Source organism: Ranitomeya imitator, chromosome 1 (genome assembly GCF_032444005.1).
Source record: "Ranitomeya imitator isolate aRanImi1 chromosome 1, aRanImi1.pri, whole genome shotgun sequence".
NCBI lineage: Eukaryota > Metazoa > Chordata > Amphibia > Anura > Dendrobatidae > Ranitomeya > Ranitomeya imitator.
This window is the reverse complement of record NC_091282.1, coordinates 1,039,046,777-1,039,190,955: the sequence shown is the minus strand read 5'-3', so window position 1 is coordinate 1,039,190,955 and position 144,179 is coordinate 1,039,046,777. Positions and strand designations below refer to the sequence as shown.

The 144,179-nt window shown below is 45.1% G+C and overlaps 1 non-coding gene across 1 annotated transcript; it reads right to left on the bottom strand.

Moving 5' to 3' along the window:
- Positions 1-106,113: 106,113 nt before the first annotated feature.
- On the bottom strand, positions 106,114-106,220 carry LOC138660466 (U6 spliceosomal RNA). The gene has a single exon (XR_011317862.1). It is a non-coding gene; the product is annotated as a U6 spliceosomal RNA (small nuclear RNA).
- Positions 106,221-144,179: the final 37,959 nt, after the last annotated feature.

Genomic DNA, 144,179 nt, shown 5'->3' with positions numbered 1-144,179 from the left:
TCAGCAAGTATCTTAAGGGCAGAGACAGACTGCCATATTTCTCGTGCGAGAATCGCATCTTAAACATTGTACTGGCTGTCGGCTCTCCTGACCTGAGCTTGACAGCTGCACAGTAATCCATCATGCTGTCATGCTCAGGTCAGGAGAGTTGGCGGCCAGTCCGTGCGGTGCAACGCAATTCTCACACGAGAAATACGGTAGTGTGTCTCTGCCCTTAGATGCACAGTGGTCACAGTTTTTGGCCGGCGTCACACTGGCGTATCGCATCGGATGCGAGATAATCGTATGCGATATGCTCGCAGCAGAGCAGGAGCCGAGTGTCATGCGTCTGTGCTCCGATTCTCTCGCACAGGGAGGATCGGAGCACAGCTGCGGCGGAGGCAGAGAAATGAATTTCTCCATCTCCTCCACAATGGAGTCCGCTTATAACGCACAGCACTCGGATGATATCCGAGTGGTGTGCGCTGTCTCACTCGCACCCATAGGCATGCTGCGATTGTCTCGAACCGAGGAAAACGGCCGACAAAAAGTCGGCTGTTGGGAGCTGCCCCATAGCTTACCATTGGTCTGAGTGCAATGCGATTTTTTATCGCATTGCACTCAGCCATTTAAAACGCCAATGTGATGCCAGCCTTTATGAAATCCTATCCATTTTGCTCCAACAGTTAAACACAGGAGGATTTCTGTGCAAAAAAAAAAAAAAGCAGGAAAAAAAAATGCAGTATTTATGCTACTTGTGAACACAGCCTATATGTCCATGCAATATGGACGTGATGTCATGAGAACTTTGCTGTCGGTGTGTCTAAAGATGCTGATGAGCTGTGCGGTTTTGGTGCATTTTATCTCTATAGGCGTTTATGTGGAGCCTGAAAAATATGCATGTTAAAATAAAAGATGCCATTGCATTTTTACAAGCTGAAACAAAGCTTTTCTGTACATTAAAAATGTGTCTTCACATCTGCACCAAAAATGCATAAAATACATAAAGGAGAAAAAGTTTAATAGAAACGCAGCACACACAATACCGGCCTACAAAATGTTACTTTTTTTGTGTTACATGCGTGAAATAGGCTGTTTCTTATGGTAAAAATGCCCCTTGATTCCAAATTTGGGTTCAGAATTTTTCTATTTTTCAGTTTTCTGTTAAATGGTGGCAGCGTCTGTGCTGTAGCATGATACAATGGATAATATGCATATTTTAATTTAGTCACATAGAATTGTGAAGAGAGAAAAAAAACATTGATAAAGACTGCATTTACAGCTCTCCATGACTTATGATATCACTGGTAACCAGGTAAACAAGCCTAGGGCAAACCTATGTCACTGTGATGTCATTGCTGACCTTGCTGTGCTTTCACTGATAGAAATATGAATTTATCAAAGCATGCTGTGCATTATAGCGAGATAAATAAATTAAGTTAACTGATGGTACAAATCAGAGTTTCTCAAACCATTTGTGTCTCCTAGTCCTAAATAAATAAAAAAATTAAATAGTTGTCAAATGGTACTGTTATACTGTATGTGCTTTCAGTTAATCTATGCAAATTGTCTCTTCAGGGAAGAAGAGGACTAGAACTCCAGCGCCACCTATAGGAAGTAGCATTCCTAGAAGTCAATGTCAACCCTTTAACGAGTCTTGTCACATGACTTAGGATAAAAGCCAAAACCAGTTAATCTAACAATTATGCTGCCCCCTAATGTCTACCCAATGAAGAACACTCACTTCTAACACTCTTATGAAGAATGAACATCCTTCTACTTACTATCACTACCCACCAAAGTGGCTAACTTTCCTGACCCATGACTCACATCCAGTTTGCTGGAGAAAAATGTGTTATTGAAAATTGCCTCAATGGATTCATAAATGTAATTTATCTCAGCATATAATTCACACTGGATGAAAACTACAGTAGGTAAATACACAGTAGTCATCCTGCTAACTCTGCACTTTAACTTTAAACACATAAGATTCTGCTGTCAATATCAGAAGATTTGTAGTTTATTAGGCCAATAATTCTTCAAATTTAAGTACACACTCCCTTTTCCCTTGTGAAACTAATATATAACAAGTAAAACGTTTGAAATATAGAAAACTAAAATAAAAACTGTGTCCCAAAATTGTATCAATGAAAACCCCAACTTATTTTTTAACAAATAAGCCCTCAAATGGGTCTGTTAATAGAGGGGGAAAAAGGGATTTTGGCTGAATTCAGACATCATGGTCCAAATACGTGCACACGTCGGAATCCCTCGCTCAGCGCCGGAGCCCACATCTTTTCTGGCACATCAGATCTTTTGAATAGCTGACATGTGCCTCGAACAGCTGCAGGTGGAATCGCGATCCACCCGCAGTTATCTAGTTAAATGCCGCTGTCAGTCGCTGACAGCGGCATTTAACTCACACTTACCGGAAGCGCGTCAGAAATTCCGCTCATTGGTGACCCAGTCACCGATGGGTTGGCATGACAACCAGAGGTCTCCAGATCTCTTTGGTTGTCATAGCCAGATTGAAAAGAGGCAGCACCGCTTACCTGCCCATGTTTCTGAACAAATGCACTACAGGATGCAGCCAACGCATGTAGCAAAGATCTTGGCAACACAGGTGCAAAATACTAAATAGACAGCCACTCATAGGCTAGTAATTAATGGAGGGGGTGACTGCTTAGTATATGTTTGCACAATAGAGGCCTGTATAGGGCGCTGTTCATATGTAGGTAATGCAGTGTCTGGTTCACAGCCTACTAGTCATGCCCATACTATTCGATCAGGCGGGCTGGCCAGCACTCTCTACATGCATCCCATGTGAACACCCTGTATACAAGACCCAACGTGCTGGGCTGACTGCACCCTGAAAAATAAAGTGCACAAAATACATATAAATATGTGAGGTATTGGTCAACATTTTGGCCAAGGTATGCAAGCTTTCAACCCAACGTCAAGGGTCCCTACGCTCAGGGACGCTGCTTCCATTAGGCGATTTGAGCCCTTTGGCTCAGGCGGCAGAAGAGAGGGGGCGGCAGATTCCGAACTGGATTTGCGCTGCTAGGTTTTTTTTTTTGTTTGTTTTTTTTTTTTAAACTCCGGGGTCAAGTGCCCGCCCCCCCTCCTCCCTCCTTCCTTCCCACCCCCCCTCCCTGAAGACGTAATACTCACCTTCCTCCAGCGGTGGCTGCAACTGCGTCTCAGCGCCGGCAGCGCGTCCTGTCTTCAGCGGTCACATGGTACCGCTCATTTAAGGTCATGAATATGCGCATATTCATTACCTTAATTAGCGCTATCATGTGACCGCTGAAGACAGGAAGGAAGACGCTGCAGGAGAGATGCCAGGAAGTTCTGTTCTGTGCCGCGCAGTGAGAGGTGAATATGACAGGGAAAAAGGATGGGGAGCCATGCACACAGGGTGGGAGGATAGGGGAGGCATGCACACAGGGGAGAAGGATGGGGGAGCCAAGCACGCAGGGGAGAAGGATGGGGGAGCAATGAACGCAGGGGAGAAGGATGGGGAGCCGTGAACTCAGGGGAGAAGGATGGGGAGCCGTGAACGCAGGGGAGAAGGATGGGGGAGCCGTAACGCAGGGGAGAAGGATGGGGGAGCCGTGAACTCAGGGGAGAAGGATGGGGGAGCCGTGAACACAGGTGAGAAGGATGGGGGAGCCGTAATGCAGGGGAGAAGGATGGGGGAGCCGTGAACGCAGGCGAGAAGGATGGGGGAGCCGTGAACGCAGGGGAGAAGGATGGGGGAGCCGTGAACTCAGGGGAGAAGGATGGGGGAGCCGTGAACGCAGGGGAGAAGGATGGGGGAGCCGTGAACTCAGGGAAGAAGGATGGGGGAGCCGTGAACTTAGGGGAGAATGATAAGGGAGCCGTGAACTCAGGGGAGAAGGATGGGGGAACCGTGAACTCAGGGGAGAAGGAAGGGGGAGCCGTGAACGCAGGGGAGAAGGATGGGGGAGCCGTAAACGCAGGGGAGAAGGATGGGGGAGCCGTGAACGCAGGGGAGAAGGATGGGGGAGCCATAACGCAGGGGAGAAGGATGGGGGAGCCGTGAACTCAGGGAAGAAGGATGGGGGAGCCGTGAACTTAGGGGAGAATGATAGGGGAGCCGTGAACTCAGGGGAGAAGGATGGGGGAGCCGTGAACTCAGGGGAGAAGGAAGGGGGAGCCGTGAACGCAGGGGAGAAGGATAGGGGAGCCGTAAACGCAGGGGAGAAGGATGGGGGAGCCGTGAACGCAGGGGAGAAGGATGGGGGAGCCATAACGCAGGGGAGAAGGATGGGGGAGCCGTGAACGCAGGGGAGAAGGATGGGGGAGCCGTGAACGCAGGGGAGAAGGATGGGGGAGCTGTGAACGCAGGGGAGAAGGATGGGGGAGCCGTGAACTCAGGGGAGAAGGATGGGGGAGCCGTGAACTCAGGGGAGAAGGATTGGGGAGCCGTGAACGCAGGGGAGAAGGATGGGGGAGCCTTGAATGCAGGGGAGAAGGATGGGGGAGCCGTGAACTCAGGGGAGAAGGATGGGGGAGCCAAGCACGCAGGGGAGAAGGATGGGGGAGCAATTAACGCAGGGGAGAACGATGGGGAGCCGTGAACTCAGGGGAGAAGGATGGGGGAGCCGTGAACGCAGGGGAGAAGGATGGGGGAGCCGTAATGCAGGGGAGAAGGATGGGGGAGCCGTGAACTCAGGGGAGAAGGATGGGGGAGCCGTGAACACAGGGGAGAAGGATGGGGGAGCCGTGAACTCAGGGGTGAAGGATGGGGGAGCCGTGAACTCAGGGGAGAAGGATTGGGGAGCCGTGAACGCAGGGGAGAAGGATGGGGGAGCCTTGAACGCAGGGGAGAAGGATGGGGGAGCCGTGAACTCAGGGGAGAAGGATGGGGGAGCCAAGCACGCAGGGGAGAAGGATGGGGGAGCAATTAACGCAGGGGAGAGCGATGGGGAGCCGTGAACTCAGGGGAGAAGGATGGGGGAGCCGTGAACGCAGGGGAGAAGGATGGGGGAGCCGTAATGCAGGGGAGAAGGATGGGGGAGCCGTGAACTCAGGGGAGAAGGATGGGGGAGCCGTGAACACAGGGGAGAAGGATGGGGGAGCCGTAACGCAGGGGAGAAGGATGGGGGAGCCGTGAACGCAGGCGAGAAGGATGGGGGAGCCGTGAACGCAGGGGAGAAGGATGGGGGAGCCGTGAACTCAGGGGAGAAGGATGGGGGAGCCGTGAACTCAGGGGAGAAGGATGGGGGAGCCGTGAACTCAGGGAAGAAGGATGGGGGAGCCGTGAACTCAGGGAAGAAGAATGGGGGAGCCGTGAACGCAGGGGAGAAGGATGGGGGAGCCGTGAACGCAGGGGAGAAGGATGGGGAAGCCGTGAATGCAGGGGAGAAGGATGGGGGAGCCATGCACGCAGGGGAGAAGGATGGGGGAGCCATGCACGCAGGGGAGACGGATGGGGGAGCCATGCACACAGGGTGGGAGGATGGAGTATAAATATGGAGTATAAATACTAGGCCTATAGGGGGGACACAGTGTGAGAGGACAGTGTGAAGAGGGGGCCGGTATAGAAAGGAGAGGTCAGTGTGAAGAGCATGTACCATAAGAGGGACAGTGTGGGGGTCATATTTTGTGCAGACAATATAGTGAGGGGCAATTTTTTATTCCGGAGCATTAGAATGACACTTGTATCTTTAAGGGCGTCTTGTGGAGACTTTCTGCAAAAGAGCGGAAAAGATGGAAGTCTGCAGAGATGGCTGTGGCTGAGAAAACTCATCATGGGGTCTGGACAAGATGAAGAAAAGAAGGAGAACGGCTCCAGAGACGACGCCATCTATAAGGTACCTGGATGTAAATGTTATTTGTGATACTAACTAATTCTCATGTTTTTATTTATGTTAGGAGCATTAAAGGGGATGTCCAGGTTTTTGATGAGTCTGCAGTCATTCTTTGTGACTGCAGACTTCTGACTTCTCACAGTGCGAACTGCACGCTGTCAGGATTCTCTCGTGCTGGTGATTTACATACACGCGGTCACGTGTTAACTAGACATGTGTAGCCTCCGTCTTTGAAAATGAACTAAGCGAGGTCGGGCACGTCTAGTCGGAATGTGGTCAGAAGTATACAAATCACATGCTTGTGACATGACTGTCCACCAGCAAGGGAGAATCCTAGTAGTGTGCAGTGCATGCGTTGTGAGAATTCAGAAGCTGCAATGTCAGGATTCAGCTCTGCAGGTTCCAGTAGTCGTCACATGGACACTTCACTCATATGCGACTTTCATACTTATGGTCCTGTGACAGCGAGCTTCTCTTCTGCTTCTCTCAGTTTTTCACTGAACATTGAGAGCATTAGGGAGAGGAGCTCGTGGGTACATGACTAAGTGTGCAAATCGCATATGTCCTTGGTGGAGGGGGGGCACCAAAATGAATTCTTGTCCCTGGTGCCAGAAACCCTAGATACACCTCTGCTGGTATGCTACTGCGAGCGGCGATTACCGGGTCCGGTGGAGGGATGTGTGTGCACAGGCAGTGAGGCAGGGACTGTGGGGGGCGCCATTTTTCCGTTCGCCTCAGGCAGCAGAGAGGCTAGGTTCACCCCTGCCTACGCTTGCATGTCCTATCACTAAACTTAGCAGCAAAGCCACAAAAGACGACTGAAAATCCTCCAAAAATTCAAATACGGCTGAAAAGGGGCAACAGTGCTTACCTGCCGAGCTCTCTGGACAAATGCACTACAGCAGGGGTGTCAAGCTGCAATCCTCAAGGGCTGCAAACAGGTCATGTTTTCAGGATTTCCTTGTACTGCACAGGTGATAATTTAATCACCTACACACATAATGATTACAGCACCTTGTGCAAAGCTAAGGAAATCTTGAAAACACGCATGGTTTGCGGCCCTCGAGGAATGCAGTTTGACACCCCTGCACTACAGGATGCAGCCAGTCCATGTAGCAAAGATGTTGGCAACACAGGTGCAAAATACCAAATAGACAGCCACTCACAGCCTAACAATTAATGGAGGGCGTGACTGCTTAGTATATGTTTGCACAATGGAGGGCTGTAAAGGGCGCAGTTCACATGCAGGTAATGTATAGTGTCTGGTTCACAGCCTATTAATCATGCCCATACTATTCGATTAGGTGGGCTGGCTAACACTCTCTAAATGCATCCCATAAGAACAGACACCCCAGTTTACAATACCAAAAATTCTAGGCCTGACTGCACCCTGAAAAATAAAGTGAACAAAATACATATAAATATGGGAGGTATTGGTCAATATTTTGGCCAAGATATGCAAGCTCGCAACTAGAGATGAGCGAATTTGATTGGTGGATGTTCGCCAGTTATAAATTCGGCATGAATATAGCACATTCGGATCCGTGATCAGAAACCCGAGCAAAATTGCATAAAATCGGTAAAAATCGGCATCATTCGGTAAAAGTGCGGGAAAATATTTGCTTTGCCACAAAAATATTTCCGCACTTTAGCAACGATAATGGTGGTGTATTATGAGTGCTTGGCCCGTGTATGATGAGGCGAGGGGGGTTGCAGAGCTCAGAGGCGCGGCGTTCTTGTTGTAAGCACAGCACAGCAGTAATTTTTTTTCCTAACTTTATGTGTGTACATTGCGGCTAGCCAATCAGGGAGCAGGAAACACCCACAATGTCCTGACACAACGGCTTGTGTCATTGGCTGCTGAAATCACATGCCCCTCTGCATATCAATAGCGGACATGTTGTTTTAGCGCCATTTCGATACTGATAAAGCGCAGAGAGGCTGCTTCTGACCCTGCTACTGTTTGCATCCTAATTTCAGCTATTTAGTTAGGCGGTTGTATAGAAGTCAGATAGTTTAGGTAGATAGTGTCTAGTGTGGCTGTAAAATTTACCTTCTGGAATTTTTTTTCTTTTTGGAGCATTATGAGGTTGTCACACAAAGCCCCCAGGGCACATGTCCTCCAAGTGTGTTGTGCACTGATTCTATTGTGGTCCGTGCACGAGTATAGCATTCTATATGATATTATTTCAGTAGGTAAATGTGAACAGGCCTGCTGTATCCCACATTTTAGCTAGTTAGATAGGTGGTTGTATATCAGTTAGATACTGTAGGTACAGTAGATAGTGTCCAGTGTGGCTGGTAAATTTACCTTCCAGCACTTGTTTTTCTTTTTTGGTTATACTGAGATGCAGAAATCCAGCAGGCCATGTGTTGTGCACTGCTTCTATTGTGATCCACGAGTATAGCATTCTAATTCACATGTAGCTAGTGAAAAAAATAAACAGCCAGCTGCATCCCACCTTGTAATTTAGTGCTGTGGTGAAATAAAACTGTCTGCAGACCTAAGGCACATAAAAAAAATTATAATTTTTCCAGGTGCTAAATGTGAAACAGCCTGCTGTATTCCACATAGTCATTTTGTGCTGGTGATAGTATCTGTCTGCAGAACTAAGGTACATTAAAAAAAAATATAATTTGTCTGTTGCAAAAAGTTAGACAACCTGCTGTAGAACACTTTGCCATTTGTTTGGGCTGAAATAAATCTGTACAGGCATGCTACATAGGGCACAAACAAATTCTCCTTTTATTAATGTCATAGTAAGGGACCTGACTTGAAAAATATTTTTGCAGCATCTAGTGTGTTATGGAGGGCTGATACATAGGCCACAAAAAATTATTCTGTTATTAACGTCATACAGTAAGGGACCTGAGTTTAAAGAGTTTGCAGCATCTAGTGTGTTATAGAGGCCTGCTACATAGGCCACAAAAAAGTCTTCTGTTATTGACGTCATATAGTAAGGGACCTGACTTGAAAATTATTTTTGCAGTATCTAGTGTGTTATAGAGGGCTGATACATAGGCCACAAAAAATATTCTGTTATTAATGTCATACAGTAAGGGACCTGAGTTTAACCCCTTCCCGACCTGTGACACAGCGTATGCGTCATGAAAGTCGGTGCCAATCCGACCTGTGACGCATATGCTGTGTCACAGAAAGATCGCGTCCCTGCAGATCGGGTGAAAGGGTTAACTCCCATTTCACCCGATCTGCAGGGACAGGGGGAGTGGTAGTTTAGCCCAGGGGGGGTGGCTTCACCCCCTCGTGGCTACGATCGCTCTGATTGGCTGTTGAAAGTGAAACTGCCAATCAGAGCGATTTGTAATATTTCACCCATTATAACGGGTGAAATATTACAATCCAGCCATGGCCGATGCTGCAATATCATCGGCCATGGCTGGAAATACTAGTGTGCCCCCACCCCACCGATCGCCCCCCCAGCCCCCCGATCTGGCCGGTACACTGCTCCAGCTCCCCTCCATCCAGTGCTCCGCTCCCCCCCGTGCTCTTGTCCGCTCCCCCGTGCTCCAATCACCCCCCCGTGCTCCAATCACCCCCCCTGCATTCAGATCCACCCCCCCGTGCTCCGTTCCACCCCCCAATGCTCCGTTCCAGCCCCCCCGTGCTCCGTTCCACGCCCCCCGTGCTCCGTTCCACGCCTGCCGCGCTCCGATTCCCCCCCCGTGCTCCGATCCCCCCCCCCGTGGTCCCCCCCACCCCATCATACTTACCGATCCAGCCGGGGTCCCGTCCGTCTTCTCCCTGGGCGCCGCCATCTTCCAAAATGGCGGGCGCATGCGCAGTGCGCCCGCCGAATCTGCCGGCCGGCAGATTCGTTCCAAAGTGCATTTTGATCACTGAGATAGATTATATCTCAGTGATCAAAATAAAAAAAATAATACATGACCCCCCCCTTTGTCACCCCCATAGGTAGGGACAATAAAAAAATAAAGAAAATTTTTTTTTTCCACTAATGTTAGAATAGGGTTAGGGTTAGGGGTAGGGTTAGGGCTAGGGTTAGGGCTAGGGTTAGGGCTAGGGTTAGGGTTAGGGGTAGGGCTAGGGTTAGGGCTAGGGTTAGGGCTAGGGTTAGGGGTAGGGCTAGGGTTAGGGGTAGGGTTAGGGCTAGGGTTAGGGTTTCGGTATGTGCACACGTATTCTGGTCCTCTGCGGATTTTTCCGCTGCGGATTTGATAAATCCGTAGTGCTAAACCGCTGCGGATTTATGGCGGATTTACCGCGTTTTTTTCTGCGCATTTCACTGCGGTTTTACAATTGCGATTTTCTATTTGAGCAGTTGTAAAACCGCTGCGGAATCCGCACAAAGAAGTGACATGCTGCGGAATGTAAACCGCTGCGTTTCCGTGCAGTTTTTCCGCAGCATGTGTACAGCGATTTTTGTTTCCCGTAGGTTTACATTGAACTGTAAACTCATGGGAAACTGCTGCGGATCTGCAGCGTTTTCCGCAGCGTGTGCACATACCTTTAGAATTAGGCTATGTGCACACGGTGCGGATTTGGCTGCGGATTCGCAGCAGTATTCCATCAGGTTTACAGTACCATGTAAACATATGAAAAACTAAATCCGCTGTGCCCATGGTGCAGAAAATACCGCGCGGAAACGCTGCGTTGTATTTTCCGCAGCATGTCAATTCTTTGTGCGGATTCCGCGGCTTTTTACACCTGTTCCTCAATAAAAAAACACTGGAAATCCGCGGAAAATCCGCAGGTAAAACGCAGTGCCTTTTACCCGCGGATTTTTCAAAAATGGTGCGGAAATATCTCACACGAATCCGCAACGTGGGCACATAGCCTTAGGGTTAGGGTTGGAATTAGGGTTGTGGTTAGGGTTGTGATTAGGGTTATGGCTACAGTTGGGATTAGGGTTAGGGGTGTGGGGGGGTTAGTGTTGGAGGTAGAATTGAGGGGTTACCACTGTTTAGGCACATCAGGGGTCTCCAAACGCAACATGGCGCCACCATTGATTCCAGCCAATCTCGTATTCAAAAAGTCAAATGGTGCTCCCTCACTTCCGAGCCCTGAAGTGTGCCCAAACAGTGGTTTACCCCCACATATGGGGTATCAGTATACTCAGGATAAACTGCGCAACAATTACTGGGGTCCAATTTCTCCTGTTACCCTTGTGAATCTAAAAAAATGCTTGCTAAAACATCATTTTTGAGGAAAGAAAAATGATTTTTTATTTTCACGGCTCTGCGTTGTAAACGTCTGTGAAGCACTTGGGGGTTCAAAGTGCTCACCACATATCTAGATAAGTTCCTTGGGGGGTCTAGTTTCTAAAATGGGGTCACTTGTGGGGGGTTTCTACTGTTTAGGCACACCAGGGGCTCTGCAAACGCAATGTGACGCCCGCAGACCATTCCATCAAAGTCTGCATTTCAAAAGTCACTACTTCCCTTCTGAGCCCCGACGTGTGCCCAATCAGTGGTTTACCCCCCCACATGGGGTATCAGCGTACTCAGGAGAAACTGGACAACAACTATTGGGGTCCAATTTCTCCTGTTACCCTTGGGAAAATAAAAAATTCTGGGCTAAATAATTATTTTTGAGGAAAGAAAACGTATTTATTATTTTCACGGCTCTGCATTATAAACTTCTATGAAGCACTTGGGGGTTCAAAGTGCTCACCACACATCTAGATAAGTTCCTTTGGGGGTCTAGTTTCCAAAATGGGGTCACTTGTGGGGGGTTTCTACTGTTAAGCCACATCAGGGGCTCTGCAAACGCAACGTGACGCCCACAGAGCATTCCATCAAAGTCTGCATTTCAAAACGTCACTACTTCACTTCCGAGCCCCGGCATGTGCCCAAACAGTGATTTACCCCCACATATGGGGTATCAGCGTACTCAGGAGAAACTGGACAACAACTTTTGGGGTCAAATTTCTCCTGTTACCCTTGGGAAAATAAAAAATTGCAGGCTAAAAGATCATTTTTGAGAAAATAATTTTTTTTTTTATTTTCATGGCTCTGCGTTATAAACTTCTGTGAAGCACTTGGGGGTTCAAAGTCCTCACCACACATCTAGATTAGTTCCTTTGGGGGTCTAGTTTCCAAAATTTGGTCATTTCTGGGGGATCTCCAATGTTTAGGCACACAGGGGCTCTCCAAACGTGACATGGTGTCCGCTAATGATTGGAGCTAATTTTCCATTTAAAAAGCCAAATGGCATGCCATCCCTTCCGAGTCCTGCCGTGCGCCCAAACAGTGGTTTACCCCCACATATGGGGTATCAGCGTACTCAGGACAAACTGGACAACAATATTTGGGGTCCAATTTCTCCTATTATCCTTGGCAAAATAGGAAATTCCAGGCTAAAAAATCATTTTTGAGGAAAGAAAAATTATTTTTTATTTTCATGGCTCTGCGTTATAAACTTCTGTGAAGCACCTGGGGGTTTAAAGTGCTCAATGTGCATCTAGATAAGTTCCTTGGGGGGTCTAGTTTCCAAAATGGGGTCACTTGTGGGGGGTTTCTACTGTTAAGCCACATCAGGGGCTCTGCAAACGCAACGTGACGCCCACAGAGCATTCCATCAAAGTCTGCATTTCAAAAGGTCACTACTTCACTTCCGAGCCCCGGCATGTGCCCAAACAGTGATTTACCCCCACATATGGGGTATCAGCGTACTCAGGAGAAACTGGACAACAACTTTTGGGGTCAAATTTCTCCTGTTACCCTTGGGAAAATAAAAAATTGCAGGCTAAAAGATCATTTTTGAGAAAATATTTTTTTTTTTTTTTTCATGGCTCTGCGTTATAAACTTCTGTGAAGCACTTGGGGGTTCAAAATCCTCACCACACATCTAGATTAGTTCCTTTGGGGGTCTAGTTTCCAAAATTGGGTCATTTCTGGGGGATCTCCAATGTTTAGGCACACAGGGGCTCTCCAAACGTGACATGGTGTCCGCTAATGATTGGAGCTAATTTTCCATTTAAAAAGCCAAATGGCATGCCATCCCTTCCGAGCCCTGCCGTGCGCCCAAACAGTGGTTTACCCCCACATATGGGGTATCAGCGTACTCAGGACAAACTGGACAACAATATTTGGGGTCCAATTTCTCCTATTATCCTTGGCAAAATAGGAAATTCCAGGCTAAAAAATCATTTTTGAGGAAAGAAAAATTATTTTTTATTTTCATGGCTCTGCGTTATAAACTTCTGTGAAGCACCTGGGGGTTTAAAGTGCTCAATTTGCATCTAGATAAGTTCCTTGGGGGGTCTAGTTTCCAAAATGGGGTCACTTGTGGGGGAGCTCCAATGTTTAGGCACACAGGGGCTCTCCAAACGCGACATGGTGTCCGCTAACAATTGGAGCTAATTTTCCATTCAAAAAGTCAAATGGCGCGCCTTCCCTTCCGAGCCCTGCCGAGTGCCCAAACAGTGGTTTACCCCACATATGAGGTATCGGCGTACTCGGGAGAAATTGCCCAACAAATTTTACGATCCATTTTATCCTACTGCCCATGTGAAAATGAAAAAATTGAGGCGAAAAGAATTTTTTTGTGAAAAAAAAGTACTTTTTTCATTTTTACAGATCAATTTGTGAAGCATCTGAGGGTTTAAAGTGCTCACTAGGCATCTAAATAAGTTCCTTGGGGGGTCTAGTTTCCAAAATGGGGTCACTTGTGGGGGAGCGCCAATGTTTAGGCACACAGGAGCTATCCAAACGCGACATGGTGTCCGCTAACGATGGAAATAATTTTTCATTCAAAAAGTCAAATGGCGCTCCTTCCCTTCCGAGCCTTACCATGTGCCCAAACAGTGGTTTACCCCCACATGTGAGGTATTGGTGTACTCAGGAGAAATTGCCCAACACATTTTAGGATCCATTTTATCCTGTTGCCCATGTGAAAATGAAAAAATTGAGGCTAAAAGAATTTTTTTGTGAAAAAAAAGTACTTTTTCATTTTTACGGATCAATTTGTGAAGCACCTGGGGGTTCAAAGTGCTCACTATGCATCTAGATAAGTTCCTTGGGGTGTCTAGTTTCCAAAATGGGGTCACTTGTGGGGGAGCTCCAATTTTTAGGCACACGGGTGCTCTCCAAACGTGACATGGTGTCCGCTAAAGAGTGGAGCCAATTTTTGATTCAAAAAGTCAAATGGCGCTCCTTCCCTTCCAAGCCCTGCCGTGCGCCCAAACAGTGGTTTACCCCCACATATGAGGTATCAGCGTACTCAGGACAAATTGGACAACAACTTTCGTGGTTCAGTTTCTCCTTTTACCTTTGGGAAAATAAAAAAATTGTTGCTAAAAGATAATTTTTGTGACTAAAAAGTTAAATGTTCATTTTTTCCTTCCTTGTTGCTTCTGCTGCTGTGAAGCACCTGAAGGGTTAATAAACTTCTTGAATGTGGTTTTGAGTACCTTGAGGGGTGCAGTTTTTAGAATGGTGTCACTTTTGGGTATTTTCAGCCATATAGACCCCTCAAACTGACTTCAAATGTGAGGTGGTCCCTAAAAAAAATGGTTTTGTAAATTTCGTTGTAAAAATGACAAATCGCTGGTCAAATTTTAACCCTTATAACTTCCTAACAAAAAAAAATTTTGTTTCCAAAATTGTGCTGATGTAAAGTAAACATGTGGGAAATGTTATTTATTAACTATTTTGTGTCACATATCTCTCTGGTTTAACAGAATAAAAATTCAAAATGTGAAAATTGCGAAATTTTCAAAATTTTCGCCAAATTTCCGTTTTTATCACAAATAAGCGCAGAATTTATTGACCTAAATTTACCACTAACATGAAGCCCAATATGTCACGAAAAAACAATCTCAGAACCGCTAGGATCCGTTGAAGCGTTCCTGAGTTATTACCTCATAAAGGGACACTGGTCAGAATTGCAAAAAACGGCAAGGTCTTTAAGGTCAAAATAGGCTGGGTCATGAAGGGGTTAAAGAGAGTTTGTAGCATCTAGTGTTTTACAGAGGCCTGATACAAGGTAAAAAAAAAAAAAATTCTACTACTAACACGACACAGCATGCCATATTGCAACTTTGAATTTACTGTTGCTGAAAATCCACTGTTTCTAGAGGTGGTGCAGAGTTTAAAATCTTATTTTTGGGTGTTAATACTGTGCTCATACCACACTATCTCAGCAACATGACTGGGAAAAAGCGAGGCCGTGGTGCAAGGGAATTAGGCTTGGTGTTCAAGGTGTACGTGGGGTAGGTGGTAATGTTGGTGAAAGCACTAGTGAAGCAGCATCACGTCCTATGCAAAGACAACTTATGTTAGTGGACAAACTACACCACTACCTTTCTTTGGCAGATGTACACATCATCACACTCAGTACAGTCTACAGATGTGGCACCCAAATTTCCCTTGCTTCCCCTGCGTCCCAACTATCCAAACATTCAACTGACTGTATGGAACCACAGATGGGTGATTCTGAAGAGCTGTTCACACATTCTTTGCCATGTTCATCAGAAGTGTACTCAAAAGCTTTGCAGAGTCATGATGAGGAAATCTGCACCAATGCCCAAAATCTTTTTAGCTTGGATCTGGGGCAGGAAGAAATACGGTCCCAACAGCATCCTGACCCTCATCATCAGACGATAACCACTGGGGGAAGGTGATCCTGATAAGAGTCAGATATCTAAGGATGATCCAACTCACGTAATCTGCCAAATTTGCAAAAATAAAATGAGTCGAGGTAAAAACTGCAATAATTTGAGTGGATCAGTGAACATCAACCACCATCAGTCGCTCAATCAATTGCCACTGCTGCATCTTGCTCCTGCTCTGTTACCATTCCAACTATTGAGACGCAGGTCTTTGAGAGTAGAACCTTACGTTCTTTACCCGATCGAGTCACGCTGACTGAGAGGCCGCCTTCAGCTGTAACGGAAGCGGGCATGCCTGTTTTTTAACCAATCTCAAAGAATGATCACACCAGAAGTTTCTCAATCCACACTAACATCTCCGTCTGCACCTCTCTCATGGCCCAGCAGTTTGTCTGGCTCACTGTACTCCGCCCTCTCACTTCACAGCAGCCAGCCCACGGTTCCGCAGTTGTGGTCATGGAAAAGATTGTTTCTTCCTACACATAAAGCTAAGAACTCCACCATCTAAAATTTGTTGGCCACAGAAATGCCCCCTTTTCGCCTGGTGGATATCAACAGTTTCTGAAAGCTGATGGGCGTCGCAGTCCCCCAATACCAATTACGCAGTCACCATTATTTTTCAAAGAAAGCTGTGCCTGCGTTACACCAGCATGTAGCAGACAACATTACCTGTTCCTTGACAAAATCTCTGTCTGCCAGGGTGCATTTCACCACAGACACTTAGACGAGTAAGCTTGGCCAAGAGCATTACATATCACTGACTGAGCACTGGGAGACTCTGTTGGCTGTGGCGACAGGTGCTGCTCCACAATTGTTGGAATCCCAAGGCTTGCAGACCAAACCTCTAGATTAAACATTTCCTCAACTGCTTCTGCCTCCTCTATCTCCTCTAGCGCCTCCACTTGCGCCCTCAACCTCTGCCTTCACGAGACACGCATACCAACAGTGCATAATGAACCGCTGCCACCTCCGTACTGCACAGCCAGGGTGCTCTGAAATCAGGCAGTCTTAAAATTTATATGCCTTGTTGATCGCAGTCATACAGCTGAAGAGTTGTGGACAGCTCTCCAGGCTGAGTTTTATGAATGGCTGTCTCCGCTGAACCTGCATCCAGGGAAGGCCGTGTCCAATAACAGTGCAAATCTGGTGGCGGCCTTACAGCGAGGCAAGCTCACACACGTGCCTTGCATGGTTCACGCCCTCAACCTGGTGGTGCATCGTTTTCTCAGCCACTATCCTGGCCTGGGAGACAGAGGTCTTTGTCCATGCCAGTTATCAGGTTGATATATGATGTGCCGACACAGTGGAATTCCACTCTGCACATGTTGCAGCGACTGTGGAGCAGCAACGAGCCCTGACGCAGTATGTCATGTCATATAGCCTGGGCCAACGCAGTACAGAGGTGTCGCCGATCACGTTTATGAGTGGGCACAGGTTAAGGACCTCTGCACCCTTCTGCACAGTTTTCAAATGGCTACTAAGATGGTTATCACTGATGACGCCATCATCAGCATTACTATTCCTGTTATTTATATGCTGGAGCAGACTTTGAATAGCCTGGTGGGCCCAGAAGAATAGGAGGAAGCAGTGTAGAGTGTGGGAGGGATAACATTGTCTCAAAGTTCAAGACTGTCCTCACACAGGCGGGTGGCAAGGGAGGGTGAAGGGTGGTGTACTGCGATCGAGGGGGCCTGCTGATGATGATAGCAGGCAAACTGTTATCAAAGGTGCAAGATCCGAGGACCAAATGGAGGAGGAAGAGATAATGGGTGAGCAATAGTGTTGAGCATTCCGATACCGCAAGTATCGGGTATCGGCCGATACTTGCGGTATCGGAATTCCGATACCGAGATCCGATATTTTTGTGATATCGGGTATCGGTATCGGAAGTGTAAAATAAAGAATTAAAATAAAAAATATTGTTATATTCACCTCTCCGGCGGCCCCTGGACATCTGCGCGAGGAACCGGCGTCCGGCACGGCTTCTTTCTTCAAAATGCGCGCCTTTAGGACCTGTGGTATGACGTCCCGGCTTCTGATTGGTCGCGTGCCGCCCATGTGACCGCCACGCGACCAATCAGAAGCCGCGACGTCATTCCTCAGCTAAAGTCCTAGAATGAGCGCCTTTTAGGACCTGAGGAATGACGTCGCGGCTTCTGATTGGTCGCGTGGCGGTCACATGGGCGGCACGCGACCAATCAGAAGCCGGGACGTCATTCCACAGGTCCTAAAGGCGCGCATTTTGAAGAAAGAAGCCGTGCCGGACGCCGGATCCTCCCGCTGATGTCCAGGGGCTGCCGGAGAGGTGAATATAACAATATTTTTTATTTTAATTCTTTATTTTACACTTTAATATGGATCCCAGGGCCTGAAGGAGAGTTTCCTCTCCTTCAGACCCTGGGATCCATGAGGATACATTCCGATACTTGATGTCCCATTGACTTGTATTGGTATCGGATATCGGTATCGGCGATATCCGATATTTTTCGGGTATCGGCCGATACTATCCGATACCGATACTTTCAAGTATCGGACGGTATCGCTCAACACTAGTGAGCAACTGTCGAATGAAGAGGATAATCCTCCCCTCTCTGTTGCTCTTGGTTGGTGACATTGTACGGAGGAAACGAGCTTCATTGTTACACACCCACCAACACAGCATGGTCTCGAACCTCATGGTAGAGCCCGACAGATGAGTGCCTTCTTGCTGCACATGATCCCCATATAGTTATGATTAGGAATAATGCTGACTAGGGTTGAGCGAAACAGATCGTTCATTTTCAAAAGTCGCCGACTTTTGGCAAAGTCGGGTTTCATGAAACCCGACCCGACCCCTGTGTGGGGTCGGCCATGCGGTACGCGACTTTCGCGCCAAAGTCGCGTTTCAATGACGTGAAAAGCGCCATTTCTCAGCCAATTAAGGTGGACGCAGAGTGTGGGCAGCGTGATGACATAGGTCCTGGTCCCCACCATCTTAGAGAAGGGCATTGCAGTGATTGGCTTGCTGTCTGCGGCGTCACAGGGGCTATAAAGAGGCGTCCCCGCCGACCGCCATCTTACTGCTGCTGATCTGAGCCTAGGGAGAGGTTGCTGCCGCTTCGTCAGAAGCAGGGATAGCGTTAGGCAGGGTCCATTAACCACCAAACCGCTTGTGCTGTAGCGATTTCCACTGTCCAACACCATCTTTTGTTTGCAGGGACAGTGGAAGCTACATTTTTTTTTCCTCAGCGCTGTAGCTCATTGGGCTGCTCTAGAAGGCTCCCTGATAGCTGCATTGCTGTGTGTACGCCGCTGTGCAAACCAACTGCTTTTTTCAAAGCACAAATCCTGTTGTTCCTTCCTTTCTGCACAGCTATCTTGTTTGTTTGTCCACACTTTTTATTTAATTTGTGCATCAGTCCACTCCTTATTGCTGCCTGCCATACCTGGCTGAGATTACTGCAGGGAGATAGTAATTGTAGGACAGTCCCTGTTTTTTTTTTTTTTTTTAATTCTCCCTAAAAAAATAAGTTGTGGGAGATTAAGATTGGCATTTCTGCTAGAGTGCCATCCCTGTGTGTGCCATCTCTCTCACATAGTGGGCCATAGAAAGCCTTTTTATTTTTCTGTTTTTTTTGTGGGGTTCATAAATTCTCCCTGAAAAAAAAAACAGTGGGAGATTAATATTGGCCTTTGGGCTTGTGTGCCAGTCCTGAGTGTGCCATCTCTCTCTCAAATAGTGGGCCATAGAAAGCCTATTTATTTTTATTTTTATTTTGTTTCTAAATTCTCCCTGAAAAAATTAAAAAAAATCAGTGGGAGATTAATATTGGCCTTTCTGCTTGTGTGCCAGTCTTGACTCCTGGGTGTGCCATCTCTCTCTCTCAAATAGTGGGCCATAGAAAGCCTATTTTTTTTTAATTTGGTTTCTAAATTCTCCCTGAAAAAAAAAAATAAATTCAGTGGGAGATTAATATTGGCCTTTCTGCTTGTGTGCCAGTCCTGACTCCTGGGTGTGCCATCTCTCTCTCTCAAATAGTGGGCCATAGAAAGCCTATTTTTTTTTTATTTGGTTTCTAAATTCTCCCTGAAAAAATAAAAAAAAATCAGTGGGAGATTAATATTGGCCTTTCTGCTTGTGTGCCAGTCTTGACTCCTGGGCGTGCCATCTCTCTCTCCCTGAAAAAATCAATTTTTTTTTTGGTTTCTAAATTCTCCCTGACACAGACGAAGTTGCGCATGAGCTAGAAGAGGAGGTTATAGATGACCCAGTTGTTGACCCCGATTGGCAGCCATTGGGGGAACAGGGTGCAGGCGGCAGTAGTTCTGAAACGGAGGAGGAGGGGCCGCAGCAGGCATCAACATCGCAACAGGTTCCATCTGCCGAGCCCGTAGATGGGACAAAACGCGTGGCAAAGCCAAAACCTGTTGGAGGACAGCGTGGCCATCCAGTTAAAGCTCAGTCTGCAATGCCTGAAAAGGGATCCGAGGCTCGAAAGAGTGCAGTCTGGCATTTTTTTAAACAACATCCAATTGATCAGCGTAAAGTCATCTGTCAAAAATGTTCAACTACCTTAAGCAGAGGTCAGAATCTGAAAAGTCTCAATACAAGTTGCATGCATAGACATTTAACCACCATGCATTTGCAAGCCTGGACTAACTACCAAACGTCCCTTAAGGTTGTAGCACCCTCGGCCAATGAAGCTAGTCAGCAACGCTACATCCCTGCCGTCACTGTAAGGCCACCATTTTCCGCACCACCTGCAGTATCTGTGCAGGTTTCTTTGCCAGGCCAAAGCAGTCAGGGTCAGGGAATCACCGGTTTCGTAGTAGGAAACACTGCATGTAGGGCACCGGCGGAAACAATACCATCTCCAACCGTCTCTCATTCTGCCATGTCCACCGGCACACCCGCTAGTTCCACAATCTCCAGCTCTCCAGTCCAGCTCACCCTACATGAGACTCTGGTTAGAAAAAGGAAGTACTTATCCTCGCATCCGCGTACACAGGGTTTGAACGCTCACATAGCTAGACTAATCTCATTAGAGATGATGCTCTACCGGTTAGTTGAAAGCGAAGCTTTCAAAGCCCTGATGGACTACGCTGAACCACGCTACGAGCTACCCAGTCGACACTTCTTTTCGAGAAAAGCCATCCCAGCCCTCCACCAGCATGTTAAAGAGCGCATCGTCCATGCACTCAGGCAATCTGTGAGTACAAAGGTGCACCTTACAACAGATGCATGGACCAGTAGGCATGGCCAGGGACGTTACGTGTCCATCACGGCACACTGGGTGAATGTGGTGGATGCACGGTCCACAGGGGACATCAATTTCGGGACAGTTCTGCCTAGCCCACGGTCTAGGAAACAGTTGGCTGTAGGTGTTCACACCCCCTCCTCCTCCTCCTCCTCGTCCTTCTGCAGAAGCGAGAGCTCGTCCACAAGAACGCAGTCGCCAAACCACTCCATCCGCAGCTGCCACTGTTGCACACCAGTTGTCCCATTATGGCCCAGCTACTGGCAAGCGTCAGCAGGCTGTATTGGCTATGAAGTGTTTGGGCGACAACAGACACACCGCGGAAGTTCTGTCCGAGTTCTTGCAGAGAGAAACGCAGTCGTGGCTGGGCACAGTAGATCTTGAGGCAGGCAAGGTAGTGAGTGATAACGGAAGGAATTTCATGGCTGCCATCTCCCTTTCCCAACTGAAACACATTCCTTGCCTGGCTCACACCTTAAACCTGGTGGTGCAGTGCTTCCTGAAAAGTTATCCGGGGTTATCCGACCTGCTCCTCAAAGTGCGCGGACTTTGCTCACATATCCGCCGTTCGCCCGTACACTCTAGCCGTATGCAGACCTATCAGCGGTCTTTGAACCTTCCCCAGCATCGCCTAATCATAGACGTTGCAACAAGGTGGAACTCAACACTGCACATGCTTCAGAGATTGTGCGAACAGAGGCGGGCTGTTATGTTTTTGTGGGAGGATACACATACACGGGCAGGCAGTAGGATGGCAGACATGGAGTTGTCAGGTGTGCAGTGGTCGAAGATACAAGACATGTGTCAAGTCCTTCAGTTTTTTGAGGAATGCACACGGCTGGTTAGTGCAGACAATGCCATAATAAGCATGAGCATCCCCCTAATGCGTCTGCTGATGCAAAGTTTGACGCACATAAAGGAGAAGGCATCTGCAGCCGAGGAAGAGGAAAGCCTTGATGACAGTCAGCCATTCTCTGGTCAGGGCAGTGTACAGGACGAGGTAGCGGGCGAACAGGAGGAGGACGAGGAGGATGATGGGGATGAGTATATTTTTAATGAGGAAGCTTCTCCGGGGCCACTGGAAATTGGTGGCGTGGCAAGGCCGGGTTCTGGGTTTTTGAGGGACACAAGTGACGTAGATTTGCCTGAAACTGCCCCTCAGCCAAGCACAACCGCAGATTTGACAACTGGAACTTTGGCACACATAGCGGATTATGCCTTACGTATCCTCAAAAGGGACACACGCATTACGAAAATGATGAACGATGACGATTACTGGTTGGCCTGCCTCCTTGATCCTCACTATAAAGGCAAATTGCAAAATATTATGCCACATGAGAACTTGGAACTAATATTAGCAACCAAACAATCAACTCTTGTTGACCGTTTGCTTCAGGCATTCCCAGCACACAGCGCCCGTGATCGTTCTCACACGAGCTGCAGGGGGCAGCAGACCAGAAGTGTTAGAGGTGCAGAAATCCAAAGTGGCATTGGACAGAGGGGTTTTCTGACCAGGTTGTGGAGTGATTTTGCTATGACCGCAGACAGGACAGGTACTGCTGCATCAATTCAAAGTGACAGGAGACAACATTTGTCCAGTATGGTTACTAACTATTTTTCATCCCTTATTGATGTTCTACCTCAACCGTCATTCCCATTTGATTACTGGGCATCCAAATTAGACACCTGGCCAGAATTGGCAGAATATGCATTGCAGGAGCTTGCTTGCCCGGCAGCTAGTGTCCTATCAGAAAGAGTATTCAGTGCTGCAGGTTCAATATTAACCAAAAAAAGGACTCGTCTGGCTACCCAAAATGTTGATGATCTAACCTTCATTAAAATGAACCACAACTGGATTTCGAATTCTTTTGCCGCACCTTGCCCGGCCGATACCTAGCTTTCCTATGAAAAGGTATTGCCTGTGGACTACTCTGAATGACTTTACCAATCTCGTAATTTGCAGCAGCTGATTGTCCAGCATACGACATGTTTACACCTCCCTAAATGGCCAAACTCCCCACCCGGGGCCGTGGTATCGCCACTTGGCGCAAGCACCCGTGAGAGTGCTGTTTGTCTGAAGAGGTGGGTGTGCCCGCTTTTGGTCGACGGCACTGCCACTGGGTCCCTCATAGTACAATAAAGTGTCTCTGGCGGTGGTGGTGCGCACCCAACGTCAGACACACTGTTGTAACATGAGGGGCCCTGGGCCTGTACCGCTGGCCACAAGAGAGTTCCCCCAGCCCCAGCTCAAACATTGCTCTACCACTTGCACAATTATTTCTCACAGTTCCACCAATGTTTAGTCTATGCGCTGACATCCGTAAATTCCTGCCACTGACAATACCATTGTGTTGACATGTATAATAGTACTTAACATAGTCAGGGGCAGTGTCCTATATTTACCCAAGTAAATACTTTGTGCCAAATTACTAGGTCTGAAACTACGCAGAGGAGCCCACCCCTGTACCTAATGATTGCACCCTTTTGTGTTTTCGTTTTGTTGTAATGCGAGACATTAACATGTATTTATTGTTTGGGACTACTAACTGGCAGACACTCATTCCAATCGGCCTCCGCTGACAACACCAATGGTGCCTGTGTACCCCTGCAAGAGAATTCAAAGTGCCTACAGCCCAATTTTATTATGTTAGGCCTTCGAAGCCTGTCTGCGGTCCCTCCTTCCACTAGGCCTCCACTGACCTGTCTACTGCTGCCCGTGTACCCCTGGAACCAATTATAAAGTGCCTACAGCCCAATTTTATTATGTTAAGCCTTCGAAACCTGTCTGCGGTCCGTCCTTCCACTAGTCCTCCACTGACCTGTCTACTGCTGCCCATGTACCCCTGGAACCAATTTTAAAGTGCCTACAGCCCAATTTTATTATGTTAGGCCTTCGAAGCCTGTCTGTGGTCCGTCCTTCTACTAGTCCTCCACTGACCTGTCTACTGCTGCCCGTGAACCCCTGGAACCAATTTTAAAGTGCCTACAGCCCAATTTTATTATGTTAGGCCTTCGAAGCCTGTCTGCGGTCCCTCCTTCCACTAGGCCTCCACTGACCTGTCTACTGCTGCCCGTGTACCCCATGAACCAATTTTAAAGTGCCTACAGCCCAATTTTATTATGTTAGGCCTTCAAAGCCTGTCTGTGGTCTGTCCTTCCACTAGTCCTCCACTGACCTGTCTACTGCTGCCTGTGTACCCCTGGAACCAATTTTAAAGTGCCTACAGCCCAATTTTATTATGTTAGGCCTTCGAAGCCTGTCTGTGGTCCGTCCTTCCACTAGTTCTCCACTGACCTGTCTACTGCTGCCCGTGTACCCCTGGAACCAATTTTAAAGTGCCTACAGCCCGATTTTATTATGTTAGGCCTTCGAAGCCTGTTTGCGGTCCCTCCTTCCACTAGGCCTCCACTGACCTGTCTACTGCTGCCCGTGTACCCCTGGAACCAATTTTAAAGTGCCTACAGCCCAATTTTATTATGTTAGGCCTTCGAAGCCTGTCTGTGGTCTGTCCTTCCACTAGTCCTCCACTGACCTGTCTACTGCTGCCCGTGTACCCCTGGAACCAATTATAAAGTGCCTACAGCCCAATTTTATTATGTTAGGCCTTCGAAGCCTGTCTGCGGTCCCTCCTTCCACTAGTCCTCCACGGACCTGTCTACTGCTGCCCGTGTACCCCTGGAACCAATTTTAAAGTGCCTACAGCCCAATTTTATTATGTTAGGCCTTCGAAGCCTGTCTGCGGTCCGTCCTTCCACTAGTCCTCCACTTACCTGTCTACTGCTGCCCGTGTACCCCTGGAACCAATTTTAAAGTGCCTACAGCCCAATTTTATTATGTTAGGCCTTCGAAACCTGTCTGCGGTCCGTCCTTCCACTAGTCCTCCACTGACCTGTCTACTGCTGCCCGTGTACCCCTGGAACCAATTATAAAGTGCCTACAGCCCAATTTTATTATGTTAGGCCTTCGAAGCCTGTCTGCGGTCCTTCCTTCCAATAGTTCTCCACTGACCGGACCAATGCTGGCTGTGTACCCCTGGAACCCAGCTGAAAGTGCTTGGAGCCTCCTTTTTTTCTTTGTTTTATATTTAGAAAGCCCAGATGAACTACGCTGTACCACGGTTCAAGCTACCCAGTCGACATTTCTTTTGCGAGAAAAGCCATCCCAGCCCTCCACCGGCATGAAAAAGTCTGCATTGTCAAAGCACTCAGGCAATCAAACAGTAGAAAGGTGCACCTGACAAGAGACGCAAGGACCAGTAGGCATGTCCACAAAAAGTTACGTGTCCATTACGGCGCACTGGGTTAATGTGTTGGATGCATGGTCCACAGGGGACAGCCTACAAAGTCTGTCTGCAGTCCCTAATTCAAATTGTCCTCCGCTGACCACACCACTGCTGCCCGTGTACCCCTGGAACCAATTTTAACCCTCCGTCACATACAATATTCGGACTAACGAGTTCACATACAATGTGCCTGTCAGGCGCCTGCTGGAAAAATACCTATAATATATAATGTTTGCAATTTCAGTGCTCTAAAAGTGATCAGTGACCTTCATAGGGATGTAATAAAAGAGACTACACATAATCAGTTGCAAAAAAAAACATTTACTTAACATAAAACTAATAACTATGAAATACAAACTTTTCAAAACTCCCGCCAAATAGTCCCCAGTTCGACTCTCTCAAAAAAATGTACAAAGAAAATTTTTGAACACAAACTTAATTTTAAGGTACCTTAAGTACTATTAAAAACATATTCAATCAGAAGTAGATGCTGAGGTTTCCCCAGAAAAGTCACACTTGCAGAGCAAATAGCAAGAATTACACACCATTTTTGCATGTGTCAGGCAAATTGCTTTATGACATTTGAGACATTCATAATTTGAAAGCCTTCTGGTTCCGCTTTCCGTTTGGCAGGTGGTGCATCTCCTTCTTTTGTGAGGTGGTGCAGATGGTGACTTTTCACCATCATCTTCTGGGCGGAACCTTTTGAGCTGAACTTGAAGGCGAGAGGGGATACCGATTGTTTTCACGCTTCTCCTGCGTAGCTCTCCAAGTACTAGTTCTTTTCCAATATAATATGATCCAACTTCTTCATCCTCACCACTGTCACCATCTTGCTCTGTTTCAGAATCCAGGACACATTCTTCCACCTCATCATGAGAATCAATCTCACTTTCCTCTCCTAAATCCTCATTCAGTGTGAGGTCTCTATCATCTAACAGCATGTTTGTTACTTCCTCAACATCAAGTTGTTTGGATAAATTGTACATTTTCCTCTCCATTTCAGCAGATAATCTGAAGCAAGAAAAAACATAAAATACCAACCTTACTGAATGTGACGTATTCACATACAATGAGCCTGAGAGATCTGTGCAGCTATATCCTCTCCCCTGAAGCTCTGAAATCCTAAGTACTATTAAAAACATATTCAATCAGAAGTAGATGCTGAGGTTTCCCCAGAAAAGTCACACTTGCAGAGCAAATAGCAAGAATTACACACCATTTTTGCATGTGTCAGGCAAATTGCTTTATGACATTTGAGACATTCATAATTTGAAAGCCTTCTGGTTCCGCTTTCCGTTTGGCAGGTGGTGCATCTCCTTCTTTTGTGAGGTGGTGCAGATGGTGACTTTTCACCATCATCTTCTGGGCAGAACCTTTTGAGCTGAATTTGAAGGCGAGAGGGGATACCGATTGTTTTCACGCTTCTCCTGCGTAGCTCTCCAAGTACTAGTTCTTTTCCAATATAATATGATCCAACTTCTTCATCCTCACCACTGTCACCATCTTGCTCTGTTTCAGAATCCAGGACACATTCTTCCACCTCATCATGAGAATCAATCTCACTTTCCTCTCCTAAATCCTCATTCAGTGTGAGGTCTCTATCATCTAACAGCATGTTTGTTACTTCCTCAACATCAAGTTGTTTGGATAAATTGTACATTGTACATTTTCCTCTCCATTTCAGCAGATAATCTGAAGCAAGATAAGGAATATGTTAGGGAACTACTGTATATGCCTGAGCAGCACACTTTCTTTTATAAAATCTCCCTTATTTCTATGAAATATCCTCACATTTTGTGCTATACATTCATAAAACAAGCTAAATAAACTAGTGTGATGAATAAAAACATAAAATACCAACCTTACTGAATGTGACGTATTCACATACAATGAGCCTGAGAGATCTGTGCAGCTATATCCTCTCCCCTGAAGCTCTGAAATCCAACTGTGATATCAGGTTTCACAGACCTTCAAGAGACAGGAGACTACCTGGAGGAAGGGGGTTTCCTCACAATCTGGTGAGGAAGGAGAAATGAAAGTAAAAGAGAAGCGCCTGTCAGATCAGTTGTATGTGACGGAGGGTTAAAGTGCCTACAGCCTAATTTAGTTATGTTAGGCCTACTACGCCTGTCTGCGGTACCTCCTTCCAATACTCCTCCACTGACCACACCACTGCTGCCCGTGGCCCCCTGGAACCTATTTTTAATTGCATAGAGCATCCTTTTTTTAATAGTAGGCGTACAAAGTCTGTCTGCGGTCCACTATTGAAATTGTCCTCCACTGACCAGAGCAATGCTGCCTGTGTACCCCTGTAACCTTTTTTAAACTGCATTGAGCCACATTTTTGGTTTAAGGCCTACTACCTGTGTCTGTCTGCGCCACTCAATACAGCTGTCCTCCTTTGAAAAAAGCAGAGCGTCAATAGTCTTGTTTTCAGCCTCTAGGAATTTGAAAACTGCATTGGGGCTACTACTTCGGTAGGGCCTACTAACGGTGTCTACCGCTCCAAGGTGTTCCCCAGGTTTCCTCGCCATTGCTTCGATCTTCTGACTCTCGTTTAGTAGTTGTTGAAAACTACACTGCATTAGGCCTACAAATTGGGTATGGGGTGTAGAGACGGTGTGTTCCACTCCAAGGTGTTCCCCAGGTTTCGTCTACATTGCTTCGGTCTTCCGACTCTCGTTTAGTAGTTGTTGAAAACTACACTGCATTAGGCCTGCAAATTGGGTATGGAGTGTAGAGACGGTGTGTTCCACTTCAAGGTGTTCCCCAGGTTTACTCTCCATTGCTTCGGTCTTCCGACTCTCGTTTAGTAGTTGTTGAAAACTACACTGCATTAGGCCTACAAATTGGGTATGGGGTGTAGAGACGGTGTGTTCCACTCCAAGGTGTTCCCTAGGTTTCCTCTCCATTGCTTCGGTCTTCCGACTCTCGTTTAGTAGTTGTTGAAAACTACACTGCATTCGGCCTACAAGTTGGGTCAGGGGTGTAGAGACGGTGTGTTACACTCCAAGGTGTTCCCCAGGTTGCCTTTCCATTGCTTCAATCTTCTGGCTCTCGGTTAGTAGTTGTTGAAAACAACACTGCATTCGGCCTACAAGTTGGGTCAGGGGTGTAGAGACGGTGTGTTACACTCCAAGGTGTTCCCCAGGTTGCCTCTCCATTGCTTCAATCTTAAAGCTCTTGTTTAGTAGTTGTTGAAAACAACACTGCATTCGGCCTGCAAGTTGGGTCTGGGGTGTAGAGATGGTGTGTTCCACTCCAAGGTGTTCTCCAGGTTGTCTCTCCATTGCTTCAATCTTAAAGCTCTTGTTTAGTAGTTGTTGAAAACTACACTGCATTCGGCCTACAAGTTGGGTCAGGGGTGTAGAGACGGTGTGTTACACTCCAAGGTGTTCCCCAGGTTGCCTCTCCATTGCTTCAATCTTCTGGCTCTCGTTTAGTAGTTGTCGAAAACTACACTGCATTAGGCCTGCAAGTTGGGTCTGGGGTGTAGAGATGGTGTGTTCCACTCCAAGGTGTTCCCCAGGTTGTCTCTCCATTGCTTCAATCTTAAAGCTCTTGTTTAGTAGTTGTTGAAAACTACACTGCATTCGGCCTACAAGTTGGGTCAGGGGTGTAGAGACGGTGTGTTACACTCCAAGGTGTTCCCCAGGTTGCCTCTCCATTGCTTCAATCTTCTGGCTCTCGTTTAGTAGTTGTTGAAAACAACACTGCATTCGGCCTACAAGTTGGGTCAGGGGTGTAGAGACGGTGTGTTACACTCCAAGGTGTTCCCCAGGTTGCCTCTCCATTGCTTCAATCTTCTGGCTCTCGTTTAGTAGTTGTTGAAAACAACACTGCATTCGGCCTACAAGTTGGGTCAGGGGTGTAGAGACGGTGTGTTACACTCCAAGGTGTTCCCCAGGTTGCCTCTCCATTGCTTCAATCTTCTGGCTCTCGTTTAGTAGTTGTTGAAAACAACACTGCATTCGGCCTACAAGTTGGGTCAGGGGTGTAGAGACGGTGTGTTACCCTCCAAGGTGTTCCCCAGGTTTCCTCGCCATTGCTTCGGTCTTCCGACTCTCGTTTAGTAGTTGTTGAAAACTACACTGCATTAGGCCTACAAATTGGGTATGGGGTGTAGAGACGGTGTGTTCCACTCCAAGGTGTTCCCCAGGTTTCCTCTCCATTGCTTCGATCTTCTGACTCTCGTTTAGTAGTTGTTGAAAACTACACTGCATTAGGCCTACAAATTGGGTACGGGGTGTAGAGACGGTGTGTTCCACTCCAAGGTGTTCCCCAGGTTGTCTCTCCATTGCTTCACTCTTAAAGCTCTTGTTTAGTAGTTGTTGAAAACAACACTGCATTCGGCCTACAAGTTGGGTCAGGGGTGTAGAGATGGTGTGTTCCACTCCAAGGTGTTCCCCAGGTTTCCTCTCCATTGCTTCGGTCTTCCGACTCTCGTTTAGTAGTTGTTGAAAACTACACTGCATTAGGCCTACAAATTGGGTATGGGGTGTAGAGACGGTGTGTTCCACTCCAAGGTGTTCCCCAGGTTTCGTCTACATTGGTTCGGTCTTCCGACTCTCGTTTAGTAGTTGTTGAAAACTACACTGCATTAGGCCTGCAAATTGGGTATGGGGTGTAGAGACAGTGTGTTCCACTCCAAGGTGTTCCCCAGGTTTCCTCTCCATTGCTTCACTCTTAAAGCTCTTGTTTAGTAGTTTTTGAAAACAACACTGCATTCGGCCTACAAGTTGGGTCAGGGGTGTAGAGACGGTGTGTTCCACTCCAAAGGTGTTCCCCAGGTTTCCTCTCCATTGCTTCGGTCTTCCGACTCTCGTTTAGTAGTTGTTGAAAACTACACTGCATTAGGCCTGCAAATTGGGTATGGGGTGTAGAGACGGTGTGTTCCACTCCAAGGTGTTCCCCAGGTTTCCTCTCCATTGCTTCGGTCTTCTGACTCTCGTTTAGTAGTTGTTGAAAACAACACTGCATTAGGCCTACTAGTTGGGTTGGGACCTTCTATCTGTGTCTGCCGCTCCTTGCTGTCCTCCTACAGTGAACAAAGCTGTGCCGCCGGTTTACTACTGTTGCCAATTTTGAACTGCATTTAGAATACTTACTGATTTGGGCCTACTCTCTGTGTCAGCCTCTCATTCCAGTTGTCCTCCACTGAACAAAGCAATGCCCCCTGGTTAGTCCTGTTACCAATTTTGAACTGCATTTAGCCCACTTTATTCTTTGGGCCCATATCTGTTTCCCCCTCATCCTGCCCATTGCCCAGCCGGTGATAGATGAGTCTGCTGGTACATTGACCCATAACGTAACATTCCCCGTGCACGCTACACTGCAAGATTGTGACCCTGCTGAAAGTCAGGTCCCCCTTCCCGCATACCATACCACATTACACGGGACAAAGAGGAAGGTGCAGATGAAGGTGCAGGTTCCTTCATCAGGTGGGGGGAGGAATACTCGTTGGCGACGTCACTGGCACAGGGCCTCTCATAGTACGCAAAAGTGTTGCTGCCGGTGGGAGGCGCCCCCGCCGTGCAAACACACCGCTGTACTTTGAGGGGCCCTCTGCCAGTGCCAATGCCAACGAGTGGGCCCCCCCTGCTTGCTCAGGATCACAGCACTTGCAAAGTTGAAATACTTACCTCTCCCTGCTCCACTGCCGTGACGTGGTCCAGATTTACTGGGCCCACTAATTACTTGAACCAGCCCTACCCCCCACAACTTTAGCCAAATGACCCCCAATTTCAAATGCCTTACAATTATTATCAGCTAAATTACGATTGACAAGCTTCAGTAGCAAGAATGGATGTTTTTGCCAATAAAATGGGCTCTGTACATGTTTTCCTGGCCTCTACTCACTGCCGACTATGCTCCCCCATTGACTTGCATTGGGTTTCGTGTTTCGGTCGATCCCCGACTTTTCGCGATAATCGGCCGATTTCACTCGACTCGACTTTTGAGATAGTCGGGTTTCGCGAAACCCGGCTCGACTCTAAAAAGGTCAAGGTCGCTCAACTCTAATGCTGACTACTGGGTTGCCAATTTATTAGATCCACGATATAAGACAACATTTTTCCAGATGATTCCCACCCTAGAAAGGGACCTGTGAACACTGGAATATTGAAACACACTTGTTTACAACCTAAACATAGCTTTTCCCCAAGACAGCAGTGAAACACACACTTCGCATCGCAGCTGTAGACTTCTAACCTCCTGCCCGTCAATTCGTCAATGCCCAAACATTAGCAGCAGCGGTGGAAGTGGAAAAAGCAATTTCTGTGTGTCCTTTGACACTTTTTTAGACCAACTCGTGCACCAGCACAACAGAGTCCAAGTCTTACATGTGGTAAACGAATAGAGAGAATGGTGCAGGAGTATCTAGAACTAAATATAAATACCATCAGGGAGGATTTGGACCCTTTCACGTTTTGGTCTTCCAAAATGGAGGAGTGGCCTGAGCTCACCTAACATGCCTTGGAGGTTGTACAGTGACTGGCAGCCAGCGTTCTCTAAGAACGTGTCTTCAGTAGGGTTGAGCGAAACGGGTCGTTCATTTTCAAAAGTCGCCGACTTTTTGCAAAGTCGGGTTTCATGAAACCCGATCCGACCCCTGTGCGGGGTCGGCCATGCGGTACGCGACTTTCGCGCCAAAGTCGCGTTTCAATGACGCGAAAAGCGCCATTTCTCAGCCAATGAAGGTAAACGCAGAGTGTGGGCAGCGTGATGACATAGGTCCTGGTCCCCACCATCTTAGAGAAGGGCATTGCAGTGATTGGCTTGCTGTCTGCGGCGTCACAGGGGCTATAAAGGGGAGTTCCCGCCGACCGCCATGTTACTGCTGCTGATCTGAGCTTAGGGAGAGGTTGCTGTCGCTTCGTCAGAAGCAGGGATAGCGTTAGGCAGGGTCCATTAACCACCAAACCGCTTGTGCTGTAGCGATTTCCACTGCCCAACACCACCTTCGGTGTGCAGGGACAGTGGAAGCTACATTTTTTTTTTTTTTCCCCCTCAGCGCTGTAGCTCATTGGGCTGCCCTAGAAGGCTCCCTGATAGCTGCATTGCTGTGTGTACGCCGCTGTGCAAACCAACTGCTTTTTTCAAAGCACAAATCCTCTTGTTCCTTCCTTTCTGCACAGCTATCTTTTTGGTTTGTACACACTTTTTATTTAATTTGTGCATCAGTCCACTCCTTATTGCTGCCTGCCATACCTGGCTGAGATTACTGCAGGGAGATAGTAATTGAAGGACACTCCCTGTTTTTTGTTTTTTTTTTTGTGGGAGATTAAGATTGACATTTCTGCTAGAGTGCCATCCCTGTCTGTGTAATCTCTCACTCAGTGGGCCATAGAAAGCCTATTTATTTTTTTGCTTGATTTGGGTTATAAAATCTACCTGAAAAAATCACTACATCAATCAGTGGGAGAAAAATATTGGCCTCAGGGCTTGTGTGCCACTCTTGACTCCTGTGTGCATCATCACTCACTCAGTGGGCCATAGAAAGCCTATTTATTTTTTTGCTTGATTTTGGTTCTAAAATCTACCTGAAAAAATCACTACATCAATCAGTGGGAGAAAAATATTGGCCTCAGGGCTTGTGTGCCACTCCTGACTCCTGTGTGCATCATCACTCACTCAGTGGGCCATAGAAAGCCCATTTTTTTTTTTTTTTGCTTTATTTGGGTTCTAAATTCTACCTGAAAAAATCAATAAATCAATCAGTGGGAGATTAATATTGGCCTTTGGGCTTGTGTGCCAGTCCTAAGCGTGCCATCTCTCTCTCTCAGATAGTGGGCCATAGAAAGCCTATTTATTTATTTTTTTTTTATTGGGTTTATAAATTTTCCCTGGAAAAAAAAAAAAAAGTGGGAGATTAATATTGGCCTCTGGGCTTGTGTGCCAGTCCTGAGCGTGCCATCTCTCCCACAAATAGTGGGCCATAGAAAGCCTATTTATTTATTTTTTTTTGGTTTTATAAATTCTCCCTTAAAAAAAAAAGGAGATTAATATTGGCCTTTGGGCTTGTGTGCCAGTCCTAAGCGTGCCATCTCTCTCTGTCTCTCAGATAGTGGGCCATAGAAAGCCTATTTATTATTTTTTTTATTGGGTTTATAAATTTTCCCTGGAACAAAAAAAAAAAGTGGGAGATAAATATTGGCCTCTGGGCTTGTGTGCCACTCCTGACTCCTGTGTGCGTCATCTCTCACTCAGTGGGCCATAGAAAGCCTTTTTTTGTTTTATTTGTTTTCTAAATTCTCCCTGAAAAAATCATTTTATTTTATTTGGTTTCTAAATTCTTCCTGAAAAAATCATTTTATTCTATTTTTTTTTCCTAAAGTCTCCCTGAAAAAAAAAAAAAAAAAAAAAAATCAGTGGGAGATTAATATTGCCCTTTCTGCTTGTGTGCCAGTCTTGACTCCTGGGTTTGCCATCTCTCTCTCTCTCTCCAATTGTGGGCCATAGAAAGCCTATTATTTTTTTTAGCTTGATTTGGGTTCCAAAATCTACCTGAAAAAATCACTACATCAATCAGTGGGAGATAAATATTGGCCTCTGGGCTTGTGTGCCACTCCTGACTCCTGTGTGCGTCATCTCTCACTCAGTGGGCCATAGAAAGCCTTTTTTTGTTTTATTTGTTTTCTAAATTCTCCCTGAAAAAATCATTTTATTTTATTTGGTTTCTAAATTCTTCCTGAAAAAATCATTTTATTCTATTTTTTTTTTCCTAAAGTCTCCCTGAAAAAAAAAACAAAAAAAACAAATCAGTGGGAGATTAATATTGCCCTTTCTGCTTGTGTGCCAGTCTTGACTCCTGGGTGTGCCATCTCTCTCTCTCTCTCCAATTGTGGGCCATAGAAAGCCTATTATTTTTTTTAGCTTGATTTGGGTTCCAAAATCTACCTGAAAAAATCACTACATCAATCAGTGGGAGATAAATATTGGCCTCTGGGCTTGTGTGCCACTCCTGACTCCTGTGTGCGTCATCTCTCACTCAGTGGGCCATAGAAAGCCTTTTTTTGTTTTATTTGTTTTCTAAATTCTCCCTGAAAAAATCATTTTATTTTATTTGGTTTCTAAATTCTTCCTGAAAAAATCATTTTATTCTATTATTTTTTTTCCTAAAGTCTCCCTTAAAGGGAACCTGTCACCTGAATTTGGCGGGACTGGTTTTGGGTCATATGGGCGGAGTTTTCGGGTGTTTGATTCACTCTTTCCTTACCCGCTGGCTGCATGCTGGCTGCAATATTGGATTGAAGTTCATTCTCTGTCCTCCGTAGTACATGCCTGCACAAGGCAAGATTGCTTTGCACAGGCATGTACTATGGAGGACAGAGAATGAACTTCAATCCAATATTGCAGCCAGCATGCAGCCAGCGGGTAAGGAAAGGGTGAATCAAACACCCGAAAACTCCGCCCATATGACCCAAAACCAGTCCCGCCAAATTCAGGTGACAGAGTCCCTTTAAAAAAAAAAAAAAATCAAATCAGTGGGAGATTAATATTTACATTTGTGCTTCAGTGACAGTCCTGCGTGTGTGGCATCTCTCTCATTTGTTGCCACCAACAACAGAGTGTGTAACATTGTGCCTGATTTTCGTTGTGGTCTCACTCACCTGTAAAGGGGTAGCTAAATCATACTGAAGTTATAGCTCACCGTGTAATTTGTGTGACAGCAACAAATACCGTTAGTTTGTTTACGTTTTTAAAACAATGAGGAAGTATGGTGGAAGAGGTCGTGGCCGGGGGCGTTCATTGTCAGCTGGTAATGAGGGTAGTGGTAGTGGTGGAGCATCAGCTGGTCGTGGGAAAAAAAATATTGCACCTAAGTCTGGAGCTGTGGAGCCAGGTTCGTCGTCTGGCTACACAAGGCCTCGAACGCTCCCTTTTCTGGGAGTAGGAAAACCGCTTTTAAAGCCGGAGCAGCAAGAGCAAGTTTTGGCTTATCTTGCTGACTCAGCCTCTAGCTCTTTTGCCTCCTCTCGTGAAACTGGTAAATGTCAAAGCAGCGCGTCGTTAGTGGATGTTCACGGTCAGGGACAAGTCGCTTCCTTGTCCTCTTCAGCAAAAACAACAACAGAGAAGAATGCAGCAGGCGACACAACAGGTTACTCCATGGAGCTCTTTACACATACCATCCCTGGCTTAGAAAGTGAAGCAGTTAACAGTCCATGCCCATTACAAGTTGAATCTGACATGGAGTGCACTGATGCACAGCCACAGCCAGACTACTATGCTGGTCCTTTGACTCAGACCACAACATTGCCCTCGCAGGGTGCTGATCAAGAATCAGACCCTGATGAGACTATGTTGCCCCATCACGAACGCTATACCACCGACCGACACGGTGACACAGACGAAGTTGCACACGAGCTACAAGAAGAGGTAATAGATGACCCAGTTCTTGACCCCGATTGGCAGCCATTGGGGGAACAGGGTGCAGGCGGCAGCAGTTCTGAAGCGGAGGAGGAGGGGCCGCAGCAGGCATCAACATCGCAACAGGTTCCATCTGCCGGGCCCGTATCTTGCCCAAAACGCGTGGCAAAGCCAAAACCTGTTGGAGGACAGCGTGGCCATCCGGTTAAAGCTCAGTCTGCAATGCCAGAAAAGGTATCCGATGCTAGAAAGAGTGCAGTCTGGCATTTTTTTAAACAACATCCAATTGATCAGCGCAAAGTCATCTGTCAAAAATGTTCAACTACCTTAAGCAGAGGACAGAATCTGAAAAGTCTCAATACAAGTTGCATGCATAGACATTTAACCACCATGCATTTGCAAGCCTGGACTAACTACCAAACGTCCCTTAAGGTTGTAGCACCCTCGGCCAATGAAGCTAGTCAGCAACGCAACATCCCTTCCGGCAGTCTACGGCCACCATTTTCCGCACCACCTGCAGTATCTGTGCAGGTTTCTTTGCCAGGCCAAAGCAGTCAGGGTCAGGGAATCACCAGTTTCGTAGTAGGAAACACTGCATCTAGGGCACCGGTGGCAACAATACCATCTCCCACCGTCTCTCAGTCTGCCATGTCCACCGGCACCCCCGCTAGTTCCACGATCTCCAGCTCTTCAGTCCAGCTCACCCTACATGAGACTATGGTTAGAAAAAGGAAGTACTTAGCCTCGCATCCGCGTACACAGGGTTTGAACGCACACATAGCTAGACTAATCTCGTTAGAGATGATGCCCTACCGGTTAGTTGAAAGCAAAGCTTTCAAAGCCCTGATGGACTACGCTGTACCACGCTACGAGCTACCCAGTCGACACTTTTTTTCCAGAAAAGCCATCCCAGCCCTCCACCAGCATGTTAAAGAGCGCATCGTCCATGCACTCAGGCAATCTGTGAGCACAAAGGTGCACCTGACAACAGATGCATGGACCAGTAGGCATGGCCAGGGACGTTACGTGTCCATCACGGCACACTGGGTGAATGTGGTGGATGCACGGTCCACAGGGGACATCAATTTCGGGACAGTTCTGCCTAGCCCACGGTCTAGGAAACAGTTGGCTGTAGGTGTTCACACCCCCTCCTCCTCCTCTTCGTCCTCCTGCAGAAGCGAGAGCTCGTCCACAGACCGCAGTCGCACAACCACTCCATCCGCAGCTGCCACTGTTGCACACCAGGTCTCCCATTATGGGGCAGCTACTGGCAAACGTCAGCAGGCTGTATTGGCTATGAAGTGTTTGGGCGACAACAGACACACCGCGGAAGTTCTGTCCGAGTTCTTGCAGAAAGAAACGCAGTCGTGGCTGGGCACTGTAGATCTTGAGGCAGGCAAGGTAGTGAGTGATAACGGAAGGAATTTCATGGCTGCCATCTCCCTTTCCCAACTGAAACACATTCCTTGCCTGGCTCACACCTTAAACCTGGTGGTGCAGTGCTTCCTGAAAAGTTATCCGGGGTTATCCGACCTGCTCCTCAAAGTGCGTGGACTTTGCTCACATATCCGCCGTTCGCCCGTACACTCCAGCCGTATGCAGACCTATCAGCGTTCTTTGAACCTTCCCCAGCATCGCCTAATCATAGACGTTGCAACAAGGTGGAACTCAACACTGCACATGCTTCAGAGACTGTGTGAACAGAGGCGGGCTGTTATGTTTTTGTGGGAGGATACACATACACGGGCAGGCAGTAGGATAGCAGACATGGAGTTGTCAGGTGTGCAGTGGTCGAAGATTCAAGACATGTGTCAAGTCCTTCAGTGTTTTGAGGAATGCACACGGCTGGTTAGTGCAGACAACGCCATAATAAGCATGAGCATCCCCCTAATGCGTCTGCTGATGCAAAGTTTGACGCACATAAAGGATCAGGCGTCTGCAGCTGAGGAAGAGGAAAGCCTTGATGACAGTCAGCCATTGTCTGGCCAGGGCAGTGTACAGGACGAGGTAGCGGGCGAAGAGGAGGAGGAGGACGAGGAGGATGATGGGGATGATTATATTTTTAATGAGGAAGCTTTTCCGGGGCCACTGGAAATTGGTGGCGCGGCAAGGCCGGGTTCTGGTTTTTTGAGGGACACAAGTGACGTGGATTTGCCTGAAACTGCCCCTCAACCAAGCACAACCGCAGATTTGAGAACTGGAACTTTGGCCCACATGGCGGATTATGCCTTACGTATCCTCAAAAGGGACACACGCATAACTAAAAAGATGAATGATGACGATTACTGGTTGGCCTGCCTCCTTGATCCTCGCTATAAAGGCAAATTGCAAAATATAATGCCACGTGAGAACTTGGAACTAATATTAGCAACCAAACAATCAACTCTTGTTGACCGTTTGCTTCTAGCATTCCCTGCACACAGCGCCCGTGATCGTTCTCACACGAGCTGCAGGGGCCAGCAGACCAGAGGAGTTAGAGGGGCAGAAATCAGAAGTGGCGTTGGCCAGAGGGGTTTTCTGACCAGGTTGTGGAGTGATTTTGCTGTGACCGCAGACAGGACAGGTACTGCAGCATCAATTCAAAGTGACAGGAGACAACATTTGTCCAGTATGGTTACAAACTATTTTTCATCCCTTATCGATGTTCTCCCTCAACCGTCATTCCCATTTGATTACTGGGCATCAAAATTAGACACCTGGCCAGAATTGGCAGAATATGCATTGCAGGAGCTTGCTTGCCCGGCAGCTAGTGTCCTATCAGAAAGAGTATTCAGTGCTGCAGGTTCAATACTAACAGAAAAAAGGACTCGTCTGGCTACCCAAAATGTAGATGATCTAACCTTCATTAAAATGAACCACAACTGGATTTCGAAATCTTTTGCCCCACCTTGCCCGGCTGACACCTAGCTTTCCTATGAAAAGGTCTTGCCTGTGGACTATTCTGAATGCCTTTTCCAATCTCGTAATTTTCTGCACCTGATTGTCCAGCATACGACATGTTTACACCTCACTAAATGGCCAAACTCCCCACACGGGGCCGTGGTATCGACACTTGGCGACAGCACCCGTGAGAGTGCAGTTTGTCTGAAGAGGTGGGTGAGCCCGCTTTTGGTCGACGGCACTGCCACTGGGTCCCTCCTAGTACAATAAAGTGTCTCTGGCGGTGGTGGTGCGCACCCAACGTCAGACACACCGTTGTAATATGAGGGGCCCTGGGTCTGTACCGCCGGCCACAAGACAGTTTCCCCCCACCCCAGCTCAAACAGTGCTCTACCACTTGCAAAATTATCTCACAGCTCCACCAATGTTTAGTCTATGCGCTGACATCCTTCAATGCCTGCCACTGACAATACCATTGTATTGACATTTTTGTTATGTTAGGCCTTCGATGCCTGTCTGTGGTCACTCCTTCCACTAGGCCTCCACTGACCACACCACTGCTGCCTGTGTACCCCTGTAACCAATTTAAAATTGCCTACAGCCATGTGTTATTATTTTAGGCCTTCGATGCCTGTCTGCGGTGACTCCTTCCACTAGGCCTCCACTGACCACACCACTGCTGCCCGTGTACCCCTGTAGCCAATTTAAAATTGCCTACAGACATGTGTTATTATTTTAGGCCTTCGATGCCTGTCTGCGGTGACTCCTTCCACTAGGCCTCCACTGACCACACCACTGCTGCCCGTGTACCCCTGGAACCAATTTAAAATTGCCTACAGCCATGTGTTATTATTTTAGGCCTTCGATGCCTGTCTGCGGTCACTCCTTCCACTAGGCCTCCACTGACCACACCACTGCTGCCCGTGTACCCCTGGAACCAATTTAAAATTGCCTACAGCCATGTGTTATTATTTTAGGCCTTTGATGCCTGTCTGCGGTCACTCCTTCCACTAGGCCTCCACTGACCACACCACTGCTGCCCGTGTACCCCTGGAACCAATTTAAAATTGCCTACAGCCATGTGTTATTATTTTAGGCCTTCGATGCCTGTCTGCGGTGACTCCTTCCACTAGGCCTCCACTGACCACACCACTGCTGCCCGTGTACCCCTGTAACCAATTTAAAATTGCCTACAGCCATGTGTTATTATTTTAGGCCTTCGATGCCTGTCTGCGGTCACTCCTTCCACTAGGCCTCCACTGACCACACCACTGCTGCCCGTGTACCCCTGGAACCAATTTAAAATTGCCTACAGCCATGTGTTATTATTTTAGGCCTTCGATGCCTGTCTGCGGTCACTCCTTCCACTAGGCCTCCACTGACCACACCACTGCTGCCCGTGTACCCCTGGAACCAATTTAAAATTGCCTACAGCCATGTGTTATTATTTTAGGCCTTCGATGCCTGTCTGCGGTCACTCCTTCCACTAGGCCTCCACTGACCACACCACTGCTGCCCGTGTACCCCTGGAACCAATTTAAAATTGCCTACAGCCATGTGTTATTATTTTAGGCCTTCGATGCCTGTCTGCGGTCACTCCTTCCACTAGGCCTCCACTGACCACACCACTGCTGTCCGTGTACCCCTGGAACCAATTTAAAATTGCCTACAGCCATGTGTTATTATTTTAGGCCTTCGATGCCTGTCTGCGGTCACTCCTTCCACTAGGCCTCCACTGACCACACCACTGCTGCCCGTGTACCCCTGGAACCAATTTAAAATTGCCTACAGCCATGTGTTATTATTTTAGGCCTTCGATGCCTGTCTGCGGTCACTCCTTCCACTAGGCCTCCACTGACCACACCACTGCTGCCCGTGTACCCCTGGAACCAACATCAGAAAATATAAAAATAAGTATTTTGCTTATAAAAAAGAAAATACTGGAGAGATATCAAATGCAGACATTTTAACATTAAAAACAAACACATACAACAAAAATCTGGTACAGTACTAAAAATGGCCACCAGCTACAATAACTTTCTCCTGCAAGTAGTTAACTGAAAGGTTTTTTCAATTTTAAACACAGAGTGTTGTCCTGTCACGTCTTCTTTATATTATTGCCAAGAAGATGCAAAACAATGAAAATAATAAAATCATTATTTACCAAAAAAATAGAGTAAGTCAAAACCACATTGCAAATAAACATTCATTACAAATAAAGAAGCAGGGCGCGTCCGAGGGTGAGTACTTACCTAATAAGAATATAATCACCCTCGGACGCACCCTGCTTCTTTCCGACAGCCTTCCTTCCTAAGAATCAGCCCTTCCGTGGTGTAGAGAGAGGGTTTGTTACACTCCAAGGTGTTCCCCAGGTTGCCTTTCCTGAGCTTCGATCTTCCGGCTCTCGTTTAGTAGTTGTTGGAAACTACGCTGCATTGGGCCTACAAATTGGGTATGGGGTGTAGGGAGATGGTGTGTTCCACTCCAAGGTGTTCCCCAGGTTGCCTTTCCTGAGCTTCGATCTTCCGGCTCTCGTTTAGTAGTTGTTGGAAACTACGCTGCATTGGGCCTACAAATTGGGTATGGGGTGTAGAGAGATGGTGTGTTCCACTCCAAGGTGTTCCCCAGGTTGCCTTTCCTGAGCTTCGATCTTCCGGCTCTCGTTTAGTAGTTGTTGGAAACTACGCTGCATTAGGCCTACAAATTGGGTATGGGGTGTAGAGAGATGGTGTGTTCCACTGTAGAGAGATGGTGTGTTCCACTCCAAGGTGTTCCCCAGGTTTCCTCGCCAATGCTTCGATCATCATGCTCTCGTTTAGTAGTTGTTGGAAACTACGCTGCATTAGGCCTACAAATTGGGTATGGGGTGTAGAGAGATGGTGTGTTCCACTCCAAGGTGTTCCCCAGGTTTCCTCTCCATTACTTCGATCTTCATGCTCTCGTTTAGTAGTTGTTGGAAACTACGCTGCATTAGGCCTACAAATTGGGTATGGGGTGTAGAGAGATGGTGTGTTACACTCCAAGGTGTTCCCCAGGTTTCCTCTCCATTGCTTCGATCTTCCGGCTCTCGTTTAGTAGTTGTTGGAAACTACGCTGCATTAGGCCTACAAATTGGGTATGGGGTGTAGAGAGATGGTGTGTTACACTCCAAGGTGTTCCCCAGGTTTCCTCTCCATTGCTTCGATCTTCCGGCTCTCGTTTAGTAGTTGTTGGAAACTACGCTGCATTAGGCCTACAAATTGGGTATGGGGTGTAGAGAGATGGTGTGTTCCACTCCAAGGTGTTCCCCAGGTTGCCTTTCCTGAGCTTCGATCTTCCGGCTCTCGTTTAGTAGTTGTTGGAAACTACGCTGCATTAGGCCTACAAATTGGGTATGGGGTGTAGAGAGATGGTGTGTTCCACTGTAGAGAGATGGTGTGTTCCACTCCAAGGTGTTCCCCAGGTTTCCTCGCCAATGCTTCGATCATCATGCTCTCGTTTAGTAGTTGTTGGAAACTACGCTGCATTAGACCTACAAATTGGGTATGGGGTGTAGAGAGATGGTGTGTTCCACTCCAAGGTGTTCTCCAGGTTGCCTTTCCTGAACTTCTATCTTCAGGCTCTCATTAAATTGTGGTTAAACGGAACAACTGCATTTGGCGTACTAGTTGGTTTGGGGCCTACTATCGGTGTCTGCCGCTCCTTGCTGTTCTCCTGGTTTCCTGTCCTGAAATTCCGTTTTCAGGCGCTCGTTAAGTAGTTGTTAATGTTAGACTGCATTTGGCCTACTAGTTGGGTTGGGGCCTACTATCGATGTCTGCCACTCCTTGCTGTTCTCCTCCACTGAACAAAGCTGTGCCGCCTGTTTACTACTGTTGCCAATTTTGAACTGCATTTTGACTACTTACTGATTTGGGCCTACTCTCTGTGTCAGACTCTCATTCCAGTTGTCCTCCACTGCAATGCCCCCTGATTAGTCCTGTGTTACCAATTTTGAACTGCATTTAGCCCACTTTATTCTTTGGGCCTATATCTGTGTTTCCTCCTCATCCTGCCCATTGCCCAGCCAGTGATAGATGAGTCTGCTGGTACATTGACCCATAACGCAACATTTCCCGTGCACGCTACACTGCAAGATTGTGACCCTGCTGAAAGTCAGGTCCCCCTTCCCGCATACCATACCACCTTACACGGGGACAAACAGGAAGGTGCAGATGAAAGTGCAGGTTCCTTCATCAGGTGGGGGGAGGAATACTAGTTGGCGACGTCACTGGCATAGGGCCTCTCATGGTACGCAAAAGTGTTGCTGCCGGTGGGAGGCGCCCCCGCCGTGCAAACACACCGCTGTACTTTGAGGGGCCCTGTGCCAGTGCCAATGCCAACGAGTGGGCCCCCCCTGCTTGCTCAGGTTCACAGCACTTGCAAAGTTGAAATACTTACCTCTCCCTGCTCCACTGCCGTGACGTGGTCCAGATTTCCTGGGCCCACTAATTACTTGAACCAGCCCTACCCACCACAACTTTAGCCAAATGACCCCCAATTTCAAATGCCTTCCAATTATTATAAGGTAAATTACGCTTGACAAGCTTCATTAAGAAGAATGGATGGTTTTGACATTAAAATGGGCACTCTAGGTGTTTTCCTGGCCCCCACTCACTGCCGACTATGCTGCCCCATTGACTTGCATTGGGTTTCGTGTTTCGGTCCTTTCGGTGTTTCGTGTTTACGTCATAATCGGCCGATTTCACTCGACCCGACTTTTGAGATAGTCGGGTTTCGCGAAACCCGGCTCGACTCTAAAAAGGTCAAGGTCGCTCAACTCTAGTCTTCAGCACTGCTGATGGTGTCCTGATGGAAAAAATCTGGCCATTGTCAAAGTCCGCCTTGTCTCTGATAAATTTATCATGGGGCCTGAGAGTATATAAAGACATGTCCCAATTTAAAGACAATGATAATTTTGTTAAGGAATGGGAGAAAATTTTGTTAAAATGCTCTCAGGACCTCCTTCAATTGGTCTTACAACAGAACATCACCAATTACGACACTGTCAAAGCTGATCTCATTAAAACTAAAGAAGAAATAAAAACGCGGCTGACAGAAACACAGTGGACTTCTATGGACAAGAAGTTGGATAATAAATTGGTGGTTCTCCAGTCTGACATTAAACAAAGAAAACGTGATAAATTTATCAGAGACAAGGCGGACTTTGACAATGGCCAGATTTTTTCCTGGAACAAGAATAAAACGACACATGGTTTCCGCAGGTTTCCCAGATCCAGGGGCAACAAAAACAGGAACTATAAGAAGCAACCTAAAAAAGATTATTTAACAACTGATTCAGACTTCAGCATGAACGACGACTCGTTACCGTCAACCAGCATGTCTATTAATGAATCTCCTCCAATGGATACAGCCCCTTTAGAAGAAAGATGCGGCGGGGCGGCAGGAGAATCAGAACCAGAAAATCGGCGCAAGAGAAAACAGGTGTCTTGGAAGCATACTTTTCCACAGACACAGCGTCGAGCACAATATTGAACTTATCTACACATGATTTGAATGAGGCCCATGTATCGGTCTTATCAAAGGGTCTCAATTTTTGTTTATCGGAGAACTTTAACATAGTTGAATTCAAAATTGACTTGTTCAAAGCAGTAAGGAAGATGCATTTATTTAAGTTTTTTTCTTCCTCCACAGGTGCAGATAAAACGCAATATCCAGGTGAGGTGCGTTGTTCTGTAGGCCCTTTGGGTTTTATGGTAGATCCCGGCACGGAAATAGAAGCACATAATGATGCACTTTTGTTGCTTAGTCTCACAGATCCTGATATATCTAAGAAAAAGACGATGACGCCCACAGAAGTTCCTTTTTTAGGGGGAGTACAATCCACCTTCATGCCCCCGGTTGCTCCAGGCAACGTTATTGAGATCTTTGAGACAAGTAACAAGAGAAGTAGAAGCGTTGGTATATCAGCAATCACCATCTAATCTCACAGAGTCAGAGAGGAGCTTTAGGCTATATTCACACTTTGCGGATTTTGCTGCGGATCCGCAGCGGATTTGACCGCTGCGGATCCGCAGCAGTTTCCCATGAGTTTACATTTCAATGTAAACCTATGGGAAACAAAAAACGCTGTGCACATGCTGCAGAAAAATCCGCGCGGAAACGCTGCGGATTACATTCCGCAGCATGTCACTTCTTTTCTGCGGATTTTCAGCTGCTCCAATAGAAAACTGCAGTTGAAAATCCGCAGAAGAAAACGCAGTAAAAACCGCGATAAATCCGCAGTAAAAACCGCGATGGGTTTTCACTGCGGATTTTGCAATTCCGCTGCGGAAAAATCCGCAGTGGAATCTGCAAAGTGTGCACATAGCCTTAAGGGAGATCAGGAGTTGGGAAGATATAGTGATTCGCGCAGCGGACAAAGGTGGCAATTTGGTACTATTGACAAAAGATTACTATATGTTGGAAGCTAACAGACAGTTGAATAAAACGGAAACCTATTCAGTATTGAAATCTGATCCCACTGTTAAATTTAAAAATGATTTACGTTCATTGTTAAGACCGTTTATAGAGAAAGGGATTTTATCTGTGAGACAAGCAGAGAAACTATTTCCAGCCTTTCCACAAAAACCATATTGGTACCATGTACCTAAGGTACACAAGTCACTAGTGGCACCACCAGGCCGTCCAATAGTATCAGGGGTGGGGGCGGTGACAGAACCCGTCACGCTATCTAGATTGGTTACTACATCCCCTGCTTCCAGATATACCGTCATACATACGCGACACTAAGCATTTTTTGGAAACGCTGAGAGGATTTATTTGGCAAGACAGTTTTTGTCTCACGTCAATAGACGTAGAGAGCCTCTACACTCGCATTCCCCAACGACAGGGAGTGGAAGCTGTAAGAGAGGTTCTCTCCTTTACCCCTACGGATGAAAAAACCATTACGTTTATTTGTGATGGACTCCATTTTGTTCTTATCCACAATGCTTTCAAGTTTGATTCCTCCTGGTTTCTACAAACGGAAGGTATGGCAATGGGTACGCCCGTCGCATGTACCTTCGCCAATTTATATCTGGCCGTGTTTGAGAAACGTTTTGTGTATGCCGCGGATAACCCTTTTCTGAAACACATAAAGCTCTATCCAAGATTCGTGGATGACATTTTTATTGTTTGGGATGGAGACCAACCTGCTTTTCAGTCGTTTGTGGAATATTTGGAGCAAATAAACGATATGAACATGAAATTTACATCGGTTTTTGGGGGATCGAGCTTAGAATTTTTAGATGTTAAAACTTGGATCAATGAAGGACAAATTCAAACGGACGTATTCCGTAAGCCCTCAGCAACAAATTCCCTTTTACATTTCCATAGTGCACACCCTCAGTACACAAAAAAATCTCTCCCCTTCAGCAACAAATTCCCTTTTACATTTCCATAGTGCACACTGTTATGACCTGGTGGTTAGGAGCACCAGGAATGACCTGATAGTTAAACCTCAAACAGGACAAGCTCTTGGATGTGGGAGCTCTGCTGACCGCAATCCCTAATCCTATCACACACACTAGAAATAGCCGTGGAGCGCTCCTGACGCTCCCTAGGCGCCTCGTCACAGCCTAAGAACTAGCTAGCCCTAGAGATAGAAAATAAAGCCTACCTTGCCTCAGAGAAATTCCCCAAAGGAAAAGGCAGCCCCCCACATATATTGACTGTGAGTAAAGATGAAAGTCACAAACACAGAAATGAAACAGGTTTCAGCAAAGGGAGGCCAGACTTACTAAATAGACAGAGGATAGGAAAGGTAGCTTTGCGATCAGCACAAAAAACTACAAAAGACCACGCAGAGTGTGCAAAAAAGACCTCCGCACCGACTAACGGTGCGGAGATACCACTCTGCATCCCAGAGCTTCCAGCTAGCAAGACAAAATCATGATATCCAGCTGGACAAGAAAACAATGAACGAATTAGGTAATATCAGGAACTTAGCTTCTGCTGGAGTAGACAGGTCACCAGAAAGATCCAAGAGCGAACTGAAGCAATGCAGAAACATTGACAGCTGGCATGGAGTAACAATCTAAGTGGAGTTAAATAGAGCAGCAAACCAAAGGATAAACCCCGTCACCTGTGTAAGGAACCTCAGAAGCAGCAGCTCCACTCACAGCCACCAGAGGGAGCCCACGGACAGAACTCACCGAAGTACCATTCACGACCACAGGAGGGAGCTCGACAACAGAATTCACAACAGCACACCCTCAGTACACAAAAAAATCTCTCCCCATCAGTCAATTTTTAAGGGTAAAGAGGGTGAATAGTAGCCAGGAGGGGTTCCAGCGACAGTCACATGAACTATACAACAGATTCAGGGCAAGGGGTTATCCTCCTCTTGTTCTGGATTAAGCCCTGGCGAGAGCAGAAGGTGGTGACTCTGTGGGACAAAGTATAGGGATAGAGGGAAAACGTCTAGAAAGAAACATCAAAAATTCGTTTTCAACTTTAAATTTCGCCCCATGGATAAATGCATAAGAACAGCCATACGTAAGAATTGGTATATTTTAGAAGGAGACCCTGTGTTAAGAGATCCAGTAAGCGAAGGCCCTTTGTTTGCCTGCCGCTGGGGGAAAAACTTAAAAGATATATTAGTACGTAATAGAATCAAGTCTAGTCATGATAACTGGTTAACCTCAGGGATTCCACAGGGCAATGTTAAGTGCGGACACTGTAGTTTTTGCACATATCATTTAACAGGAAAGGTAATTCACATTGGCCCGGTACAACAGTTAGTGCAAGACTTTATATCCTGTAGAACCACATATTTGGTATATGTTCTATTCTGTCCCTGTGGTTTCTACTACATAGGGAAAACCATCCGTCCCTTATTCGTTAGATTTAGGTAACATTTTAGATCTATATGTACTGGCAAAGGTGTCCCTAGACTTATTAATCATATGCGTACTCATCATGGAGGGGATGCGACATGCTTGCGGTTTGCAGGAATCGAAAAGGTAACGCTACCAGAACAAGGGGGCGATCACAATAAGCTGCTGTTGAGGAGGGAGGGGACGTGGATATTAAGAGTTAATGCCACGGGCCCTCTAGGGTTAAATGAAAGGACCAATATGTCTGTCTTCTTATAGATAATTTTTATAATGTCGTTAAGTAATTGGTGTTTTTCTTTATAGTGCTCTCAGATTCAGTTTTTGTTCTCAGTTATGTATGTTCTACGCTGTTTGATTTTAAAGTTTTACTTACTAGTAGGAGTGTTGAAAAGTGATGACACAGACAGCTGGGTTAGTGCTCCTTGGGCGGAAATGCATAAGTAGTCTACCCACCTGTTGTTATCATCGGACCCGTTTAGCGCAGGAGTGCGAAACGGCCGTCGTCCTTCTCCACTGTTTCTCCCTGCCATGTCCTGCTATTTTATTGTGAAGCCATAAATAAAGATGGACTTTTTGCACGGATGGTGAGTGCTCTTCTTTTTCTTGATGTTTTTTACAGTTTGGTATATTTTTTTCTTCTGAATGAGCACCCGCAGTCCGGTGTGGCTGATGAACGCATTTTCAGCGTGAGGGAGGTGTAATAGGTGTATCAGGCTGATTGTGCGCACCTCTGTTTTCTTTAATATATTCCGCAGCGCTGTACAGTTTGCACATATTATCATACATCATTACACAGACTGTGTGCACCTTCCTAAGGTGTCCCCGGCCAATTTCCAAGAGGCATCAGGTACTTAAGGCATCTCCACTCCTAGGCGGATGCCTGAGCAAACGTACTTTCTCAGTTAGAGCCTTACTGCTGAGTTGCCAGGTCCTGTCTTGCTGTATCTCTTGCTTCTGCCTCCCAGAGTCCTGCATACCCTGGTCCGTACCTGTACCCTGTGTCTCTTGTTTCTGCCTCCCAGAGGGCTGCATACCCTGGTCTGAATTCTAGTTCCTGTACCTTACCCCTATACCTGTGTCCATTTGTATCCCTGTGTGTAGCCTTCCCTATCCCACTGTGTGTTTCCTTGTGTACACTCCTTCTGCTCTTTGCTCCACATCCTGTGGCTCTGCTCTTTGCTCCACATCCTGCAGCTCTGCTCGTTGCTCTGGAGCGCCTCCAAGGGAGGTGGGGTACTCGGCCTGGGTCTGATAGTTCTGAAAGGGGATGTGGTTACGGCAGCAGTGAACTGGTCCATGGCCCTGGGCATTCAATTAAAGGTGAAATAAAGGGGAAATAAAGTTTATGGGAGATTGTTCGTGACAGCACCTGTGGTACTCGACAATAAAGGTATTAGCCGACGCTGCTTCAGAGTCCACTGGGATTGTTGGTGATGCAGCAGAGTTGGTACAGCTCTCCACAGGTAGAGCTAGTCCCCAGGGCAACTGTATGTGTAAGAGATGAGATGATGGTGGTTGTGGTAGGCCGGGCAGGTGTTGTAGGAATAACGCAAGGACACAGTAAGGTGCAGTTTGCAATGTTTTACTCACAGCTCTCCAGTCCACAAACGCAAGCCTGATGCTGTGTTCTTCAGGTTAGTGGTCCTGCAAACTCCCAGGCAAATAGGGGTGCACCTTTCCATGACTCCTGTTGTGTCCCAAGCCAGCAGCCATGAACCAGGTTGGACGACGTTCTCTGAGTCTCCTGGATTCTATACGGCTGCCTTTTTGGTGAAATATGGGTGGATGTGGCTGTGCTTCTTGCAAAAGCCACAGCCTCTGGTTTCTTAGCTGAACTTGAAGTATTCCACTAAGTTGGGGCCGGTCCCCTTGCCTGCAACCTGTTCCCTCCACGTCTGGATACGGGCTCCACGGGTGGCTTCTGCACTACCCATGCCCCTAAGACCCCTTCTGTCCTTCTGGGAGCTTCTTTCTGTCTCTCTTTCTCAATTCTCTGTTCTGTCTGTCAGGAGCTGCAGACCTGCACATCTGCTCAGCTCCACTTCTCTCACAATCTCACTCTAGCCCCCTCTCACATGGAGCTTCTTCTTAGCACATCTTCCTTCTTCCCCATCCTCTCACAATCTGGCTGACTTTCCCTCCTAATTAGCTCCTCCCCTACTCCACCCACACCCCAACACCCTTTCCTATTCATTCTGGGATGAGGCCTTCCTCCCTAAGGGTACACCCAGATGCCTCGACTGAACTGGTGTGTGTTGGATGTGAGTGTTAGAGTCCTGTGTGGTGCTCCCTCCTTACCTGAGAGTGGCACCACAGCTCCACAAACTGCAGCTCTGCCCTTTGCTCTGCAACCTGCGGCTCTGCTCTTTGCTTCGCACCTTGCAGTTCTGCTCTGCTAAGGACCTTGCGCTTCTGCTCTGTTGCGCACCCTACGATTCTGCTTTGCACCGTGGTTCTGCACTGCTCCGCATCTTACAGTTCTGCTCTGCATCCTGCTGTTCTGCTCTGCTCTGCATCCTGTAGTTCTGCTCTGCTCTGCATCCTGTAGTTCTGCTCTGCTCTGCATCCCGCGGTTCTGCTGTGCACCGCACCCTGCAGTTCTGCTTTGTTTTGCATCCCGCTGTTCTGCTCTGCTCCCACTCTGCTATTTGTGGTTCATGTCCCTTTAGTCTGTACTGGCCCCTACCGGTTCCTGTCCCTCCAGTCTGAACTGGTTCCTGCCTGCTCCCTTTTCCCACTCGTACCTGCCTATGTTTCTGTCCTACCCGAACCAGTTCCAGTCCCGCTAGCCGTGCCCGCCTGCCTGCCAATAGTGCCAACCGTGCCTGCCTGCCAAGAGTGCCAGCCGTGCCTGTCTGCCAAGAGTGCCAGCTGTGCCCACCTGCCAAGATTGCCAGACGAGAAGGAGGATGGAGAACTGTTAACTTTGGCTGTGAGTAAGTCATTAGTAATTTTGATCAGGGCAGTTTTGGTGGAGTGGTGGGGGTGGAAGCCAGATTGGAGGATGTCAAGGAGAGAGTTAGATGATAGGTGGGAAGAAAGTTGAGCATGGACATGCTGCTCAAGGAGTTTGGAAGCAAACGGGAGCAGTGATATGGGCATAGCAGTTTGTTCAAGTTTTTTTTTGAGGATGGGTGTGATGGTGGCATGTTTGAAGGCAGAGGGGAAGGTACTAGTGATGAGCGAATATACTCGTTACTCGAGATTTCTCGAGCATGCTCGGGGGTCCTCCGAGTATTTTTTAGTGCTCGGAGATTTAGTTTTTCTTGCCGCAGCTGAATGATTTACATCTATTAGGCAACATAAGTACATGTGGGGGTTGCCTGTTTGCTAGGGAATCCCCACATGTACTTATGCTGGCTAACAGATGTAAATCATTCAGCTGCAGCAAGAAAAACTAAATCTCCGAGCATGAATACTCGGAGGACCCCTGAGAAATATTTGCTCACCACTAGAAGGTACCAGAAGATAGCGCTAGATTGAAGAGATGGGTTAGGGCTGGAATGAGCGTGTTAGTGAGGTTGGAGCAGGTGGGAAGGGATGGGGTCAAGTGCACAGGTGCTGAGGTGTGATTTGGAAAGGAGATGAGTAAGCTCTCCTTCAGTGATGTTGGAGAGGGAGGTTATTAGGGAAGAGCAGAGGTCTGGTATATGGGGTGGTTGGGGATGTGGAACAGTAAAGGTTTGTCTTGTTTGGTCGATCTTATTTTTAAAGTAGGTGGCAAAGTCCTCGGCAGAGATGAGGGGAGTTGGAGGTGGCAGTGACAGGTGGAGGAGAGAGTTGAATGTGCTGAGCAGTTGTTTTGGGTTGTAGGATAATGAAGATACAAGGTCTGTGCAATAGGTCTGTTTAACAGAGCTGAGGGCTAACTTGAAGGCAAGTGTAGCTTGTTTGAAAGCAGTGAAATTGTCTGGCAGGCGTGTTTTCTTCCAACACCGCTCCGCGACCCTGGATGATTGTTGAAGTTTTTTGGTGAGATTGTTGTGCGAGGGTTGTCTACTGATTCGTCGCACTTTGCCATGTGTGAGAGGGGCGACTGAGAATTGGTCGATGAAAGCAGTGGTTGAGCCCGGTGGTCAGTATATGACAGCCATTTGATATTAGAGGGAGAGTAGATACGGACAGAGTGGACCTCGAAAGAAGGGAGGATAAGGAAGGGTGGGGTTGGATAGGGTTGAAGGAGCAGTTTTTTGGAAGAAGGAAACCGACTCCTCCGTCATGTCTGTTGCCAGGGCGAGGAGTGTGGGTAAAATAGAGGTCACCGTAACTCATTGCAGCAGTGGAGGCCGTGTCGGGGGCGTCAGCCAGGTCTCAGTCAGGGCCAGGAAGGAAGGGTTGCAGGAAGTAAAGAGATTGTGGATCACGTGGATCTTGACGCAGACAGAGCAGACATTCCAAAGTGCTCCAGAGAGAGGAAGCAGGGGGGTGGGGGTCAGTGGCACAGATTTTAAGTGTGAGGGATTGCGGTAGTTTCTGTTAGTATTAGAAGTATAGGGGTGAGGATTAGTGGGATGTATGAGGCATGGGGGGAAGGATTGGGGGATATGTTGCCAGCAGTGAGAAGGAGCAGAGAAAGGGAAAGCAGGTGGGTGAAGGAGAGTGACCGGTTTATATTATACTAGCTATTGAACCCATTCTACGCCCGGGTGGCGAGCATTTATATTGGTATATGGTCTCCATCCTGGTATGTGCTGCTCCATCCTGCGTCCCCATCCTGTCATGTGCTGCTCCATCCTGCGTCCCCATCCTGTCATGAGCTGCTCCATCCTGCGTCCCCATCCTGTCATGTGCTGCACCCATCCTGCGCCCCCATTCTGTCATGTGCTGCTCCCATCCTGTGCCCCCATCCTGTCATGTGCTGCTCCATCCTGCGTCCCCATCCTGTCATGTGCTGCACCCATCCTGCGCCCCCATTCTGTCATGTGCTGCTCCCATCCTGCACCTCCATTCTGACATGTGCTGCACCCATCCTGCGCCTCCATTCTGTCACTGGCTGCTCCCATCCTGCGTCCCCATCCTGTCATGTGCTGCTCCCGTCCTGCGTCCCCATTCTGTCATGTGCTGCTTCCATCCTGCACCCCCGTTCTGTCATGTGCTGCTCCCATCCTGCACCCCCGTTCTGTCATGTGCTGCTTCCATCCTGCACCCCCGTTCTATCATGTGCTGCTTCCATCCTGCACCCCCGTTCTGTCATGTGCTTCTGCCATCCTGCGCCCCCGTTCTGTCATGTGCTGCTTCCATCCTGCACCCCCGTTCTGTCATGTGCTTCTGCCATCCTGCGCCCCCGTTCTGTCATGTGCTGCTTCCATCCTGCACCCCCGTTCTGTCATGTGCTGCTTCCATCCTGCACCCCCGTTCTGTCATGTGCTTCTGCCATCCTGCGCCCCCGTTCTGTCATGTGCTGCTTCCATCCTGCGCCCCCGTTCTGTCATGTGCTGCTGCCATCCTGCGCCCCCGTTCTCTCATGTGCTGCTCCCATCCTGCGCCGCTGTTCTGTCATGTGCTGCTTCCATCCTGCACCCCCGTTCTGTCATGTGCTGCTGCCATCCTGCACCCCCGTTCTGTCATGTGCTGCCCTATTCTGTCATGTGCTGCTCCCATCCTGCGCCCCCGTTGTCATGTGCTGCTGCCATCCTGCGCCCCCGTTCTGACATGTGCTGCTCCCATCCTGCGCCCCCGTTCTGTCATGTGCTGCTGCCATCCTGCACCCCCGTTCTGTCATGTGCTGCCCTATTCTGTCATGTGCTGCTCCCATCCTGCGCCCCCGTTCTGTCATGTGTTGCTGCCATCCTGCACCCCCGTTCTGTCATGTGCTGCCCTATTCTGTCATATGCTGCTCCCATCCTGCTCCCCCGTTCTGTCATGTGCTGCTCCCATCCATATGCCCCATACGCTGCTCCATAAAGGTTTATGACCCCCATCAGGTGGCGTAAGTAACAAATAGCTGTGGCATGAAGTGCCACAGCCTCATGGCACAGCAATTTGTTACATACGCTACCTGATTCTTTTCCGGCACCATTGTCTTGCTCCTCCCGGTGCCGGAATCGGCGCCTGCGCAGTCCGCGCTTTCCGGTGCCATTTTCTTGAAGACATACTGCTGTGTGTCTTCAAGAAAATGGCGCCGGTAAGCGCGGACTGCGCAGGTGCCGATTCTGGCACTGGGAGGAGCAAGACAATGGCGCCGGAAAGGAATGGCGTAAGTAACAAATTGCTGTGGCATGAAGTGCCACAGCCTCATGGCACAGCAAGTTTTTACTTACGCTATTCGTTTCGGGCGCCATTGTCTTGCTCCTGGTGCCGGAATCGGCACCTGCGCAGTCCACGCTTTCCGGCGCCATTTTCTTGAAGACACACAGCAGTGTGTCTTCAAGAAAATGGTGCCGGAAAGCGCGGACTGCGTAGGCGCCGATTCCGGCACCAGGAGGAGCAAGACAATGGCGCCTGAAACGAATAGCGTAAGTAAAAACTTACTATGGCGGCGGATTATTTGCATAATCAGGGCGCACATATGTAGACGGCGTCCCCGTGCTCCCGACCCCCTGCTCTCGGTGGCATTTTTTCTATAATGTAACGCTAGTAGCGTCGCGCCTGCGCAGTCTATTAAGGCTTCGGACAGAGTGACGCTCCCAGCGTTATATTATAGATTTTAGTAGGATAGGTCTGAGGTTAAGAAGCAGGTCTGCAGATGAAGCAAGGTAGGGGCTAAGAGAGAGGGGGAGATAGTTATTTGGTTCGAGGGTGCAGGGGTTTGGGGAGAGCAAAAGAGAGTAAGATTAGTGGAGCAAAAATGGTAAGGGCAAATGTGAGCATGGTTAAAGAGCAGGGTAAGAAAAGAAAAGGTAAGTAAAATTAGAAGACAGTGATTAGTCTTACCTTCTGACCGGTTTCTGGGCTATTTCTGGTATATTTATGAGGTACTTAAGGCATCTCCACTCCTAAGGGGATGACTGAGCAATGTGCTTTCTCAGTGCCTTGCTGCTGAGTTGCCAGGTCCTGTCTTCCTGCATCTCTCGTGTCCGTCTCCCAGGGGGCTGCATACCCTGGTCCATACCTGTATGCTTTGTCTCTCGTTTCCACCTTGTTCCTGTACCTTATCCTGTACCTGACCCTGTCTGAACTAAGTCCTATACCTGTGTCCGTTTTGTATCCCTGTCTATAGCCTTCCCTATCCCACTGTGTATTTCCTTGTGTTCAGTCCTTCTGCTCTTTGCTCCGCATCCTGCAGCTCTGCTCTTTGCTCGGCATCCTGCGGCTCGGCTCTTTGCCCTGCATCCTGCGGCTCTGCTCTTTGCTCCATATCCTGTGGCTCTTCTCTTTGCTCCACATCCAGGGGCTCTGCTGTTTGCTCTGCATCCTGCTGTTCTGCTTTGCTGCGCACCTTGCGATTCTGCTCTGCTGCACACCTTACAGTTCTGCTCTGCTGCGCATCCTGCGATTCTGCTTTGCACTGCATCTGGCGGTTCTGCTTTGCTCCGCATCCTACAGTTCTGCTCTGCTCCGCATCCTGCATTTCTGCTCTGCTCCGCATCCCGCAGTTCTGCTCTGCACCGCACCCTGCGGTTCTGCTTTGTTCCGCATCCTGCGGCTTTGCTCTGCTCCCTGCGGATCCTGTCCCTTTAGTCTGTACTAGCTCCTACTGGTTCCTGTCCCTCCAGTCTGAACTGGTTCCTGCCTGCTCCCTTTTCCCACTCGTACCTGCCAATGTTCCTGTCCTACTTGAACCAGTTTCAGTCCCGCTAGCCATGCCCGCCTGCCTGCCAATAGTGCCGGCCTTGCCCGCCTGCCTGCCAAGAGTGCCAATCGTGCCCGCCTGTCTGCCCAGAGTGTCATCCTTGCCTGTCAGAGTACCAGTCGTGCCCGTGTGTACTAGCCTGCACCTATTATTAGTGTTCAGTCCCTCAGTGGGATCAGCTGCCACAGCCAGACACCGCCCTGGAGTGGTACCTGGCAGCTACCTGCCACACAAGCCTGACCTCACCATCAGAGGCTCCAGTGAACACCAAGGGAGCTGTTTAGTCACACCCCTTCCAGGGTAGTCTGGTTTATAGCACAGTGGGGCCACAATCCTTCGCTTGCGCCACCCAGTCTGGGTGCGAGCATTACACTAGTCTTCTATTTCAACTGTGATGAAATTGATGCCACTTCACTTCTGTGGGGTAAGGCCCTCAATTCTTTAAAAGGGAACACTCTGTGTTGAGTGTCCATCTGCTAGATTGGGTATAGTGAAAGACCTTTCAGTCCCTATTATACTATTTCTACAGTGGTGAAATTGATGCCACTTTGGTGGTATCTGCAAATAATTTTTGGAAATATGAACACTCATGGTTGAGTGTTCATCTGCTGGTTTGGGTGTTGTGAAAGACCTGTTGGTCCCTATTCTACTATTTCTAGTGTGGTGAAATTGATGCCACTTCTGTGGGGTAAGGAATTCAATTCTTTAAATGGGAACACTCCTTGTTGAGTGTCCATCTGCTGGTTTGGGTGCAGTGAAAGACCTATCGGTCCCTATTCTACTATTTCTAGTGTGGTGAAATTGATGCCACTTTGGTGGTGTCTGCCAATAATTTTTGGAAATGTGAATACTCCTGGTTACGTCTCCTTCATGTGTGTTGCCTGTAGCAGTAGGCCTCCGAGAACGTCAGGCCTCCACTTCTTTGCACTCAACTACCCGTGTTGCTACCCTTAAATTTTTCTGACAATGGTAGTCTAGAAAATTTTATATTTGTGCCCCCTCAGTGTGGCTCTGCATGAAAGCAGGTAGAGGTGTTGCATGTGGTATTAGGGCTCCCAGCAAAGGGGCTCTACTCCGATCCCTCACCCACCTCATCTTACTGTGACGTTCATTGGAAATCTGTAAATGCTGTCCCAGACCCCGATTCCTTATTCATGGCTGATTGCTGCAGTTCTAATTAATCAGCGAATTAGTGGTCATTCGGCGAAAGTGACCTGAACCAATTATTCAGATATTCGCTCATCTCTACTCGCAACTCAATGTCAAGGTTCCTCACGCTTGCGAGTCCTAACACTAAACTTAGTAGCAAAGCCACAAAAGAGGACTGAAAATCCTCCAAAAATTCAAAAATACAGCTCCATTAATTGGTAGGCTGTGAGTGAATATCTATTTAGTATGTTGCACCTGTGTTGCCGACATCTTTGCTACATGGGCTGGCTCCATTCTGTAGTGCATTTGTTCAGAGACCTGGGCAGGTAAGAGGTGCTGCCCATTTTCAGCTGTGTTATTTAATTTTTGGAGGATTTTCAGTCATCTTTTGTGGCTTTGTTGCTAAGCATAGCCGGATTGCTATGAGCGCCGCCCGGTGATCAGCGCTCATTTCAAGTGAGCATTTCCGCTACACACAGGCGATGTGATCCTCGCCTGTGTGTGGCACAAACGATTGGACAACTGCAGCTTCTAGTTTCCGATAGAGACTATTGAAGCATGCCAAAAGTAAAAAAAAAAAAAGGTTTTAAAAAGATTGAAACAATAAAGAAAAATATAAAAGTTCAAATCACCACTTTTTCGCCCCATTCAAAATATAACAATAAAAAAAGTCAAACATGCACATATTTGGTATTGTCGAGTTCAGAATCACCCAATCTATCAATATAAAAAAAGAATTAACCCAGTCGGTAAACAGTGTAATGAGAAAAAAATCAAAACGGCAAAAGTACTTTTTTTGGTCGCCGCAACATTGCAATAAAATGCAATAACGGGCAATCAAAAGACCATATCTACACCAAAATGGTATCAATAAAAACATCAGCTTGATGCTCAAAAAATAAGCCCTCCCCCAGCCCCAAGTCACGAAAAATGGAGACAGGTCTCCAGGTCTCGGAAAATGGCGCCCTTTTTTTGGGAGTTTGGATTTTTTTTTCACCACATAAATGAAAAATAACCTAGGCATGTTTGGTGTCTATGAACACGTAATGACCTGGAGAGTCATAATAGGTGGTCAGTTTTAGCATTTAGTGAATATGGGAAAAAAAATCTACTGGAATTGCAATTTTTGCAATTTCACAGCACTTGGAATTTTTTTCCTGTATTCCAGTACACGATATGTTAAAAACCAATGGTGTTATTCAAAAGTACAACTTATCCCACAAAAAACAAGGCCTCATAAGGCCATACTGACCAAAAATAAAAAAAAAGTTATGGCTCTGGGAAGAAAAGGAGCAAAAAAACGAAAACACAAAAATGAAAATACCTCTGGTCATTAAGGGGTTAATTTTTTTAGTACAGAAAATTTAAATCTGGTCCTGCACTTAAAACAAAACTGCATTTTTTATATATTATATATTTTCTCATGCTCCTCATGGAAACTTCTAAAAAAAACTATACAAAAAAATGCACACTTCAATAGCACCTTTAAACATACATTGAGTATGATCACATCCACTTTACATAACATAGTAACATACTTAGTAAGGCCGAAAAAAGACATTTGTCCATCCAGTTCAGCCTATATTCCATCATAATAAATCCCCAGATCTACGTCCTTCTACAGAATCTAATTGTATGATACAATATTGTTCTGCTCCAGGAAGACATCCAGGCCTCTCTTGAACCCCTCGACTGAGTTCGCCATCACCACCTCCTCAGGCAAGCAATTCCAGATTCTCACTGCCCTAACAGTAAAGAATCCTCTTCTATGTTGGTGGAAAAACCTTCTCTCCTCCAGACGCAACGAATGCCCCCTTGTGCCCGTCACCTTCCTTGGTATAAACAGATCCTCAGCGAGATATTTGTATGTCCCCTTATATACTTATACATGGTTATTAGATCGCCCCTCAGTCGTCTTTTTTCTAGACTAAATAATCCTAATTTCGCTAATCTATCTGGGTATTGTAGTTCTCCCATCCCCTTTATTAATTTTGTTGCCCTCCTTTGTACTCTCTCTAGTTCCATTATATCCTTCCTGAGCACCGGTGCCCAAAACTGGACACAGTACTCCATGTGCGGTCTAACTAGGGATTTGTACAGAGGCAGTATAATGCTCTCATCATGTGTATCCAGACCTCTTTTAATGCACCCCATGATCCTGTTTGCCTTGGCAGCTGCTGCCTGGCACTGGCTGCTCCAGGTAAGTTTATCATTAACTAGGATCCCCAAGTCCTTCTCCCTGTCAGATTTACCCAGTGGTTTCCCATTCAGTGTGTAATGGTGATATTGATTCCTTCTTCCCATGTGTATAACCTTACATTTATCATTGTTAAACCTCATCTGCCACCTTTCAGCCCAAGTTCCAACTTATCCAGATCCATCTGTAGCAGAATACTATCTTCTCTTGTATTAACTGCTTTACATAGTTTTGTATCATCTGCAAATATCGATATTTTACTGTGTAAACCTTCTACCAGATCATTAATAAATATGTTGAAGAGAACAGGTCCCAATACTGACCCCTGCGGTACACCACTGGTCACAGCGACCCAGTTAGAGACTATACCATTTATAACCACCCTCTGCTTTCTATCACTAAGCCAGTTACTAACCCATTTACACACATTTTCCCCCAGACCAAGCATTCTCATTTTGTGTACCAACCTCTTGTGCGGCACGGTATCAAACGCTTTGGAAAAATCGAGATATACCACGTCCAATGACTCACCGTGGTCCAGCCTATAGCTTACCTCTTCATAAAAACTGATTAGATTGGTTTGACAGGAGCGATTTCTCATAAACCCATGCTGATATGGAGTTAAACAGTTATTCTCATTGAGATAATCCAGAATAACATCCCTCAGAAACCCTTCAAATATTTTACCAACAATAGAGGTTAGACTTACTGGCCTATACTTTGCTTGTTCATTTAAAGACAACAGGTCTTGTGCACAGAAAAGCGCAGCAGAAAAAAATTGCATTATTTACGCTGTGTGAGAACATGGCCAAAGGCAATCTTCCATCACTCATTCAGATGTTTATAGTACATACACAACTATAAATTACTCTAGATGCTTGGGCAGCATTTTATTTTCTTTTAGAAATCTTAATTAGTTACAAACTAAATCTAACACTTCAGTGCTTTCTTCCATTATAATTTGCCATATTACAATTTCATGAATCTCCCTAGACATAAGTTTTGTTTACATGTCTAGTTTCCATTTGTAAAAGATGCACTTTTGAAGAAAAAAAAAGGATCCAATAAAAGAGACAAACAGAGCAAAAGTAGATGCAAAATTTTCCATTTTTGATGGATCAGTCTTTAAAGAAAATGGACCCTTTTAAAAATAGACAGTTTGGTTTTCATGTTCCATCTGTTTTTGACCTGTTTGTAGTGGATCTGTTTTATTAGAGGTGATTCTGAGTGTGTAGAGTGCAAAAAAAAGGATCTGTTAACTGATTACATAATGGATGACCATCCATTATGATCCGTTTCCCACAAACCTGAATGTTACAGCAATAAATCAATTTCTGTTTTTGTTTTTTGTTTTTTTGCTGTATAAAACAGCTATGGCAGACTATGTTTTTGTTCCAGGCTGCAGCTGATCTCTGGCATCCTCTTAACGTTCGATTTGTCCAAAGGCTGGGACAGTGACGCCAGCACTAATTGGGCACCGGCGTCACGTGTCACAACACCACTCAAGAGCATCGTGGAGAGCAATTGCCATGACATGGGAGGTGAGTACAGGTTTTATTATTTTATCGGCGCCAAGCGTGGGGTATGACAAAGAATTGTCCAAGTAGTGGACAACTTCTTTAAGAGGCTTAAATTGTAAAAGCAACTTCCGACTCACACATAAACCTTAGTATAAAGTGGGCAATTTGGAATAGAAGTCACATGACTTAAAAGAGAACTGGCGCAGCGCTGGAAACTGGGGAAGACCTCAATCGGTGAGTATATTACTACACTTACACTAAGCACCCTTTTGCACAGGTTTAACTGCTAAAAAAAAATATTGGGAGTAACGTGATAAAGTAACCGGTTGTGATAAAATGTCTTATTTCTAAAATGTTTAAAAGGGTTTGTCTCAACCATTTCTTAAAAAAAAAGTAATTGGCTAATTAGCTGCTGATCTAGCCTCTCTGACCTAAGACGATCACCTATTATTGCTGAGTGAAACTATTTGCCAACTCATTTTCATGACAGTAGCACAACGACAGTGATGATAAATCTCAAATCACATCAACAATTTATTAAATGGAACCTGACATCTGATACATGCCGCTCAAACCATGAGCAGCATGGATCAGTGTCTGCATGATTTCAGCCATGTCTGTATGCTTTAAACGCTGCGCTCTGTCGGTGACTGACAGGTCCTTTCCTGCATGTGTGTGTGTGTATAGGGAGAGACCTGTACTGGGCGTGTAGAAGTCACTGGGGTCTCTCCTTTCCGACTAGTCTCCTGTGTGGCTCGGTAGCTTATGGCTTTTATAGTATGTTTTTTTCTATGAGACACAGATATGTTCCAGAGCCAAACATTCCCAGCTGAGATCACACAGCCAGTGTTTGATACATGTTGCCGGCAGATCACGCAAGCTGTATCACCTGTCAGGTTCCCTTTAAATGTAGTTTTTCATGTAAGTAGTTTAAAATTCAAGTAAATCAATATATGTACCGGACTTTACTACTTCTATACGAATAATATTCTACCAAACCAAATTGTGTTGTCCAGTACACATCACACTAATAATGAATCACTGAATTTATATGTCTATAATAAATTCAGTGATTCAGTGCTAACAAGTCTCGTATTCCCCACATGCATGTTGTCTGTAAATTTCTAAATCAAATACATAACTTTTGACTAAGAAGCTGTCTCATCATACCTCCCTATTGACACAATGCCCCATAAAAAGTCAAGGTTACAGTATAAAAAGAATTCGAGTAGAAACAAATCATGCACAAAGCTTGTTAAAAATCATTGCTTCCGATGTTTGCATTCCATTGTAGAATAATCCTTCTCCCCTGCTCCTCATTGACTTATATTTTACATACCCTGTCAGCATGGCTATGCAAATGTGAATTGTACGTGATAAAATATTGAACACAGGCCTATCTAAAGTGGTGTTACTATTGCAAGCACTGTGCTCAGATAGGTTTGCAGTTTTGATTGACACAATAGATTATAATATCAGAGATTTTTGGCAAATTCTGATTGATTTGTTTCCTTAAATCTTTTGGATAGGAACACCTTCAGATCAGCAAATTTATTCAAACTACTGTAAACGTATGTTCACACTGAGGTTTTTTTAAGAGATTGTGTGAAAAACGCTATTTTCAAATGAAGGAGAAGCTTATTCAAGGTGAAGTGTTTTGTGATGCAATTTTTGTCAATCGATTACTTGCCAGAATCCTTGTTGAAATTAAATTTGTCTTAACGAACCCTAAAGGCCTCCATACACATTAGACTAATGTCAGCCGATCCTGCTGATATCATGGCTAACAGTCTAATGGGGACTGTCACTCAACAGATGATGTTGGGTCAGATAAGATGTCAGACAGCCTATCCTTCAGTTCTCTCAGATATGAGGCCTCACAAGAGATGTTTAGCAGTGGTTCTCTCATCTCTCGTAGGGAACACAAGAGCTCTTGGCAGAGTAAGAACTCCTGTGTATGGGGGGGAAGTCGGGAGAGATAGCTGCGGGATGAATGATTGGCCAAACTATTATTCGGCAAACAGCTGTATTAAATGTATGGGGGGCTTTAGAAAGTTCTTATGGACTCAACAAAACCAACATTAAAGCACATCTGTGACAAAACTTCATGATAGAAACTTCATACACCAATAAATTGATGTGTTAGACCTGATGAGTAATTACTTTCCATTTCAGGATGCCTGTAGTATCTTTTGTTAGGCCAGTCTCACCCGTCCAGGTATTTCCGGTACCGGAAGAAATGGTCCCGGAGCTATCCGTGTCCGTGTGTGCATGTAGGCCATCCGTGTGCTATCTGTGTGTCCGTGTTTATTATCCGTGTGCTGTCCGTGTATTCAAACAATTTGTTTCAATTTTAACCCTATGACTTTAAAAAAAAGCACACAGACAGCATCCGTGTGCCGTACGTGTTTACACCCACCCATTGACTTTAATGGGTCCGTGTGATCCGTGCGTTCCCACGAACACTGACATGTCTCCGTGCTTTGCACACGGACACACGGTCTGTGAAAACGCGCTGACATCTGCAGAGACACATTCATTTTAATGTGACTACGTGAGTCAGTGTCTCCGGTACGTGAGGAGACTGTCACCTCACGTACCGGAGCCACTGACGTGTGAAACCGGCCTAAAAGTTTAAACTCAACCTTCACCCTGTCACCCTGATTGACAGCTCAGCTGAAATCTCGCCCTGCACAATACAAGCTGCAACTGAGGCTTTGCACCGTTTACATGGGCCGCTGCCTAGATGCAAAGCGGTTGATCAATATCTGATATTGATGGCCTACTGTATCTCGAATATAGGTCATCAATATCAAAGCAACGGGAAACCCTTGAAAAGCTGAACGTCTACACGTCAGTCATGTTTTGATTGATTTGATTTAAATCAGCCGTACGTGTACACAGGGGCCAACGTGCCAAAATTAAACAACAATAAAGGAAAATATTTGTGGCTATTTGAAAGAGAAAAATAAAAAAATAAAATGTGAAAGCAAAAAATTGGTTTCTTTAAAGGGGTTAAAGAAACATTTGCTCTAAGACAAAAGTTGTGTAAAATGCTGCCTGGGAAGCCAGTCTTGTAGTTTGTGTCAATTGTGAACTTATACCATACATTTAAAAAAATCTGTGTTTAAAATGTGACAACCAATGCTTTTTATATAATATTTCCTGCACTGCCATGTTTCTGATGGCTACACTGCGGTATCCCATGCATAGTATATACTTCTCACTTTTATTGTATCCTTGAAATTGATTTTTCATGTGGCAAAAGCTCCCCCTAGTGGCCATATTTCAAGTGATAAAGTCCTTTGAAATGTTTATAAAGATGTAACTAGTTGCGGTAAAACTAATCTTTTTGTTGTACTTTGTTCTAAAAGCGCTTTGACTAATACCTTCATGGAATGTCTCTTTTGTTCTGTGAGTTAGAACTGGAAATTGTACTATGATCATCAAGTAGATGGCACTGGACACTATTAAAATGACAGTAATGTTCGTGTGCTATGAACTGTTTATAGCTGCACAGTTAAAATGACAAAACATAATTCCTCACAGTTATTGGCTATGAGTCACAGGCCCCTTAGAAACAGTTTTTTGCCGACATAAATATGATTCTGTGGCACATTTAATATTAAATGTTGTGTGTGGCTTATAATACTACAACAGATAAATTAATCTACTGAGCCCTAGTCTCCAAAGAATAAGAAACTGGTAAATGCTCAGAAAGTAAAAGAACATTTTTCTCTAGATTGAAACATTGTAAAATAGATGAGAAATGGTAATCCTTCATTTTAAGAACATAAATAGGGAGACCCCACATGGTTTTTTTTCAATTATTTATTTATTTAATAGGTTTAAAAAGGCTAAACACCCCTTAGTGCCACATGTAAGGCACTAACGAGTGCTAGTTTATTATATGTAGGGGATTGTGACATTAAATATCTACAGGACATCTATTTATTCTATATATCTATTCTTTCTATTTATCTATCATTTCTATTCTGTCTATATCTGTTTATAAGATTGCTTTATTAGTTTGAAAACTAGATTTATAGTGGGTACGGAAAGTATTCAGACCCCTTTAATTTTTAACTCTTTGTTTCACTGAAGCCATTTGGTAAATTCAAAAAAGTTCATTTTTTTCTCATTAATGTACACTCTGCACCCCATCTTGACTGTAAAACACAGAAATTTAGAAATTTTTGCACATTTATTAAAAAGAAAAACTGAAATATCACATGGTCATGAGTATTCAGACCCTTTGCTCAGTATTGAGTAGATGCACCCTTTTCAGCTAGTACAGTGATGAGTCTTCTTGGGAATGATGCAACAAGTTTTTCACACCTGGATTTGGGGATCCTCTGCCATTCTTCCTTGCAGATCCTCTCCAGTTCAGTCAGGTTAGATGGTGAACGTTGGAGGACAGCCATTTTCAGGTCTCTCCAGAGATGCTCAATTGGGTTTAGGTCAGGGCTCTGGCTGGGCCAGTCAAGAATGGTCACAGAGTTGTTCTGAAGCCACTCCTTTGTTATTTTAGCTGTGTGCTTAGGGTCATTGTCTTGTTAGAAGGTGAACCTTCGTCCAAGTCTGGGGTCCAGAGCACTCTGGAAGTGGTTTTCATCCAGGATATCTCTTACTTGGCCGCATTCATGTTTTCTTCAATGGCAACCAATCGTCCTGTCCCTGCAGCTGAAAAACACCCCCATAGCATGATGCTGCCACCACCATGTTTCACTGATGGGATTGTATTGGGCGGATGTTTCGCCCCCAGCAGTTCACCCCCAGAAGTTCGCCCCCAGCAGTTTGCCCCTGGGTACATTTCGCCCCCATACATTTCGTCCCCAGCATTTGGCCCCAGGATGTTTAGCCCCCGCACATTTCACCACCACACATTTCACACCCAAAAGTTCGCCCCCAGCAGTTCGCCCCTGGGTACATTTCGCCATCGCACATTTTGTCCCCAGCATTTGGCCCCCAGGATGTTTTGCTCCGGCACATTTTGCCCCCAGCAGTTCGCACCCAGCAGTTCGCCCCTGGGTACATTTCGCCCTCACACATTTTGTCCCCAGCATCGGGCCCCCCGGGATGTTTTGCCCCCGGACATTTCACCCCCACACATTTCGCCCCCAGCAGTTCACCCATTTCGCCCCCGGATGTTTCACCCCCGGCAGTCCCCCGCCCCCGGATGTTTGTAACCTTGTGGTTGATGAATTCCTCTCCGTCATCAATGTTTCGCCTCCAGCAGTTCGCCCCCGGATATTTGTACCCTTGTGGTTCATGAATTCCCATCCGTCATCAATATTTCGCCCCCGGCAGTTCACCCCCGGATATTTGTACCCTTGTGGTTCATGAATTCCTGTCTGTCATCAATGTTTCACCCCCGGCAATTCACTCCTGGATATTTGTACCCTTGTGGTTCATGAATTCCCCTCCGTCATCAATGTTTCACCTCCAGCAGTTCGCCCCCGGATATTTGTACCCTTGTGGTTTATGAATTCCCATCTGTCATCAATGTTTCGCCCCCGGCAGTTCGCCCCAGGATGTTTGTACCCTTGTGGTTCATGAATTCCTGTCTGTCATCTTTAATAATAATAATAATAATCTTTATTTTTATATAGCGCTAACATATTCCGCATCGCTTTACAGTTTTGCACACATTATCATCGCTGTCCCCAATGGGGCTCACAATCTAAATTCCCTATCAGTACGTCTTTGGAATGTGGGAAGAAACCGGAGTGCCCGGAAGAAACCCACGCAAACACGGAGAGAACATACAAACTCTTTGCAGATGTTGTCCTGGGTGGGATTAGAACCCAGGACCCCAGTGCTGCAAGGCTGCTGTGCTAACCACTGCACCACCGTCATCAATGTTTTGCCCCCAGCAGTTCACCCCCGGATGTTTGTACCCTGTTTTGCACCCAGAATTTTGTGTTTGGATGTTTCGCCAGTTTGTCCTTTTGTTTCATGAATTCCCGTCCATCATCAATCCACATGCCACAAAAGTACTGTACAGAGTGCTCCACTCTTGTGTCATGTTTAATCTATCTGTAAACCTCACAACTGATTGCATTATAGTGTCGTAGCATTTTGCCCGCAATTTTAACAAGACATTTTCCAAAACTTTTCTAAGCCTGTGGGCACACATTCAGGATTTTTCGCATTTTTTCATGTTTTTTTTTTTGCTATAAAAAAAACTTAAAAACGCATACATATGCATCCCATCATTTATAATGCATTCTGCAATTTTTGTACATATGTCATATTTTTTCCGTAAAAAAAAACACATTGTGGTAAAAAAATGCAGCATGTTCATTAATTTTGCAGCTTTTTGCGGATTTCCCACTACATTATTGCATTGGGAACCTCCGGAAAAAAACGCAAAAAATCCGCACGAAAAACGAGAGAAAAACGCTTAAAAAACACATACATATGCATCCCATCATTTAGGCTATGCGCACACATTCAGGATTTTTTGCGTATTTTCATGTTTTTTCGCTATAAAAACATGATAAAAACGCTTTAAAAATGCATACATATGCATCCCATCATTTATAATGCATTCTGCAATTTTTGTGCATATGTTGCATTTTTTTCCGCGAGAAAACCGCATTGTGGTAAACAAAACGCAGCATGTTCATTAATTTTGCATTTGTTTTTGCAATTTTACTGCTATATAATGCATTGGGAAAGCACTGGAAAAAAAATGGTAAAAACGCGAAAAAAACGCAAAAAAACGCATGCGGATTTCTTGCAGAAAATGTCCGGTTTTCTTCAGGAAATTTCTGCAAGAAATCCTGGTGTGTGCACATAGCCTTATAATGCATTCTGCAATTTTTGTGCATATGTTGCGCTTTTTTCCGCGAAAAAACACATCGCGGTAAAAAACGCAGCATGTTCATTAATTTTGCAGATTTTTTGTGGATTTCCCACTATATTAGTGCATTGGTAACCTCCGGAAAAAAACGCGAAAAATCCACGGAAAAAAAGCGAGAAAAACACGAAAAAAAGCGCATGCGGATTTCCTGCAGAAAATGTCCAGCTTTATTCAGGAAATTTCTGCAAGGAATCCTGACATGTACACATAGCCTAAAACGTTTTTGTGTTACAAAAACATAACACGAAAAAAATAAACGGATTGAAAAAATGTAGTGTGAATGAGGCCTGATTTAGGTGGGTAATGTAAACCACTCTAAAATCAAAATATTTTGTGAACTTTTACCTGACCCAGCACTGACCTGCTTGTTTGCAAGTTTTGTTGCAGATGTAACAATTTTCATGTCAGGTGTCCTGCAAGTTCCATTAGACTAGCTCTTATTCCATCTTTACATCACAATATAGCAGTGTCTAAAATCTCTGCAAAGAGAGAGGTGTACTAGCACAAAAAATCAGTCAGCTTCCACAGCAATTCACTTTCTACAAATATGAATTCAGTCCTATCCAAACGTGGGAAGAAGTTGGTCTACGGGAATCACATTTACTGTACTTATTTTCCAAACGAACGGCTGACGATGTCCATTCCATCTGGATGTGTGAAAAACGGTCGACTTGCAAGGGACGTGTTTGGACCAATGAAGCATCTGGCGAAGTGGTGCAAGTAACCAATCCGCCCAACACCGCAGCACAAGCAGCAGGACCTGAAGCAATCCGACTTGTCAATGAGGCCGTCACCAGGGCAAGGACAACACAGGAGACACCAAAACAGATTCTCACAGAAGTCATTCAGGAGCCCATTCTAATATTGTAGCCCTTCTCCCAAAGAAGGCATCACTGAAGAGAACAATATGATTATCAAGGCAACTTGGCAATATTCCAAGGTTGCCCCAAACCCTTGATCAACTTGTTATTCCCCAGGAGTTCCAGGAGATCAATATTGATGGCATCCAGCAGCAGTTCCTTCTGCATGACTCTAGTAAGCATTTAATATTTCCATTATGCAGAATTATTGCAAAATTTATGTTACACAAATGTGAAAAATTATATATTACAAAGGGCTGATATAGAATACTATGTGATTTTTTTTTACTTAAAGGGAAACTTTGAGGATCGTATAATGTAGGATGAGGCTTACTGATTCCAACTATGCCTCACTTGTTTAGTTGCAGTCTAATTCTCTGCTCAACTTCAAAGTCGAAGTCCTGACTTTAATCCCTTAAGCCCCAAGGGTGGTTTGCACGTTAATGACCGGGCCAATTTTTACAATTCTGACCACTGTCCCTTTATGAGGTTATAACGCTGGAACGCTTCAACGGATCTTGGCGATTCTGAGATTATTTTCTCGTGACATATTGTACTTCATGATAGTGGTAAAATTTATTTGATATAACTTGCGTTTATTTGTGGTAAAAATGGAAATTTGGCGAAAATTTGGAAATTTTTGGAACTTTTAATTTTTGTGCCCTTAAATCAGAGAAATATGCCACACAATATAGTTAATAAATAACATTTCCCACAAGTCTACTTTACATCAGAACAATTTTGTAAACAAATTTTTTTTGTTAGGGAGTTATAAGGGTTAAAAGTTGACCAGCGATTTCTGATTTTTACAACAAAATTTACAAAACCATTTTTTTTAGGGACCACCTCACATTTGAAGTCACATTTAGGGGTTTATATGGCAGAAACTACCCAAAAGTGACACCATTCTAAAAACTGCACCCCTCAAGCTGATCAAAGCCACATTCAAGAAGTTTATTAACCCTTCAGATGCTTCACAGGAGCAATGTGGAAGGAAAAAATGAAAAATTAACTTTTTAGTCACGAAAACGATTTTTTAGCAACAATTATTTTATTTTCCCAAGGGTAAAAGGAGAAATTGGACCGCGAAAGTTGTTGTCCAATTTGTCCTGAGTACGCTGGTACCCTATATGTGGGAAAAAAACTGGGCACACGTTGGTGCTCGAAAGGGAAGTACTGACGTTTTAGGATGCAGACTTTGATGGAATCGTCTGCGGGCATCATGTTCCGTTTGCAGAGCCCCTGATGTGCCTAAACAGGAAAAAAAACACAAGTGACATCATTTTGGAAAGTAGACCCCCAAAGAACTTACCTAGATGTGCCTCCTTTGGAAATAATCTGTTTCCTGTAAAGTAAATTAGTAGTGCATGAAGGTGTGGTACAATTTAAAGCAATCCTTCATACCCATGCAGGTTTGTTGGGGCAGGTGTCGCATTGATAGATGGTGTTCTTGTGTATTACTCTTTTGTAGCACACTCGGCACCTTTTTTGCGGCTTACCTTTTCTTCCAGTTGGCGGGACCACCCCAGGAAAATGCTGACCTGGTACGATACGAGCAACTTCAGTTCCTGAAGTACTGGGGCCCGCTCCTTCCCTCGTGCCAAACATCAGGGCCTTAAACACTACCTCATGGAAATGAAGGTACAACGTATCAGTATTGCGTGCACATTGTGACAGCAGGAAAGCATTGAGCATTCCCATTTGTTCAATGTGCTTGGACAGCTTTTTGTACCACACTCTGGCCTTTCCCAAAGCACTGTACGGTTGGAGGAGTTAATCGGAGAGATCAATGCCCCCCATGTTTTTGTTGTACCCCAGTACACAGTCCGGTTTGCAGACCTGTGTAGAGGTACCCTGTACAGTGCTGAGGGTGCTGCCATCACCGAGTATGGTGAGTATGGTGGTCAATAGAAGGAGATCACTCTTGTCCTTGTACTTGACCACCAGCAGGTGGTCGCTACATTGGGCTTTGATCTTACCTTTTCTGAGAATCTGCCCAAGTAGCGTCTTCGGGAGGCCTCTCTGATTTTTGCGGACAGTACCACAGGCTGCAGTACCTCGCGCAGAGAGAGATTTGTAGAGTGGGATGCTGGTGTAAAAGTTATCGGTATAGAGGTGATAACCTTTTTCCAGCAGTTGGTGCACCAAATCCCACACAATTTTCCCACTCACTCCCAGGATAGAAGGACACTCAGGCAGTTCAATCCTGCTGTCCTTCCCTTCGTACACTCTAAAGCTGTAGGTGTACCCTGAGGTACTCTCGCACAGCTTGTAGAGTTTGATTCCGTACCTGGCCCTCATGTTTGGCAGGTATTGACGGAATCCAAGCCGTCCCTTAAAATGAATTAAGGACTCATCCACGTAGATGTCCCTTTGAGGCACATACACTTCAGCAAACTTTTTGTTGAAGTGATCGATGACTGGCCGAACTTTGAACAGACGGTCAAAGTTGGGGTCATCTCGTGAGGGACACTGTGCATTATCGTTATAATGCAGGAACTTATGGATGGCCTCAAAACGTGTCCGAGTCATGACCATTCGGAACACTGGAGTGTTATATAAAATATCAACACTCCAATATCGCCGAAGTTCAGGCTTACTTATGTTCAGTAAAAAATGTAGAAAAAAGAAGGAAAAACAGCACCGCTGTAATGCACTTACCCCTCGTGTGTGGAAATTATCCAGATAGCTGAGACTCCGTCCTCTCGTATAGTCGGCTCTATGAGGGTTCTGCATCCAAAGAATACCAATATTGCAAATTCAAAGGAAAGAAATGTAGCGCACTCCTCGGTCCAGACATAAAACTTGAGCTTTATTGGAACATCTTACAAAGAAAGGCGGGCGGGAGAAAACGTGTTGGGGGATGAAGGACTACAGCTGTTTCGCGCAGAAGGCGCTTCTACAGGTCCTAATGACGGACGGAAATGGGGAGGAGGGATTTATAGTCTTGCCAAGGTATAGTTACCTCCCCTTATTACCGTACATCATAGATGATACAAAAATGGTTGTTAAATATACAACAGCACAAAAAACATTTAGTCACATAATAAAAATACTCAAACCAGTACTTTAAAAACAAGGTGAGATGAGCTTATTTGTTTCACATCAAACATCGCGAAAGAGAGAAAGATATGTAAGGTGCGATTTACAAAAACACTGACATATCAATGCGTTCGTTTAAACCCATTGGGCCGGTGGCGTTAGTACGCATTATCCACCGTGCTTCACATCTTAAAAGGAGTTGATTCAAATTCCCCCCTTGTTGCGGTGAATACACTCGTGCGATGCCAGCAAATCGCAATGTGTGAGTATTACCTGCATGACATTGTCTGACATGATTTATCAGACGGGGAACTCCTTTTCCTGTTCGAACTGAAGAAAAATGTTCAGTTCTTAAAAGAACATTTTTCTTCAGTTCGAACAGGAAAAGGAGTTCCCCGTCTGATAAATATTTTTTTGTATGCTGATGTTTTGTCCTTTCACTATATTTTAAGTGAAATAAACTATGGATTTTTCACTATTTCGTTGAGCTGGATCTCCTTCTCTTTCCTGTTCGTCTACGCCCTGACACAGCGGTTCCGTGCTCCGAGCTCTTGGGAATGTCGGTATGGTGAGCTGGATTTTGTTTTTTCCTATAATGGCAGCATACATTCACATGCAGGGACAAAAGTAGCTTGGCCCTGGCCCAATAGCAAAGTTTTGAAGGGGCTTTGGCCCACCTTCCTCCGCGATGCTCTGCCCCTTTTGCCACGCACCCTGCCAACAGCCTGAAATGAAGTTCCAATGCTGAATTAGTGCTGGGAAGAGGGTACACCATGCTCCAGTAGGTGCCTGTCACCTACGGAGCATGGCAGGTGGTTAAGTAATATTCACCACCTGCTGCCACACACTGTGTTCCTCTGCTTTGATACAGGACTTGGAATGATGTATGCAATCCTGCTCACGTCTCAGGATCTGCATCAAAGCAGAGTGAGGAAAGCAGCGAAGCAGCAGGCGGTGAGTATTAATTTATCCTTCCCATATTCCAGTAGGTGACAGGTACCTACTGTACCAGACCTTGGTAGATCCAGGGGGCCTGCTGTTCATGGGTGCATTACACCCCTTGGCGGCAGGCCCCCTGACGGCCTGGGGGCAGTGGCATCCCCTGCCTACATGGTAGGTATGCCACTGCTGCACTGCATGTCATTTTTTTTAACTGTGCATTTTTCCATTAGCATGTGGATGGGATTTAGACATTTACGCTGCATATGACCCAAACCTGATGAACCATTCAGTTACAATGCCTTTTTCACAAATACTTCTTACATGTTTGCTCGTTTTTCCTGATGTAAACCTTTTATTTTCATGGAATTCTGCATTTTTCTAGTTTCTGCTGCCGTTAATCCTTTCACGACTTTGAAAATGTGACATTTTTGAAGCATGGAAGCATTTTTAAACAGGAATATATCATTTTTCACTGGGACAATACATGTCGTAGAAACAAATATTGTTTAGCCCCTTCACACCAGATTTTGCTTCAGTTTTACATTTCTGTTATAAAATCAGAAATTCTGAAGTAAAATGTGAGTTTTAATGTGAGATATGAACAAAGGATGCTTCTGATTTGGAAAATTTATTGTGAATTCATCCCGAAATTCTCTATCTGCTACTTGTTACTTTTTATTTTGTCTCTCATTATTTCCTGTACTAATACTTTCACTTTTAATTAGGAAGTGGACACAGGCGTAGCTTGATATTTGGAACAAGAGACAATCTCCATCTATTGGCCCAAAGTAAAGAGTGGTTTGCTGATGGCATGTTTTCCACTACACCATCCCTGTTCAAGCAACTTTATACAATCCATGTAGTCCACAGCGGCCTTGTTGTTCCTGCAGTGTACGCCTTGCTGACGGACAAGAGCCGTTCAACATACCAGAGATTGCTACAAAAGCTGAAGAACATGCAACCTGGACTTAAGCCACACAACCTGATGTTGGATTTTGAACTAGCTGCAATCAAGGCATTTGAGAATGATTTCCCCAACCTCAAGAAGACCGGTTGCTTCTTCCACCTATCAAAGTCAGTTTGGCGTAAAGTTCAAAATGAAGGACTCAAGGTGCAACATCAAGGTGACCATGAATTTGCTTGTTGGATACGCATGATACCTGCCCTTTCTACCAACACAGAATGTTGTGCCCTCATTTGAAGAGTTAGTGGAAAATCCTGATTTTCCACAAGAAGTCATACCCATTGCCAACTATTTTGAAGATACCTATATTGGTCAAATGACTCGCAGAGGATGTCAGACACCATTGTTTCCAGTTGAACTTTGGAATATGTACGAGCAAACATTAAATGATCAACAGCGAACAAATAATGATGTTGAAGGGTGGCACCGTAGCTTTCAAGAAACATGTGGTACTCTTTTTCCAAATATATACCGGTTCATTAACTGTCTGAAACATCAGCAAGAGCTCCACAGCTTAGAAATTATTCAGATAATAGCAGGAAATCCCACCCCTGCAAGAAACAAAAAATATGCTGCAATTTCAGCAAGGCTTAAACGTATTGTGCAAGATTTCAACAATAGAAGCTTGATAGATTATCTAAGAGGCATCGCCTACAGCTTTGAATTTTAGTTCATGGTCACATATTTAGCTGTAAAATAATTCAAACATTAACACCGGCAATTTTTCTTTTCTTTCCTCTTTTTCTCTAACCCTCCCCCCTCTATACCCTTTATGTTTCTTGTTTAACAGTTTTAATTTATACAGTTAAAGAATAATTCTAAAAAAAAAAAACAAGTTTTGCTACGTTATAGTACCTGTGGCACTGATCTTCTTTTCCAATGGAGACCCCCTTCCAGCAACTTCACTTCTATGTGAAAAGTCCCATCCCAGTTCCAGCAGCAGGCTCCATGTGATGCAGGATTTCAGTGGTAATAAGTAGGTCGTTTCGCCTTAGTAGCAGAACTTAAGGATGGACTCTAGGGGGCGTGGCTACACGAGACGTGCAACTGTCAGGCCTCTTTCAGACTAGCGGTTTTGCCGGCGATTATCACAGCAGTTTAAAACCGAGGCGGTAGTTGCCAGCAAAACCACTACATAGCACTAGTTTTGCCCAATGCAAGTCAAAGGGCTAAAATCGCTGGAAAACTGTGCAACAGAAAGCTGCACGGTTTTCCATTTTAAAACATGTTCTATCTTCCTGGTGATTACTGCCGCAGTTTTAAACTGCCGCGGTAATTACCAGGAAAACAGCAAGTCTGAAAGAGGCATCAACGTGATTCCTATGATGTATACAGGGCTGCTGGTTCACAGCCCCCTGCAAAGCTCCCCAACTCCCCATGTGCTCAGTTCTTTTCTGGCTTTACACAGGGGGGAAGCCCTACTCTTGTCCAGGATGAAGCACATGAGGGGTGGGGGAAGGGGCACTTTCCAGAGGGTTGTGATTGAACAGCCCTGAATGTATCACAGGAAGCCTGAATCCGTCCACAATTTCTGCTACCAAGGGGGCCCGACTTCCTTAGTAACCACTGAAATCCTGCAGTACATAGAGCCTGCTGCTGTAACTTGGATGGGACTTTTCACGCAAAACTAAATAAAATTTAGAACATATTATTTTATTTTTTTTAAATAAACCTGCTGAAAGGGCTTCTCCATTGGAAAAGATCAGTGCCACAGGTACTATAACATATCAACAGTTTATTTGTTGTTTTTTTTTAGCGTTACGCTTTAAATATATTGTTCTTCAATGTTGGTTGGTTTGACCAATTGTTAATATTTTTCTGTCTATTTGTAAAGTTACTTGTCTAGAAAACTCAAAATTTTGGAATTTAAAAAAAACTGTAACTTGATCACATTTATACATCTTAGACCCAAAATATGATTAGTGAGAAGTGAACCTGCCAAAGTTCAGTTCGGGCAGTTCCATCCCAAACACACAAGAAAATCCAGGTTCGGGCTCAGCACCCCCAAACTGTCAACTCCATTGAACTCAATGGGTATGGAGACTCAGAGGAGTGGAGGATCTGTCCACCACATCCTCATCACTGACCAGATAGTAAAAAGAAAAAAATATATATTGCTACTTACCCCTTTGCTGAGGTACCGGCAGATGCGGAGGGTCCCCTTCAGTCCTCTTCCATGCACTTCCACATTGTGTGAATATGTCATCGAACCCGAGGGAATCCCTTTCAGGACTCCTAACTAGGGTTTCCCTTGGTCAAGAAGACTCTCGACACAGGTCAGGACCTCAGCAAAGGGGAGAGAAGTGATTTTTATTTTCTGATGAGCAAACTCCGAACATTGCCTGTTTGGGATTGGTGTGGTTGAACCCAAGCAGGCAATGTTCGATGCGAACCCTGAACTTTCCAGATTGGGTTTGCTCATCACTAGATACAGTATGATATGTAATGAATGACAAAAAGAAGCCATTAAGTGTAACACCATTAGTACATGACAATAAAATGATGGTCACTTGTCTTAGATCAGGAGTGTCAAACTCATATTCACCAAGGGCCACACCAATTTAATGGTTGTCACCAAAGGGCCATTTGTTACTGAAAGACCGGATGCACACAACCGAGTCCCATCCAGAACATGCATTTCTCTCCACAGAGCAGTGCATGCTCCTGTATAAGGCATGTCACAGTGGATCAGCTCTTTACCAGGCGCTGTCACATCTTCCCTGGATCTCACTGATATCATGGAGATCTATGGCTGCAGCTTTCCAGTCACTTGTCATTGTCATTGGTGCTGAAAGTTGCTGATAAACAGCTGGTTCAATGCAGAATACAACTGAATAGAAAAAGGGATCCTGAAGTTAGAATGCCACTTTTATCTGCTGCTCCATTCTTTGTATACTGTCAGAGTGTTCTGTGAGGGATGATCCCAAAAAACCCCTTCTGAAGACCTGATAAAGAGGTTCTGTAGAATCTAGTTAACCACCACTTTAGTTCAGCAAAGCCAATATCTCAGTTCTGCAGAGATGTTTGGTGGGATTAACCCTGTAGTCAGGCAACAATCCCCCTGCTTCCATTCATAGCCTGCTTTAAAGGGGTATTCTCATGCTAAACAGCAAAATACGGCAGCATGCTTTCAGCAATCATGTTGCGGTTAGCATGCTGCCGATCTTCCCCTCCTGGTACTTACCTAGAGGTCTTCTGCTCATCTTTGCCTGATCTTCTCCTGGCTGTGTGGGCTGGCGATCGCCATTCTGGATCCGGAGGACACCACGAGTCCTCTCCTTCCCAGCTTCCTCTTCTTCTGCCTCATCTCATCGTGGCACTGCACATGTGCAGCAGTGTCTTGGTGACTGGAGAGGCATCCTGCCCCCTGGATTGACTGATGAATGGGGCAGGAGTGACGTCATGTCAGTGAGCGACCTGGAGATTTGCATTCATCATGCTTCATGGATCAGTGATCCAGGCAAGATGAAAAGACAGCCAGAAGCAGGAGAAGACATCATGGGGAACCTCTAGACTGCACTCCATGACCCAAGTGCAGCTGCGACAGGTAAGTATGTCAGGTTTTTTTGTTCTAGGGTGATAATACTCCTTTAAGGCCAGCCAGAAGAGACACTGGGTGAGCTGCTGAAAAGGCAGCCACCGGAATCCCCAGCAATTGGGGTCCTGTACATTTTACCCCAGGTATGTTCAGCTATAGATGTTTTGTTCCCTGCATGTTGACCCCAAAAGTTGAGAGTGAAACATCTGGGGTCAAAATGTTAGGGTCAAAATATCAGATGGCGACACATCCAGGAACAAAATGCTGTAGGAGAAACATTCGGGGGCAAAACATCTGGGGGCAAACTGCTGGGGGTGAAACATTGATGACGGATGGGAATTCATGAACCGCAAGGGTACAAACATCCGGGGGTGAACTGCTGGGGGTGAACTGCCGGGGGCGAAACATCTGGGGGCAAACTGCAGGGGGCGAAGTGGGCGAACAGCTGGGGGCGAAATGTGCAGGCATGAAATGTGCGAGGGTGAAACATCCTGGGTGTTCAGCCGGGGACAAAGTGGGCAAACTGCTGGGGGCGAACTGCTGGGGGCAAAATGTGCAGGCGTGAAATGTGCAGGGGCGAAACATCCTGGGGGCCAAATGCTGGGGATGAAATGTTCGGGGGCAAAATGTACAAACATCCGGGGGTGAACTGCTGGGGGTGAACTGCTGGGGGGAAACATCCTGGGGGCCAAATGCTGGGGATGAAATGTGCGGGGGCAAAATGTACCCAAGGGCGAACTGCTGGAGGCGAACTGCTGGGGGCAAAATGTGCGGCGGTGAAATGTGCTGGGGTGAAACATCCTTGGGGCCAAATGCTAGGGACGAAATGTTCGGGGGCGAAATGTACCCAGGGGCGAAATGCTGGGGGTGAACTGCTGGGGGCGAAACATCCAAATCCCTTATTGGGCAGGTGATGAGCGTTGCCTGTTTTTTTCCACACATACCACTTAGAATTATCACCAAAAAGGTCAATCTTCGTCTAATCAGACCAGAGAATCTTATTTCTCATAGTCTGGGAGTCCTTCATGTGTTTTTTAGCAAACTCTATTCGGGCTTTCTTATGTCTTGCACTGAGGAGAGGCTTTCTGTCGAGCCACTCTGCCATAAAGGCCCGACTGGTGGAGGTCTGCAGTGATAGTTGACTTTGTGGAGCTTTCTCCCATCTCCCTACTGCATCTCTGAAGCTCAGCCACAGTGATCTTGGAGTTCTTCTTTACCTCTCTCACCAAGGCTCTTCTCCCACGATTGCTCAGTTTGGCTGGACGGCCTGGTCTAGGAAGACTTCTGGTGGTCCCAAACTTCTTCCATTTAAGGATTATGGAGGCCATTGTGCTCTTAGGAACCTTGAATATTGCAGAAATTCTTTGCAAAAATTTCTACATTTCTATTTTTTTCAATCAAGATGGGGTACAGAGTGTACATTAATGGGAAAAAAATGAACTTGTTTGAATTTGCCAAATGGCTGCAATGAAACAAAGAGTGAAAAATTTAAAGGGATCTTTATACTTTCCATACCCACTGTAAATTGCATAGAAAATTACAGTATGTGATAGCTGATGTTAAGAACTCATTGCATACGGATTGTATACGCATGTCATTCAGATGTTATATGGATGTTAAGTGAGGAAAGAAATTGCACACTCGCATGACATAAGTTGTACCGTACAGATTCCACTCAACCAGCTTTTCAGGTGCAACATCGGAGCTATTTTTTATACGCTACTCTAGCATTAATTAAGGCACTGAACTGTGCCTGGTGCAGGGGCTTAAGAGGTAGTATAAGATATAGGGATTAAAAAACAACATTTTTGTAAAAATTCATACCAAGAAGAATAATTTCATAACTTTTGCCACCTTGTCTGTCACACATAATCTGTACAATTCAACTGAAAAATAAACTGAAATCTTTTTGGGTGGAGAAACAAAAATAAAGAACTAAAATGATGTGGTTACATAAATATGCACACCCTTAAACTAATACTTTGTTGAAGTACCCTTTGAATTTATGACAGTATTCAGTCTTTTTGGGTAAAAGTCTATCATTATGGCATACCTAGCATTAGCAATCTTTGCCTACTCTTCCTTACAGTAGTGCTGCAAATCTGCAAGATTGCGGGGAAATCTCCTATGAACAGCATCCTCTTTAAGTCAACACATGGATTTTCAATTGGATTCATTTCTCGGCTCTGGCTAGGCAATTACAAAATTTGATCTTCTTCTTCTGGCTAAGCTTAGGGTTATTATCATGCTGAAAAGTAAACTTCGCTGAATTTCCGAATTTTGGTGCCATATACCAAGAAAAAAATTCTAAGTTGCAAACACAGGTGTTGGGTCAGCAAAAGGAAATTATTGAGTTGCAGAAGCAACTTTTGGATTTGCGCAATTCAGGCTCAGAATCAAACGCATGCATGCCGCTGCCCGCAAAATTCAGTCGGGATTGTTATCATTATCATGGATTCGTTAATCAATGTCGTACCTATTTCCAGATGCAACCTTCTCTGTTTACTAGTGATAGGAAAAAGGTTCTTTTCATCATTAATCTCCTGACTGATAAGGCTCTTGCATGAGCCTCACCTTACCTCTAACTCTAACCTCCTGAATGACTTAAGGTACCGTCACATTTAGCGATACTGCAGCGATCTAGACAACGATGCCGATCACTGCAGTGTCGCTGTGTGGTCGCTGGAGAGCTGTCACACAGACAGCTCTCCAGCGACCAACGATGCCGAAGTCCCCGGGTAACCAGGATAAACATCGGGTTACTAAGCGCAGGGCCGCGCTTAGTAACCCGATGTTTACCATGGTTACCAGTGTAAATGTAAAAAAACCCAAACACTACATACTTATATTCCGGTGTCTGTCACGTCCCCCGGCGTTCTGCTTCCCTGCACTGTGTATGCGCCGGCCGTAAAGCAGAGTGGTGACATCACCGCTGTGCTATGCTTTACGGCCAGCGGGCGCTGACACAGTGCAGGGAAGCAGAACGCCGGGGGATGCGACAGACACCGGAATGTAAGTATGTAGTGTTTGTTTGTTTTTTACATTTACACTGGTAACCAGGGTAAATATCGGGTTACTAAGCGCGGCCCTGCGCTTAGTAACCAGATGTTTACCCTGGTTACCAGTGAAGATATCGCTGAATCAGCGTCACACACGCCGATTCAGCGATGTCTGCGGGAGATCCAGCGACGAAATAAAGTTCTGGCCTTTCTGCTCCGACCAACAATGTCACAGCAGGATCCAGATCGCTGCTGCGTGTCAAACACAACGATATCGCTATCCAGGACGCTGCAACGTCACGGATAGCTAGCGATATCGTTGTTAAATTGTTCAGTGTGAAGGTACCTTTAGTTTCCTTCATCACTGCTATAGATCACGTGTTTGATGACCCAAATCATTGTGCTACAGCTGAAACCAAATTGCATAACTTACGTCAAGGACATCATCCTGTAGCTGAATATACCTCCGAATTGCGCCGCTGGGTGGCAGACACCACATAGAATTTAGCTGCCAAGAGTCAATTTTGACAAGGATTATCAGAGCAAAGTAAGGATGAACTTGCAAGTGTTGAGATCCCTGATAATTTAGAGGACTCTATGCATCCAAATTGATCAGAGACTCAATGAACGAAAAAAAGGAAAGACTGCGAGTATTTGGAAACACCTCTAACTACTCCTTCACTCAATCAGCCATAAAACACCTACAGGAAATGGAAAGTGTTTCTGAACCTATGCAAATTGATGTAATCCGTAAATCTCTCTCTGCAGTAGAGAAGGAGAGACGACGTACAGAAAATGTATGCCTCTATTGTGGGGGCACTGGACATTTTGCCATCAACTGTCCTAATAAAAGTACCATAGCTTTCACAAATACCAAAACTGAAAGCGATTTAGAATGGGCAGATCCGGTTATGCAGACCATCTCATCTGTAATACAGGATAAAGGCAAAAAGCAATCAACATCGTCTCATTTTGTTGTTCCCATGCAAGTCATAATTGGGAGCCGATAAATACAATGCTCTGCCATGTTAAATTCTGGAGTAGGAGGAAATTTTATGAATTTACACTTGATAATAACATAGCAAGTAGGACTAAATCTATCACAATCGATATGGAAACTGCGGATAGATCACCTTCATCTTCTGGACTTGTTACTCACGAGACAATTGAATTTGAAATCTGTATTGGACCGAATCATCATGAAGCTGTTATCTTATTTCCTCTCCAAAATTTCCAGTTATTCTAGGAATTCCCTAGTTTTCAAACCAAAAGCCATCTATTAATTGGGCATTGATGACCATTACCTTTCCCTCTGAGTACTGTATGAACAATTGCCATGCTAGTTTATCTGTTCTCAAACAAATTCAAGTACTGTATCTGAGATTTCTCATCAAAATGATGATAAACTGCCACCTTAGTACCAGCAGTTCAGTGAGGTCTGCAGGAAGAAGAAAGCCGATCAACTGCCTCCTCATCGGTGTTACGACTGTCGCATTCAATTGTTTCATGGAGTATCCATTCCGTTTGGGCGAATTTATAATATTTCTGAACCGGAATTGAAAGTACTAAAGGAATACCTAGATGAAAATTTAGAGTAAAGCTTCATTTACCCTTCTTCTTTGCCAGCTGGAGCACCCATGTTTTTTGTAGAAAAGAAGGACTCAATCCTGCGGCCATGTATTGATTATAAAGAAAAAAAAATAAGATTACCATTAAAAAAATCACTACCCACTCCCCTTAATTCCGGAGTTGCTGGAGCGACTGAATTTTGCCACAATTTTTACAAAACTTGATCTAAGAGGGGCTTATAATCTCAAATGAATTCACCCAGGAGATGAGTGGAAAACCGCCTTAAGAACTAGATATGGACATTTTGAATACCTGGTTATGCCTGCCACCTTTCAGCCTTCACTAGCTATGTTTTTCTAGATTTTTTGGATCAATTTGTTGTTGTTTATCTTGATGACATACTTATAATTTCAGATACCTTGGAGGAGCATCGCAGGCATGACCAGTTAGTCCTGAAACTTCTACAGGAGATTCAGCTCTATATCAAACTCGAAAAATGTGAATTTGAACAAACCAGGACTCAGTTCTTGTAATATATCATCTCCCCAGAAGGTCTTAGCATGACTACCTCAATAAATCTACAAGACATCCAGTGCTTTACAGGATTTGCAAATTTCTACAGAAGATTCATTAAAAACTTTTCAAAAATTATTTTACCAATTACTTTACTCACAAGGAAAACCAAAATGTTTTCCTGTTCCCCAGAGGCACAGGTGGCTTTTGACAAATTCAATCTTTTTACTTCCGTACCATTACTAGTCCCTCTAAATCCTGAACTGTCATTTGTTGTTGAAGTAGATGCCTCAGATGCTGCGGTGGGAGCTGTTGTATCACAGTGAGTTGGGGACAAGATGCAGCTTCATCGATGTGCATTCCTTTCTCGTATCATGTCATCTGCAGAAAAGAATTATGACTTTCGAAAAAAGGAACTTTTAGCTATTAAAGTCGCCTTCTTCGAATGGAGACATCTTTTGGAAAGGGCCAATCATCCGGAGAATGTCCTTACTGAGCACAAAAATGTAGAATTCACCAGTACAGCTAAGAAGTTGTCTGCAAGTTAAGCACATTGGGACTTAGTTTTCTAGAGGTTTAATTTTTGAATTTCTTATCAGCAGGGTTCAAGGAACAGGCAGATGCTCTGTCCAGGATATTTACTGAATCTCAGGAGAGATCTAAGGCTAGGTCCACATTAGCGTTTGAGTCCGCAGCGTGGAGCTGCGATCTTCTTTCCTTAAGCTCCGCCTACTTCCGCATGCATCCTGTGCACCTATCTTTAACATTGAGTACACAGGGACATGCATTGTAACATGCGTTGTATGTGGATGCGCCTGCGAGCATCGTTTTGACGTGCCCACCGAACGCAAGAAAATGCAACATGTAGCGTTCGGAGAGCACTTCAAAACGATGCACACGGACGCATCTGCATACAACGCATGTCCCTGCGTACCCAATGTTATAGATAGGTATGCGGGACACATGCAGAAGTAGGCGGAGCTAAAGAAAGAAGTCTGCAGCACCACGCTGCAGACTCAAACGCTAATATAAACCTGGCATAACACTGACTGTACCATTTTAACCAAAAACAAAGTTTGTGAATACTGGACACCAAAGAATTTTTAACAAAGATTAAAAATTGAACTTTTTTCTTAACCTTTCTTCTAAAGATGTTGATCTTTCTTTAAAGGAGAGGTTTTGGATGCAGAACCATCAACTATATGTCCCCAAATCTGCTCAACTTGAAGTCCTCAAACTTGTCCATGATTCTAAACTTGTATAGAAATGTCATGAAAACGCAAGAACTACTGCTTCGTTCTTTTTTGGCAGCCTGATTATAGGAAGGATGTGAGAAAATATGTTTTCTCCTGTTTAACATGTGCATGTATCCTTACCTCTAGGACTCCTTCAACCTCTTCCAGTTCCATCCAGTCCTTGGGGATCGATCTCAATAAATTTTATCGTGGACCTACCTCCTAAAGAAATTATTGTTATCCTTGTTGTGGTGGATCGGCTCACAAAGATGGCCCATTTTATTCCAAATAAAGGGATTCCTACAGCTATACAAACCACAGAACAAACCAGAGAATTAGTGGTCAAATATATTTAGGCTGCATGGAATTCCTGAAAATGTTATTTCTGATAGAGGTGTTCAGTTTACATCAAAATTTTGGACAAGCTTCTGTACAGATTTAGGAGTTACTGTCAATTTGTCTACTGCTTTCAACCCACAATCCAATGGCAAGACTGAAAGAACAAACCAAACTCTTGTACAATACCTGCACTGTTTTATTTATTACCTACAGAATGACTGGGTGGACTATTTACCAATAGCAGAATTTGCTTATAATAACTCCAAGCACAGTTCAACATCCCAAAGCCCATTTTTGCTAACTATGGCTTGCTTCAGGTATTTATTATTATTATTATTATTATTATTATTATTTATATCACCATTTATTCCATGGCGCTTTACATGTGAGGATGGGTATACATAATAAAAAACAAGTACAATAATCTTAATCAATACAAGTAACAACTGGTACATAAGGAGAGAGGACCCTGCCTACGAGGGCTCACAATCTATAAGGAATGGGTGAGAATACAGTAGGCCGATCGGTGGTTACTGCAGGTTGTAGGCTTGTCGGAAGAGGTAGATCTTCAGGTTCTTTTTGAAGGTTTCCACGGTAGGCGAGAGTCTGATGTGTTGGGGTAGAGAGTTCCAAAGCATGGGGGATGCGCGTGAGAAATCTTGTATGCGATTGTGGGAAGAGGAGATAAGAGGGGTGTAGAAGGATATCTTGTGAGGATCGGGGATTGCGTGCAGGTAAGTACCAGGAGACGAGGTTACAGATGTATGGAGGACACAGATTGTGGATGGCTTTGTATGTCATGGTTAGGGTTTTTAACTGGAGTAGTTGGGTAATGGGGAGCCAGTGCAGAAATTGACAGAGGGGAGAGGCTGGGGAATAGCGGGGAGGACAGGTGGATTAGTCGGGTAGCAGAGTTTAGAATAGATTGTAGGGGTGTTAGAGGGGAGGCCACAGAGCAGGAGGTTGCAGTAGTCAAGACAGGAGATTATGAGGGCATGGACCAGGGTTTTTGCAGATTCTTGGTTTAGGAATGTACGGATCCGGAAAATATTTTTGAGTTGAAGTCGTCAGGAAGCGGAAAGGGCTTGTATATGTGGTTTGAAGGAGAGATCAGGGGCAAGGATTACCCCGAGGCAGTGAGCTTGTAGGACGGGGGAGAGTGAGCAGCCATTTACTTTAATGGATAGGTCTGTTGGGGGAGTCGAGTGTGATGGGGAAAGATGATGAATTCTGTTTTGTCCATATTAAGTTTTAGAAATCTAGAGGCGAAAAAGGATGAAATAGCAGACATACATTGTGGAATTCTGGTTAGTAGGGTGATGATACCTGGTCCAGAGATATAGATCTGTGTGTCAGCGGCATAGAGGTGATACTGAAAGCCATGGGACTCTATGAGCTGCCTAAGGCCAAAGGTATAGATGGAGAAGAGCAGAGGCCCTAGGACTAAACCTTGCGGGACTCCGACAGATAGGAGGCGAGGTGGGGAGGTGGTGTGCGAGTGGGAGATGCTGAATGTACGGTCTGTTAGGTACGACAAAATCTAAGATAGGGCCACGTCAGTGATGACAAGCAATGAATTTATTCCTCTCATTGAATACTTTGGTTCTTGCTGTTCCTGACAGACACAAAGTTGTGTAAAGCTCAGGAACAACTAATTGAGATGTTACAACACACCCAGATTACCAAGCAACACTGAATAAACATCGCAATACCCCTCCTACCCTTCAGGTTGGTGACAAGGTGAAAGTACTGTCTTCTATATTGGGTCAAAAATTCATACGACCTGTTTAAATTTCTGCACAAATTAACTCAGTTGCTTTCCGTTTAAAACTTCCTGACAGCCTGACAATACATCCTGTATTCCATGTATCCTTGCTACAACCATTCAGTGAAAACCCATTTCCAGGAAGAATTCAGCCACCTCCACCACCATTGTGAAGAAGAGTACATTGTGGATAAAATGCTGAACTCTAGAAGATTTAGAGGATGTTTGCAATATTTGTTGCAATGGAGGGGTTACAGACAAGAAGACAATTCTTGGGAGCCGGAAGGCAACATCCATGCACCCAGCCTTTCAGTAGAGACATCCAGAAGCCAGCACCTGAGATGTCCAGAGGCCATCCTGGAAGGATGGGAGTACTGTCAGGATTCTAATCCAGCAGCTCTTGTGCACCAGGGGGCAGCTCTTCCCTCTGACCTATTTAGTTCACTGGACAGGTCCTTGCTAAATCAGATACTAGTACCTGTGTTGTTCCTGATGTCTCCAACCTGAGTTCCTGATGTTTCCATCCCAAGTTTGTGATTGACTCACCCTATGATCTCCTGATTGAGCACCTACTTAAACCTGGCACTGCACTTCCTTCATTGCGAGCTTATCGAGCTCCCAGCCTTTAGTCTAGCTTCTTCCCACCTGCTGCTTAACCTCAAGGTCCTACTGCTGCTCCGTGTACTGACCTCTGGCTATATCTTGACTACGTTTCCTACTTATCCTCTCAATTATACTGCTGCTCCATGTACCGACCTCTGGCAATATCCTGACGATGCTACCTGCCAGTGCTGCCCCTAGTGGTTTCAATATCAATACTCCAACTCAGGTCAGACCTAACACCGGACTCCAGCCAAGGAGAAATAAAGTGTGTCTATTTCAGAACAAGCCCATTTTTGTTTTGTTTTGGCTTTGTTTGTTTTTTAACTAATAGTGAACACTCTAAAGTTCATATATGAAGGGAATTGAAAAGATCCAGCAATCCTTACTAATGCAACATCTTTATTGATTTTATTATGGATATCTCAGGGTGTTCGCTAGCTGATTTTAAATTACGAGTGAAATACAGGGTCCTATTAAACTTACACAGGTTGAAAAAAACTCAATAAAATTGAAACGAAGTTGACCCACTGCATCTCTGATGGGATATTGGTCTAACTAAGAGCCCATCACCAAGGGGCAATGCGCTGCTGGATGAGCCCCCCCAGGAAGAGCACTCATGTTTCTATTTACATAGCCTGAAAAATGGCAGTGCCCCTCATTAAATAACCAGAATGCTCCAGGTCTAAAATAAGAGTGGTAACCTGATCCTGATGTATGACCAATGCTGCTGAAAAAGAGAGCTGCTTTTAAGATAACATGAACCAGAGCAAACATCAGTTGCTTTGATCCCCCAACCCATTTCAGGTTGCAATGCCAGCCGCCCCCGGAACTCATCATCATAGCAACATGCGCTTTATAAGAATTATATATAATATCTTGATTTATAAATAAGTCAAAACGTCATTGCAGATGCTTGTGTTCTATAACGCAGCCTAAAACAGGAAAAGCCTGTAACCAATTAATCATAGTTTTTGCTGACTTTTGCTTGCTTCTATCAAAAGGTCTATCAACTGGTCTCCTATCTTTATGAACTAAATGTGTTGACTCACCGATACTAATGACCAAATGTCAATATAGCTATTTTTCAAAATGTATTCCTGATCTCGTCATCTAGATGAGACACTAGAGGACTAATCCCACAGAAATGGAATCTTAATATATGCCAGCTAACGGACTTACAACTTTATCATTAGCGATTACAGTACTAGTCAGGACAGAAAACTGCTCCAATAAAGCCTTAAGGGAAGGTAAGAAACTGAAGTAATTACTTTCCCCCTTTCCCAAAAAGTTACACTCAATCATGTCTGCAGCTGGAGGAGCGACTCCAACTGCAGTAGTTGCTCCGCACTAGGAACAATGGACGTGTGCAGAAGGGCCAGATCAGAAACCCTGGATGAAGCCCTTGGCTTGACCAGGCTGGAAGCCCTGGTTAATACCCTTGGGTCACGTCTCTCGCCACAAGGATGAGCTCCTCAGGGCCAACCGATGCACTGGAAAACTCAGACGAGGATGGAGAGCTCCACCTAGAGGACCGAGATCTGGGACACCTCCTGTAGAATTTGGACCGCTTGCTGCACCGACCTGAAGAACGGTGTCCATGGTGGTGGTGTGATCAACCAGAAAAAGAGGAGCTGGACCCACCACGCTTACGCCTGCCATGTCTGACTCTGTGGGAAGAGGCCATAGGTGAAACTGTTACTGGAGTGTTAACCAAGGGAGCAGCAGAAGGTTTAGGGGCACCAGCATTAGTGAATGAAATTGCAGGGGTTAAAGAATCTCTGTTCACCTCAGCAGAGCTGGAGCTAAAGCATGCTGAAGGACAGGAATGCCTTGCGGACTGCTGGCTTCTGGACATTGCCGCAGCAGGCATAGGGAAACAACTGCTGAGCCCAGAAATAAGGGCTTATAGCCATTGTTCATCTTCCTGTGCGGCCCAGGCTGGGATAAGGATATGAGACATCTCTCCAGCCTGACAGCACTATAGAACAAGCACATCCAAAATAGGCAGAGGAGGAGACTAGCTCTGATGAAACCTTTAAGTAATAGGAAGGGGTTGCACAGCCATTCCTGCTCTTATTGGCCAAATTAGAGGAAACATTTATCCAAATAATAGAGGGGTGGGGAGGTAGACATCATAAAGCATCCCAAAAAAGGCAGAACTGCTGCAGTCAGTGGCATTTTCCTTAATTAGTGTAGTGCTATCCAATAAATATATTTTTTTATTTTTTTTAAACATTTATCTAATATGCAGTTATTTTAAATTACACACATTTTTATGAAAACATCCTACCTACTTATTTAATTTTCCAGTCCTTTTTAAATAGTTGACATAGCTGTAAAGTATTTAAACAGCTGAGATCTTTACCCCGAGTAATTTTTTTGATGAGATGCTTTTAGATATTGCTTACAGTCTATATTTATCAATGCACACCGACTATCTAGCAAACTATGGTGATCATTTCTTTTGACATACTAACACACTGAGTTAGAATCTGCTGTGAGATTTTTACTATATACAGTGGTAAAATTAAGTATTTAATACACTGCCGATTTTGCAAGTTTTCCCATTTACAAAGAATGGAGAGGTCTGTAATTTTTACTGTAGATACACTTTAACTGTGAGACAGAATCTAAAACTAAAACCCAGAAAATCACATTGAATGATTTTTAAATAATTACCATACTGTATATACTCGAGTGTAAGCCGAGATTTTCGGCCCAAATTTTTGGGCTGAAAGTGCCCCTCTCGGCTTATACTCGAGTCATGATCGGTGGTGGGGTCGGCGGGTGAGGGGGAGAGAGGACTGTCGCATACTCACCTAGTCCCGGCGCTCCTGGCGCTCCCCCTGCCTGTCCCATGGTCTTCGGTGCCGCAGCTCTTCCTCTGTTCAGCGGTCACGTGGGACCGCTCAATAAAGTTATGAATATGGACTCCACTCCCATAGGGGTGGAGCCGCATATTCATTCCTCTAATGAGCGGTAACGGTGACCGCTGACAGAGGAAGAGGCTGCGGCACCCGAAGACCATCTGTCCGGGATAAGGAGCCAGGGACGCCGGGAGCAGGTAAGTATGTCATAGTTACCTGTCCACGTTCCACCCGCCGGGTGCCGCGCCGTCTTCCGCGTCCTCTTGCTCTGACTGTTCAGGTCAGAGGGCGCGATGACGTACTAGTCTGCACGCCGCCCTCTGCCTGAACAGTCAGTGCGGAGAGACGCCGAGACGGGACGCTGAGGAGCTGCAAGCAAGAGAGGTGAGTATGTCTTTTTTTTTTTATTGCAGCAGCAGCATTCTATATTGCACAGATTTATAAGGAGCATCTATGGGGCCATAATGAATGGTAAAGAGCATTATATATGGGGCACAGCTTTATATGGAGCATCTATGGGGCCATAATGAACGGTGTAGAGCATTCTATATGGCACAGCTTTATGTGGAGCATCTATGGGGCCATAATAAATGGTGCAGAGCATTATATATGGGGCACAGCTTTATATGGAGCATCTATGGGGCCATAATGAACTGTGCAGAGCATTATATATGGCACAGCTTTATATGGAGCATCTATGGGGCCCTAATGAACGGTGTAGAGCATTATATATGGCACAGCTTTATGTGGAGCATCTATGGGGCCATACTGAACGGTGCAGAGCATTATATATGGCACAGCTTTATGTGGAGCATCTATGGGGCCATACTGAACGGTGCACAGTATTCTATATGGCCCAGCTTTATGTGGAGCATCTATGGGGCCATAATGAACGGTGTAGAGCATTATATATGGCACAGCTTTATATGGAGCATCTATGAGGCCCTAATGAACGGTGTAGAGCATTATATATGGCACAGCTTTATGTGGAGCATCTATGGGGCCATACTGAACGGTGCAGAGCATTATATATGGCACAGCTTTATGTGGAGCATCTATGGGGCCATACTGAACGGTGCAGAGCATTATATATGGCACAGCTTTATGTGGAGCATCTATGGGGCCATACTGAACGGTGCAGAGCATTCTATATGGCACAGCTTTATGTGGAGCATCTATGGGGCCATACTGAACGGTGCAGAGCATTATATATGGCACAGCTTTATGTGGAGCATCTATGGGGCCATATTGAATGGTGCAGAGCATTATATATGGCACAGTTTTATATGGAGCATCTATGGGGCCATACTGAACGGTGCAGAGCATTATCTATTGCACAGCTTTATATGGAGCATCTATGGGGCCATAATGAACGGTGCAGAGCATTATATGTGGCACAGCTTTATATGGAGCATCTATGGGGCCATAATGAACGGTATGCAGCATCTATTTTTATTTTTGAAATTCACCGGTAGCTGCTGCATTTTCCACCCTAGGCTTATACTCGAGTCAATAAGTTTTCCCAGTTTTTTTGTGGCAAAATTAGGGGGGTCGGCTTATACTCGGGTTGGCTTATACTCGAGTATATACGGTAAGTTGCATTTTTTGCATGAAACAAGTACTTGATCACCTGCCAACCAGCAAGAATTCTGGCTCTCAAAGATCTCTTAGGTTATTTTTAGAAGCCCTCCTACTCTACACTCATTATCTGTATTAATTGCACATGTTACCTGTATAAAAGACACCTGTCCACACACTCAATCAATCACACTCCAACCTCTCCACCATTGCCAAGACCAAAGAGCTGTCTAAGGACACCAGGGACAAAATTGAAGACCTGCACAAGGCTGGGATGGACTACAGGACAATAGGCAAGCAGCTTGGAAGAAACACAAGATGACTGTCAATCTTCCTTGATCTTCGTCTGGGGCTCCAGGCAAGATCTCATCTCATGGGGTAAGAATGAGTCTGAGAAACTTCAGAAATCAGCCCAGTACTACATAGGAGAACCTGGTCAATAACCAGAAGAGAGCTGGGATTACAGTCTCAAACATTACTATTAGTAGCATACTGTGACCCTTGTCACAACCCACGGACAGGCCGTGAGTCAGCGAAGTCAGATGTTCCGGGGTCAATACCAAAAGGACACCTAGTAAACCAAGGGAAAATACAAAGTCGTAAGTCAGGTCACATTCCAGTGTCAGGATACCAGAGAAATAGAGGATAAGCAAAGGGGCAATAACAAACAGGTAGTCAGAACACGGTCCATAAGTCAGCAGCAGAATATAAGAACTTAAAGCACAGGGATCAGGTGAACTCACACCAGAGAGCACAAGCTTAGAACAAACGTTTTGACTGGCAGTGATCTGGGCCAGACAGCTCACCTAAATAGCAGGGCAATTACCAAGAACTGGGAGCACCTGTGGAAATCTCTGCACCTCCCAGTCTCAGATAAGTCAACTGAGCTGTCAATCAAAATACTGACAGCTCAGCACGGCCCAGCACAGGATAGATTTACAGAGCTTTTCATCACTGAGTCCCAGACACTCTGAGAAGAGGAATCATGAAACATACTACGCCATCATGGATTAAAATCCTTCAGGGAGTCCCCCTGCTCATGCCAGCACATGTCCAGACCGATTTGAAGTTCGCTAGTGACCATCTGGATGATCCAAAAGATATGGGAAAAGGTCATGTGGGCAGATAAGATCAAAATAGAACTTTTTGGCATCAAATCATTCACTCGTCATGTTTGGAGGAAGAAGAAGGATGACAACAACCCCAAGAACATCATCCCAACCATGAAGCATTATGGGGAAACATAATACTTTGGGGGGGTTTCGGCAAAGTGGACATGACAACTGCACCGTATTGAAGGGAGGATGGATGGACTCATGTATCAGGAGATTTTGCCCAACATCCTTCTTCCCTCAGTAAGAGCATTGAAGATGGGTCGTGGCTGGATCTTCCAGCATGACAATGACCCGAAACACACAGCCAGGGCAACTAAGGAGTGACTCCGTAAGAAGCATTTCAAGCTCCTGAAGTGGTCTAGTCAGTCTCCAGCCCTGAACCCAATAGAAAGTCTTTGGAGGGAGCTGAAAATCAATGTTGCCCAGCTACAGCGCCGAAGCCTGAAAGATCTGGACAAGATCTCTATGGAGGAGTGGGCCGAAATCCCTGCTGCAGTGTGTGCAAACTTGGTCAAGAAATACAGGAAACATTGGACCACTGAAATTGCAAACAAAGGTTTCTGTAATTTTAATCTTCCATTTTTCTATTGTATGGAATACTTATTTCATCCAATAAAATACTAATTATGTAAAAACCATACAACGTGATTTTCTGTATTTTTTTTTAAGATTCTATCTCTCACAGTTGAAGTGTTGCTAGGATAAAAATTACAGACCTCTTCATTCTTTGTAGATGGGAAAACTTGCAAAATCGGCAGTGTATTAAATACTTATTTTCCCCACTGTAAATATCACAGACGCAAAAATCATTTAAAAATTAAGGTAACACTGTCATCAATTTTTTCATATTAATAATGGTAACTTACTAGTGATATTCTATCAGTGGCATTCATTTTGTTCCATCTATATTTTACCCTCTTCATTTTTATACATTTTCTTCACTCTTCAATATGTGCAGATGTGAAAAATGATCTCCAGTCTGACCACTAGATCTCTACATACTTTAAAGGGCTTGTCAACTACTCAGAAAACCCCTTTTTAATTAATATATTACCCCATGTTAAATAAAAACTATCTGTATTCACCTTTAGGTGGGGCTCGTGTGATGTTGTTATGTCACGTGAGCCGTGCAGTAAATCAGTGACCGCTTCATTCTCACTTCTTTCTGCCGAAATTTACACCTGGAAGAAGAGCTGCCGATGCTCTCTAACTTCCTCTAAAATGTCTGTTAAGCCCTAAGGAAGGAAGTGTGAAGCAGCCGCTGATTGGTCTGGGAAGTGGTCAACCTCGTTGATGTGTAAGATGGAGGAGTCCATACAAAAATGAGCTCCAATGTATTTCTATGAGATGCTGCTTCACAATGGTAAGAGCTGACAGCAGGGGCATAATGACTGTGCATGGCAAAACATGCTGCCCACCAATCAGGAGCCAGCAGCTAACTTCGGCGTGTACGTGACTGGGGATGCATGGCCGTGATGTCACACACTCCCGTCACTTGCATGCTGAAGTCAGCTGCCTGCTTCAGAAGGATTGGAGTTAAGGTGAGTATAATGGTTTATTTTTTTTCTGTGCATTAACCCCTCTGTGACCTTGGACGTACTATCCCGTCGAGGTGCCCTGGGCCTATCTGACCCTTGACAGGATAGTACGTCCTGCCGTTTAATGCGATACCGCGACTTAAGTCGCGGTGATCGCATTAAAATTCCGACGCCATCTCACCTGGGGGGAGATGGCCTCGGCATCCAGGGCATTGTCGCCGCCCACCCGCCCTCTCGATCGCTGTGATTGGCTGATCAATTCTGAACAGCCAATCACAGCCATTCTCATTGTTTCAGCCAATCGGAGCGGCTGAAACAATGAGGTCACAGGCTAGGATCGAGTACCGATGTACTCGATCCTAGGTCCGGTGCCTGGCAACGCCAGGCACCGGCAAGAACACCCCGGATTGGCGCGATCGCCGATCGCATCGATCGCGCCAATCGCAGGGCACCGCGCGGTATTACCGCGCTGTGCCCTGCCGGAACCTGCGTGGATCGGTGCTCTAATAGCACCGATCCTAGGATAGGACACAGTGCAGGCCCAGCAGGGCCTGCAGGAGCCGATTGGCGCGATCGATGTCATCGTCGATCACGCCAATCACAGGGCGCAGCGGCGATCACGCTGTGACCGCTCTGTGCCCTGCAGGTGACCTGGCTGTGACCTGCCTAGGATGGCGCGAACAGATCCGATCCTAGGCAGGTCACAGCCAGGTCACCAGGAAAGCTCTGATTGGTGGGATCGATGTTATGGTCGATCCCACCAATGACAGGTCACAGCAGCAGCATGACCGCTCTGTGACCTGTCTGTGTCACCTGCCTGACCTGTGTATGACCGCTCTGCAGGGTCCTCATTCTAGCTGAGGATTCCTACAGAGCGGTCATACTGCTGGATCTCCTGGCTTGATCTCTCTGCTGAATCTACCTTCTGTGCTGGGTATTGTGGTGCCACAGCAGCCTGTAGCACCACAATCCCTGCTAAAGAAAGAAGACAACTAAACGTAAGTTTTATCCCTGATCCCTGCCCAATCCCCGTTCATCCGTGCCCAATCCCCGTTCATCCACCCCAATCCCCGTTCATCCACCCCAATCCCCGTTCATCCACCCCAATCCCCCCTTCCCCCTCTTTTTACCCCCTCCACCCCCATTTGTGCCGCCTCCGTGCGCACATTTAGTAGCCGCCGAGCGTTGATTGGTGACGCAGTTCACCGATCAACGCTCGCGCTCGCTTTTTTTCCCTCGCCCTCGTTGCGCCAACTCCGTACACACATTCCGCAGCCGCCAAAGTTTGATAAGTGACGCAGTTCACTTATCAGAGTTTGTGCCTGCCGTTTTCCTTTTTTTTTTTTCACCCCCCCTTTTGCGCCACCTGACTACAACCGTACGTTTTGATCACTGATCCCTGCCCAATCCCCACTTCCACCCCCATCTCCCTTCCCCCTCTTTTTACCCCCCTTTGCAACTCCTTCCGTGCGCCCATTTAACAGCCGCCGAACGTTGATTGGTGACGCAGTTCACCGATCAACGCTCGCGCTCGCTTTTTTTCCCTCACCCCCGTTGCGCCAACTCCGTACACACATTCCGCAGCCGCCAAAGTTTGATAAGTGACGCAGTTCACTTATCAGAGTTTGTGCCTGCCGTTTTCCTTTTTTTTTTTTTCACCCCCCTTTTGCGCCACCTGACTACAACCGTACGTTTTGATCACTGATCCCTGCCCAATCCCCACTTCCACCCCCATCTCCCTTCCCCCTCTTTTTACCCCCCTTTGCACCTCCTTCCGTGCGCCCATTTAACAGCCGCCAAACGTTGATTGGTGACGCAGTTCACCGATCAACGCTCGCGCTCGCTTTTTTCCCTCACCCCGTTGCGCCAACTCCGTACACACATTCCGCAGCTGCCAAAGTTTGATAAGTGACGCAGTTTACTTATCAGAGTTTGTGCCTGCCGTTTTCCTTTTTTTTTTTTTCACCCCCCTTTTGCGCCACCTGACTACAACCGTACGTTTTGATCACTGATCCCTGCCCAATCCCCACTTCCACCCCCATCTCCCTTCCCCCTCTTTTTACCCCCCTTTGCACCTCCTTCCGTGCGCCCATTTAACAGCCGCCGAGCGTTGATTGGTGACGCAGTTCACCGATCAACTCTCGCGCTCGCTTTTTTCCCTTCAGCCTTTTTGCGCAACCTCCGTACACACATCCCGCAGCCGCCAAACTTTGATAAGTGACGCAGTTCTCTTATCAGAGTTTGTGCCTGCCTTTTTTTTTTTTTTACAGGTTTTTCTTCTCCTTTTAGCATTTTCTTTTCAGATAAGTTTGCACAAATCACTATCCCCCCACACATACACATACAGTTATCAATAAAGTGCACCCAATCACCATATTCACACAAAAATGTCCCGCTCGTCCCGTTCGTCTCAACAGCGCTATTCATTGGAGGAGGCATATGCTTTCCTTGCCTCCGACACTGATAGCGAGGGAGAGGATCCCACTTTTCTTCACTTTTCTGATTCTTCATCCTCTTCCTCCTCCTCCTCCTCTTCCTCCTCATCTTCCTCCTCGGGTCCTGCGGAACCACCACGCAGACGCCCCAGGACAGAAGATGAGGCAGCCCCCACCACTCCTGAACCAGCGCTCCCCACTGCGGAACCCACATGGACCTCGCCCCCCGAAAATTACGAGCCACTGATTCCTGATTTTGTGGCAGAATCAGGAATCAAGTTTGACACCACGGGCCTCACAGAAACAGACTTTTTCAAAGTCTTTTTCTCTGAGGATTATATTAACCTCATGGTGGAGCAAACTAATTTGTATGCTCGTCAGTTTTTGGAGCAAAACCCCGGTACATCATTTTCCAACTGGTCTCCTGTAGACGCAGTTGAAATGATGCAGTTTTGGGGCCTGGTCCTCCACATGGGGATCGTGAAGAAGCCAGAAATGCGGCAATATTGGAGTGTAGATGTTTTATATAACACTCCAGTATTCCGAATGGCCATGGTTCGGAGACGTTTTGAGGCCATCCATAAATTCCTGCATTATTCCGATAATGCAGTGTCCCGCACGAGATGACCCCAACTTTGACCGTCTGTTCAAAGTTCGGCCGGTCATCGAACACTTCAACAAAAAGTTTTCTGAAGTGTACGTGCCCAAAAGGGACATCTGCGTGGATGAGTCCTTGGTCCATTTTAAGGGGCGGCTCGGATTCCGTCAATACCTGCCCAACAAAAGGGCCAGGTACGGAATCAAACTCTACAAGCTGTGTGAGAGTGCCTCAGGGTACATCCACAGGTTTAGAGTGTATGAAGGGAAGGACAGCAGGATTGAACCCCCTGAGTGTCCTCCTGTCCTGGGAGTGAGTGGGAAGATCGTGTGGGATTTGGTGCACCCACTGCTGGATAAAGGTTATCACCTCTATACTGATAACTTTTATACCAGCATCCCACTCTACAAATCCCTCTCTGCGCGAGGTACCGCAGCCTGCGGTACTGTGCGCAAAAATCAGAGAGGCCTCCCAAAGACGCTACTTCGGCAGATGCTCAGGAAAGGTGAGAGCAAGGCCCAATGTAGCGACCACCTGCTGGTGGTCAAGTACAAGGACAAGAGGGATGTCCTTCTCTTGACCACCATACATGGTGATGGCAGAGCCCTCAGCACTGTACGGGGTACCTCTACACAGGTCTGCAAACCGGACTGTGTACTGGGCTACAACAAAAGCATGGGGGGGGTTGATCTCTCTGATCAACTCCTCCAACCATACAGTGCTTTGAGAAAGGCCAAGGTGTGGTACAAAAAGTTGGCCGTCCACATCGTACAAATGGCAATGCTCAACGCGGAAAGCCACACCGATACGTCGTACCTTCAGTTCCAGGAGGTAGTGGTTAAGGCCCTGATATTTGGTACTCCGGAAGGAGAGGGCCCCAGTACTTCCGGAACTGAAGGTGCTCGTATCGTACCAGGCCAGCATTTTCCGGGGGTGGTCCCGCCAACCGGCAGAAAAGGTAAGCCGCAAAAAAGGTGCTGAGTGTGTTACAAAAGGGGAATACGCAAGGACACCATTTATCAATGCGACACCTGCCCCGAAAAACCTGGCCTGTGTATGAAGGATTGCTTCAGATTGTACCACACCTCCATGCACTACTAATTTACTTTACAAGAAAGCGTACATTAGTTCCAAAAAGGGGGCACATCTAGATAAGTTCCTTGGGGGGGGGTCTAGGTTCCAAAATGATGTCACTTGTGGGTTTTTTTTACTGTTTAGGCACATCAGGGGCTCTGCAAACGGAACATGACGACCGCAGACAATTTCTGCATTCCAAAACGTCACAACTTCCCTTTCGAGCCCCAACGTGTGCCTAAACAGTTTTTTCCCACATATGGCGTACCAGCGTAATCAGGACAATTTGGACAACAACTTTTGATGTCCAATTTCTCCTGTTACCTTTGGAAAAATTAAAAATTGGGGACTAAAATATCATTTTTGTGGGAAAAAATAGGATTTTTTATTTTCACGCCTGGGCATTATAAACTTTAGTGAAGCACGTGGGGGTTCAAATTTCTCACCAAACACCTAGATAAGTTCCTTAGGGGGTACAGTTTCCAAAATGGGGTCACTTGTGGGGGGTTTCTACTGTTTAGTCACATCAGGGGCTCTGCAAATGGAACATGATGCCAGCAGAACATTCCATCAAAGTCTGCATTCCAAAACGTCACTACTTCCCTTTCGAGCCCCAACGTGTGCCCAAACAGTAGTTCCTCCCCACATATGGGGTATCAGTGTACTCAGGACAAATTGGACAACAACTTTTGGGGTCCAATTTCTCCTGGTACCCTTGGGAAAATTAAAAATTGGGGACTAAAATATCATTTTTGTAGGAAAAAATAGGATTTTTTATTTTCACGCCTGGGCATTATAAACTTTAGTGAAGCACGTGGGGGTTCAAAATTCTCACCACACAACTAGATAAGTTCCTTAGAGGGTCTAGTTTCCAAAATGGGGTCACTTGTGGGGGGTTTCCACTGTTTAGGCACATCATGGGCTCTCCAAACGCGACATGGCGTCTGATCTTAATTCCAGCCAAATTTAGCTTGAAAAAGTCAAACGGCGCTCCTTTCCTTCTGAGCCCTGCCATGCGCCCAAACAGTGGTTCCCCCCAAATATGGGGTATCAGCGTACTCAGGACAAATTGGACAACAACTTTTGGGGTCCAATTTCTCCTTTTACCCTTGAGAAAATAAAAAATTGGGGACTAAACGATCATGTTTGTGGAAAAAAATAGGAATTTTTTTTTTCATGCCCGGGCTTTATAAACTTTCGTGAAGCACTTGGGGGATAAAAGTGCTCATGACACATCTAGATAAGTTCCTTAGGGGGTCTAGTTTCCAAAATGGGGTCACTTGTGGGGGGTTTCCACTATTTAGGCACATCAGGGGGTCGCCAAACGCGACATGGCGTCCGATCTCAATTCCAGCCAAAGTTAGCTTGAAAAAGTCAAACGGCGCTCCTTTCCTTCTGAGCCCTGCCATGCGCCCAAACAGTGGTCCCCCCCCACATATGGGGTATCAGCGTACTCAGGACAAATTGGACAACAACTTTTGGGGTCCAATTTCTCCTTTTACCCTTGAGAAAATAAAAAATTGGGGACTAAACGATCATGTTTGTGGAAAAAATAGGATTTTTTTTTTTCACGCCCGGGCGTTATAAACTTTCGTGAAGCACTTGGGGGATAAAAGTGCTCATGACACATCTAGATAAGTTCCTTAGGGGGTCTAGTTTCCAAAATGGGGTCACTTGTGGGGGGTTTCCACTGTTTAGGCACATCAGGGGGTCGCCAAATGCGACATGGCGTCCGATCTCAATTCCAGCCAAAGTTAGCTTGAAAAAGTCAAACGGCGCTCCTTTCCTTCTGAGCCCTGCCATGCGCCCAAACAGTGGTCCCCCCCCACATATGGGGTATCAGCGTACTCAGGACAAATTGGACAACAACTTTTGGGGTCCAATTTCTCCTTTTACCCTTGAGAAAATAAAAAATTGGGGACTAAACGATCATGTTTGTGGAAAAAATAGGAATTTTTTTTTTCACGCCCGGGCGTTATAAACTTTCGTGAAGCACTTGGGGGATAAAAGTGCTCATGACACATCTAGATAAGTTCCTTAGGGGGTCTAGTTTCCAAAATGGGGTCATTTGTGGGGAGTTTCCACTGTTTAGGCACATCAGGGGGTCGCCAAACGCGACATGGCGTCCGATCTCAATTCCAGCCAAATTTAGCTTGAAAAAGTCAAACGGCGCTCCTTTCCTTCTGAGCCCTGCCATGCGCCCAAACAGTGGTCCCCCCCCACATATGGGGTATCAGCGTACTCAGGACAAATTGGACAACAACTTTTGGGGTCCAATTTCTCCTTTTACCCTTGAGAAAATAAAAAATTGGGGACTAAACGATCATGTTTGTGGAAAAAATAGGATTTTTTTTTTCACGCCCGGGCGTTATAAACTTTCGTGAAGCACTTGGGGGATAAAAGTGCTCATGACACATCTAGATAAGTTCCTTAGGGGGTCTAGTTTCCAAAATAGGGTCACTTGTGGGGGGTTTCCACTGTTTAGGCACATCAGGGGGTCGCCAAACGCGACATGGCGTCCGATCTCAATTCCAGCCAAATTTAGCTTGAAAAAGTCAAACGGCGCTCCTTTCCTTCTGAGCCCTGCCATGCGCCCAAAAAGTGGTTCCCCCTCACATGTGGGGTATCAGCGTACTCAGGATAAATTGGACAACAACTTTTAAGGTCCATTTTCTCTTTTTACCCTTGGGAAATTAAAAAGATTATTGCTGAAAGATCATTTTTGTGACTAAAAAGTAAAATGTTAATTTTTTCCTTCCATGTTGCTTCTGCTGCTGTGAATCACCTGAAGGGTTAATAAACTTCTTGAATGTGGTTTTGAGCACCTTGAGGGGTGCAGTTTTTAGAATGGTGTCGCTTTTGGGTATTTTCTGCCATATAGACCCTTCAAAATGACTTCAAATGTGAGGTGGTCCCTAAAAAAAATGGTTTTGTAAATTTGGTTGTAAAAATGAGAAATTGCTGGTCAAATTTTAACCCTTATAACTTCCTTGAAAAAAAAAGTTTGTTTCAAAAATTGTGCTGATGTAAAGTAGACATGTGGGAAATGTTATTTATTAACTATATTGTGTCACATAACTCTCTGGTTTAACAGAATAAAAATTCAAAGTTGGAAAATTGTGAAATTTTCAAAATTTTCGCCAAATTTCCGTTTTTTTCACAAATAAATGCAAGTTATATCGAGGAAATTTTAGCACTATCATGAAGTACAATATGTTACAAGAAAACAATCTCAGAATCGCTAAGATCCGTTGAAGCGTTTCGGAGTTATAACCTCATAAAGGGACAGTGGTCAGAATTGTAAAAATTGGCCTGGTCATTGACGTGCAAACCACCCTTGGGGGTAAAGGGGTTAAACAACAGCAGCAGAATTGGGAGAAAATGTATTCCAGCATGTGGCCCAGGATAAGGAACACATATCAGGAAAATGGACATATTACCAGGATAAGGGACATATACCAGGATGGGGCCCAGAATAAGGGACATATACCAGGAAAAGGGACATTTTTACCAGGATGGGGGTTATATATATCATAATGGGGCCCAGGATAAGGGAGATATACCAGGATAAGGAACATATTACCAGGATGGGGCCTAGCATAAGTGACATATACAACAATAAGGGACATATTACAAGGATGGGGGATATATATATCATGAAGGGCCCAGGGTAAAGGGACATATACCAGGATGAGGGACATATTAGCAGGATGAGGCTCAGTATAAGTGACATATACCAGGATAAGAGACATATTACCAGGATGGGGGATATATATACACTGCTCAAAAAAATAAAGGGAACACTTAAACAACAGAATATAACTCCAATTAAATCAAACTTCTGTGAAATCAAACTGTCCACTTAGGAAGCAACACTGTTTGACAATCAATTTCATATGCCGTTGTGCAAATGGAATAGACAACAGATGGAAATTATTGGCAATTATCAAGACACACTCAATAAAGGAGTGGTTCTGCAGGTGGGGACCACAGACCACATCTCAGTACCAATGCTTTCTGGCTGATGTTTTGGTCACTTTTGAATGTTAGTTGTGCTTTCACACTCATGGTAGCATGAGAGGGACTCTACAACTGACACAAGTCGCTCAGGTAGTGCAGCTCATCCAGGATGGCACATCAATGCGAGCTGTGGCAAGAAGGTTTGCTGTGTCTGTCAGTGTAGTGTTCAGAGGCTGGAGGCCCTATCAGGAGACAGGCCAGTACACCAGGAGATGTGGAGCGGCTGTAGGAGGGCAACAACCCAGCATCAGGACCGCTACCACAGCCTTTGTGCAAGGAGTAACAGGAGGAGCACTGACAGAGCCCTGCAAATGAGTCTGCACAAACGGTTAGAAACCGACTCCATGAGGATGGCCTGAGTGCTTGACGTCCACAGATGGGGTTGTGCTCACAGCCCAACACTGTGCAGGACGCTTGGCATTTGCCACAGAACACCAGGATTGGCAAATTCACCACTGGCGCCCTGTGCTCTTCACGGATGAAAGCAAGGTCACACTGAGCACATGTGACAGAGCCTGGAGACGCCGTGGAGAGCAATCTGCTGCCTGCAACATCCTTCAGCATGACCGGTTTGGCAGTGGGTCAGTAATGGTGTGGGGTGGCATTTCTTTGTTGTACTGCACAGCCCTCCATGTGCTCACGAGAGGTAGCCTGACTGCCATTAGGTAACGAGATGAGATCCTCAGACCCCTTGTAAGAGCATATGCTGATGCAGTTGGCCCTGGGTACCTCATAATGCAGGACAATGCCAGACCTCATGTGGCTGGAGTGTGTCAGCAGTTCCTGCAAGATGAAGGCATTGAAGCTATGGACTGGCCCACCCATTCCCCAGACCTGAATCTGAAGGAACACATCTGGGACATCATATCTCAGGAGATTATCCGCCACCTCATCAGGAGCATGCCCAAGCATTGTAGGGAGGTCATACAGGCACTTGGAGGCCACACACACTACTGAGCATCATTTGCTTGTCTGAAGGCATTTCCACTGAAGTTGGATCAGCCTGTAACTTCATTTTCCAATTTGATTTTGAGCATCATTCCAAATCCAGACCTCCGTGGGATATTAGTTGTGATTTACGTTGATCATTTTTAGGTTTTATTGTTCTCAACACATTCCACTATGTAATGAATAAAGATTTACAACTGGAATATTTCATTCAGTGATATCTAGGATGTGGGATTTTAGTGTTCTCTTTATTTTTTTGAGCAGTGTATGTCATAATAGGGCCCAGGATAATGGACACGTACCAAGATGTGTAATATACTGTATATACCAGGTTGGGGATATAAATACCAGAATGGGTGATATATATACCAGGATGGGGCCCAGAATGGGGGATATATATACCAGGATGGGGAATATATATACAGTTGTGCTCAAAAGTTTACATACCCCGGCAGAATTTTTGCTTTCTTGGCCTTTTTTTCAGAGAATATGAATGATAACACCAAAACTTTTTCTCCACACATGGTTAATGTTTGGGTGGAGCCATTTATTGTCAAACTACTGTATTTTCTCTTTTTAAATCACATTGACAACCCAAGACATCCAAATGACCCTGATCAAAAGTTTACATACCCTTGTGATTTTTGCCTGATAACATGCACAGAAGTTGACACAAATGGGCTTGAATTGCTTGTTCTGTCCTCACTAAATGAGACAGGCCCACGTAGCTATACAGTCAGCTAAACTGCTATGCCGGGGTCCAATAAGGAGACTGTGGTTGAGTCTGTGCTTTATTAAACGTAGTGGTATATTGATGCGATGAAACTGTGAACAATGATATACATAAAATCAGTGCATGGTATAGAACAAATACATACTACACATGATAAATGTTATGCATGACATTTAGAAGGCTAGTAACTGAACTAGGAGTACAACTGGCTAAGCTAGGCTAATATAGAGCAGAAATATCTACAGAAAGCATAGTAACATAGTAACATAGTAAGGCCGAAAAAAGACATTTGTCCATCCAGTTCAGCCTATATTCCATCATAATAAATCCCCAGATCTACGTCCTTCTACAGAACCTAATTGTATGATACAATATTGTTCTGCTCCAGGAAGACATCCAGGCCTCTCTTGAACCCCTCGACTGAGTTCGCTATCACCACCTCCTCAGGCAAGCAATTCCAGATTCTCACTGCCCTAACAGTAAAGAATCCTCTTCTATGTTGGTGGAAAAACCTTCTCTCCTCCAGACGCAAAGAATGCCCCCTTGTGCCCGTCACCTTCCTTGGTATAAACAGATCCTCAGCGAGATATTTATATTGTCCCCTTATATACTTATACATGGTTATTAGATCGCCCCTCAGTCGTCTTTTTTCTAGACTAAATAATCCTAATTTCGCTAATCTATCTGGGTATTGTAGTTCTCCCATCCCCTTTATTAATTTTGTTGCCCTCCTTTGTACTCTCTCTAGTTCCATTATATCCTTCCTGAGCACCGGTGCCCAAAACTGGACACAGTACTCCATGTGCGGTCTAACTAGGGATTTGTACAGAGGCAGTATAATGCTCTCATCATGTGTATCCAGACCTCTTTTAATGCACCCCATGATCCTGTTTGCCTTGGCAGCTGCTGCCTGGCACTGGCTGCTCCAGGTAAGTTTATCATTAACTAGGATCCCCAAGTCCTTCTCCCTGTCAGATTTACCCAGTGGTTTCCCATTCAGTGTGTAATGGTGATATTGATTCCTTCTTCCCATGTGTATAACCTTACATTTATCATTGTTAAACCTCATCTGCCACCTTTCAGCCCAAGTTTCCAACTTATCCAGATCCATCTGTAGCAGAATACTATCTTCTCTTGTATTAACTGCTTTACATAGTTTTGTATCATCTGCAAATATCGATATTTTACTGTGTAAACCTTCTACCAGATCATTAATGAATATGTTGAAGAGAACAGGTCCCAATAATGACCCCTGCGGTACCCCACTGGTCACAGCGACCCAGTTAGAGACTATACCATTTATAACCACCCTCTGCTTTCTATCACTAAGCCAGTTACTAACCCATTTACACACAATTTCCCCCAGACCAAGCATTCTCATTTTGTGTACCAACCTCTTGTGCGGCACGGTATCAAACGCTTTGGAAAAATCGAGATATACCACGTCCAATGACTCACCGTGGTCCAGCCTATAGCTTACCTCGTCATAAAAACTGATTAGATTGGTTTGACAGGAGCGATTTCTCATAAACCCATGCTGATATGGAGTTAAACAGTTATTCTCATTGAGATAATCCAGAATAACATCCCTCAGAAACCCTTCAAATATTTTACCAACAATAGAGGTTAGACTTACTGGCCTATAATTTCCAGGTTCACTTTTAGAGCCCTTTTTGAATATTGGCACCACATTTGCTATGCGCCAATCCTGCGGAACAGACCCTGTCGCTATAGAGTCCCTAAAAATAAGAAATAATGGTTTATCTATTACATTACTTAGTTCTCTTAGTACTCGTGGGTGTATGCCATCCGGACCCGGAGATTTATCTATTTTAATCTTATTTAGCCGGTTTCGCACCTCTTCTTGGGTTAGATTGGTGACCCTTAATATAGGGTTTTCATTGTTTCTTGGGATTTCACCTAGCATTTCATTTTCCACCGTGAATACCGTGGAGAAGAAGGTGTTTAATATGTTAGCTTTTTCCTCGTCATCTACAACCATTCTTTCCTCACTATTTTTTAAGGGGCCTACATTTTCAGTTTTTATTCTTTTACTATTGATATAGTTGAAGAACAGTTTGGGATTAGTTTTACTCTCCTTAGCAATGTGCTTCTCTGTTTCCTTTTTGGCAGCTTTAATTAGTTTTTTAGATAAAGTATTTTTCTCCCTATAGTTTTTTAGAGCTTCAATGGTGCCATCCTGCTTTAGTAGTGCAAATGCTTTCTTTTTACTGTTAATTGCCTGTCTTACTTCTTTGTTTAGCCACATTGGGTTTTTCCTATTTCTAGTCCTTTTATTCCCACAAGGTATAAACCGCTTACACTGCCTATTTAGGATGTTCTTAAACATTTCCCATTTATTATCTGTATTCTTATTTCTGAGGATATTGTCCCAGTCTACCAGATTAAGGGCATCTCTAAGCTGGTCAAACTTTGCCTTCCTAAAGTTCAGTGTTTTTGTGACTCCCTGACAAGTCCTCCTAGTGAAAGACAGGTGAAACTGTACAATATTGTGGTCGCTATTTCCTAGATGCCCGACCACCTGCAGATTTGTTATTCTGTCAGGTCTATTAGATAGTATTAGGTCTAAAAGTGCTGCTCCTCTGGTTGGATTCTGCACCAATTGTGAAAGATAATTTTTCTTGGTTATTAGCAGAAACCTGTTGCCTTTATGGGTTTCACAGGTTTCTGTTTCCCAGTTAATATCCGGGTAGTTAAAGTCCCCCATAACCAGGACCTCATTATGGGTTGCAGCTTCATCTATCTGCTTTAGAAGTAGACTTTCCATGGTTTCTGTTATATTTGGGGGTTTGTAACAGACCCCAATGAGAATTTTGTTACCATTTTTCCCTCCATGAATTTCGACCCATATGGACTCGACATCCTCATTTCCTTCGCTAATATCCTCCCTTAAAGTGGACTTTAGACAAGACTTTACATAGAGACAAACCCCTCCTCCTCTCCGATTTTTACGATCCTTTCTAAACAGACTGTAACCCTGTAAGTTAACTGCCCAGTCATAGCTTTCATCTAACCATGTCTCGGTTATTCCCACTATGTCAAAGTTACCTGTAGATATTTCTGCTTCTAGTTCTTCCATCTTGTTTGTCAGGCTTCTGGCGTTTGCGAGCATGCAGTTTAGAGGATTTTGTTTTGTTCCAATCTCCTCGCTGTGGATTGTTTTAGAAATGTTCTTACCTTCCTTCTGGGGAATGTTTTCCTGGATCTTCTTTGTTCAAGTCTAATGTTTTTCTTCCCGTCCCCTCTTCTTCTAGTTTAACGCCCTCCTGATGAGTGTAGCGAGTCTTCTGGCGAATGTGTGTTTCCCAGGTTTGTTGAGGTGTAGTCCGTCTCTGGCGAGGAGTCCATCGTACAAGTAATTCACACCGTGGTCCAGGAATCCGAATCCTTGTTGCCTGCACCATCGTCTTAGCCAGTTGTTTGCATCAAGGATCCTGTTCCATCTCCTGGTGCCATGCCCGTCTACTGGAAGGATAGAAGAAAAAACTACCTGTGCATCCAGTTCCTTTACTTTCTTCCCCAACTCTTCAAAGTCTTTGCAGATTGTCGGTAGGTCCTTCCTTGCCGTGTCATTGGTGCCAACATGTATCAGAAGAAATGGGTGGACGTCCTTGGAGTTGAAGAGCTTTGGTATCCTATCGGTCACATCCTTGATCATCGCACCTGGAAGGCAGCATACTTCTCTTGCAGTTATGTCCGGTCTGCAGATGGCTGCTTCTGTGCCTCTCAGTAGTGAGTCTCCCACCACCACCACTCTTCGTTGCTTCTTGGCTGTACTTTTTGCTGTCACTTGTTGCTGTGTGCCCTTTTCTTTTTTGCTTGCTGGTATTGCTTCATCCTTAGGTGTGCCATCTTCATCCTCTACAAAGATTTGATATCGGTTCTTCAGTTGTGTGGTTGGTGATTTCTCCATGGTCTTCTTGCTTCTTTTGGTCACATGCTTCCACTCATCTGCTTTTGGAGGTTCTCTGACACTTTTTTCACCTTCTGTGACCAGTAGAGATGCTTCTGTTCTGTCTAGAAAGTCTTCATTCTCTTTGATGAGTTTCAATGTTGCTATTCTTTCTTCCAGACCCCGCACCTTTTCTTCTAAAAGGGCCACTAGTCTACACTTCTGACAGGTGAAATTTAATTCTTCTTCTGGTCGATCTGTGAACATGTAGCACATGCTGCAGCTCACCATGTAGGTTGTCACATCTGCCATGTTGCTCCTAGATCCTGCTGACTTGCTGTGTGTTTTCCTTCTTGTGTAATCTACTCAGCCAAGCTCTCTTGCATTAATGTCCTACAGGCAAAAATTCGGTTTGATAAAAAATATGGAACGCTTCACGAATTTGCGTGTCATTCTTGCGCAGGGGCCATGCTAATCTTCTCTGTATCGTTCCAATTTTAGTATATGTGCTGCCGAAGCAAGCACAATAAATAAGAAATCTACTTTCACTGGGGCTAGAACCCATGTTTCCCACTCTGCAGTCAAAGACCTTAACCACTCAGCCATCAACTAAAAACATACCGGCAATGCAATCGCAAGGGGGATGAAGTGCAAGCGTCTTTCCTTGAAAGCAAAGGGGAGGAGAATCAGACATGGAAAATACAAAAAACAGAAAAATAGAAATGTCAACATGACTCTGACCGCTAGAGGGAGCCAAAGCACTATAAACAAATAAAGGTATGAACAAATTGGATGGCGGAGACAGAACATGGCTACTAAAGGTAACATCCTCACCTGTGATCTGTGACGAATGCCATGAAAATTGTTCGGGATGCAAAGAAAAACCTACAAATAACATCAGCTGAAATATTGGACTCTCTGAAAACTAGTGGTGTGGCTGTTTCAAGATGCTCAATAAGGAGGCACTTGAAGAAAAGCCGTCTACCAGGAAATTTTAGAGCACTTCATGATTCCCTCTGCCGACAAGCTTTTTTGGAGGTGGAAATTTAATTCTCCAGCAGGACTTGGCACCTATCCACACTGCCAAAAGTACCAATACTTGGTTTAAAAACAACAGCATCACTGTGCTTCATTGGCCAGCAAACTCGTATGACCTTAACCCCATAGAGAATCTATGGGGTATTGTCAAGAGGAAGATGAGAGACACCAGACCCAACAATGCAGACGAGCTGCAGGCTGCTGTCAAAGCAACCTGGGCTTCCATAACACTTGAGCAGTGCGACAGGCTGATCGCCTCCATGCCACACTGCATTGATGCAGTAATTGATGCAAAAGGAGCCCCGGCTAAGTATTGAGTGCGTTTACTGAATATACATTTCAGTAGGCCAACATTTTAGATGTTAAAATCATTTTTTTCAAGCTGGTGTTATAAAGTATTCTAATTTACTTTGGGGTTTTCATGGGTTGTAAGCCATAATCATCAACATTAACAGAAATACATCACTCTATTTGTAATGACTCTATCTAATACATGAGTTTCACTTTTTGTATTGAAGAACTGAAATAAATTAACTTTTTGATGATATTCTAATTTTTTGAGATGCACCTGTACATGCCACTTCATAAGGCAACTTGACTCCACTAACAAGGTAAAGGCAAAGCATTGATGAACATGGAGAAGAGCAAAAAAACTTTTTCACATTATTGCTAAAAAGACCTATCTGTCTACGCAACTATATATTGGTAGCCTTATATAACCCCTCTTCTAAAATAAAAGTTGGCAGTGAAGGATATGTTTTCAGCCTATGTATATTTGTACTAGAAGTATCAGAAAACAATCCATTTCATCTCTTTATATACAGTACATACATACTTGACAGTCATTTTCTAAGTGTTTGCTTTTTTTCATGCCCTTCAGCGAAGAGCTTTCTGTGTATGTAGGAAGTATTCACCTCAGATGACCGTCAAAAATAGATCTGACAGGAAAATTATCAGGTGAAGGGTTGATTTCAATGTCATTGTGTACAACACCCATTCATTATTGTTTTATTTGGGAAAAAATAATATTCTAGACACTAAACCAGAAAATAACACATGGTCTTAGTAGGAGGAAAAATACAAAACCAATAGAGAAAATGTCAGCACATAATTTCAGGCATCAACGATGAAGATGCTGCAGTATTAAGTATTGGAGGTATGTGAAGTATGTCAGAAGGTGTACGGCAGACAGTCATGAGAACGGCCATTTACAAGACATCGGAAACTTTCCAAGCAACGCAAACATTCCAGTAATGCTGCCCAGGGTTTAGATGGGAACAGATGGCAACTTACACCTGCTTCATAGGAGTATGTGAAAAAAGCGCAAGAAACAGAGAATGAATTCATAGATAGATGGATAGATGGATAGATAGATAGATAGATAGATAGATAGATAGATAGATAGATAGATAGATAGATAGATAGATAGATAGATAGATAGATAGATAGATAGATAGATAGATAAAAAAAAGAAGCTGAACTAGCAAGCAAAAAGAATGTTAACACGGGAGCAAAACTTCAAGGCAATGACCAATCCTCCAAAGAGTTAAAGAAAAAAACGAAAGTAGCCCTCTATTGAAGAGTTAGAAAAACTGTGGTTTAATAGCCCTTAGAGGCTCAGCAATGTTTTGGTTCAATTGAGAACCTTTCTCAATTTCTGAATAATGTATTTTAGGTTATTTGTATTATTTTAATTTTTTTTACTCTTTTTTCATGGATCACTTGCAAGAATCAATATTCATTGGAAGTAGGACTCCCCCTCTTGCTGCATATAATTGAAAAATATACACTTACATAAGTTGAGATCAAGTATGCAATAAAATTCTTATTTGTTTTTTATTTTAAATTGTGTTCTCTAAAAAACACTGCTCTGCTATGGTTGTCTCATAATTTTATTTGATCATATATAAGGAATTTTTTAAGTCTATATGGGACACTGTGAATACTGGAAAGAAAGTTGATGAACTTCACTGACTGGCCTTTCTGTCCACTTTTGAATTGGGGGTGAGTATTGGGTCCCTAACAGGATCCATAACTCCCCTTTATTCATATGTCATAAAGATAATAATCCCAGCTAATGGGGGGTTTTGCTCTGACGCTGGGATCTGGCCCTTTGGATCAGATATGTGGCTCAACTAACTATGGTGTTAACATCATATTCCAGTTTATTGTCTCATCATTCTTTACTAACATTGCCGTGGAAAAGGGCAAGTACCGTATGTATGCTCTCATTGGACGTAATTTGTCTTGAAATGAGACCTTATTGCTATTGTGCGCAAGCCTACGATGTGTAAATATGCGCAATGGTTTCAAATGGGGTGATTATGGAGCATGCGCTGTGCAGCAAATACTTTCTTCCTTATACATCTGCTATGCGCATGCGGGAGCATGAATTATGGGTTTGACCTTAACAAATATTGCGCAAATGACTGCAGTTTGGCCATGTCCTGATCAGAACATTGACATGCGCAAATGGAAAGGCTAGATGCTGAAATAGGCACTTAATGTGTTTTGCATGATGGGGTGAGTTATATTTCTAACTAAATACACCTGTCACATAATTGCTAATTAATATTTGTTGTACTTTATATGAAGTATAAAAATGTTTCAATCACTGTAAAGCATTTTATTAATGTAATTGTGTGTATATCAATGAGTGTATTGAATTTGACACTCAAATATTACTGTCAAGCACTTTTGTACTTTATTATCTATAATCATGTTGTCATGCCCTCAGCCGCGGGTCTGGTCTCTTTTGGACAGGGAGACCGGCGCTCATGATGCTATGCACCTCCTTCGCTCTGTCCCAGCTGCGGGTCCGGTCTCCGCTATGTAGGGAGACTGGCGCCCATCACTGAGTTCCACTGGTACTGCTCACCCTCTCCGTGGTTCCATAAGAACGGCAGCTCCATTGTCTGCTAGGAACCTGCATTCCTTTGGCAGGTCTCCTGGTAGTGCTCTTAGGGCAGTCTCACACGTCCAGAAAATTCCGGTTTTGGAAAAATCGGTACCGGAATTATCCGTGTCTGTGTGCCGGTGCGTTTCTGTGGCACATCAGTGTGGCCCACTGGGTACCACATGCACTGTGCAGGAGACAGCGCTAAAGTTTAGCGCTGTCCCCTGCATCTAGTGTTCCCATCCCCCTCCCACCCCCTGTGCGCCCCCCCCTGCTGTTATTAAAATACTCAACCGGCTCCCTCACTGGCTGGCGCTGCTTCCTGTCCTGGCCGCACCTTCTACTGTATGAGCGGTCACGTGGGACCGCTCATTTACAGTAATGAATATGCGGCTCCACCCCTATGCACACGGACTGCGGTACGTGTTTTACATGGACCCATTGACTTTAATGGGTCCGTGTAATCCGTGCGCTCCCACGAACACTGACATGTCTCCGTGTTTGGCACACGGAGACACGGTCCGCAAAAAATCAATGACATCTGCACAGATGCATTGATTTCACTGTGTCTACGTGTGTCAATGGCTCCGGTACGTGAGGAAACTGTCACCTCACGTCCCGGAGCCACTGACGTGTGAAACTGGCCTTAGGAGGTGCACCCCGCTTCCTGCACATACTTAAAGCAGCAAGGCACATGTTCTCTATTAGGGCTGTCTGTGCTGTGATGCTCTGTGCATATTGAGCGCCCCAATCAGGGCAGTGGGGTACTCGGTACAGGGTCCGGTCTGCAGGGGGGATGTCATGGGGCTGTGACCCGGTCTGTGGCCTTGGGGATCAACGTTAAAGGGGAACGGTGTTCAAAGTCTGTTGTGACGCCACCTGTGGTGTTCGGTCACTAGTGGGATCGATGCTGCGTTGAAGGGGTCCCCTGGGGGATGTTGCGGCTGCACAGGTGTTACACTTCCCACATGTGAAGCGGGGTCCCCAGGGGTCCTATGGTGTAAGGCGTGGATAGTATGTCCAATGAATAAACAGAGCAGACAAGTTGTAAGTCTTTACCTGGTTTACTGTAGTTGGCAGGCCACAGTCCAGGGTATCAGGCACTGGTGATGGTGGTCCAGCCGGCTCAGAGGCAATGGAGGGTTCCTTTTTCCAGTAGAGGTCCATGAGCCTTTCCAACTAGTGCTTGCTGTATATGAAGTCCCTGGTGCCTGAAGGTTTCTGCAGAGTCCTCTTATTCCTCCTGTCCTGAGACAGGTACCTGCATGACAGGCAGCTTGAGCCTTTTACAGGGACTCTATCATGCTCCTCAGGTGCTGCTGCATCTCAGGTGTGGTATGAGCCAATCACATAAAGTTCTTAGTCCTCCGGTTCTGCCAAGTGCTATACAGTTCCACTAAGGCCTCGGGCTCCCAGTACCTGGCTTCTGCGCTATGGCTCTAAGGGTGTCCGGTCACAGTTCCCCTCTGAGCCCTGTTCCTGTCCTTTGCTCCTTCCCTTCCGGCTACTACACATACAACCCTTCAGGTCTTCCTCCTTCCAGAGGCTGCAGCTCCCTCATGCCTGCCCAGGTCTCTCTGTCTGCTCTGCGTCTCTCCTAGACGTCTGCTCTCCTTTGTCTCCCTGGACCAACTAACTAACTCCTCCTCCTGGTCAGGATACATGTAGCTTAGGGAAGCTCCCTGAATCTGGGTCCTGAGCTCCCCTTCCTGGCTTGGATTCAGAACATGTTGTGTGTGGGTGCCTTACCTGGTGAAGAGAACTCCATTGCCTCTGAGCATGACATTACCTTCCCCAAAGGAAAAGCAACATCACTGCAGCAACCGGTCACCTGGGGTGCTGCACATAAAAGGCATCCTCCCCTTAAGGGAGGTGCCTGGGCAATGTGTTCATTCTGTAGGTTCGTTGCCTCCAGCTCAGACCACACTCCACTGTGCTCTGCAATTTGAAGGCTGCTGCTTTGCATTTTACTAATACCTCCGTCTCCACAGAATCCTCTGCTTGCAGTTCCCTATCCTGGTTCCCTCTGGACAGTGTGGATCTCACTCCAGGCTGACCAAGCATCCCCTCACGGAACCATCCAGATACCACTACCAATGGGATCAACCTTTCCGGAAATTACACGGCGTTTCTGGGATTCTCTCAACCGACAAAGCCAGTATTCCACAGTCTCTTCTATTTGGTCTGTACGGGTTGTCCTTCTGGTCCGTTATTCGCAGCATTTAGGCCTCCTGGTGTTGTGACGAGGGAATCCCTGCATAGGGGTTTACTTTGCTCGGTGCTCCACTGCTCGGTGCTCCACTACACGGCACAGTGTTGTAATCCAGAGGATCCTCCCCTCAGGCACCTTTGCTCTTTTGTTAAACCTTCTTTAATAAATATCTTTGGTTTTATGAAGCTCATTCTCCTGTCTCGTGAGTATCGGGTATACAGCTACCATTGCACCATCAGTGGTCTAGTGAGTCCACTATACATCATCATGCCCTGTGGGTGTAACACATGTATAATGGATGCACCTATAAAAACCATGTTGGTACACTGCTTGAGAAGGGTTCTCAATGGAAGCAAAATGTTGCTGAGCCCCTAAGGGCTATTAAACCACAATTTTTCTAACGCTTCAATGGAGTGCTACTTTTTTAAGATAGATAGATAGATAGATAAATATTAGAAAGATAAAAATATAGATATGAGATAGATAGATAGATAGATAGATAGATAGACCATGTTCCAAATTATTATGCAAATGATATTTTTCTCAGATTTTCCTAAAGGTAGGTGCAAATGACAGTCAGTCTAAAAAAAGTCATCACCCGTTAGAGGATACATCGAATTTTATTGAAGAAACCTCCCAATGATAACAGTATAATCTCCAAAATGAATAAAAACTCAAAATGCACTGTTCCAAATTATTAGGCACAATAGAATTTCTAAACATTTGATATGTTTTAAAGAACTGAAAATGCTCATTTGCTGAATTTGCAGCATTAGGAGGTCACATTCACTGAACAAAAAAGCTATTTACCTTCAAAAAATCTTAACAGGCCAAGTTACATGTTAACATAGGAACCCTTCTTTGATATCACCTTCACAATTCTTGCATCCATTGAACTTGTGAGTTTTTGGAGAGTTTCTGCTTGTATTTCTTTGCATGAAGACAGAATAGCCTCCCAGAGCTGCTGATTTGATGTGAACTGCCTCCCACTCTCATAGATCTTTTGCTTGATGATACTCCAAAGGTTCTCTATAGGGTTGAGGTCAGGGGAAGATGGTGTCCACACCATGAGTTTATCTCCTTTTATGCCCATACCAGCCAATGACTCAGAGGTATTATTTGCAGCATGAGATGGTGCATTGTCATGCATGAAGATGATTTTGCTCCTGAAGACACGTTTCTACTTTTTATACCATGGAAGAAAGTTGTCAGCCAGAAACTCTATATACTTTGCAGAGGTTATTTTCACACCTTCAGAAACCTTGAAGGGCCCTACCAGCTTTTTCCACATTATTCCGGACCAAAACATGACTCCTCCACCTCCATGCTGACGTCGCAGCCTTGTTGGGACATGGTGGCCATCTGCCAACCATCCACTACTCCATTCATCTGGACCATCCAGGGTTGCTTGACTCTCATCAGTAAACAAGACTGTTTGAAAATTAGTCTTCATGTATATCTGGGGCCACTGCAACCATGTCTGCTTGTGGACACTGTTTAGGGGTGGCCGATTAGTAGGTTTATGAATGAAAGCAAGCCTTTGAAGGATCCTACACCTTGAGGTTCGAGGGACTCCAGAGACACCAGCAGCTTCAAATATCTGTTTGCTGGTTTGTAATGGCTTTTTAGCAGCTTCTCTCTTAATCTGATGAACTTGCCTGACAGAAACCTTCCTCATCATGCCTTTATCAGCACGAACACGTCTGTGCTCAGATTCAGCCACAAATCTCTTGTTGACAGTACGATGATCACGCTTACATTTTCGGGAAATATCTAATGTTTCCATCCTTGACCAAGGCATTGCACTATTTGATGCTTTTCGGCAGCAGAGAGATCCTTTTTCTTTCCCATGTTACTTGAAAACTGTGGCCTGCTTAATAATGTGGAACATCATTTTTAAGTAGTTTTCCTTTCATTAGAATCACCTGGAAAACTAATTATCACATGTGTTTAAGATTGATTTCAGTGATCCATTGATCCCTGAGACACAATACCATCCATGAGTTTATTTGAGAAACAAAACAATTTAATCTTTATAACACTTAAATCCAATTTGCATAATAATTTGGAACACGGTGTAGATAGAAAAAATGGAGGCAGCATGTCCTTCAATGAAACATATATATATATATATATATATATATATATATATATATATATGAAAAATATATAAATATAGAAAAATATTTTCTCATTTCCCAATGTATTCCCTGATCCTTTCTTGGGTTAAATAACTAGTGCAATTAAGGTCCTTAAAGAGAACCTGTCGTGTAAAATAACACTATTAACCTGAAGACATGGGAATAATCTGCAGGTTAATAGCGTTGTGACATCATATGGCGCTGGCACTTAGACCCCCTGCCGAGAGGAAATTAGCTTTATTCCCCCAGCAGCATTTGGCTTCCAGTCATAGGGGTTGGCCAGCACAGTTACAGTCACCGCTCAGTGCTTAGAGAGCAGCAGCTAATGATGAGCTGCTGTCAGTCAATACCGGGGCACAGTTACAGCCTCCGCTCTCTATACACAGAGCAGTAACGGAAACTGTTCTGGCACCACCACTTTGTCTGGAAGCTGAACACTGCCGGGAGAAATAAAAGTTAATTTCCTTCCGGCAGCGGGACTCTCAGTGCTGTTGCCACATGGTGTCAAAACGTTATTATCTTGCAGACTAACCCTATATCTGCTGGTTTATAGCATTATTTGATATGACAGGTTCCCTTTAAATAAATCTGCCCATCATTAATACATTTGCATAGATTATTCATAATCATACCTACATAATACCAAAATTATAAAATACAAACATTAATTCATGAACTAAGGTGACAGAGTGCATAGTGAATGGTTTCAAAGTGCATGTTTCATAACAAGACCCATAAATTGTGTTACAGAGTGTAAAGATATTAAATGCACACCTGAGACATAATAGACGGCATAATGGCTCACCTCATTACATATTGTCTGAATAGCCACCAAAATACAAATAGGATGGCGCTCATATATTGCAAAATACTGTATTAAATGATTTGAGGAGAACCGACCAACTACATCAGCCCAGTGCATCACACAACTTGTACGTGCGCACTGTATACTAGTAGGGAAGCAATCACCATTATACTCAAGGAAAGCCAGTTATTACAGAGCATGTCTATAGCTCCCGAGAGACCTCTGGTGTTTAAAGGGAACCTGTCACCCCGAAATTCGCGGGTGAGGAAAGCCCACCGGCATCAGGGGCTTATCTACAGCATTCTGTAATGCTGTAGATAAGCCCCCGATGTTACTTGAAAGAGGAGAAAAAGACGTTATATTATACTCACCCAGGGGCGGTCCCGCTGCTGGTCAGGTCAAACGGGCGTCTCCGGTCCGCTGCGGCGCCTCCCATCTTCATTCCAAGACGTCCTCTTCTGATCTTCAGCCACGGCTCCGGCGCAGGCATACTTTGCTCTGCCCTGTTGAGGGCAGACAAAGTACTGCAGTGAGGAGGCGCCGGGCCTCTGACCTTTCCGGCGCCTGCGCACTGCAGTACTATCCTCTGCCCTCAACAGGGCAGAGCAAAGTACGCCTGCGCCAGAGCCGTGGCTGAAGATCAGAAGAAAACGTCTTGTAATGAAGATGGGAGGCGCCGCAGCGGACCAGAGACACCCATCCGACCGGACCAGCAGCGGGACCGCCCCTGGGTGAGTATAATATAACGTCTTTTTCTCCTTTTTCAGGTAACATCGGGGGCTTATCTACAGCATTACAGAATGCTGCAGATAAGCCCCTGATGCCGGTGGGATTACCTCACCCGCGATTTTCGGGGTGACAGGTTCCCTTTAATCCATAAAAAGCAACAAGAACCGAGATTGTACCATGCAGATCACAAACATGCGGTCCAACTGACTCAAACTGGAACACAGGATCTATTAACAGATGCTATAAAGGGATTGAGACAATTACATAATAAAGAAGACAGGCATTACACTTTACTACTGTGCCAAAATACCAGATGCCACAACTAAATAAAGTATAACCACATCTAAATAATACACCTATTCTACATACACATATATGGTGACCGCTTCCAGTTACATTATTGAGATCTGATATTGTCCAGAACAGCTATATCTGAAGAGCAGCTATTATACAAGTGTAAGGCACATACACACGTGGGCAAAATCGTTAGTACCCTTCGTTTAATGACAGAAAAACCCACAATGGTCACAGAAATAACTTGAATCTGACAAAAGTAATAATAAATAAAAGATCTATGAAAATGAACAAATGAAAGTCAGACATTGCTTTTCAACCATGCTTCCACAGAATTAAAAAAATATAAATAAAACTCATGAAATAGGCCTGGACAGAAATGATGGTACCCTGAAAATAATGTGACAAAAGGGACATGGTAAATCAAGGTGTGTCCACTAACTGGCATCACAGGTGTCTACAATCTTGGAATCAGTGAGTAGGCCTGTATATAGAGCTACAGATACTCACTGTTCTGGTAGGTGACATGTCAGCCGCGACATGTCAGCTGTTTTGAACAGCTGACATGTGCGCACAATAGCGGCGAATGGAATAGCGATCCACCTGCCGCTATTAACTAGTTAAATGCTGCTGTCAAACGCTGACAGCGGCATTTAACTACCGCTTCCGGCCGCGCGGCTGGAAATGCACACATCGCCGACCCGTCATATGATCGGGGGTCAGCGATGCGTTAGGATAGTAACCATAGAGGTCCTTGAGACCTCTATGGTTACTGATGCCGGATTGCTGTGAGTGCCACCCTGTGGTCGGCGCTCATAGCAAGCCTGTAATTAAGCTACATAGTAGCGATCTGATGATTGCTCCTATATAGCAGAGCCGAACAGGCTATGCCAGCTTCTAGCCTCCCATGGAGGCTATTGAAGCATGGCAAAAGTAAAAAAAATGTTTTGTTTTTTTAAAATATGAAATTAATAAAAAAAATAAAAGTTGAAATAACCCCCTTTCACCACATTCAAATTAAAACAATAAAAAAATCAAACCTACACATATTTGGTATCGCTGCGTTCAGAATCGCCCAATCTATAAAAAAAAGGATTAACCTGATCGCTAATTGGCGTAGCGATCAGGTTGCTGCGACATTGCAATAAAATGCAACAAGAACATATCTGCACCAAAATGGTATCACTTAAAATGTCAGCTCGGCATGCAAAAAATAAGCCCTCACCCAACCCCAGATCATGAAAAATCGAGATGCTACGGGTATCGGAAAATGGCACAATTGTTTTTTTTTTCTTTTTTCTTAGCAAAGTTTGGAATTTTTTTTCACCACTTAGATAAAAATTAACCTAGACTTGTTTGGTGTCTATGAACTCATATTTACCTGGAGAATCATGATGGCAGGTCAGTTTTAGCATTTAGTGAACCTAGCAAAAAAGCCAAACAAAAAACACGCATGGGATTGCACGTTGCTTGCAATTTCACCGCACTTGGAATTTTTTTTCCCATTTACTAGTACACGTCATGGTAAAACCAATGATGTCGTTCAAAAGTACAACTCGTCCCACAAAAAATAAGCCCTGACATGGCCATATTGAGAGAAAAATAAAAAAGTTATGGCTCTGGGAAGGAGGGGACTGAAAAAAGAACACGGAAAAACGGAAAATCCCAACGTCATGAAGGGGTTAATATAGTTTTGAGTGAACGGATTTAGAATAACCTGTGTTTTAGGCTGTGTGCACACGTTGTGTTTTTTTAGCGTTTTTTCCCGATAAAAATGCTATAAAACCACAAAAAAACGCATACAATAAGCATCCCATCATTTAGAATGAATTCCGCATGTTTTGTGCACATGATGTGTTTTTTTCATTGCGGTAAAAATTGCAGCATGTTCATGAATTTTGCGGTTTTTTTGTGGATTTCCCACTACAAAATGCACTGGGAAGTGTCCAGAAAAATTTGCGGCAAAAACACTGCAAAATCACGGCAAAAACGCATGCGGTTTTCTTGCGGATTTCTTGCAGAAAATGTCCGGTTTTTCTCAGGAATTTTCTGCGAGAAATCCTGAACGTGTGCACTTAGCCTTAATCATTTAAACCTCAGCTTCTTCTGGCATTTTTGGTCCGGTGGGCGGTTCTATCAGTGACTGACAGCTTTCTCTGCTATGCATACAGAGATAGCTGTCAGTCAGTGATAGGACCGCCCACCAGACCAAAAATGCCAGAAGAAGCCGAGGTTTAAATGATTAAGGCTATGTGCACACATTCCAGATTATTCATGGATTTTTTGCTTTTTTTTGCACGTTTTTTGGCGGCTTTCCACGGCAAAATGCTTAAAAAACGTATACATTAAGCATCCCATCATTTTTAACGGTTTCCGCAATTTTTGTGCACATGTTGTGCTTTTTTTCGCAAAAAACAACGCATACCTCCCATAGCGGTGGAGCCGCATATTCATGGGCGGCCCCATGTGACCGCATACAGGAGAAGCTGCGGCAAGGACAGGACACTGCGAGGGAGCCGGGTGAGTATTTTATTAACAGCGGGCGGGCGCACAGGGGGTGGGAGGGGGATGGGGACAGGGATCTTTATTTTAAACACGAGAAAAACTAAAAAAAAGGATTATTCATATCTTCTCTCCAGCGAACGCTGCTGGAAAGAAGATATGAATCACGGTTTCAGCACCAGATTCAGGGGACAGAGCTTATCTCTAGCGCTGTCTCCTGCACGCTCCGTGTGGTACCCAGGCGGCACACGTGTGCCGCACATGTGCCACATTGATGTGCCACATAAACGCACGGGCACACGGACACAGATAATTCCGGTACCGATTTTTCCGGTACCGGAATTATCTGGACGTGTGAGACTGGCCTAACATGGTGATTGGACTGCATTTTCATGGAGAAAAACTCCCTTTAATAAAAAAAAATGTAAATAAAGAAAAAACATAACATGCACGCAGTTACAATCCTGTGAATAGTGGCTGAAGATTGCTTGTAGGCAAGTCATTATATTTCAAAAGTCCTTCATTTTATTCACACCATCTGAGAAAATTTAAAAGAGAAACTGAAAAAAGTGTATTAAAATTATATATAAAAAATATATAATAACAACATGCAAAACTAACACAATGGAGTTAAAGAACTTGAAATTGCGCTAAAAAATTGCTCTTTTTGTCATTTTTATACCAGCTGTGGACAGCTATGACAAAGTGAACAGAGAAGGAGTAGTACAGGGCGTGGTAAGGCCCACCCAGAAAAGTCATCATAATTTACACCACAAAGGTAGCGTAAATTATACCAGAAATGTGCATCTGGCCCCTGGTTGGAGTAAAAAATGCTGGTGATGACGCAGTTGAAAGATGCACCTATTTTACAGAGGAACACATCTCTTAATAAATTTAGCGCATTTACTACAGCACTGCTTTCACTAAGGGCTCATTTCCACTTGCGAGAAAAAAAACGGTCCGTAATCCGGACCGAAAAAAGGGGATGAAAAGAATGCGATTGTCATGCGAGTTCAACGCGATTTTTTAATCGCACCATCCGTTTTACATCCGTATGACATCCGTATGCAATCCGTTTTTTTTCTCTGCAACTATTTTTATACAGTCATTTACTGGACCATTTACAGTGTTCTATGCCACAGAATGGTAAGGTATCCGTAAAAAACGGATGGAATACGGATGGTCCGTATTCCGTGCGTTTTTTTTCTCGCACCCACTGACTTGGATTGGCGAGTCTCGACTGAGAATAGCAGCAATATGCAGCATGCTGCGATTTTTTTCTCAGTTCGATTTCGGCTGAGAAAAAAAATCACAAATGAAAAGACACCTATTGAATAACATTGGTCCGAGTGCAATCCGATTTTTTATCGGATTGCACTCGTCTGTTTTCCTCGCAAGTGGAAATGAGCCCTAAGGCTGTGTACAAGATGCCAGTCTTAGGCCGGTTTCACATGTCTGTGGCTCCGGTACGTGAGGTGACTGTTTCCTCATGTATCGGAGACACTGACTCACATAGACACATTAAAATCAATGTGTCTATGCACATGTCAGTGTGTTTTCACGGACCGTGTGTCCGTTTAGAAAACACGGAAAAATGTCAGTGTTCGTGGGAGCGCACGTATTACACGGACCCATTAAAGTCAATGGGTCCGTGTAAAACACGTACCGCACATGGATGTTGTCCATGTGCAGTCCGTGTGCCGTGCAGGAAACAGCGCTACTGTAAGGGCTGTCCCCCCCACGTGTGGTGCTGAAGCCCCATTCATTTCTTCTCTCCAGCAGCGTTCGCTGGAAAGAAGGAATGAATAATATTTTTTTTTTTATTTATTTTTGTTTTTAAAATAAAATTGCCGGTAATCTGCCTCCTCCCACCCCCTGTGCGCCCGCCCGCTGGCATTAAAATACTTACCCAGCTCCCTCGGCGCTTACATCCTCTCAGCGTCGCTGCTTGTCCTGTATGAGCGGTCACGTGGTGCCGCACATTACAGTGATGAATATGTGGCTCCACCTCCCATAGGGGTGGAGCCGCATATTCATTACTGTAATAAGCGGCACCACGTGACCGCTCATACAGGAAGAGCTGCGATGCTGAGAGGATGTAAGCGCCGAGGGAGCTGGTTAAGTATTTTAATGTAAGCGCCAAGGCAATATATTTAAAAACAAAAATAAATTAAAAAAAAGATTATTCATTCCTTCTCTCCAGTGAACGCTGCTGGAGAGAAGAAATGAATGGGGCTTCAGCACCAGATGCAGGGGACAGCGCTTAACTGTAGCGCTGTCTCCTGCACGGTGCGTGTGGTACCCAGTCGGCACACAGGCGGCACACGGATGCCGCACGTGTGCCACACTGATGTGCCACGTGAGCACACGGACACACGGACACAGATAATTCTGGTACCGATTTTTCCGGTACCGGAATTATCTGGATGTGTGAGACTGGCCTTAGGCTGGTTTCACATTTGCGTTTTTTGCCGCAGCGTTTGTACCGCATATAAACACATGCGTCGTGTTTTCCTATATTTAACATTAAAAACGCATGCTTTTTTTTTTGTTCGCGTTTTGCCGCGTTTGACGACACATGCGTCGTTTCGTTGCTTGCGTCTTGGCATGGAAATGCAACATGTAGTAATTTCTAGAGGCGTCTATTTGCCGCCAGGAAACGCATGCATTCGATTGCGCAAAAACGCATTGCTGTCTATGTAAACGCATGCGTTTTTAAGCACATGCGTTTGGTTGCATTTTTGAACGCATGCGTTTCAATTGAGAAAAACATGTCTAGACACTGATAAGCCACCCCCACCATCAAGGTGATAAAAGGGAGGGTGTGGGCAGTTGCAGGTCACTTCTCACCAGACTCTGAAGCAGAGGAGGCACAGACAGTCTACATCTTGGAGGATAACAAGACCCTGAACAATGTGAGTATATCCTAGCCAATGCCTTTATTTTTTATTTTCTGTCTCTACATGTCCTAATTTCTGCCATTTCTTTCTTTCTACATGCATCAGAATGTCTTCTTCGGATTCTTCATCTGGTGAGGAGTTTCGGCCAGGACAGTCGGAAGTGGAGCATGCCAGTGAGGTGAGTATTTGCCTCGTCAGATTGGTAAGTATTCACTGTCACATCGACACATGTGACAATTTGATTTTTCCTTTTTTTTTAGAGCTCTTCTACTGAGGCACAGACAGGGCAGGAGCAGCGGAGTCAAGGTCCGGTGGAAAGACGGCAGCGGGTACGTATACAAGGCTGACTGTCCTCAGTGTAATATTCTTGAATCTTCCTTTCTTTCCACTCGTATTTCTCAACTTTTTTCTTCTGGAATCCTTTTGTATGTTGACTTTCCTATTCATGCCATTTCTCAGCATCTTTTTTTTTTCTTTTCCTTATGTAATTGAGCAAACTTTAATGACTTTCTTTAATTTTTAGGTTTCACAACGGGACGATGACCTGATAGACAATGACCTCCTTATCACCCTGGTCCAGGAGCGAGTCCCGTTGTGGGACAGCCGGTATCCACTGCACTCGAACAACACCACGATCCGGCGGTTATGGAATGAGGTGGCCCACGCGATGAGGAATGGCTGGGACAATGCCAACGACACGGGTCTGAACTGCATTTGGTAAGTATTGCACTGCAGTGTGAAGCAGCAGAGACCTTGGCCGTGCTCATTTGACTGTGTGTGTGATGAAAGAAACTCTCAGGTGTTTCTCTCATCACACACAGTTGTCTGAGCACGGCAAAAAGTCCATTTTCTGACCATAATGGGTTTTTTTTAACAGTGGGCAAAGTCAAAACACGTTGGCGTTCGATGAAGGACCGCTTCAACAAGGACCTGCGTCAAGAGAGTCGTGTTCCCAGTGGTTCAGGAGCAAAGATCCGAACATACAAGTACCATCACGTTCTGGCATTTTTAAGACTGGTCCTTGCCCAGAGAACGTAAGCATTTATCACATGCTTTAGGTTGTATTGTATTGCCATAATCTGTATTTTTAAATTCTACAGGATTTTGCGTCTGGTTAATTTTTGGTATTAATTTTCTTTTTCCTTTTTTCACAGCACATACAGCATGACTGCCGGCCCAGGTTCTGGAGCGGTCCTTCATCCGACAGCCACGGACCTGTCCCAGCCATCCAGCAGCGCAGCAGCAAGTGGGCCTTCCACACTAACTGGAGACCAGGGAGCTGGTCCATCAGGTCTTCCCCTTTTCGCAGTCCTCTTCCACTGCCCCCTTTTTTTTGGGCTCATCCTGGCAGCGGCAGAGGGCTTCGGACAGGTCACTCATGCCCGAGTTTTTGCACTTGAGCTCGGTTTTACACTAAGCAATCAAGGCTTTAGGTAACCGAATGGATGTTTCACATAACCTCTTGAATGCACGTATCCAGGAGGTCACCAAAAGCCTTGATCAAGTGAAAGCCGACCTCCAGAGGCCAGGTCATCATTTTTTTAACCAAATTGAGCAGGGCATGTCGGAACACCTTAGGCCGGAGTCACACATGCGAGAAACACGTCCGTGTCTCGCATGTGAAAAGCAAGCTGTGGCGCCGGCACTTCGGAGCGGAGCGTGCGGCCGCATAGCAACACATGGAGGCGCACGCTCCGCTCCCAAGTGCCGGCGCCAGAGCTTGCTTTTCACATGCGAGACACGGACGTGTTTCTCGCATGTGTGACTCCGGCCTTACTCCTGATCTCCAGCTGAGTGTCATGCAGTCCTGCAATGCTGCTTACGTGCAGGCTATGCAGCAGAGTCGGTATTTCCAGCAGACAGTGGGGGCATGTCCATCTGTGCCTTCACTGTCACGATTCCTCAATGCCGACCTCTGCTGCATCCCACTGCACGGCCACCTTAATTCCTTCCACAGTTGGACACCACTACAGCACCACCATGCCGAGTGCAGTTGGACATCCCACCGCCACCACCATGACATCCACTGCTCCTGCTTGGACCTCCTCCACTGACACCACGATGCAGCAGGACCCTGGCATGGCCTTCCGTACGCCACATCCATGATGCAGCAGGACTCTGGCACGGCTTTCCGTACCGCCACCACCATGCTGCAGCAGGACCCTGGCATGGCCTTCCGTACCGCCACCTCCACGATGCAGCAGGACTCTGGCACGGCCTTCCGTACCGCCACCTCCACGATGCAGCAGGACCCTGGCATGGCCTTCCGTACCGCCACCACCACACTGCAGCAGGACTCTGGCACGGCCTTCCGTACCGCCACCTCCACGATGCAGCAGGACCCTGGCATGGCCTTCCGTACCGCCACCACCACAATGCAGCAGGACCCTGGCATGGCCTTCTGCTCTACAAGCGCTATGGACTCTGGCATGGCTGCACGCTCTACAAGCACTATGGACTCTGGTATGGCTGCACGCACTACGAGCACTATGGACTCTGACATGGTTGCACGCTCTACGAGCACTATGGACTCTGGCATGGCAGCACGCTCTACGAGCACTATGGACTCTGACACAGTGCAGCCGGACCCTGACAGGTCACCCGCCACCACGCCACGGCATATGAGCCCACCAAGACCTCCCCCAAGCAGGCAAACAAAAAAAAAACCCAGAGAAAAAAAAACAAAGGACTCTTAGCATTCCTCCCCCTTCACCTACCAATGTGTCTGTAATGTCGGGTTTCCCTTCCAGTGCATCTCAAGCCTCTCATGTGTCAAGCCCCACCCCCGAACTTCCAGACCCTTCTAGTTTCATTGCCCCTTCTCCTGCCACCTCTGCGTCGTCCACGGTTAGCCAGGCCTCAGTTCTTCACACCTCCCATTTACATCACTCTACCCCAAGCCGGCGCAGTAAAAAATAATTTTTTGAGTTGTTAACAAAATTAAAAAAGTTTGATTTGCCACAATTATGTTTGGTTTATTGTGTCTTCTGCCACTGGCAACACACATCGTGCGCCAAGAAACGTCGCCACACACTTACTTTTTGGGCCACATCATATCTCCAGTAGTTAAAAATAAAAAGACTGCAGCTTTGTGTGTCTTTAGTATACAGATATGAGGTGGGCCAAAAATATTACATGTATCTCCATAATCTCTTTTTGTCTGTGCCTAGTGTGGCAGTCTGAAGAGAAAATTGTGGAAGTGCAGTGCAGTCCTCTACTGAACAGGTCAGGTGTCAAAAAACTCATTAGTTATGACACCTGACCTGTTGAGTAGAGAACTGCCTTGTATAACCACCATTTTCTCTTCTTTATACATAATCTATTACACACAAATTGAGGGGACAATGGTGGTCACACGCTACATATCTATGCTCACCTGCACAGGTGTCAGAAATAGTGAATTCATGAGCCTGTATATGTTTATCATGAATTCATTATTTCTGACATCTGACTTGATGAGTATAGATAGTGTGACAGTGATTGTCTCCTCAGTTTGTGTCCAATGGATACAGGAGAAGAGAATCATGACGGAATGACGTCAACAAGCTTACCAATAAAGCAACATGGCTGCCATTACTAGCAGTATGTGGCCAGTATTTTATATCAGTATTTGTAAGCCAAAACAAGGAGTGGAACAATTAGAGGTAAATTATGATATTAACATAATAACTAGCACCTCTGCCTTTATCACCCACTCCTGGTTTTGGATTACAAAAACTGATATTAAATACAGATCAAATACTGCCAGTTTTAGGACAACCTTGGTTTGGAGAGGAAAAAGATAGGAGACATGGTCAACACAACCAACACTAAAGTTTATTAATGAGAAATATTATTATCATTGTAGAAAATTACTGGTACAGACGTAATTACAACATGACTTTTAAACAACATTGTCCTGCCATGACACACGTCCAATATCTGAATCAAAAAGGCAGCAAATTGGTCCCGCATGTGACCAACGGTTGTAGTTGACCGCAGCGGGTGATGCTGGAAATCGGGCAGTGGGTGTGCAACTGGTTCATCCAGTTCAATGTTGGGTTGCTCCTTAACCATTATATAATTGTGCAGAACCACACAGGCTTTGACCACCTCGTCGACTGTTTCCACTTTTTTGATTTATGGCTGATGCAAGAATGTGCCATTTACTGACCAGAATGCCAAAAGTACACTCTACTGTTCTTCGGGCCCTGGTCAGTCTGTAGTTAAAGATCCTTCTAGTGTGGTTCAAGCCCCGACTAGAATATGGTTTCAGTAGGTTTTCACACATCTGGAAGGCCTCATCCCCAACCATAACAAATGGCATCGGTGGACCTTGAGTGTTGGGGAGAGGTTGTGGCGGTGGAAAATTGAAATTGTTGCCATACACACGGCGGCCCATATCCGAGTTCTTGAAAGTCTGGGAATCGTTGCCACGGCCAAAAGCTCCAATGTCCACGGCGATGAAGCAACAGTTCGCATCGGCTATTGCCATGAGCACCGCTGAAAAATATTTTTTGTAATTGAAGTACTCCGATCCTGTCCTGGCTGGTTTGATAATGCGAATGTGCTTTCCATCCACCGCTCCTAAACAGTTGGGGAAATCACACACATTCCAGAATTTTTCCGCAATTTCAAGCCGCATGTCCAAGGTAGGTAGGGGTATAAACTCATCCCGGAGTGCATTCCACAAAGCCTGGCAGGTGTCCGCAACTATTCCAGACAGGGTGGATATTCCAAGCCGGTATTGGAAGTGGAGGGAAGATAAACTCTCTCCGGTGGCCAGAAATCTGGAAGAAAAACAAACACAAAAAAAAATTACAATCTATTCTTTTTATGGTGTGGTTACGATAAAAAAAGAAAGGAAAATACCCCAAAAATACATGTCAGAAAACACTAAATTTGGACTGTCATTGGTTTAGATTTTGAACGTACCTTAATGTAACCAGAAGACGTTCCTCGGGTGGAATCGCTCTACGGAGCTGGTTGTCCTGTCGCCGTATGGCTCCTTGTACACGAGAAAGCAAATCCCGGAACGAGTCTTGCGACATTCGTGTGTATTCCTGGAATTTCTCCGGGTTGGCATTAAGCTCGGCATAGAGCGTGTGATAGGCTCCACGGCTCTCACGTAGTTCGATAATGGGGTGCCTCCAAAAACGCCTACGTCAGGGGTGTCAAACTGCATTCCTCGAGGGCTGCAAACAGGTCATGTTTTCAGGATTTCCTTAGCATTGCACAAGGTGCTGGAATCATTCTCTGCAGGTGATTAAATTATCACCTGTGCAATGCAAGGAAATCCTGAAAACATGACCTGTGTGCAGCCCTCGAGGAATGCAGTTTGACACCCCTGGCCTACGTTGTCTCCTTCTCCATCTTTTGCGATTTCTGTCTTGCTCCCAAGCAAAAGCACAGGCAAAAAACAGCTTGAAGCTGAAATCCAGGTTGAAATAAAAGCTCTCCACGCGAAGATCCATCATGACACAGGATACAGTAGCAAACTGTTAAAATTTCAGTAGCCCTACTATAAATAGAGATCCCATCATACATGCCCTCTGTAGTCCCATTGGTGTTGTCTGGTTATCTTGATTTTTCTCTTGTGAAATTTCTCATCATGCGCACCAAAAACGCAAACGCAGGAAAAAACGCATGTAAACGCGTACAAACACGCGTTTTTTTAACCGCATGCAACAACGCATGCGTCTAAAAAACGCTGCGTTTGTACGCATTTATATGCGCTTTTTGCACCACTTGCGGATGCATTTTAAATGCTGCGGATTTAAACGCAAATGTGAAACTAGCCTTAATGAATCGAGGCCCGAGTCTGGGTTTCTTTAGGGAAGCAGATTTTAGCAGATTTGCTCTCTTTAGGCTATGTGCACCCGTTGCGGAATGGGGTGCAGAATATTCCGCAAAAAATCCGCATCTCCTGGCAAAATCCGCAGGTGCAGATTTGCCACGGATTTTATGCGGTTTTTATGCAGAATTGATGCTGATTTTCTGCAGTTTTTACCACTGCGGATTTCTATCATGGTGCAGAAACGCTGCAGATCCGTACAAAAGAAGTGACATGCTACTTCTTTTTTCAACCCGAAGCGATTTTTCCGCACCATCTGCACAGCCTTTTTTTTTTCTCATTGCTTTACATTGTACTGTACATCACAGTGCGGATCTGCAGCGTTTCTGCGCGGAAAAATCCGCTGCGGATCCGCACTAAATCCGCATCGTCTGCACATAGCCTTAGGGTTCACTCCTTGCTCTGTCTAGAAAAAAATGTATCAAGATCATCACCTCTAAAAAGCAAGTTTTCTTTACTACTAAAAACATGTTTACACATTAATCATTACACTTGAACTTTGTGGTGTTGAAATGCTTTGAACTCTGAGCGTAATAAAGATAATTATATAGTTACAAATAGCAGGGACAGAATAACTCAGGTACTACGAACCCAATTCATCACTTTGTTTTTAAAATAAAAGTTTGGATTTCAGGTATTTGTATATTTCCGCCAAATTCATTATAACTTTTGCGTCATTTTGGTTGTTTTTTTTTAGTCTTTGTCATTTTTTAAGTTTGCTTGACAATATCGGTGTGGTTTTCATTATTTAATTTTTTTGTGCTATTTTTTGTGGAATTTTACTCCAGCACCCGGATGGAGATTTAAAAAAATCTGTCTAATTTTTTTTTTTTGCACAGTTGAAGACTGACAGGCAACATTTTAGAGCGTATTGAGAGGGTCGTGTGTATTTTTACTTTAAGGCTATGTGCACACGTTCAGGAATTCATGCAGAAAATTCCTGTGGAAATCCGGACATTTCTGCCAGATTTCCGCATGAAATCCGCATGCTTTTTTTGCGCATTTTGTGCGTGGTTTTGACGCGGTTTTTGCGAATTTTTTGCGCGGTTTTCCCCGGACATTTCCCAATGCATTAGACAAAAACCCGCAAAATTAATGAACAGGTTCATTATTTTTCCGCAATGCGTTTTTCTGCACATCATGTGCACAGAAATTGCGGATTTCATTATAAATGATGGGATGCTTAATGTATGCAGATTATTTGCGGTTTTATAGTGTTTTTATAGCACAAAAACGCTAAAAAACCACAAATAATCTGCAACGTGTGCACATAGCCTTAGGCCGGCGTCACACTGGCGTATTGCATCTGATGCGAGATCATCGGATGCGATATGCTAATGACACTCGGCTCCTGCTCGCAAGAGAGCAGGAGCCGAGTGTCATGCGTCTGTGCTCCGATTCTCTCACACAGTGAGGATCGGAGCACAGCTGCGGAGGAGGCAGAGAAATGAATTTCTCCATCTCCTCCATTGCTGGGGTCCGCTTATAACGCACAGCACTTATATGGGTGCGAGTGAGCCGAGAGTTTTCCTCGGTCCGAGACAATCGCAGCATGCTGCGATTGTCTCGGACCGAGGAAAACGGCCGACAAAAAGTCAGCTGGTGGGAGCTGCCCCATAGCTTAACATTGGTCCGAGTGCAATCCGATTTTTTATTGCATTGCACTCGGCCGTTTAAAACGCCAGTGTGACGCCGGCCTAAGGCATGCAATAACATAAGGGAGGTAACCTGAAAAAGTGTCACTAATAGGACCTCCTGTACCCAGTCTATACAGCCTTGTAGAATGCCTAAAAAAACTATTCATACCCCTTGAGCTTTTCCACATTTTTTACATTACATCCATAAACTTAAATACACTTTATCGGGATTTATGTGATATACCAACACAAAGTAGCAAGTATTTGTGAAGTGTGAGGAAAATGATAAATGGTTTGCTAAATATGTATCTGAAGTATGAATATTTTTCCAAGGCGCTGTATATTCAGTGTAAGAAGTGTCAATATGCTTGGAACTTTTCTATTTTTTCATATTAGATTTGTAATCTGCGTTTTTTTCTATAATGGAATGGGTACAAAAACGCTGCAGATTCACAAAAAAGAAGTGACATGCTACTTCTTTTAAACCGCAGCGTTTCCGCAAAGTGTGCACAGCATTTTTTTTCTCATTGATTTACATTGTACTGTAAATCAATTGCAGATCTGCAGCGTTTCTGCACCGCAAAAAATGCTGCAGATCCGCAGAGAATCCACAACGTGTGCACATACTCTAAATAAGGAACAGAATATTCATATACATAAGACTACCCCACTGCCATTCTCACCAAGTCCAATAGTGCTATTTAAGACAAGACCATGGATATGTCTGTTTAACTGTTGCTAACCGCTTTGTACTTGCAGTGGAAAACAAAGATCACTGGTAACAAACAGATGCATTTTTACAGCTTGGCACCGTTAAGAACATTACTGAAATTTTAAGCAAGAACTTATTGGCCTTCAAGAAACAGGTGTATAAAGCTGCTTGGAGTTTATTTTCTTTATCAATGGCGCCATCTTGTGGGATTTAGATGCAAAAAAAAATTGTGAGTATTCCAGACTATTAGTTTTAAGAATAATTCAGTTTTACAAATTACTGTTTATTGTGATATATTTTTATATAAATTAAGGGCTTTTTTTATATTAAGTATCTTTTGCAAATTTCTCTGTGCAGTGAAATTTATAATCTAGTGAAAAATGTATTAATCCCTTCCAGACCTTAGAAGTATTCAGTATGTCATGGTGGTAGATACTTACTAACGTTGGACGTACTGGGTACGTCATCGCTAAAATGCATCACCATTACCGCAGTTGCTGTGATCGCATTACGGTGCCTGCTGATTCTCACAGCAGGGCATTTGTTTAATTCTGAACAGCCAATCACACGTTTTCAGTATTTCAGGTAATTAAATTGCCTGAAACACTGATGTCCAGCCTATGATCGGTACTGTAAGAACATCAATCATAGGTTAGTGCTTAGCAACCACAGCATCACCAGGGCCAGCTCTGATTGGTGCGATTGAATAATGGCGTTGATCCCACCGATTAGAGTGCACAGACACCATCTGAACCCACAATGACCGCTCTGTACTTCCTCATTTTAGCTGCGGACATGTACACGGTGGTTACTGTGTCGTTCTGTGTTCTGTGCTGGGCCTTGTGGTGCCACAGACTTTTTCATACCTGTGCCATGACTGCAGGTGCTGCTGCTGAAGAAGAAAGAAGGCATTCCTGACCCTTCCCTGATTCATTTCTCATCCCTGATCTTTCCTAATGCACCCCAATACCCCACTCCCCCCTTTCCAAACTTTCCCCCCCTCCGTAACCCCCTTCTGCCATTGAGTGCTGATCAGTACTTGATCGCTCAATTTTTGGCAGTTGTCAGTCCTGCAGCCGCCGAGCACTGATCAGTGCCACAAATCACTGATCCGCACTCATGCTCACTGTTTTCAATGACTTTTTTCATCCCTGTCTGCCCCCCTCCTTTGCATCAGCTCCATGTATGCGTCCTACAGACGCTGAGTGCTGATCAGTGACAAAAATTGCTGATCAGCACTCATGATCACCTTTTTCCAGAACTTTTTTTTTTCCTTGTCTGTTATTTCTCCCCACCTTTCCTCCACCTCCATGTGTGTCCTACAGCCACCAAGCCGCTGATCAGACAAACATCACTGATTGGTACCTGTTGCTCATTTTTTCTATTTTTTATCCCCTTTTTGCACCACATTTGTGCGTGCATCCTACAGCCTTCGAGCGCTAATCACTGGTGCACATCAGTGATCGGCTTCCAGTTGCAGTTTTGTTTTTGTGTGAAAAAAATCACATCTGTCGGTGCGTCCTACAGCCATTGAGCACTGATCAGCGATATGGAGCGCCCCCAAGGGCAGTGGGGTACTCGGTACCAGGTCCTTCGGTTGTCTAGGGGGATGTCACAGTGGCTGACCCAGTCCGTGGCCCTCGGGAGGTCCGTATTAAAAGGGAAAGGTCTTTAAAGGAGAAATGTTCGTGAAGCCACCTGTGGTATTTGGTCAGGGTGACCGACGCTACTTTAAGGGGTCCGCTGGGGTGATGTTATGGCAGCTAGATGGTATACCTTCCCACAGGTGAAGTGTATCCCCAGGGCTTCCCAGTGTGTAGATGGTGGATGGTGAGAGGCGCAGTGAAGAACGAGGACACAAGGTTGCAGTCTCTTTTTCCTTTTTACTGAAGGCTTCAGCATCCACAGTCCAGAGCACAGACTACAGGGTAGGCAGAGTCTGGCCGGTTTGGAGGCAAATCCAGAGTCCCCTTATCCAGGTGGAAATCAGTAGCCTTCCTCTAGCGCCTTGGTGTTGCAGTACCATATTGCTAAGCCTCTCATAAGGTCCTCACAGATGTTGTAGATTATTATTATTATTTATTTATATAGCACCATTGATTCCATGGTGCTTTACATGGGAAGGGGTTACATACAAGTTACAGATATCACTTACAGTAAACAAACTAACAATGACAGACTGATAGAGAGGGGCGAGGACCCTGCCCTTGCGGGCTTACGTTCTACAGGATTATGGGGAAGGAGACAGTAGGTTGAGGGTAGATATTATCTCTCTCTATGTCCCCCAAATAGATAGGACAACCCGTATGACTGGTGGCTTGAGGCGTTTTACAGGGACTCTCGTGGGTGCCACCTTGTCTCCTGGGTATGGGGCGGATCAGTAACGTGAAATTAGCTGTCCTGCCGGTCTCTGGAGCAACGCATAAAGGACTGTTGCTCCCTCTGTATTCCAGCTACCGGGATCCTGCGCCTCAGAAGGAGGCAGCCTGTTCAGGGCAGAACTCCTTCTGGTATCCACTCCTCTGCTTTGACTTCTTTCTCACCCTCTATACAATACAGTTCTCCTTGGTGTCCGTTCTTAGGAACTGCCGCACGTAGGGCAGGCGCAGCTCCGTGACCTTCTTTCTAGGCCTCTGACAGGCTCCCACCCCTGTCAGGGACCAACTACCTGAGCCAAAGCTCAGCCAGCAACTGCCTAACTTCCTCTCCAGGCCACCAGTTTTACCTAAGTGTGAAGAGTGCCCTAATAAAAAGGAGCATAGCTCCCCCAGGTGGACTGGAGTTTGAAATGTGTTGTATGTTTGTGACACCTGGTAAAGAGATGTCCTTCATTGCCTCCAAATGTAACATCACTCCCCCTAGAGGAGAATGATATTACTGCAACGACCAGGACCCTGGGGCGCTGCACTCCCCTCCCCCCCCCTCCACCCCCACCCCCACCCCCCCACAAGTGCATCAGTACTTCTATCTCTCTTCTAACTGCTGGTATATGCGAACTGTCTCCTAATCTGAACTAGCCACTGCACCCCCTGAATCCCATGTACTTCTATCCCTCTTCTAACTGCTGGTATGTTGCTGCTTTTTCCCTGACTTTAATTCCATGTATCATACTTAAAGCTTGCTGAATGCATATTGATATGCACATGTTCCTCACACCTAGCTCTATCCTCCCATCTTATCCTATCCTTCACCAACCTTGATGCTAATCAAATGTACTATTAACTGCAATCTGTGAATTGCTCCCTGCTGTGAACTGTCCCCCACCTCCTTCCTCCTCCCTCTACCTCTCTCACCTGGCTTCATTTCATGGACTCTTCAAATGGTATAAGTTGCATGGTACTGGTCAGATATGGCCTTGGTCAGATGTGACATCATTTAAAGTGACATCTTTTAAGTGTCATCAGAAATATAGCAGAAATAGTCCCGAAATCGGACTGTCACCTATTCACTCTAGTTTGGATGTGCCAGTCTTTTTTCTGTCATTTCTATGTTAGCTTACTGACTGAGCACTCCTCCCTTCATCATGTGTTTTTTAATTACATCTAATCACACTTGGTTCCGGCCAACCCATATGTAGGCTTTGCTGACAGAGGTGACCATATTCACCCAAGCATACAGACATTAGCCTTCGGTAAGTGTTCACATTTGGACAGGGAGGTCAGGAACCCATCAGTTTAATGAGACCACCTTGACGATGGTTGGTGGGCTCACACTATTTGGCAAAATCCTGTACAAAGCGTCTCTCAAATATTTTTCCTAATGTTCAAAAGCCATTTTGCTATTCCTATTTCATGTATTTCATATTAGACAATGCTTTGGCATGATAGAGTGCAACCTTTTCTCGTATATTGTATATGGAGGTAGCTGCTCCTGGTATGCACCTATTCACACTACTTTGGATGTGCCAGTCTTTTTTCTGTCATTTCTATGTTAGCTTACTGACTGAGCACTCCTCCCTTCATCATGTGTTTTTTAATTACATCTAATCACACTTGGTTCTGGCCAACCCATATGTACGCTTTGCTGACAGAGGTGTCCACATTCACCCAAGCATACAGACATTAGCCTTCGGTAAGTGTTCACATTTGGACATGGAGGTCAGGAACCCATCAGTTTAATGAGGCCACCTTGGCGATGGTTGATGGGCTCACACTATTTGGCCAAATCCAGTGCAAAGCATCTCTCAAATATTTTTCCTAATCTTCAAAAGCCATTTTGCTATTCATATTTCATGTATTACATATTAGACAATGCTTTGGCACGATAGAGTGCAACCTTTTCTTGTATATTGTATATGGAGGTAGCTGCTCCTGGTATGCACCTATTCACACTAGTTTGGATGTGCCAGTCTTTTTTCTGTCATTTCTATTTTAGCTTACTGACTGAGCACTCCTCCCTTCACCATGTGTTTTTTAATTACATCCAATCACTTTTGGTTCCGGCCAACCCATATGTATGCTTTGCTGACAGAGGTGTCCACATTCACCCAAGCATACAGACATTAGCCTTCGGTAAGTGTTCACATTTGGACATGGAGGTCAGGAACCCATCAGTTTAATGAGGCCACCTTGGCGATGGTTGATGGGCTCACACTATTTGGCCAAATCCTGTGCAAAGCGTCTCTCAAATATTTTTCCTAATGTTCAAAAGCCCTTTTGCTATTCATATTTCATGTATTTCATATTAGACAATGCTTTGGCATGATAGCGTGCAACCTTTTCTTGTACATTATACTATACAGACCTAGAGTGAGTGCATTATACTATACAGGCTTATGGGGAATGTATTATACTATACAGGCCTATGGGGAGTGCATTATACTATGCAGGCCTATGGGAAATGCATTATACTATACAGGCCTATGGGGAATGTATTACACTATATTGAGGACTATTTGGCACATTATACTATATGGAGGCTATCTTGGGGGCCATCATACAGTGTGGGGATTACAGTGAAGGGGCCATCACACAGTGTGGCCATCAAGCAGTTTGGGGGCTACTAAGGGGTCAGTATACTGTGAGGGGGTACATTACAGTGAGGAGGCATCATGTTATGTATAACAGAGCATCATACTTTGTATAGGGGAGCTGTACAGGGGGGAGACTCGGGACATTATTCAATGTTAAGTGGGCACTTATTGTTATAGGGTAACTCAGGTTATTGTGACTATCAAAGGGGCACACAGTGCAATATTACTTTCTAGGGAGCAAAATGTGGGCACTGTTTTCTAAGGCACTTGCACCCGGCATTACTATATTCTAGAAGGTTGCTTTAGAATTTAGAGGGCACAGAGAACCACATAGCAGGTGCAGTAATAGGGACACATACGGCAGCAGTATTGGGGTGGTACTAGTAGGATGAGGCGTTTGTGCAGGTTGGGAATAGATGGTGACGGGCTGAAAATATGGGAAGTGAAACGTGTCTTTGTTGTATTCTCTGCAGGCGAGTCCTGGGTGGAAGAAGTTGTGTTGGTCTGGGCCAGATGGAAAAGACCGGAAAAGTGGACAACCCCATCAGAAAGAATGTTCTCTTATATGTTCGCAGGACTGGTATTTACCACTGACCATATAGCGGTAATATCAATGTTGCTCTTTGTATAGAAATTATTTTCAGCAACAGCGAGGTCATCTGCTGAGGTTCTCCTCCACTATTAGGGTGCGTCACCCAGTTGTAATCAAGGTTTCCTGGTTAGGGGCCCACTCAGAAACTTCGCCCCCCCTTGAACCAAAACCCTAGCTACGCCTCTGTTCCCCAGCACCACATTTCGATGGCGTAAATTCTTCTTCTGTCTTATTTCTTTATCGTCCAGGTTTTGCATCCATCACTAATAGGCCGGAGTCACACTCAGCATAGGGAAATACAGTTTGTTTTTTACAGGCGTAATACGCAGAAATGATCCCAAAACAGTCATCCGTATGTCATCCGTAGGCAAGGTGTTGCTGCGTATTTTACGCATGTAAACCTCCGTTTGTAATCCGTATGGCATCCATAATGCGCTTTTTTCACGCAACCTTACAAAATGGGCATTTAATGGTTTTGAGGCCTGAAATTAATTTAAATCATCACCATAAACCCTATTTAAGGCCTGTACAACAGGTGGAACCCTCCCATGTGGCCATTTTGTTGCTGTGCTTGTGTAGGTGTTTTGGTGGTACTTGGGCAACGTGTGTGACCTCCTGCAATTCACACCAACTCAGCAGGTGTTATTTAATTGGGTCTTGTCACGCTGCTTTGGCCAGCCATACCCCGTGATAGTTGATCCGCGAAGGAGGAGGAGAAGAATGTGGGTGCATCCACTTTTACAGCAACGCCTCACTAAAGGGCATTTTCACAGGCTCCATTCAGCTCTGTGGACACATCCGGTCAAATTCTTCCAGTACTGTCGCATGACAATACCCACCTTTGATATCTTGTTGGAGACAGTACGTCCAGGAATTACGTGTCAGGATACCAGGATGCGGAAATGCATATCCGCAGAGGAGCGTCTCCTCCTTACCTTACGGTATGTATTCACCATCCTCACATACTGTATGTTAATGATATTTTTGGTACTATTTTGCTTTTCCTAGCATCAGATTTAAATTATATGAATCGATTTTTAATAAATCCAATACAAATATGTAGTAAATGTTAAATGTTATTAGCCAGTGTAAATTTTGTAAGGGACACTGGTATCTTGCCTTTTTATGTCCTCATATTACTTTGCTTTACTATGGTTTTGACCAAGCATTGTAACATTGCTAATGTTTTTTTTTTTGTGTGTGTGATTTCAGATTCCTGTCAACTGGATTGTCTTATGCCGGAATACATCTTGAGTTTCTGATAGGGCGGTCCACTATTTCCGGCATTGTGCGTAATACATGTGTTCAAATATGGGACAAACTACATGAACTTGTGATGCCGGAGCCCAAAAGGGAGGATTGGCTCAAAATAGCGGGTGGATTTTCTGACTCGAGCTCCCGATTCTACAATTATAAGCAGGTTTTCTCTGTAGTTCTGTTAGCTGTAGTTGACAGTAACTACAGGTTTATAATTGTAGATATTAAGGCCTATGGGCAAACTGGAGACTCTAGAGTCTTCAATGTGTCCACTATGGTTCGGCGGCTACGTGAAAACCTGTTGGACCTCCCACCACCACGACAACTCCCAGGCTCCAGTGCTGAAGAAGTCCCATATGTACTTGTGGCAGATGAGGCCTTCCAATTGACCAGGCATGTCATGAGGCCTTATCCCCGGCGCAACTTGGACCACCGGCGGTGGGTGTTTAATGTCAGACTTTCACGGGAGCTGTGACTGGTTGAGTGTGCCTTTGGCATTATGTCTTCCAAATGGCGTGTCCTCCAGTCTGCCATTCAGCTGAGTGAGGAAAATGTTAATGAAGTCTGTGATGGTGTGATATGTTATGTGGCTATCATTTTGTGTATATTTATATTTTACTGATGATCATGGTGTTCTCTTGTAGGATGAGTTATTTGCCAATTGATGAATTGTTATTTGCCATCTGATATCAGCCCCCACAGTCCTGTACTGTTATCTCTCCACAGAGTCAGGGTACCGTCACACTATACGATTTACCTACGATCACGACCAGCGATATGACCTGGCCGTGATCGTAGGTAAATCGTAGTGTGGTCGCTGGGGAGCTGTCACACAGACAGCTCTCCAGCGACCAACGATGCCGAGGTCCCTGGGTAACCAGGGTAAACATCGGGTAACTAAGCGCAGGACCGCGCTTAGTTACCCGATGTTTACCCTGGTTACAAGCGTTAAACTAAAAAAAAACAAACAGCACATACTTACATTCTGGTGTCCGTCAGGTCCCTTGCAGTCTGCTTCCCGCACTCAGTGACTGCCGGCCGTAAAGTGAAAGCACAGCCGCTGTGCTCTGCTTTCACTTTACGGCCGGCAGTCACAGTGCGGGAAGCAGAGACGGCAAGGGACCTGACGGACACCAGAATGTAAGTATGTGCTGTTTGTTTTTTTTTAGTTTAACGCTTGTAACCAGGGTAAACATCGGGTAACTAAGCGCGGTCCTGCGCTTAGTTACCCGATGTTTACCCTGGTTACAAGCGAACGCATCGCTGGATCGCATCGCTAGATCGCTAGATCGGTGTCACACACACCGATCTAGCGATGACAGCGGGAGATCCAGCGATGAAAGAAAGTTCCATACGATCTGCTACGACGTACGATTCTCAGCAGGATCCCTGATCGCTGCTGCGTGTCAGACACAGCGATATCGTAACGATATCGCTGGAACGTCACGAATCGTACCGTCGTAGCGATCGAAATGTTATAGTGTGACGGTACCCTCAGTGAATAATGTTGTTTGCTAATATGCTAATACCATATTGAACTGGCTTGTTGAAACAATGAGCCCCTGCGACCCACCTCCCTAACCTGTGAATGAGGAAGGAGACTTGTAAAAATCAGGGAGGTGAGATACAGATCGGTCTTGTGTGGAATGATGATGTGAACACAGCACATCAGAGAAGAAGGGGAAGCATACGGACCATTTTTCATCCTCTGTCTGCTGGATTATTGGACTCTCATCTCCTTGGACATTTATCCGGTTACTGAACTGCATTCGGATTCTGGACTATCTTATCCTTTGTGTGGTGGATCGTATATGGACCTTTTGTATTTTTTGCCTAAATAAAGGTCTTGGGATTGTTCACTCTTCGCGCATCTCATACGCCCGTAAAACTCTCAACCAATATAAAATTCTGAGTATGAACAATAACTGTTCTCCCAATCCAGCAAATATACTTGTCAGGAGCAACCAACTGTGGTACCATGGACAAAGCAATTATTGTTCAATAATGTGAAATTCTTCAGATCATTAAAGGGGTTATCTTACCTCAACAGCTCTTCTATAACACTGTAGAGGGCAGGTTGTGTTCTGTACACCCCTCTATGAGCAAAAGTATGCAGCAGATTATGTGGCTGCAGATACCCTTTAAACACAAAAAGAAAAAAAAATGTATTATCACTTCTTTATGGCGATGAATGCGTATATAATCCCAGTATCACTGACAATAGCTATAAATGATAAATAATTATCCACTATGTATCAAAACAGAACACATGTTTATTTGGAATTTATTAAAATAATAGCTATAAATGTTATTTAGCAGAAAAGAAGGCCACATCAATAAGAATGTTTATTTCTATCATTCTTGTGCAAATGCCAAACATTCTTGATGTTATTCAGGATAACAAATTGTCACAGCAGCAGCTGCAAATATTTTAATAAGCTAAAAGTCTAACGGAAAAAACAATAGTAATAGAATTTAAGCAACTGTGGAATAAACAGATATCTATCCTGACAAACTCTTAATAATTAAAATTTATGGAAAAGGTTTTTAAGCTGACCTTCATCTGTCACAGGCAGACTATACATTGGGAAGGAAAAGATGGAAGAAAGCAAAGATCGACTTTTGGAGAGTTGCTTTTGTTTAGCACTATTTTCTTATCTGCAGTTTTATCAAAGCACAATGAAACTCTCCAATTCCCAACATATATTGTGCACTGGTCTTACTGTAGGGGGGCGCAGTCATGGCCGATCATACCAGGTCTGGTGGACCCTGGTCTTCCTCTACATAAAAATCACATCTCACTTTGAGCTTACTTGTGTTCCCGTTTTCTGATACTTCTGAAATTCCCCGCTGCTCTTCAGGCTTACTTTCACTTGCTTCTGAATAAACAGACACACAGTGCAATTGCAATTCAAAACGGGCAACTTTACTTGACATACTTCGCAGCACATCTTTGTCAGAAACAATCTCAGCATCAAAGTCCATACAGTTCACATCCTGTACTTTCCCTGTACTCCAGTCTGTTTCCTCACATACATTACGGGGGAATGGTGCCTTAGGTGGTACCGCAGCATCATTCTGGTGTAGACTCACTACGTTTGAGGATTCACTCGTCCGTTTCGCACTGGACCTTAGAGCTTCAGCCCAAGCAATGACCTGCACCATGCTGAACAATCTGTGCCCTGTACGTCTTTTGGACCACTTCCTCTTCTAAGCTTCCCACTGCTGAAACAATGCTGCTGGAGACTGTCCCTCTGTCCCTATAGGACTCTGAATGTCTGGGTTCTCCTCTTTAAATGTTACGTGGCTGCTGCGGTGTCCTGGGCCTAGAGCCAGTGTGGACGTTTCAGGCGCTTAGGCCCTTCTGTTAGAATCTGTTTAGTTTGTGACTATCCGCCATTTTCTTGTGGAGTTCTGGCTGTTGGTCTTTTTCCTCTAGTGCTGGGTTTGTCTTAGGTCAAGTGTTTGTTTCACTCTTTATTAACCAGCACCTGCATCCCAGTCCTTGGTGGACAACAGTGTTTATCTGCTTGAGCTCTAGCTTGGTGCTTTGCTTTGTCTTCTGTGTGTGTTATTTGTGCAGTGCTGGTACCTCTGGTTCTGCTAGCCTTAGTTTCTGTTTTCTATTGATTTCTGCAGCCTTCTCTTTGTTTTCTATTAGGAAGTGACCCGTTTTTGTACCCAGTCCTTAATTATTTAAGGGAACCCCTTCCCCTTATCTATAGGTCTTTGCTTGAGATTAACCTAGGATCGTCGGTGGGTTTATTCACAAGAAAGGGTCGCTCACTCCATCGTAGGGTTTCAGGCTAGTCATAGTGCAGGGTCAGTTTTCCCCCTTCTATCTTAGTCCTGTGTTGCAGATCCGTAACAGTTTGTCCAGCCAGAAAGAAGTATAAAAAAAAAAAAAACACCCCTCCTGGATTTCTGCAATATGAACAACGTTCAAGATCTTGCTCAGCGTCTGCAAGGGTTAACGTTGGAAGTTGCCAGCTTACAACAGCACGTGAGTAATAGCCCCGGAATCTGCTCTGAAAGAACCTAAGGTGGGTTTGCCTGAGTGTTTTTCTGGTAAACGGCAGGAATTTTTTTCATTTAGAAATGCATGTTTACTTTATTTTTGGCTTAGACCCAGGTCTTCAGGGGCTGAATTACAGCGTGTGGGGATTATTATGTCGTTATTGCGAGGTGAGCCGCAGGTTTGGGCATTTTCATTGCGTCCGGATGACCCTTGTTTGATGTCAGTAGAAGCGTTTTTTTTGCTATGGGGGTATTATATGATGATCCTGATCGGGTCACTACAGCCGAGGCAGAACTCAGGCGGCTGAAACAGGGTTCTGGCGATGCTGAACGATATTGTACCCAGTTCAGACGATGGTCTGCAGAGGTCAGCTGGAATGATCCAGCACTCAAGAGTAGGTTTTTAGCAGGTTTGAATGACAGGGTTAAAGATTTGCTCATTGCATATCCTGCACCTGCTATGCTTGAGACTGCTATGCAATTAGCTATCCGGGTGGATAGAAGATTGAGAGGTAGACAGAATGAGGAGAAGGTTTCAATTTTGCTGGAGAGCCCTGTTGACTGTGGGGAGCTGATGCAAATGGGGCAATGTCCTCTCGTTCCCAGGAAAGGCAGAGAAGATTTTCTGAGGGGCTATGCCTTTATTGTGGTAAGGCTGACCATTTTATTAAGCAATGTGAAGGACGCATAAACAAGGAAAAGAGGAAAAAAAGTCAATCAGAATAACCCTCCCTTTCGCATTGCATTTTTACGGTCAGCAGGAGTTTCTTTTTCTGGTAGTTCTACCTGTTGTGGTCATTCGATTGATTTTCAAGTGATGGTGGACTGTGGTTCTGCACTTAATTTGATTGATCAACAATTTCTAGACAAGTATAAGATTGATTCTGTACCTTTATCATGCCCTTTTCCTGTAGTGGCGATTGATAACACTCCTCTAGAGCATGGGTGCATTTCTCAAAAGGTCACCGGGTTTCCACTCACTGTGAATATGGAACACCAGGAATCTTTAGATTTGTTTGTACTTGATTGCCTTTTCCAGTTGTCCTGGGGTTACCCTGGTTAAAAATGCACAATCCTGTACTGGACTGGTCGTCAAGTACGATAAGATCCTGGGGTCAGGAGTGTTATGGGAAATGTTGTGATGTACACATTGCTGCTGTTGTGAAAAATGAGCTACCTGAAGCCATTCAGGAATTCTGGAGAGTATTTTCGGAGGTGGAGTCGCTAGCTCTACCACCTCATAGAGATTATGATTGCGCTGTTGAGTTCATCCCAGGTGCTATTCTTCCTAAGAGTCGTTTATTTAATCTGACGATTCCCAAGAGGGAGGCCTTAAAGGAATACCTGCAGACTAGTCTTGCTGCAGGTCATATAAGACCCTCTAAGTCCCCTGTGGCTGTGGGGTTCTTTTTTGTAAAAAAAAAGATGGGGGTCTTAGGACGTGTCTGGATTTCAGTGAGATTAATAAGATCACTGTGCGCAATCCTTACCCCTTGCGAGGATTCCGTATTTGTTTAACCAATTAGTTGGAGCCAAGTGGTTCTCTAAGATCGATCCCATATAAAATAATTTGCTGCGGGTTAAAAAAGGCAATGAATGGAAGACAGCCTTTAATACCCCAGAAGGTCATTTTGAGTGTCTAGTTATGCATTTCGGCCTTACAAATGCTCCAGCGTTCTTTCAAAATTTCATTAATGACATCTTGAGGCCGTTGATCGGTAGGAGTGTGATTGTTTATTTGGATCATATTTTGATCTATTCACCCGATCTGGAGTCACATTGGCAGAGAGTCTGTGAGGTTCTGCAGATTCTGAGAGAAAACACACTCTTTACTAAACTGGAGAAATGCGAGTTTGTGGTACAGAAAATTAGTTTTTTGGAATACTTTGTTTCCCGTGATGGTTTTGAGATAGACCCGGTGAAGGTTCAGGTGGTATTGGAGTGGCCTAGACCTGAATGCTTGAAGTCGATTCAGAGATTTATGGGGTTTGCTAATTATTATAGAAAATTCATAAAGAATTTTTCTGTTATCACAAAACCCCTTACTGATCTTACTAAGAAGGGTTCCAATACTGTCCAATGGTCCCCTGAGGCTATTAAGGCTTTTCACGGGAGACTTCCGAATAAGGCCCGGTCTAGAGGATCAAGGGGATCCTCGTTAAAGGGGAGGTACTCTTAGAATCTGTTTAGTTTGTGACTATCCGCCATTTTCTTGTGGAGTTCTGGCTGCTGGTCTTTTTCCTCTAGTGCTGGGTTTCTCTTGGGTCAGGTGTTTGTTTCACTCTTTATTAACCAGCACATGCCTCCCAGACCTTGGTGGACAACAGTGTTTATTTGCTTGAGCTCTAGCTTGGTGATTTGCTTTGTCTTCTGTGTGTGTTATTTGTGCAGTGCTGGTACCTCTGGTTCTGCTAGCCTTAGTTCCTGTTTTCTATTGGTTTCTGCAGCCTTCCCTTTGTTTTCTATTAGGAGGTGACCCGTTTTTGTACCCAGTCCTTAGTTCTTTTATGGAACTCCTTCCCCTTATCTATAGGTCTTCGCTTGAGATTAACCTAGGATCGTCGGTGGGTCTATTCGCAAGGAATAGGTCGCCCACTCCATCGTAGGGTTTCAACCTAGTCATAGTGCAGGGTCAGTCCCCCCCCCCTTCTACCTTAGTCCTGTGTTGCAGATCCCTAACACTTTTCCCTTTACCTAACATAACACACTTGCTTACCACTACAATTAACCATCTACTTACACTATGTTCCTGAATACACTATGAATACTATAGTGCCCCTATATAGTGGCCATTATTGGACAATACGCTTTTCCTACTTAGTCAAATATTAATAGAGTTTAAACCTTAGTAAAACATATATTACACCCTAGAAACAAATAGCAAAATATGGTAATACACCTGATAATGTAACAGTACCATTATATAGGAGTGTTAATACACTAAATCGTGTAGCAGTACCAAAAGATGTAAACAAATATGCAAACACTGATAACATACGGCACTGGGATAAAAGAGAAACGCAAAGGTATATCATACTCCATACATTATCTTTAAAGGGGTTGGACACTACTTTATAATTGATCATGTCAGAACTAACCAGCTGTATCTTTTGAATAGGGACTGGATCTGCAGTACCTGGACGTGACCACTATAATTTTGATTGAGCTGCTGTGTTTTGGCAGCATAGAAGAACTTCTGGTCACCACCGCTGCCAGTAACAGCTGATCAGCAGGGCTGCCATGTGTAGCACCCCAACCGATCAAACCGATCATAATGTATATTGATGGCCTATCCTGAGAATAGGCAGTCAATAAAAAAAAAGTAATGGCCAACCTCTTTAACCCCTTAATGACCACCAATATGCCTTTTAATGGCAGCAGTTAAGGGTACTTATTTTTCAACTCCACTTTTTAACGGCGCTGAGTAATAAGGGTATAGTGCCCCCGAGGATTGCAAAAATCTGCTGGCTCTCGGCCACCAAGAGTAGCTGAGATCCTGGAGAACATGATCAAGGCCGGTTTTTAAGTGAACGCTGTTATTCACCGAATAGCAGCAATAACAAAAAAAGTCTGATTTACAATTCATTTCTCTCTCCTCTGATATGATCTAGCATATCAGAGAAGGGAGAAATGGGGTCCTTCGAGCCCCCCCCCCCGTACTTCTGCCATCCCCATGCCCTCCTACTCCGTCCTCTGACCCACTACTTCATCTTCCTGGAAGAAAATGGTGAGCACAGCACCTAGATCTGCCGTCCGATACCCGGCAACAATAGGAAATTTTCCCTATTGGTTCTTTTTGATCATTGTGATTGACTCTATCACAGTGATCAAAATAAAAAATAGTAAATAAAATCCTCCTTTGTTATATAACTATAAAATAAAAAATAGTAATTTTTTCCATTCTTTGCGGTTAGAGTTGGGGTTAGGGCTGTGGTTAGGGTTGTGTT